This window comes from Drosophila pseudoobscura, chromosome 2 (genome assembly GCF_009870125.1).
Source record: "Drosophila pseudoobscura strain MV-25-SWS-2005 chromosome 2, UCI_Dpse_MV25, whole genome shotgun sequence".
Lineage (NCBI taxonomy): Eukaryota > Metazoa > Arthropoda > Insecta > Diptera > Drosophilidae > Drosophila > Drosophila pseudoobscura.
This window is the reverse complement of record NC_046679.1, coordinates 24,425,922-24,559,799: the sequence shown is the minus strand read 5'-3', so window position 1 is coordinate 24,559,799 and position 133,878 is coordinate 24,425,922. Positions and strand designations below refer to the sequence as shown.

At 42.9% G+C, this 133,878-nt stretch overlaps 13 protein-coding genes and 2 long non-coding RNA genes across 40 annotated transcripts; 7 read left to right on the top strand and 8 right to left on the bottom strand.

Moving 5' to 3' along the window:
• Window positions 1-8,298: 8,298 nt before the first annotated feature.
• LOC26534059 (uncharacterized) lies at window positions 8,299-9,950 on the bottom strand. Of its 4 annotated transcripts, XR_004470583.1 has the most exons (4): window positions 9,610-9,950; window positions 9,268-9,546; window positions 9,144-9,201; window positions 8,299-8,690 (listed from the first exon to the last, which is right to left on the bottom strand). It is a non-coding gene; the product is annotated as an uncharacterized lncRNA (long non-coding RNA). The 4 variants fall into 4 exon arrangements; XR_001451883.2 differs by lacking the exon at window positions 8,299-8,690 and having other exon boundaries at window positions 8,701-9,201; window positions 9,268-9,513; XR_001451881.2 differs by lacking the exon at window positions 8,299-8,690 and having other exon boundaries at window positions 8,701-9,201; window positions 9,610-9,948.
• Window positions 9,951-10,603: 653 nt separating this feature from the next.
• On the top strand, window positions 10,604-13,176 carry jigr1 (jing interacting gene regulatory 1). Its single transcript, XM_033384815.1, has 4 exons — window positions 10,604-11,104; window positions 11,807-12,074; window positions 12,139-12,442; window positions 12,506-13,176. Exons 2-4 carry the CDS (start codon window positions 11,813-11,815, stop codon window positions 12,963-12,965), a joined length of 1,026 nt encoding a protein of 341 aa, XP_033240706.1. The 5' UTR covers window positions 10,604-11,104; window positions 11,807-11,812; the 3' UTR covers window positions 12,966-13,176.
• Window positions 13,177-15,382: 2,206 nt separating this feature from the next.
• LOC6897705 (uncharacterized) lies at window positions 15,383-16,881 on the top strand. The gene has a single exon (XM_002137795.4). It carries the CDS (start codon window positions 15,587-15,589, stop codon window positions 16,700-16,702), a length of 1,116 nt encoding a protein of 371 aa, XP_002137831.3. The 5' UTR covers window positions 15,383-15,586; the 3' UTR covers window positions 16,703-16,881.
• A 52-nt stretch (window positions 16,882-16,933) lies between these two features.
• Tnks (tankyrase) lies at window positions 16,934-26,469 on the bottom strand. The gene is made up of 7 exons (NM_001389366.1): window positions 26,193-26,469; window positions 21,168-21,950; window positions 19,203-21,110; window positions 18,986-19,143; window positions 18,626-18,918; window positions 18,402-18,558; window positions 16,934-18,337 (listed from the first exon to the last, which is right to left on the bottom strand). Exons 1-7 carry the CDS (start codon window positions 26,383-26,385, stop codon window positions 18,260-18,262), a joined length of 3,570 nt encoding a protein of 1,189 aa, NP_001376295.1. The 5' UTR covers window positions 26,386-26,469; the 3' UTR covers window positions 16,934-18,259.
• Window positions 26,470-29,437: 2,968 nt separating this feature from the next.
• On the top strand, window positions 29,438-32,588 carry RASSF8 (ras association domain-containing protein 8). Its single transcript, XM_001359505.4, has 5 exons — window positions 29,438-29,509; window positions 29,616-29,989; window positions 30,052-30,790; window positions 30,857-31,167; window positions 31,232-32,588. The coding sequence occupies exons 1-5, from the start codon at window positions 29,438-29,440 to the stop codon at window positions 31,581-31,583; spliced, it is 1,848 nt and encodes a 615-aa protein (XP_001359542.3). The 3' UTR covers window positions 31,584-32,588.
• Window positions 32,589-35,793: 3,205 nt separating this feature from the next.
• Lgr3 (Leucine-rich repeat-containing G protein-coupled receptor 3) lies at window positions 35,794-49,031 on the top strand. Its single transcript, XM_033385996.1, has 9 exons — window positions 35,794-36,179; window positions 39,731-40,024; window positions 40,394-40,574; window positions 40,633-40,917; window positions 41,497-41,568; window positions 42,744-42,815; window positions 46,682-46,753; window positions 46,813-47,256; window positions 48,149-49,031. The coding sequence occupies exons 1-9, from the start codon at window positions 36,092-36,094 to the stop codon at window positions 48,957-48,959; spliced, it is 2,319 nt and encodes a 772-aa protein (XP_033241887.1). The 5' UTR covers window positions 35,794-36,091; the 3' UTR covers window positions 48,960-49,031.
• Window positions 49,011-50,146, bottom strand: LOC6897702 (zinc finger and BTB domain-containing protein 41). The gene is made up of 2 exons (XM_003736737.3): window positions 49,398-50,146; window positions 49,011-49,328 (listed from the first exon to the last, which is right to left on the bottom strand). The coding sequence occupies exon 1, from the start codon at window positions 50,110-50,112 to the stop codon at window positions 49,447-49,449; it is 666 nt and encodes a 221-aa protein (XP_003736785.2). The 5' UTR covers window positions 50,113-50,146; the 3' UTR covers window positions 49,011-49,328; window positions 49,398-49,446.
• A 139-nt stretch (window positions 50,147-50,285) lies between these two features.
• LOC6897701 (uncharacterized) lies at window positions 50,286-51,089 on the top strand. Its single transcript, XM_002137791.3, has 3 exons — window positions 50,286-50,426; window positions 50,494-50,679; window positions 50,740-51,089. Exons 1-3 carry the CDS (start codon window positions 50,310-50,312, stop codon window positions 50,788-50,790), a joined length of 354 nt encoding a protein of 117 aa, XP_002137827.2. The 5' UTR covers window positions 50,286-50,309; the 3' UTR covers window positions 50,791-51,089.
• LOC4802669 (S-adenosylmethionine mitochondrial carrier protein homolog) lies at window positions 50,816-52,131 on the bottom strand. The gene is made up of 4 exons (XM_001359504.4): window positions 51,916-52,131; window positions 51,594-51,860; window positions 51,116-51,537; window positions 50,816-51,052 (listed from the first exon to the last, which is right to left on the bottom strand). Exons 1-4 carry the CDS (start codon window positions 52,009-52,011, stop codon window positions 50,938-50,940), a joined length of 900 nt encoding a protein of 299 aa, XP_001359541.2. The 5' UTR covers window positions 52,012-52,131; the 3' UTR covers window positions 50,816-50,937.
• A 204-nt stretch (window positions 52,132-52,335) lies between these two features.
• Window positions 52,336-55,264, top strand: Idh3g (Isocitrate dehydrogenase (NAD(+)) 3 non-catalytic subunit gamma). Of its 3 annotated transcripts, XM_001359503.5 has the most exons (7): window positions 52,336-52,511; window positions 52,612-52,689; window positions 52,766-53,545; window positions 53,611-53,797; window positions 53,855-53,930; window positions 54,546-54,873; window positions 54,967-55,264. In XM_001359503.5, the coding sequence occupies exons 1-6, from the start codon at window positions 52,455-52,457 to the stop codon at window positions 54,574-54,576; spliced, it is 1,209 nt and encodes a 402-aa protein (XP_001359540.2). In that variant the 5' UTR covers window positions 52,336-52,454; the 3' UTR covers window positions 54,577-54,873; window positions 54,967-55,264. The 3 variants fall into 3 exon arrangements, with proteins under 3 accessions (XP_001359540.2, XP_015037990.1, XP_033232278.1); XM_015182504.2 differs by lacking the exon at window positions 54,546-54,873 and having other exon boundaries at window positions 52,337-52,511; XM_033376387.1 differs by lacking the exons at window positions 54,546-54,873; window positions 54,967-55,264 and having other exon boundaries at window positions 52,337-52,511; window positions 53,855-53,936.
• Window positions 55,265-55,800: 536 nt separating this feature from the next.
• On the bottom strand, window positions 55,801-56,794 carry RpL27 (ribosomal protein L27). The gene is made up of 2 exons (XM_001359502.5): window positions 56,678-56,794; window positions 55,801-56,304 (listed from the first exon to the last, which is right to left on the bottom strand). Exon 2 carries the CDS (start codon window positions 56,294-56,296, stop codon window positions 55,889-55,891), a length of 408 nt encoding a protein of 135 aa, XP_001359539.1. The 5' UTR covers window positions 56,297-56,304; window positions 56,678-56,794; the 3' UTR covers window positions 55,801-55,888.
• Window positions 56,795-56,803: 9 nt separating this feature from the next.
• Window positions 56,804-57,240, top strand: LOC117183228 (uncharacterized). The gene is made up of 2 exons (XR_004468358.1): window positions 56,804-57,067; window positions 57,131-57,240. It is a non-coding gene; the product is annotated as an uncharacterized lncRNA (long non-coding RNA).
• A 1,310-nt stretch (window positions 57,241-58,550) lies between these two features.
• CLS (cardiolipin synthase) lies at window positions 58,551-60,195 on the bottom strand. The gene is made up of 5 exons (XM_001359501.4): window positions 60,036-60,195; window positions 59,339-59,919; window positions 59,054-59,269; window positions 58,853-58,988; window positions 58,551-58,787 (listed from the first exon to the last, which is right to left on the bottom strand). Exons 2-5 carry the CDS (start codon window positions 59,852-59,854, stop codon window positions 58,672-58,674), a joined length of 984 nt encoding a protein of 327 aa, XP_001359538.1. The 5' UTR covers window positions 59,855-59,919; window positions 60,036-60,195; the 3' UTR covers window positions 58,551-58,671.
• A 13,258-nt stretch (window positions 60,196-73,453) lies between these two features.
• Window positions 73,454-110,505, bottom strand: LOC4802664 (Lipophorin receptor 2). 12 transcript variants are annotated; one of them, XM_015182500.2, is made up of 12 exons: window positions 110,261-110,504; window positions 108,906-109,475; window positions 100,402-100,542; window positions 90,068-90,187; window positions 85,892-86,014; window positions 85,176-85,402; window positions 82,756-84,162; window positions 82,491-82,689; window positions 82,022-82,123; window positions 76,766-76,896; window positions 76,552-76,698; window positions 73,454-74,819 (listed from the first exon to the last, which is right to left on the bottom strand). In XM_015182500.2, exons 2-12 carry the CDS (start codon window positions 109,462-109,464, stop codon window positions 74,778-74,780), a joined length of 3,198 nt encoding a protein of 1,065 aa, XP_015037986.2. In that variant the 5' UTR covers window positions 109,465-109,475; window positions 110,261-110,504; the 3' UTR covers window positions 73,454-74,777. The 12 variants fall into 12 exon arrangements, 10 of the variants coding, with proteins under 10 accessions (XP_015037986.2, XP_003736782.3, XP_015037985.2 ...); XM_003736734.3 differs by lacking the exon at window positions 85,892-86,014 and adding an exon at window positions 89,855-89,971 and having other exon boundaries at window positions 110,261-110,503; XM_015182499.2 differs by having other exon boundaries at window positions 73,454-74,351; window positions 110,261-110,503.
• Window positions 110,506-111,497: 992 nt separating this feature from the next.
• LpR1 (Lipophorin receptor 1) lies at window positions 111,498-133,205 on the bottom strand. 10 transcript variants are annotated; one of them, XM_033377153.1, is made up of 12 exons: window positions 130,809-131,050; window positions 128,784-129,317; window positions 123,991-124,131; window positions 118,799-118,918; window positions 117,637-117,759; window positions 116,998-117,224; window positions 115,182-116,588; window positions 114,921-115,119; window positions 114,594-114,773; window positions 112,503-112,636; window positions 112,275-112,436; window positions 111,498-112,181 (listed from the first exon to the last, which is right to left on the bottom strand). In XM_033377153.1, exons 2-12 carry the CDS (start codon window positions 129,229-129,231, stop codon window positions 112,149-112,151), a joined length of 3,174 nt encoding a protein of 1,057 aa, XP_033233044.1. In that variant the 5' UTR covers window positions 129,232-129,317; window positions 130,809-131,050; the 3' UTR covers window positions 111,498-112,148. The 10 variants fall into 10 exon arrangements, with proteins under 10 accessions (XP_033233044.1, XP_033233045.1, XP_015037980.2 ...); XM_033377154.1 differs by lacking the exon at window positions 130,809-131,050 and adding an exon at window positions 118,561-118,677; XM_015182494.2 differs by lacking the exons at window positions 128,784-129,317; window positions 130,809-131,050 and adding an exon at window positions 132,382-133,205.
• Between the last annotated feature and the right edge of the window lie 673 nt (window positions 133,206-133,878).

Sequence of the window (133,878 nt, the reverse complement as noted above, 5' to 3'; positions counted from 1 at the left end):
TCTCCATCCTAACCAAACTGAAACTCCTGTTTTTCCACAGCCTTCCACCCATTCCAGAACATTTCTCTTGGAATGTTTCCCATTTCCATTGGTCTACGTGCGGCCCTGAGAGGGTATTATACGCTTCGGCGCATGCGCATTCGGAGAGGAGCAAAAAAAGAAACCCCTATATATGCAGCTAAAACGAAAGATCGAGTCGCTCTTTGTCGCTTTGACGCTTTGCAGCTGTAGTTGTAGCTGCAGCCGCTGCCGCTGCCGCTGCCGCTGCCGCTGCCTGTTCTCTGCTTGTGTTTGCCTGTGTCGCTGTCGCTTTCGGCAGGAGTTGTTTTTGTGTGTGTTTGTGGCTGTGCGGCTTACGAGCCAAGTCGCCGTCGCGGACGAATCAATTGCGCGCAAACCATCGACGGCAACGGTTCTTTTCGTTCCGTAGTGACCAAGCTCTGAAGTTCTGTTACTTTCTGTGTTCCTGGAGAAGATCTCTTCTCTGGGCACAAGTCGAAAATCGTTGTTTTTCAATTTTTGTACAAATGTTTTAAAAGTTTAAGCCAAAGCAAAGCGATTCGTGTGGTAAGGCACTGTTAAACTGTTAAATGTTGTGTTTGTGCCGCGTCTTTCTATATTTTGATAACTGTAGAACAGAACCGTTAGAACAAAGTGCCCTTTCGCCCTCCTTCAAAAAAGGGAAAAATCTGTAATCTGTGTAAAAGTGCCAAGAGACAAGACAAGTAAAAGGAGCAAAGCAAAAGAGAGAGATCTAAGAATGTGCCAAAAACAACAATTTGAGTGCTTAGCGCTCTGGGTGCGCCGGCGCGGCGGTGATGATCTTGAACTCGGCTCAACTCCCCAGTGCGCAGGCGCAGGCAGCCTAACGGTGCATCGGCAAGTGCAGTTGCTTTTGCAAAGAGTGAGAGGGGACGAGAGAGAAAGAGAGAGAGAGAAGAATGGCAAAGGCAGCGCCATTGCATTTCTTTTGATTGCTTGTGTATCATCTTTGGGGATCTCTCTCCTCCGCCTCCGCCTCCACCGCCTTCGCTTTGGCGCAAAAAAAGTTTTTCGTCGCCGCCGAAATGGCTTTTCGCTCATTTTTTGGCGCTGGAACTCTGAAGATCGCGCGCTGATGGCTGATGCGCTTTGCTGTTGCCGAGTGCACTCCCAAAAGGTAATCCTATGCTTGAGTTATAAAAGTGCCGTTAGCTTTTTTATGTTTAACCGTTTGGCGTTTTGGGTGCAGCCTAATGAAGAGAAGATTCTCCTCTCTCCGATGAGAAGTCTCCAAAAGACAGACACACACGCATACACTAAAATAATTACAGCTAATGTCCAAAGTGCATCTGGAGAGAATTTATATTGGAATGAAGAATGGTGTATTTGGATGAGGTTTTGCAGTGGAACACTCTCACTCTTTTTGGCGATTTCCCACCTTCGTTGGAAGTGACGTAATGAATCAATATTGCAGACAATTTGCAGTAAAAGAAAAGAAACGTGAAAGACCATTACGACGCAAAAGATGACATTGTTGCTGCAAACATTTGTGTGTGCTGTCCCCCAACGAAGCAGGGGGGACCGCTGTCGGCCTTTGATTTATTTACATGTGCTTTTCGGAGGAGAGCACAAAGAGAAACATTTCTTTGTGTCGCTCAAACAAACACTCTGACTCATGCTCTCCCGCTCCTGCTTGGTCTCCAAGTCTCCCCCTCTCTCTCTCGCACGGTAGCTTCAAGAAGTAACGGGAAAACAGCAAAAGCAGCGTCATCCTTCCCCTCCATCTCCACCTCCATCATCACGTGTTGCTCAGCTCTCTTTCCATTTATTTTTCGCTGCCATGCCGCCATGTCAGCGCCTTCATTATAATAATTTTTATTGCTTTTGCATAAATCAAAAATCATTAAACATAAAAAAAAAATGAAATCGTTAAAAGACGAAGAACCAAAAAGAGTATGAGAAAAAAGTTCTCAAAACGCACCTTTTTGGATGTCTGCACTAATTTCACATAATGCTGTTGTTGCTCTCTGATCCTTCTTTTCTTTCTGCTCTTTTTTTCTTTCGCATTTCCGTTACTGTTGCTTTTGCCGAAGAGAGGGTGTGGGAGGGAGAGAGGGAGAGGAGAGCGCAGCCATGTCTGCGGTTTGCATACAAATTCATTAGTGACGGCTGCCTGCCAATTCCCGCTCCCGCTCTCCATCCTCTTGCAGTCTCCAGCGTTGCCTCCCACACAGAAATTTCTGGGAATTTTACTGCACCTTTCCAGGAGGGGAGGGGGGCTGGAAAGCTTTGCAAGGAAGAGGAACTCACACGGCGCTGACTGACCCTCTCTCTCTCTGCAACGGTTTCATTGGAAATATGCTCCAGCTTTTGGCGACTTTCCTTTTGTTGCATTTGCTATAATCGTACATATGTAGGTAGGTAGCGGGACGGTACTGTTACAATTGTGGACAACTTTTATGACAGATAATAGCTCTACCTAACTGTTGAGTTCTACATTTGGAAAAGCTCTTCATAAAACTATAAGATGAGGAAGATGGCGAAGAGGAATGAGAATATCACAGCAGCTGTGTGTGAAAGTGAAATAAACGGATTTTTGGAAATATATCAAATGGTATTTAGTGCCATTTTGAAATTTGTATTCAATCTTGAACAACACTCCCCTCCCGAAGTTCTGCGATACTTTTGTGGCTGATAAAGCTTTTAATGCAATTATCTCATATCCATATCAAAACTGTCTCCATCTTTGATTTATTACAACACTCATTTCCCATAGATTCCACCATAACCTCTATACCTCCCCGCCCTTAGCAACACGTACTTCTCCCACATAAATCTCGAAACCGAAACGAAACGAAACGCAACTTTTTGTACCACTTTCGACTTCTACGAAAAAAGAAACACACACACACGCACAAAACGAGCTTCAAATTGTTTCTTTTTCTGCTTCTCATCTTTTTCGGTTGTTGTTTTTGGAATGATTACTGTAACCAAAAATGTGACCTGATACTCCATCCAATATCCGCCCCTTCCCCCTGCACCCCCTCAGTCCTCTTATGACAATTTGGTCACTAATTTTAGGGGCACTCTGCTCTGAATCTCTGAATCTCTGGATCTCTGTGGATCTTTCGGTCTGAACCAAATACAGTTGTCGGTACAATTTTATTGATCTTTTTTCTGCACAGAAATATAAAATTGTTTCATGGTCGATTGTTGTTGCTGTTGCTGTTTCGGTTTCTGCTGCTGTCGACGAAATCGAATTCGAAACGCGTGCGTGTATGTGTGTGAAGTGGAGATCCCAGCCAGAAGATCCCTGAAGAGGGACGCCAAGACTCCAGACGATAACAACAACAACAACAGTAAATACTTGGTTTAGGCAGAGGCCCCGAAATAGCCACTGTCCATGGGTCCCAAAGGGCAGCCCGAAAAATATTTTTATCTTGATATAAATACCCTTTCCATTTCGGTGGGGTATTGAAATGTGGGACGCAACGCAGATAAAAAATCAGGCCAATCCTTGACCAAAGTTAGGTTCTAAGGAGAAGATTTTAGACAAATATTTATTTAAATTTAGTTTTATTAAAATTAAAGACACAATACTACTAAATTAACTGAAAGGGCATGTGAAATTCGGTGTTTCGTTTCGTTTTGACTGCATATTTGTTGTTTCTCCTGTTCTAAATACGCCAAAAGTTGCTTTTGGGGCATAAATATATGTCTTTAGTGGCGGTGTGGCATGTCTGGTTGCGTTTTCGGAACTTGGTAAATGGGGCAAAAGGCAGGCGGCAGACGAATATCTTTTGGCGGAGTGGTTCGGAGTTGGGAGTCGGGAGTCTGGGCCAGAATTCATGGAATTAGTTAACGATTAATGATTGGATATTGATTTCGGTTTGTGGCTCTCTATCTCTCTCTCTGACGTTGAAGATTGCTTTGAAATATCTTCCTCACTGGTATATTCGCTCTCTTCGCATATCGCGCTTCGCTTTTACTACTCATTAATTTCTTTTAACTATCCAGAGACATTAAAAAAAAGTAAGGCTGGAAGAAGCGCAAATGAAGTTCCTGCTGGCGCAACATCTTCCTTTTGGTTTGTGGCACATCTTTCTCCGTTCAGGCATTTTTACATAGTTTTAGTTTTCGCGTTGATGCTTGTCTTAGTTGCGCTGCCAGCTTTCTTTTTGAGCGTTGAGAGATTCTCTTCCTTATAGCGTTGCTAACTGCTTTACGATCTGAACGGACATAAAAGTCCAAAAAGCATGGAAGATACCGCTCTGGACAGACAGCATCTCTCGGTTCTTCGTTCAGGTAGTATATTCTTTGCTGTTTTTTTTTTCTTTCTTAATTTCGTTTCCCGCTTCTGGGAAACTTAATTTGTGTGGATGCTCCTTGCCGCCATATCAAATTGGCGCTATCGAATACCTAACACGGCAGAATACCTAACGTAAATACATGCTATGCTTTCTGTCTCTACTTATATATGAGAATATGGTAGGTATATATGTATGTAGGTGTGGACAATGCCCCATATAAAACTATGAAGCTGAAGCAAAAGAATCAGCTTAAAATCTGCTTAGCTCTGTACATTTTTTATTTGCTGCGAAATTTGAGGCTTAAATTCTTCAACAAGATTCCAGGTTCCACATTTGGAGCATAGCATCCCCCCCGCCCCAAACATTTGGGTACACATTTGCGTAGAAAAAACTATTTTAATTTGTGTGAGAACTCTGCTCCGTTGGTTCTTGAGCAGGGTATGGGGGGGTTAGGGGTTCTTAAGATGGCGCATATTTAACGATAATCATTAGCCTTCCTCAGTGGCTCCTTGGCAACAAATTCGAGCGGGGCACGGCTCTGCCGCAGATTGTGTGCCAATGAAGTAATTGAGCTGTTGGCTGGCCTGGCCTGGACTGGCCTGTCTGTCTGTCTGCCTGCCTTCCTGCCTGACTTCTTGGCCACTAACGAGATTACAGCACGTTTTCAAACTATTTGGGCAATTAAAAGAGGCAGCGTAATGGCATAATGTAGTTAGCGGAATACTTGCGAGAACACTTTGTAGAAAGCATAATAAAAGATGCATTTCCGATGTAGAATTTAACTATGCAAATAGAAAAACATTAGGCTTCTAGGTTAAGTTTTTTAGTAGGAAGCTTTAAAGTATCTTTTCAAACCAAATAATATATCCCTATAAATCATTCCTAAGGTTTTACGACAGTGATGTACAGAAATCGAATCACTTAACGGATCGGTTTTGGAAATGATCTTCTAAAAAAAACTAAATTAAATTGTGTTGCTACAAACTACAATTATCCAGGGGCCTGTACGAGTACTCCCCAATCAAAAATGTTTTCCCATTGGGCATACTCTTCTATATGATGCTCCACTTAAGCACACTTCCACAGAGACCGTTCGAAATAAATTTGTGTAATTTCTGGCCATCTACACCTGCAGACTGGGGACTGACAGAGGAGGAGTACATTGTTGGGTATGGAGGAGTACGGAGGGGCAATCAATTGGAGAACTCGGAGTACGAACTGAAACCACAATAAACGATGCGCTGATGGCCGACCATTTGGATTGATGATTGCAGCCACGGCCCATATTATGCCATAACAATATCAAAGCCAAATGAGTGGTCGTCAGACAGGTACACAAGGCAGTACAAGACTATATGGGGGTTGTCGGCCAGAATGGTTTTCTGAGCATTGCAGGAGACGGATGGAGACGGTAGTCCAAGGCACAACATAACTTGTGTGGGGTTCTCTCTTTTGTGCGCCACCAACTCATATTAAAACACCGTTATGCATATCACAGGGGAAGGGAGAGGTGGAAGGGGAGCGGGGATAAGAGATCCCGATCCCCACATATCGAATGGAGATTGAGATTGGTGTGGCCATGGCGTAACCCTTTAATTATGCCACTCATACAATAGGAAGAGAAAGAGTGCGAGAGAGGGAGATCGTTCCTCTCAACGTCAACGCCTTTCGAATGGCACTCTTTTCTGTGGGGATCTGTGGGGATCTGTGGGGCTCTGTGGGGACCTGCTGCTGCACTCCACTCCTCTATGCTACTTTCTAAAAAACTGTCCAGGAATATAAATTGCAGCCACGTTTCGTTCTCGGTCCCCTCCCAAAGTGTGTGGCGGCTGTCGCTTGGCAAAAAACAAAAGTCAAAAATTCTAGCCAAATGCAATGCAACTTTAGCACTCAGCCTCTCTCGGCTTTGGCTCTGCATCTTAATTGCATTTCGATTACGTTGGCATTGGACCAAACACCAAAACGTAGAAAAAGAAAATACGAAGAAAACTGTGCTCTTCGGAAGCAGAAACATGAATACCCTTGTGAAATATACATATATGGCCCGGTATATCTTTATGCCCGATGGAAGAGATGGAGATGGAATCGATGGAAGAATCAGAATAAAGTGAGGCTTAGAACCCTTCCAATGGAATTTTCTTCAAAAGTATATAATGTTTTCATATAGAAAAATCCATAAACAAAGACCGATATACGGATATTTTAGCCCGATATCTATAGCATTTACGATTTATGTTGTAGAACTTTGATCGATTCGATAGAAAGATGTAACAGCTTCAAAGTCCTGGAAGTCCACAAAGTGGCTCCTTATGGTCCCGCTTCTGAGATCTAGTGACAATTGGTGGACCCTCTGGCACAGGGTATAGAAATCACAAAAAGCATAAAAGCAAATCAAATCAAAAATGCTCAGGCGGCAGTATGTTAGCAACAAGTTGCCAGCAACATGCTAGAGCCTCCACCAGGCCCCCAGCAGCAGGCAGCAGCAGCAGCAGAAGAGGAGCAGGCAGCGTCGTCGGGCAGACAAGGCGACTGCAGGGAGGAGGCTGGAAAATAGACAACAGATGAGACAGCCAGGCACGGCCCAAGCTTCAGCTGTGGAACGCCTTTTATGTGCTATGCCACGGGATGATGGGTTGGCCAAAAGGAAACTGGTTTTTCGCCAAGGCAAAGGCGAAGGAAGGCTCCGAGGCTGAGGCTAGAAATTGTAACAGCCACGCGAGAGAGGTTCTCAGGCAGGCAGCAGCAGAGACCTTTCTACAAAAGTCTGGTGCTGTGGTGCCTGGTCCCCAAATGGTCTGCTGGTCCTAGGCACTGGCCATTTAATACAGTTATTCTCTGTTCTCTATTCTCTCGATCTGTGGGCATACAGGGCAACAAGTACATCAGGCAGGCAATACAACAATAGGAAATGCAAACTGTTTTTGGCTGGAAGTCATGGACATGAGACCATTCCCGTTCACTTATCCCTCGGCCTCCACTCCATCCATAGTATAGTCGTGGGCACTGCTCTCAGCTCTGTTCTGCTCTCTCTCTCTCTCTCTGTCGATGCTGCAAGGCCCAGGCCTGGCTCTGGCTCTACCTATGCCTTGGCAGTCATTAAAAATGATTCTACTCAAACTAGAACAGACCAGCAGCAGGCAAAGGAAAAGGCCGTGCGAGGAGGAGTGTAGTGTGGACCCGGGCCATCATAAATGCTACAGGAGAAAGGCCAACAGACCGCACTGTGAATGCCCTTAATGAACATTACATATTTTATGGCCTGATGGCAAGGTGAAAAATGGCAGAAAGATTAATGGAAAAGTCAGAGAGAGAGGGAGAGAGATGGTGATCGTAGATCAAGCAGAGACGGACAAGAAATGATTATTACCATCCACAAAGGAAAAAGATGATCATATACTGATCTACGGAGTTAGCTGCCGTTTTTTTAATACCATCAAATGTGTAAACACTGGTTAAAAAAACCCCGCGTTGGCTGCCAAAAAAGATTTTTGCTTGAAAAGGTGCAAACACTGGCTCAAAATCCACAAAAACTCTGATTTTCCAGCATTTCTATCACATAATATTTGTACTTGTGTACGCACTGGTTGGAAGACAACCGTATTTACAGAATTAATTGATTGTGAACACACTGCCTAAGAAATAACACTATTTATAAAATTCATTGCTTGTGTACTCTGTCAAAGTCTCGAAAAACGCACAAAATCTGATTTTTCCCCCTCCAACTTTTTAAAGTTCTTTGAACCCGAAATTTCAATGCCATTTTGTTCTCCACTCAAAGAACAATTTCTCAAAAATATAATGCACGAAAAGCAGTGCCAACCGATCCGAATCGGTTATCGAAAAAGTAGTTGCAGAATACACTCTACCCCTAGCTCTCCCTCTCTCTATCACTTCGTAGACTCTGGCACGACTTTATTCCTTTGGGGTTTATTATGTCGGATCTGGAGAAGGCGATATCGAAGTGTGTTACTGCCTGGCCTGCCTTGTCAGCTGTTGGCTTAAGCTAATATTATTACATGATATTGTGCACCACACCACACAGCGCCACAGAGCGCACCACTCTGGTCTCTCTGCTCCACTTCAGACTTTAGATGCGATCCGATCCGCTCCACCCCTTTTTCAAGTCTCCATTCCATTCCTGGGCAGCTTTTTCAATGAATTATTAGTTATTTGAAATTTATGTGCCGTTCTTGTTTCTTTTTTTTTCTCTACACTCTTTATGGTTCTTTTCTTTTTATCGCTCGTCTATTTGCGTTTCCGCTTTCCGTTCGCTTGGGTTTCGTGTTGGGGTTCTCTGGGACGACGGCTGCTTATTCCTTTCATTTGCTCAATGAGAAGCCCCGTCCGAAAGTCTTGGAGCCACGGAGCCTCTCTTCATGTCGTTGGGGGCGTATTTGCCTAACGAAAATAAATAATAAATATGAATTTATTGCAGAGTTTGTTCGTTTTTCGGTGCCCAGTGTGTGTGTCATAGGGAACAGAACATTAAAACCTCCTCTAATGCCGTGGTAGCCCCCGCAGCGATCAAATAAACAAATACGATTCCCCCTTCAATATTATGATTATTTTCTGCGCGGCTTCTTTCGTTAAGATAAGGCCCGACTCCACACTTGAAGAATTTGAGAGCCCAGAAAAGGCACGAGAGGAGGAAGGAACTCTGGTCTGGGATTTTCACGAATTTCAGTGTAATTCAGCGAGAGATTTTTCTGCTGCTATGGCAATTCTTCCGCTCGGGGATCATCAGCTCAGTGCCGCCAGGGTTTTGTTTCTACGAATTTGTCACGCTTTGGATTTCAGATTGTGTTGATGTTGGCCAACTGTGTTAATGGATCCAGCAGCATACATACATACCCCAGATATGTACATATATATGTATGTATCTGTATGTATTGTAGTGCTTTCCCTTGTTCTGAAATGATTTCAGGCGTAAGTAAAAGGCATTTAACGCTTGATTTTGCCAAGAGTTTAATTTTACCTGCTTAGGCCGACTGATCCTATACGATCCCATCCCATCCGATCCGATCCGAACAGCGCCTCCAACTCCTGCCGCTGCTGCTGCTGCTGCTGCTCCTGGTCCTACTTCTGTCCAGAAGGATCCTTTTTGCGACTATTGTTGGGCATTTTTTGTTGTTGTTGCTTTGCTTTTGGTCTCCGCCCGCACAAAGGACACGACACAGAGACATGTGAGAGCCATCCATTCAAGTAGGGGCGGAAATTTAATCTGAAATGCAGTTTTTGTTGTTGCTGTTGTCTGCTATTGAAATATGAGATTTTTAGGGCTTTGCGACTGCTTTGTTTGTCGTCTACGTTTACCTACCTGTTGAAATGCTTTGGATTTTTTTTTTTTGGCGGGAATTTTATTTTAATACAGATTTTTCATGTACTGCTGAAACTTTATATTCCTCTGCTCTTTATATGCATATCCTGTAGGACAAGACTACAGTACTACTCGGAATACCATAGAGATTGCCCGTAGGACGGGAAGGTGTCAACGTTTTACATTTTGAACAAACATTGCACTTGTCCCGGCCTATGGGCGGCTTGTCATACACATCGATCGTACAAATAGCAACAAAAATTATTCATATAAATTAATAAATGGAAAAAAACTGTCTTTTTACTCAACAAAAATTTTCTTTGATTTCAGCTTTCACATGTGCTAAATTCAAACGAGTAAAACATGAAAATTGGGTGAGCTAACGTTATTTAAGTGTAGAAAATACATTTCGTTGACATTTAAAAATTCTCCACTGCGCGGGCACTCTTGAATCCAGGCTGCCACATCGTAAAAATATGACTGACATCTTTTCGAGTATTTTTCGGTATTTTTTGGTATATTTAAAAATTAAAAAATAGTCAATAACAATCAATATCGATAATTTTATAATCATCGATATAAAACCATTGGTATTAATTATTCATCAATAACACAATCAATATCGATAATTTGATAATCATCGATATAAAACCATTGGTATTAATTTTTAATCAATAACACAATCAATATCGATATTTTTATAATCATCGATATAAAATCGTTGGTATTTATTTTTAATCAATAACGCAATCAATATCGATAATTTTATAATCGTCGATATAAAACCAATGAATTAAATGATTAATGTGTTAACCAGTGCTAAAATCAACGAAAGCCTTAAATAAAATAATAAAAACCTCTATGGTAAAAACTATTATTTCTGAGCGTGGCAGTTTTTGTCAATCACGATCGAGCCAGTCAAGACACGGTGGCATCTCTGCCTAGAGATGCCTATCTGCTGGGTGATTGTGTGTGTGTGTGTATTTGTGAGTGTGTGTGGCTTGTCTCTCTCTCTCCGTTCATTTTCTCCATAAAATAAAAACAAAAATAAAAATAAACTTGAATGTCAAAATATTCTACATGAAACGAGCTGTGACGACGCTATCGATAGTACTATCGATGTTTGCAGCTGTACCTCCTCTTCATTCGTTATTCATAAAATATAAAAACAAATTCACTTAAAAAATATTCTCGCTGCGACTGGTTGTGTGTGAGTGAGTGGAAGGTAGCGTAAAGAGTGGCAGATGCAGAGAGAGAGGGAGAGAGCAAGAGCGTGAGACCGGACCAGAGCGTTGGTTTTTATTTTGTTTGCTTCCTTCCACGCCTCTGACCGCCGCCACAGCCATTCCTTAATTAATTTATTTACGTTCGTATTGATTTTTTAAAGTAACAACAATTTGAATATATTATAGAGAGAGAAAGAGCGCGCGCTTACACACACACACACATAGCGTACATAAAAATAAATATATGGGAAAATCGTTCGAGGTTCGAGGTGAGTACAAATCTATAAAAATAAATTAAGAAGAAATATAATTAAAACGTAAACAGTGCGAAGAATGTTCGGCCGAAAATTATGTGTGGCTCATTAAGTATTTATTTTAATTATAGTTTTTTTTTTGTTTAGTTTACTTTGTGTTTTATATTTTTCCGTAATTTGTTGATTTAAAGTTTGCCTTTTTTATACAAAAAAAATTCCACTTAATGCGGCTGGCTTTGCAGTTGCAAAGCAAAGTCGCCGTCGCCGCCAGCAGCATTTCCGTTGAATTTTTCTTGTTGTTTTTTTTTTGTGTTTGATATTTTTTACGGTATTCATTCGCTGGCTGTGTTTTTATTGCTGTTGCTGCGGCTGCGGTCTCTGCTGCTAGTGCTGCTACTGCGCTGTTTATTATACTGCCACTGCGCTGCTGCCGTTTTACTTTTTCTTTTTATTTTACTGTTTGCATTATAATATAAAAGCCAAAGTTTGGAAAACTAATGAAATTATAGTTAACTTTTAATATAGGGATAAAGCTTGATCTTCCCTTCTTGGAATTTGTACTTTCTTTATTCCTATTCCTTCTCCTATTTGTTGTTTTTTTTCATTAATAAAGTAGTTGGAGCAGATCCAGTTTTAATTGTACTGCGGGCACTTTTAGTTCTAAAATTACAAAAAAAAATTAAGAATTAATTGAAAATATTAAATTATAATTTATAGAAAATAATGTATATGGATCAAATGAACATCAAAATGGAAGAACTTTCGCAGGTGCCAATGGATCACGTCTTGAAGCTTCCAGCTTTGGCGCCAAAGGGTCGCGGACGGCCTCGCGCCTCGTATGCCCAGACGGGGGAATTCGATGTTGGCCTAATCCGTGAGTTTCGCTCTCGGCCTGTCCTGTACGACCGCTCGTCCAAACGCTACAAGGACAAACCGTACGTGGCCCAACAATGGCTGCAAATCTCGCACAAGCTCGGCTACGATGGTGAGGAGGAGGACTCCAGTGATCGCTGCGAACAAAGACTAATATCGGTTTGTAATTCCCCTAGTTTCCGTTCTGAAGGAGCGTATGCTGAACTTGCGGAACCGCTACAACATTGAGAAGCGTCGCATCGAGAGTGGTGGCCTGAGCGCGCAGTACTCGCAATGGCCTCAGTTCGAGAGCCTTCACTTCCTGGCCAATCACATCCGTAGCCGACGCAGCTTTAAGAACACGTCCAAGGCAGGCGATGAGGCCTACGAGGCGGAGGGGGGCATGAGCGACAGTAATGGGCAGGTTATGAGCATCAAGGATGAGATGGATGAGGATGAGTTTGACCACGAGCAAACGATGCCAGTGACCACAGTGCTGACGTGAGTGCCAAAATCCGATTCGAGCCCGAGAGCTCAGTGATCACCCAGTCTGCCTTCTTTTAGCATTCCGATCACCTCATCGGATGATGGCAGCTATCCGACAAAGAGCTACCGTGGCAACAATGCCACCAATGGCAGGAGCTACAGCTTACCGAGCCGCCAGCAGGAGCTTGTCATCAGTAAAGTCACCGCAGCCGCCAAACGTCAAGCTCCCGAAGAGAAGGAAGTCGAGCAAGTGGAGGAGGAGCCAACAGCCAAGCGGAGAGCAGATGAGTCGAGAACCTACCCCCCGACAGTGCCTACACCCCCTGAATTATCAGCATCCACAACTTCCAATGCGTATGCGAAGTTCCATGGCTTCGGCGAGTTCATGGCCCACTCCCTCTCCGAATTGCCGCTACCTACTGCCTTGCTTTTGGTACAGAAGTTCACCCGCGAGCTGGTTCAAAGCACGATCGGTAGTCAGAAGGTGATTCCCACGGAAGAGGCTGTTCATTGCAGTGAATCAGAAGTCGAAGACTAGAATTAGTATTATTTTTGTTTTTAAATACGGGTTGTAGCTAATCAGATACCCTTCGAAGAAATGTGCATAAGTGGGTTTCTACAAGAGCGAATCCCTATTTAACATAATACTTCCAAGACACTCACTTGGTGGAGCCGAACTATACTTGTAATGTGCAAATATGTTACGCTATTGATAAATATATATAAAATATATAGACTTTTATAAACGACGACAGTTGGTCCTAGGAGCAGGAATTCTGTCACTGATGGTAAAGGTGGGTTGTTCGATCGACGAGAATTCGACTGTGGATAACTATGTTTGTTCGATCTTCGAAATCAAAGACATGGAACAATTTATATTCCGACAAGCAAATTCGCCTTATCTCTAAAGATGACTTAAGGAAAGTTGACTTCATTCAAGAGACGCAAAAGAGCGCTTGACAACGGTTTGAAAAAATGCGCGTACTATCAATAGAACCATCGATACCACATTGTCCAGCACTGAGACCCCGCGTCAATCTACAGTTGTTGCAAATAAAATCATCTATTTTTTTAAATTTATATTTGGAAGTATTGGCAAAAAAGGGTTTGGACTCAGGACTCCCGCAGCTGACGGGAAGAAAGTTAATGTTCCCAAAAATGAATCATCCTAAAATTTAGAAAAATATTTCAGGCAAAGTCCTGAAGCGCAGCTTGTGAACCGAAATTTGTATATGTATTATTTCCTTGTAAATATATGTATTCTTTAATTTATGTTGTATAAACTCTTCCACTTGTAGGCTTTTCTAAAGAAAGATGTGGGCCAGTTCTGCTCTTTTTTCAACCTAGAGGAGAACAAATTTTGGGTAAGAAATTGACTCTAGTACTCGACTGATACGAACCTGAGTAAGCTGCTGGTCCACCTAATGCACCTATGGTAAAGTTGCATAGCCAGGCATAAATGTAGGATGTGTGATTGATGTAATGCGCGGTGCAACGCCTCATCAACGCTGTTATTATCAGCGGACTTGTTATTAAAGGAATGTACAGACATGCGAGATGCAAACTAGAAGATGGCATTGGGCATGGGAATGCCATGGGAAGCTATCCCCGATTGAAGCATGAGCAGTGCAGTTCGGTGGACAACACTCCTCTATTTGGACACGCTGGGTGGTGGCCCCAAGGTGCTGTCTCCTCGCCTCTGCCGTTCCTTCTGCCATCGCCTCCAGCTGCTCGTCTCGTTTCCACGTCTTTTTATTAATGTGTCTATATTTCTTAATTAAATTACAGCCTCTCCCATAGGTGCTATGCGGTTATAATTACAGTGTTTATATGGCATTTGGACATTCTTCTTGGACCCCTGCTGTTGGTGCTGCTGCTGCCGGTGCCTCTTATTGATATTGCCCACTGAAAGTGCCACAAATGCGGAGAAAGACAGAGAGAGAAAGGAGTGGAGTGGAGTGGAGTGCAGTACAGTTGGAGCATTAAAACGTCACCTGATGTAGGCCGTGCCCAGTGCTTATTTGTCGTTGTTTGAAAATACAAATTGCACTAGTCCCGGCCTGCAGAGAGTGTCGCACACAACGAGCTTTTGCTTCAACGTTAACCCAAAATGTGGCTTGGTCATGGCAATGGAATGGTCTGTCTCTCTCTCTCGCATTTTGCGTGCTGCTGTTCGTCAAAGTCAAGACCGTCTTCGCATCTCATGTCTGTCTCTGGCCCTGTAATTATATAATTTAATCAAATTACTTGCATATGTTGCCGAAAAACAGACCAAAAAAGAGGCCGGAGTAAGACTTGAGAAATCGGCAAACGCGGGGCAACATAAGTGGCAACAACAAAAATAAAAATAAATGCGCTTCTCGGCGGCAGCTCCTTGGCCTCGAGTGGCGGCGGGCATGGCACCCAAAATGGTTTATAGCTGCACTTGGCCGGCATTTTTGACAGTGAAATGTGTCTGTGTGCGTGGCCAAAAGAAAGATATTTGCGTATTTTAGCATTCATCATCATTACTCTTCCGCTGCGGCTCCGGCTACGGCTGCGGCTGCGGCTTTGCGGTGGCTGTTGCATTTTGAAGCATTTTTAGGCGCAACTTAGCCTGACAGCCGGTTTGACAGTTGCAAATTACCGTCAACCGCAGCGCAGTTGATGGCCAAAAGCTGGCTGCTGCAACAGGAAGTTGCGGTCGGTAGAAACACGCGAGAATCGTCGTTTTATTAACTAAAATGTACTCCTTCTGCTAAAAGGAAGCGTAAATATTCAAATGAGACAGTCGGAAATTAGTCGATCAATTATTTTAATTATTTCTTCCACAATTTTCAAAGACCAGAATGCAAGTAAACAAAAAAATTCCCGTGGTTGATCCCATACCACGTAATCGCTCTCTATCTCTCTATGTGGATTGTATTTATAGTGATTTTAGTTGAATTTTAGTTCTTATTTTCTATCCTTTAATTGGCCGACAAAAATCCCCCAACTGAACCCTCTTCGAGGGTGTCGGCTAGGCAACAGACCTCCAGTTTTCTGTGTGCTGGACACACAGAAAGGGTCTGGCTAAGTCCATCCTGCCACGAATCTGTGTTAGCATCCACCGCATACAATGGTGCGGCATAGTGTAGTGCGGGGTGGGCATGGTTGGTGGTCCCCCAAAGCCAGGGTGTTATGCGACCCGTGCCCATTGGCTTGGTTTGCAGTCAGGGGGAAATAGCCGGACTGTATCCACGCGGAGCCTCAGCGATACCTGTCCGACTCGTTGAGTACTTCAGGACTTGCCGTGTTAGCGGGGGCTATGACACGGTGGACCTCTTCACCCCTACACTCGTGGGAATTTCTATGTCAAATCAAAATATAAAAACAAATATTATAATAAAGCAAGAAGTAGAAGATAAAGAAGAGGCGGCTCAGAAGATCAACCGAGCTGCACAACCTGGTGGTGTCGGCGATCCACTTACGAAGGGTCTAAAAAAAAAGGCACTCAAACGTTACAATCGTTACCTAAGGGAGGGAATGCTACCGAAAGAAGCGAGGATGCGGGCCATAAACCCCAATGGCTATCAAAAGGCCGCGTCTAAAAAGAAGACAACTGTGGCTCCTCCTGCTGTGAAAGGCGGCCTCAAGCGGAAAATTCCAAGCCAGGCGACCACTGTTGCCCCAAAACGAGCCAAAAAGGCACGAGAGGGTCGTGGACCCACTGATATGGCCATCCTGGCCACTAGATACCCGCTAAGACTCCTCACCAAAAATGAGGCGGCGATAGTGGAGAAAGAGTTGGTCGATGAGATGCTGAAAGGCAGCTCCCACAGCATTAACTTTGATGGCATCCACTTCAAGACTGGCCTGATCGTTGTGAAATGCCGCGACGACAGATCCAAGCAGTGGCTGGAGCTGACGGTCCCAAAGGTCTGTGGGATCGGCAAGGTGCAGCTCCGCACCTGCCCAATGGATGATCTTCCCAGCATGAAGATAGTCACGATAGAGATACCGGACGCCGCAGAACAGAAGGTGCAGGCTGCAGTCCGTCTGCTACGAAAGCAGAACAGCGACCTGGACTCCGACGCATGGATCCTGCTGAAGTGCAGCAACACCAAAGGAGGGGGAAGATCGATCACCCTTGGTCTGCAGCAACAGGCGCTCGAGCTGCTGCAGAAGAACGGCATGAAAATGAGCTACCGCTTTGGACAGCTACCATGTCGTCTAGAAGCGGATCATTCCGGCGATGGAGATGGCGGGGAGAACGCTATGTGGTATGTGGATATACCGAAAATAAGCGATAATTAAGATAAAGATTACAAGTCCACGTTACGCTATACTTTTCTATAAAATAAAGAGGAAGATACTCCATTAAAAATACACTTTTTTTATGATGTATATGTATTTTGTATATTTAAATTTAATTGGAGTTTTAATCTTGTTTAAATTAACTAAGCTTAAACACTTAAATAAACGCTCGAGCGCAATTTAATTGTAATTTTACTGTAATGTAATGCAATCACCGTCAAGAGGGAGGGGTTTAGGGTTTAGGGCTTTATTCATCGTTTTATCGTTACGTTTTTGCTTTGTAATTCGAATTAAAATCACCATCGAAAACTGTGGCTCCAATTTTGATTATTCCAACCGATCGGCTCTCCTTATTTTATAATATTATAATAGAATATTTGAATAAACAACGAGAAGAGACGAGAGAGACGACACACAGTACAGTAGACGACGACATCTATGGGCTACAGCTAGTAATTGTAATAAAAGTCTAAAGAGCAGTAGAGTTAGGAGTAGGCCAACAAAGACAAAGAGATCATTAACCACAACGTCAACGGCGGACCACCGTCACAACTCGTACGTAATGTTGTTCATATGGTCGCGCGTCTTGCGCGGCTTGAACGGTGCCGCAAAATGCTCGTAGGCATTCTCCGCATTGTACGACGAGCAGCGCCTCAGGCGATGGTGCTGCAAGGAACTGCTATACGGAGCATTCCCGTTCCCTGCACCACCACCGCCAGCCCCAAAGCAACGCATGGCCGCGCACAGTAGGCTGCACCAGCGCCAGGACGAGGAGAACGTATAGAAGTGATGGCCACCACCGCCGTTGCCGTTGCCATTCCCCTTGGACAGCAAATGCTGGCGACTGTGATGCAAGTACTGATTGTAGTTGGAGCGAAAGCTGCTGCTGTCGCTGCTGTGGCCGCTGTCTCCGCTATTGCTGCTGTCGCTACGCCGCAGGCCCAAACGAAACAGATTCCCATTGTTGTGGGCGGCATTGGCGAAATCCTCATAATCCAAATGCGATTCGTACTCAAAGTCGCGATCAATGGAGACGGCGGGTGTGATGATCATAAATTGACTATATTTTGGGCTGCGCTGTGGCTGCTGCTGCTGTTGCTGTTGCCTCTGACGATTGCCACGCTGCTGGTTGGCCAACGAATTGAGCAGCGTCTGATTGGTGTCCACCGAGGAGTAACTGTTGCTGTTCGAGATGGGCGACATATCATTGTTATTGTTGTTGCTGTTGCTGCTGTTTGTATTGCTAGCATTATTATTGTTGCTAGTGTTGTGCGTAAAGACGCCAGCGGGCGCCGGCTGGGTGGTGGTCACTCCCATCGAGGAGTGTTGCTGCTTCTGCTGTTGGGGCTGGTAGTGCTGGTATTGCAATTGAAGGGTCTGCTTGGCATGCCTGGGCCGTCTCTTGGCAACTGGAGCTGAGGTCTGCTGTTGTTGTGGTTGTGGTGGTGCAGGAGGTGGTGGTGCTGCTGCCACTGGTGGCATTGGCAGCTGTGGTGGCTGCTGTTGCTGCAATGCTGGTGACGTTGTTGTAGGCGTGGAGCCAACAGAGGGCATCCATCATCTTGTTTCCTCCGTCCCACTATTGCTGTCATCGGGCTTGACGATTTGGTAGGTTATCAAGTACTCTGGATAAGACTACGGGAAAAGAAGTAAATTAAAGCATGGTTTCCATTTAATTTGAGTCTGCACTATTCCTTACCTGTTCACCCCGATAGACCACATATTCGGCGTAATGCAGGCCCCCTGCTGAGGGACGTCCCACCACCGAATGATGGCCTGGTGGGGCATGAGCCATCTTCATGGCACTATATTGCAAAAAGGACTTTCCCAAAGCCACGCGACACAGCAGCAGTTGTCTGGAAAGCGTATAGATTTTTTTTTATAGATAAAAGAAAGAACGTTTAAAGAGATCTAAACACCCACCTGGGACACACATAGCAGGACTTGTCCTTGTGCGAGGGACAACCAATGCCACCGCCAATGCCATACACATACTGATTACTCTTCGAGCTATGCTCTGCAAAATAAATGCCCGCACCAAACATACCACCAATATACGCATGACGCTCATCAAAGCCCCGCTGGACAATTGCATTGATGAAGGGGCTGCCGTGGAAGAGCATGCGCTCGTTGGACTGCACAAAGTTCTCCTCGGCAATCTCATGTCGTCGATGGGCATAGCGCTCCCACAGCTTGCGATTCTGGACCTTTTGCACCTGAAACAAATGGGGAAGAAAAAGAGTTGAGAAATACGCACCGAAAATCGTTTGAAGACAGACATACCCTTATAATGTTGTAGCGCGTAAAGTAGCCGCCCGACTGGCCATTGTCCCGATGCTCGCGTATTGTGGCTTGCATCTCCTCCTCGACGGCCACAAACTCCTTGTCGTCCGGCAGTAAATCCACCAGCAATGTGCACAGATTCACATTGTTTCCAATGCCTAAAAGGGATTACAAATGGAGTTAATCATACAAAGAGAGAGGAGATTGTGATCCTTACCTGTGGTGGCTCTTAGCTGGGCAATCCCCTTGAGTATCTTATGCCGGAATCCATAGGCGGACACCCCCACCTGCTTGAGATCATCGTGTCCCATCTCCGCCAGTATGTCTAGCGTGATTTGTTCGCGTTCAAACAGCTCGATCAAATGATTCAACTGCTGGCTGCTCAAGAAACCCGAGACATTCGTAATCGACTCTGCGTCTGGTATTAGATCCTCCGTGGCGGAGGACTCAGCGCCATTGGCTTCGGCGCCCTGGGCGGGGCTGATGCGCGTACAACTGGCCAGCGGCAGGGGCACAGGCACACTGAGGGTCATTGAGGCACCTGTTGGCAGCAAAACAGTCTCTGTCGTTGGCGAGAGCATACCCGAGGAGGAGGCGCCTGTGGATGCCACAGCAGCTGGTGAAGCAGCCGCAGCCGCAGCAGCACATCCTCCTGCCTCCGGCGAGGGGGAACACCCAGCCAGAGATAGCGTGGAAGCGCTGAGTCCCTGCTGACTAAGCGACGTAGCCATGGCATCCTGCAGCAGACACTTGACATCCTCGGCGGTGGCCAGCTCTATGGGGGTTTGTCCCTCCTGGTTCTTCATATAGGCATCGGCGCCATGGGCCAGCAGCAGGGAGCACAGCTGCGTTCGTCCCTTCTGGGCGGCCTCGTGCAACGGCGTAAAGCCCCACTTGTCGGTGGCATTCACCACTGTCTTGTGCTTGATCAGCAAGGCAGCAATGTCCAGATGTCCGTAGGAGCTGGCATTGTGCAGGGGTATCAGTCCCCCCTTGTCCTGGGCATTCACATCGGCCCCATTCTCCAGCAGATACTCGGCGCACTCGAAATTATTGTAGCCAGCGGCGAGATGCAGTGGCGTCGAGTTTCTGCCCTGGGCATCGCGACAGTTGATCGTCTCGGCTGTGACCAGTCGCTGGACACGCGCCAGATTTCCCTTTTTGGCGGCATCCAGCAGAGCGGATGGGCCGCGCAGCAGTTCGGCCACGTCGTGATCGGATTCCTTCACAAGATCCGCGGGGGTGGCGCCGTCACGGTTCTTTTTCATGGGATCTGCGCCGTGCTTTAGCAGCAGCTTGCAAATGTCGTACTTCCCTTTGGCGGCGGCCTCGTGGAGCGGCGTAAACTTCCACAGATCGGAGACATTCACATTCGCCCCGTGCTTGACCAGCAGCTCGGTGACTTCGTAATGGCCATAGGAGCAGGCATTGTGGAGGGGCACCAGCCCGCCCTTATCCGCGGCATACACCTCGGCCCCGTGTTCCAGCAGAAACTGTACGACAGGCACGCGGTTGAAGCCAGCAGCAAAGTGCAGAGGAGTCGAATGCCTGCCGTCTAGATCACGGCAATTGACAGTGTGTGGATTATTCAGGACAATCCGGCGCACAGTATCCAGATCCCCGGCCTTTGCAGCGTCCAGCAGATGCGTCTCGCTGTCCGGTGGATTCTGGAGCAGCTTCAGCACGCTGTCCGAGGCCAGCTGGGCGGCAGTGAGTCCCTCCAGCGAAACAATGTTCGTGTCCACCGCATAGGACAAGAGCAGTCGGACAGCCTGCTCGTCCCGGGCACATCGATGCAGCGGCGTCTGACCGAGACTGTCCAGTGCGTTCACCTTGGCCCCCTGCTTGAGCAGCGTTTCCATGGCATCGTAGTGCAGCAGCTCCGAGGCCATATGCAGTGGCGTGAGGAAGGCCTTGTTCTTCTCGTTGAGCAGGGCTCCCTTGCGCGCCAGCAGCTCCATTAGCTGCTTTCGCTTTCCATCCAGGCAGACCACGGCCAGATGGAGCGGCGTATCACCCGTATACGGATGCACAAAGTTGACGATTTCGGCGCAAACGAGCTTTTTGGCACGCGACACATCGCATTTGCGGCAGGCATCCAACAGACAGTGGCCCTTGTATTCAACTGAAAGGACGATCAGGATTAGAATAAGGGGATATCTTTTATCCGAGTAATACTCACAGGCAATCCTTTCACGCAGCTCTCGCGTTGGTGCCGCATCCATGGCCGACTTGCTGTGGCAGTTGAGTAGCGTGGGATCAGCGCCGCGGCTCAGCAGGAGGCTGCACACCTCCACACGGCTCTTGGAGGCTGCCTCATGCAGCGGCGTGAAGGCCCACAGATCATTGGCATTCACATTGGCCCCCGCCTGGATGAGCAGCTTGGTCACATCGAAGTGCCCGTAGGAGCAGGCATTGTGCAGCGGCACCAGTCCACCCTTGTCCTTCGCATGCACATCGGCGCCGTTGGCCAGGAGGATTTCCACAATTCCAATGCGATTGTAGCCCGCCGCCAGATGCAGGGGCGTCGAGCGGCGTCCATCGCTGGCATGACAGTTGACATTCAGCGGCGTGAGCAGCGCCAGCAATCGGTCCTCGGCACCCGATCGGGCAGCCTCGAGGAGCTCGTCCTTGCGATACTCTCCGGTTAGGACCGGCCGCGTGGCATCGTCCGCCAGCTCCAGGGGCGTCTTCTGCTCCGAATTGCGTATCGTGTGATTCGCTCCGTGCTGCAGCAGGGCCAGGCACACGTCCACCTTCCCCTTGCTGGCCGCCTCATGCAGCGGCGTGTAGTTCCAGTTGTCGGTGGTGTTCGGACTGGCGCCCGCCTTCAGCAGCAGACGCACCACCTCCGCGTGGCCAAAGGAGCAGCAATTGTGCAGCGGATGCAGGCCGCCCTCGTCACAGGCCTGGATGGAGGCGCCGCTGTTCAGCAGAAACTCAACGACCTCGCGGCGTCCATAGCCTAAGGCGGAAGACACGGGAACAGGAAATGAAATAATAATTAAATGAGTGTCTTTTTTTTCTCTTTTACTTTCTTTGTTTGGGGGTCGGGCAAGCCCTAAAAGTGAGGGTAGAGAAGGGGTTTAGCTTGGATGCCCGCGTTCTTTTGGCCTTGTCTGTGCGGTCTATGAAATCTTATAGTCAAATTAGAGGCAGGAAAACCAATTTTATCGCAGAAAAGGGGTTTAAGAATTAATTGACACTTGAAGGTTAATTTGGAAATTGTACACTCAATACAAATAATATTGGGCATTTCCGTGGTCTGACCCTAGCGCTCTCTCCAACACTTTTCCATTCATTGCAATGTGCGCCCCCTGGCGGAGTGAGCGAGATATTACCGGATGGCCGGATGGTAATTCGTTGATACCCGTATGTACATAATGTGTATCTTCCATTGACATCTTCCATCCTACGTACATATCAACATATATATTCCATTATCTTGCGCGTGTGGTTGGTTGGGGCTATGCGGTTAATCTTTGATCTCTGAGTCATCTTAAATTTTAGTTCCGCCATTCCGTCATACAGATATGTATTACGCTCTTTGGCAAAAGTTTTAATGAACAGCAAACAGCAAACAGAGAACCGAAACCAATTACAAATCTCTGCCCAAACAAAAGCCTTCCCCACTCCTCAAAGCCAGAGCCACCCACCCACCGAAAAAAAAAGAGTACGATAGTTTGCGAAACATTTCTGCCGTTCACTTTTTTAGTTACGAAAGTTTTGCATTAAAAATTAATAGAATGGAAAACTTCAACTGTTGCACTGTTGAATGGCTCTTGCTTTGTGCATTAAAAAGCATGAGAGATCCTTGAGGCGTACCACAGCTCTAGATACGAGTATCATTTGCAAGTGCTCAAACCCGAAGGTTAATTTGTTTTAATTTTTTGAGGGGCTAACAATAAAATACTTTATAACGACGAACCAAGATACGATGCGGGGAAGGTCGGTCTCAGCTGGTTTACGGACTTTATTATCATTCCGCAAAAACGGAAAGTTTCATGTTTACTTTACTTACTTTGATGGCATTAAGGTTACCGAGAGAATACCCTTCTTGGGATAGAATGAAATGGAAATTTCCAAAACAGAATTATGTTTCTGGAGTACAATGCTCTGTTTAAATGGTTATACAGATAGAGGAATTCCATGTATTCTTTGCACTAAACAAAACAGATGTGTAAACAACAACTGTTATATGATATGACACATGATACCTGAACTTATGGGACATACTTAATATCACCCCCCTTAATATCATACAAATTTATGAGGCAGAATTTGTATATTTTTATATAAAAGGCTACGGCAAAAGACTATGGACCATGGACTAAGGATACATAAGCAATTAGCTATTAGCTTAGGAGAAGATTAGAATCGTAGCACCTATATTACCAGATTTCTGCATTGCTATCCCTTGACGCTGTAGGGCGTGAGAGTATATCCAAGCAAAGACAGAACCTTCTACTTGATAAGAGGTACCAAGAAAACACAGAATTATCAAGAGTAGTCCTTGCTCTTGCAAGCAGTGGAAAATGCACAACCTATTTAATTCCTACTTCCCTAGGATTTTGCATCCAAAGTTTCCGTTCGCTTATGTGAAAATTTGTACACCCAGTCTACACCCTTCGCATCATTGGAAGAGTGAGGAATCACCATTTCTACTAGAGGAACAGGGGTATTATTTTGTAGGAGCTGAACATGGGAGCAGTCCGTCACGCACACGACATGATTTTAGTTTTCGCCTGCTCGGGGTTTAGCTTCTAGTGCGCTCTGTCGCTCGGGCCCGAAAACGATCACCGTCTGCGACCACGCCCAGCATGTATTTTGTTTTTGCATCCTCGGGCCACCTCTTTTCCACTATTCGCCTGTGCGTCTGGCTGGCGTTGCTTGTCGAAAAGCAATCTCGAAGCAATGGGAGACAACAGTAGGACAAGCTTCTCACAGGTGGAATCAAGGCCGTGCCAACCTCTGCTTTAATAAGTAGAATTTTAAGTAAGTGTCATATATGTAGTTATACATATACATACGCACACACCTTCTTCTTCACACACACAAGCAAAAGCTAGGCGCAAATAAAAGATAGCGGTGCACTGCCAAAACGCTGATAAAAAAAAATAACGGGATTGCTTCTGTTGATTGAAGAAAAAAGCAAAACAAAAGCTGTATAAATTGTCACGACGATTACCAGGGAAGTACGAAGAACGTCGCCTCTCGAGCAACAGGTATGTACGATATATTGATAAGTTTCGATCAAACATTTTGCCAGTAATATTTGAAGAAAAGGTGAACACAAGACAAAACTTAGGAGTACTTAGTAGTATGCACAACAAAAGAGCAAAGCAACACCAGGCCAGAGACCACTTGAAGATCTCACTTTTGTGCACAGAACGTGACAAATGGTAGACGGGCGAAAAAAGAGGCAGACGGAAAAGTAATAATAAGTAGAGGGAAACCAGTTTAGAAAGAAAGACCCCCCGACGAATGAATCATGGGTAGACCACGAGATAATAAAGCGAGCGACGAATGGTGAAAAATAAATGTGTGGTATATGTATTGTACGAGTATGTATGGTTAAGTAAAAAGTATAAAAAAGAAGTCACCAAAAGCCAAATTGATATGCAAGGGGCGTCGGTCGTTGTCAAGTGAAAGGGTTAAGTAAAAATATAAAACGGGGGCTCTCTTTCAAATGATGATTTCTATTTCCATTTCTTTTGGATGCTGCTGCTGCGTGGACAGACAGTCAGGCAGTCAGACAGATAGACAATAAGACTGCAATGTATTATATGAAAACGCTAACTAGGCCAAAGTCACAACAAAAGACGCAAAAATATTGGGCCACAAAGACGTCAGCAGGATGGCGCATGCAGCGCGAGCGCCAGCGCGAGCAGCAGCCACAACAAGTCGTCCTGCCCCTAACTTACCTCATGCCACCCCCAAAGCCCCCCAAAGCCCCACAGCCTGTCCCTGTCACTGTCACCCCACCATCAGCGTGCAGCCTGTATATACGTATGTATGCAATATTTTTAAACCTTTGCAGAGGGTATGGCTATTTTTAACCATTGTTTGTTACGTGCAACAGAAGGACGAACCTCTGAGGATATTCCAGAAGGATGGGAAGGGATGGGATTAACCGAATGAATGAAAAACAATCTGTCTAACAAACGCCATTCAGTTGCAGGCCATAATGACACATAAACTTGAGAATAATTCGAAGGAAATTACGCGAAAGAAAGTCATTTCCATGTGGAAATTATGTTAAACTTTCATTAAAATTACCAGAAAATCATCGAAACTTCGATAAACATGTCCCTGCAGAGCACTAAACAACTGATGCGATGGGCGGATTAAGATTATTAAGATTATTTGAATACAGTATGCTTAAGTTTACTAAATTGCTATGCCAACAACTTGCCTATAACTTTTACCTGTACATTTCCAGATCGAGACACGTCTAAAACGTAAATTAAAAAACCCTCGGGGGAAGAACTTTATTTTGTGTAAGCCAATACGTCCTTATATGTACTTAGTGACGGTTTTTACCTATATTCTTGTTTCAATGGTTAGTTAACCCTTATAAATTGTGTATTTTATTAACCACAAATGTATCCAAATCAGAGACTAAAGAACAGAGCTGCTGTACGAAAGTTTTGTAGGTTTATTGCACAATTTTTTACACGATTTCAGACTTTTACTGCCAGGGTATACAAATGTTCGTTACCCTGAAATGTTATCTGTTATGCATTGTTTTTTTTGTAAATAGAAAATGTTAAAATGCAACACGCACACTAACACATCCAGGGAGAGAGAGAGAGAGAGAGGGGGGAACCAAGAGATAGAGAGAGAGTGTCGAGGCTATACGCGGTTCCGGAAACCAGCCCGAAAGAACAGAATGGGGAAAACTAGGTCAACTCTCGACGCCATTGGAACACCCGACGGACGACGACTGAGAGAGAACGACGACAATGACGCCCGCCCGTCCGTGCGTCTGTCCGTCACACCCAAAGCGCAAGTAGCTCAAGGCCACACACCAGCAGCAAATGCATGTGTGTGGGGCTGGGGGGTGGTGAGTGCGAGTCCTTCAACCTTCCCTCAAGGAGTGCAAATGAATGTTGTTTTTAGCATGGCACATAATTCGTATATGATTCATGTTGTTTGGTGGCTAGGGGGGGATAAGTCTCTGTCTTTAGAAAATCCTTTGACTTACCAGCTGCAAAATGCAATGGCGTGGATTTGCGTCCCGCCGTGTCCCGGGCGTTTACGGTCTGTGGCGTTATCAGCTTCTTCACTTTGGCTATTTCCCCCGTCTTGCAGGCCTCGAAAAGCTCACGCAACGGATCGTTGGCCATGACCGTATCGAGATTAACATTTAGTATGGCGCGACTCCGACTGTTGGCCATTGTTGCTGCTTGCTGCGCTCTACTATCTTTTCCACCAGTGAACTTCTTATTTGTTTACACGCACATACACTGGCACACTGGCACACTGTCACCACACACACACACACACCGCACCCCACCAACACCAACAATGAGGGGATGGGAACAACAAATTTCGTTAGCTTTTTGTGTGTTTCTTCTCCTCCCGCAGAAAGACAGACAGCTGCTGCTCGGCTGCAACTACTTCACTACTACTTCCACCTGAACGCGTCGACGCTGCTGGGCTCCATGGTGACGAGATCACTTGGCACTGAGTGGGGGAAAAACAGGAGCAACAATTCGCCAGGCTGCCACGCACCCACCTCCTCTTGCTTTTGTTTAATATTTAATGCACAAATGCAACCAAAATCAATAGAAATGCGTGTCTGATTGCTGTTTATGGTCGCGCGGGGGTGCTGCAGTTGCCGTTTGGGCCAGATTTTTTGGCTGTGTTGTTGGCTGGGAGCCTCTAAATGCACTGCTTGCTAGCACGGGCGACGATTTTTAATTTCTAATTAATTTACTCTACTCCGCAATCGCGACCATTGCAGTGCTGCCAGATTTTGAGCGTCCGTCGGCACCGCACTGTGTTCACTGTGCTTGTGTGTGCTGTGTCACAGTTTAAAAACATACCAAAAATATACTGACAAATTATTTGTATTCATAATTCTATCATATTCCTCGACTTTTGTGTTCGGTTGGATATTACTAGTTAGCTAGAACCCTCAGGTCTGAAAACATAATTTTATCTTACTATTAAATGTATTTTCTACACGACTGGTTCAAATTGTGTTTTCATCTTTATTGCATTTCTTATAAAATATGGTTTTAGAAAAACCGGTCAACAACAATTTGTTACCATACATGGTAACTACACATTAACTACTCATTTGCTACATATTAACTACATTTTATGTAATTACCAAAAGCGACACCTGGAAAAATATTTTGCCCGTTTTTTTTTTTATATAAACCCCATGGAAGCGCCAGAGTGAAAAACCTCCGTTATCCACTTTTTGACATGCCTTTTTTTCGACATTTTTGAAAAAATTGAGATTTTGATGGCAAACGATCAGGAATTCGATGCTGATCAAGAATTAGTATTCGATGCTCTAAGCGGTTGGACTCATCGCGTCTTAAAATATATTGGTAAATACTAGAAAATTCTATGAAAGGTATAAAATTGGCAAGGTGTGTGATGGCAAGACAATCAGAAAATACGGTGAAATATACGGTCTGACCCTCAAAAATATACCAAAATAAACCGTATCATTTTAAAAATACACCGTTAATATACTGACGAATTGGTTGTTGATGTTATATGGCCGAAATATTTAAAACAAATAAGTTTATATGGATATATTATATGTTTTGTATATCAAATACATATTAAAACTAACTTATCAGTACTACTTTGAATACTAGTCCCTGGGCTCTGTTAAATGGACCAACATGGCAAGTACCCTGATGAATAGTATGATGGCAGGAAACGGATGCGACAGAATGTCCGGAAAGCTCGTGTTAATATTCCTGAATACGTGCGGCATATTCACCCTTAGCGACTGTCCGAACGTCTCCAGCTTTTTAAAATGGCCCAGCCTGAATGGTATACCATCCAATGTCCACCTCCTGAATAGGAACGTACATACATTTCCCGGTGGGTACATCTATTTAATGGTTGGGAAATGCAGTTCCTATTATCACCATAAGTCGATCCAAATAGAGGGAAAAAGAGCGCCTTTACCGATTTGAAGAGAGCAAGAAGAGCCAATGACCGTTTCGAAAAGATCAGTATTTCCGATAAGTTTCTATATCGATAGCTGAGGTGATCCGTCCTGGTATATATCGAGTAAAAGAGTATCAGGGTGACCATTTACGGTATATTCAACCAGGCTACGCTTTTCACATTCACAAAAGTCTTCCGATTTACTTTTAAATACACATAAATTGGGGCTCCCTACTGCTCATACATTCAACGATAAAATGATTCGGGAGAGCGGGCTCACCTCACCTCACCATGTGAGGACAATATGCCTTGAAGACAAAATGTTGGTTTTCAAGGTATATTAGGCAAAAGGTGTGGATTTTAGCTTGCATGCAATTCATAACTGGGCCGTTTTGCCTGTTGTCCATACCCTCTTTTATTCAGAAAATTTGTGTATACGTAGCAACTGTGTAGTTACCGTGTAACACATTGAGCAAAATGTAAAATTTTTAGAAATGGAAAGAACAGCGCGTCGTCGACGAAAACAAGAAATAAATTTCACTAATTTTTAATGTTACAAATTGACGGAGGGCGGACTTGAACGTACGGCCTGCAGTCTCAAAATGACAAATATTATAAGGAGTTGCTGAAATCGGTTTCCAAATTGCATGCCAACAACAATGCGTGCGTTTGTTTTTACTTTTTTTTTTCGTTAAAGAAATGCATAAAAAAACAAAATTTACCTAACAATTGCGACTAGGGCACGCGTGCAAGTGAATAAAAGCGGAGATGCATTGACGGAAGAGATAATACTTCCAAAAAACAGATTTCTAAAAAAGTGAATCAGAATTTTTCCAGCGCACATACACGCATGCACATTGCACACATATGCATACACAGAAAACAAACCAGTTGTTGGTGTTGTAAATAAGTGCAAGTAAATCAGAGACAGTAGCAGCGATCGGAAAAGTCGCCATAAAGCAAAAGAAAGGGAACAAACCAGAGGGAGAGAGAGAGAACGTGCAACGAGCACAGGGAAAAGTGGAAAGGCAGCTCCACCCCCTATTTGGGTGCACCACACACGGTTGGCTGGGTACGCGACAGCAGAACGTCGAACGTCAGTCAGGCATCAACGGCTCCCCGGAATCATTAGCAGGCAAGCAGTCCACCTCCTAGCCAGCAGCAGTCCCCGTCAGTCTGTCTGTCTGCCAGTTGGACCGGCGGCACTCTCTGGAAAGCAATTTTCTGGTAGCGACGGCAACGGCAATCAAGAAACGGCGAACAGAAATAATCGTTCCGTCGAAAAAGACAACACAATCAGTTGCCAGAATGGAGCTGAAAGTCTGGGTTGAGGGCATCCAGCGGATTGTGTGTGGCGTGACGGTGAATACTACGTGTCAGGTATGTAGTGCTGCTGGCTGGCTAATTGCAAGCTATTTCGTTGGCCACCACTTATTGGTATTTTGTTGTTAATAATGTATGTCTTCTGTGTTTGTGTATGTCATAGGATGTGGTGTTTGCCTTGGCCCATGCCACGGGTAAGGTGGGGCGCTTCACGCTGATCGAACGATGGCGCAATAATGAAAGACACCTGGCTCCCAATGAGAATCCCATGAAGCTGCTACTCAAATGGGGCGAGTATGCAAATGATGTGCAATTTATACTGCAGCGTTCGGAGAATAAAGCTCAGCAGCAGCCAACGAATACGCAGCAGCAGAGCAACAGCAACAACAACAATTATGCTGTGATGACAACGAAAAAACCGCTGGGGCCAAACAATAGCAATAGCAACAGCAGCGGGAAGGCAGCACCGACCTTGCTAAAACAAAAATCGAATGTGGAACTCAGCTACCGGACAAAGGAATTGAAAAAGAGCTTTGGGTGCGTTTCTTTTTTTATGATACTCTTAATGAAATAACAATAATTTACTCTTTTTCCCACAGGGGCTACGATGCCAAGCAGTTTGACAACATTGGGATAGTCAAGGGCATACCCCAGCAGCAGCCACCGAATCCCGTGAATCACATTATCACACCGGTAGCAACGCCTTCGCCATCGCCACCGCAAGCAGCCAAGGAGCAAGTGGCGCCGGCGCTGCTGGATAACATTGCACCCATAGTGCCTAAGCATGAGAAATCCTTGTCGAATCCCTTGGAAATGAGCAGCAGCACTGTCTCCAATCGGGCTGCCGTGGCCAACAATGGCTATAATGATTTGTACAACAACAACAGCTGCAATCAGCATATTTATAGCCAGCTAAGCAAATCGAGCAACGAACTGCGGCGCGCCAGCCCCAATGAAATGTACTACAATAATAACAACAATAACAATATTAACAATAACAACTCACCCGAGCTTTATAAACAAACTACTCAAATACCAACGATATCGGCAAATGGAGCTCTGGTGCCGCCACCGTATCGTGATCCACCGCCACCCAGGAACAGTCCCATGTGCCAGAACCAACGCAGCAACGCCGATACCATATCCAACGCCTCCTCCTCAACGAATCCCTTTCACAGCGACTACGATCAACACAATAACAACAACAATAACAGTGGCAGTGTATCCATGGAGGAGGGCGAAACAATGATGTTCCAAGCCACGCAATATAACGATCTTTTGCAGTTGATAAAATTTCAGAGAGAGAAAATCACAGCACAGCAAATGGAACTACAAAAGGTACAACCACACATATTATATATGTACATATAAATTTCAACTAAAATGTCTTTTCTCTGTCAACAGTTTGATACGGAAATCGTTTATTTGGAGAGCAAAGAGCGTGATCATGCCCATGAGCTGGAGGCCATCTCGAGGGAAATATCCAAGGCCGATCAGACCTTTCGTCAGGGCAGCGAACAGCTGCAGACATTACAATATGTGGAGGAGGAAAATGAACTGGTCAAGCAGCAGGAGAAGACACTCAAGTCGGAAATCGCCTTGCTGCGCTCCAAATTGGCAAACTGTGAGACAGAGCTGCTGCAGTGTAAGAACAAAATGCGCCTGCTGATGGATGACATAGAGCTGGAGCAGCAACAGCAGCAGCAGAACAATCGGTGAGTACATGGATGGGTCCTTTATACGTATTTGTCATCTAACATTTTCATTTGTGGCGGCTAGGCAAACGGTGGAGCGTGATTTCCTGATGGAAATGGAACGGATACAGAGCGAAATTGATCAGGCATTGCACAACACAGACACCTCGAACAAGACGGCGGATAACCTGAAGAAGGAGCTGCTGATGATCGAGCATGCCATTGCCGAGAAAAAGCGGCAGGTGGAGCAGCTGGTCAACGAGATGAAGGAGGTGAATCTGCAGAGTCTGACGACTTTGACCACCACAGAGGAGATCAAACATCTGCTCGAGGGACAAGCCAACAAGCAGGGCAGCAGTCGTCGAATCATTGGCTCCCCGCGGCAGCTGGAAACGGCAGTACCGACTAGTAAAAATCCGCACGGCGTTTGGGTCTGAAGCACCACAGCACAGCAGCAGCAGCAGCAGCACACATCGAAACATACATATTTTTCTAAGCGTTTTTTCAACAACAACAATGTTTTCTGGGAACAAACAATTTGACGGACAGGACATATCTTGAATGCATAATGGAGTTGAGAGAGCACAACGCTTCCATATGGATATCACAATTATACACCATATTCTATACAAATTTACAATGATCCATCCGCGTGCTTGGAAGGCATTGCTTTAGCTAATTAACTTTCCGAAATAACACTTGATGGATCTCTCAAAGCAATGATTATAATTATTGTTACAATTTTACAACACACACAAAATATCTGCACAAAGTTCTGTGTACCATGTTTAATCTACATTCCAATTATTTTAGTTTCGTGTGCTATACTTTTGATTAGTTTTTGTTGCTAGTCTGAAAACCCCTTCCAATCTCCAACAAAACAAAACGCCGCCATTAGTTGTTAATTTTACAAATACGAACATTAATTGTTGCAATAATTCGAAACGCCTTTTTACCATTTAAGTAGTGCACTTAGTGATTCGCTTATGGATGGATTAATAGATTCACAAATTAAATTACACAAAAATCTATTGTACTTAAGCATTTAGCGCAGCTTTAGCAAAAAAAAAAACAAAAAACAATTACAAATTAGCAATGCTTTGTTGAACGTATCACTTCTAAAGTGCTTAGCCTTAGCCACCGGTTGGGATCTCTACGCGTATGTGGGATCTTACACTTGAGCAATTGCAAAAAGGTGTTAGACATTAGTATATGGAAACATATTTTGTAGCTTCCTATGTGTATTATGTTTTTAGTTTGTTTTTAATTAGCAATATTTAATAATTACACAAGATTTATAGACACAACACAAAAACCACAAAAAACAACAACAGCAATGCAATTTAATTATTAATACACATTACTATTAACTTTAAACAAACGATTTAGAACAAATTCTAATTGCATTATATCTAAATAGCTAATAAACACATCTTTTATTATTTTTTATTTCTTTAAAACTCGAAAAATACCATTGTTTTTTATTCAATTTATGGGTGAGGAAAAAGTTTGATTTCAATGCTGATATCTTTAGTTACAGGACTATGCAGATATGTATCTATTCTTCTGAGAGTAAGGTTTTCATTGCACAAATAATAATGCATTATGTGCCAATTCATGTTGCCCGGACTACAATGTGCTATTTTGAAATCCACAAGATACCGTTGATGAAGTGGCCGGCAATGAGGCCGGACTTAAATCCAATTGAGGATCTATGGGGCATCCTTGCATGAAAAGTTTATGTAAATATAGGAACCTAATTCATTCATACGTTAGTTTTTATCTTTATATCTTTCATTTTTTAGCAATGAAATCTCTTAGAAGGTACAAAGTTATACTGGATTTGCCAAGTATTTTTGAAAGAGCACTTGAATAAGCTCAGAACAGATATTGGGGTTTAATATACCACATTTAATACATGGTATACGAATTTTTAGGAACGTATCCGTATCGTATGTCCTTACTTAATAGTCTTTGCCGCTTTCTAGGCAAACATTTGGAATACATAAACTTTTTCAGATAAAACATATCTTTTAATTTACGAGAACGTCTGCAGTTAGATTAAAAATTGAAAGAAAAATAAAAGCGTTCAACTTGTTCCCCAGTGGGGTTTGAACCAGTTGCTCCCTACACTGGAAAGGCTCCGGCAAAAACCGCAGGAACCGAACGGACTCCGCCACGCCGGATCTGCCGAACTCTGAAGGAACCACCCGAAGCGAAGACTGCGCTGCTGCTGCTCTGCTGCTGCTCTGCTGCTTCACTGCCGCTGTGTCTGCTGCTGCTGCTCTGGAAGAGCAAAATATAATCAGCAACAAATGCTGTTGCCAGCTTCAGTTGGCCAATGTGCGTTGACGTGTTTGGTCCTGTTCGTTCTGAGCTTTATTCTGAAGGCAAAACGCGCGCGGTTTGTAAACGGTTCAGTAAACGGTTCAGCAAACGGTTTTGAAACCAAGTGTTGCCTACTTTTGCGGGCTGTGAAAGTGATTCTAAGGAGGGAAAGCTGAAAAGGGGAATTTGAATGGTCGGTTGGCGGTGTGTCCTATCGCGTTGACACAATCTTCAGAAGTGGTCAAGGGAGCCTTAAGTGGCCAAGGCACAAGACATCAAGTGAGAAGCAGGAGACTGAACGGACATTTTTATGACACTTTTCCACACCAAATGTTGTTCAATTGCGACGATTGAGATAATGAGAGTCCTGTTTGTCCTTTGCCTGTTCCTTCTGTTCTGGGGGATCATGCATGAGCCCATGCGATGACCTTTTGCGGAAATTATGATTTGTCTACGGCTGACCTTCAGCTTGACGTTCGATTCTGACCCGTGCCCGAACCCTCAACGATGCGAAAACAATTTCGCCGCTGACCCTAGTGGCCCCCAAGTATTAAGCGAAATTTAATCAGCCGCGCAAGAAATGTTGCAGAAAAAAAGGCCTGCCTCTCCACAAAACGTTGGTCACATATTGCACTTCCATTTCGTAGTACATTTGGCAATTTTATAACCTCGGCTGCCCTAATGGATTGCATAAATTAAGGGCATAAAATCGGCTACTTAAAAGGGGGAACAAAAGTCTAAACAGAAGCACATGGCATTCCCTTGAAGCTTAAATCATTCATTTCATTTTGACAGACTCAGCAGGGAAAATAAGAATGGCTTTGTTTTATGACCTTTTCCTGGCCCCCTTCTTACTTTTTTGCCTTTAAGTTTTTGCAGTTTTCTTCTGTTTTGCAAGTAGATAGTTTTTGGTTTGACAAAAGGAGATAGATCAATCTGTTTTCCTGGTTACTTTGAATGCTGTTGATGTTGAATGCTGAATAAACGATTTTAAATGCATTAACTGGAAGGTTTTAAATTGAATTTGCCTTCTAACCGAAGATGTTAAAGTGTTTTAATTCAATTTGTTGTGGCTTAACTTCTTTTATAAACACAATTCCCAGGAATCAACTACAAAATTGCTTATAGTCGTGCAGAAGTTCCTACCTTGCACAAATTTGTTTTATCCCAAACGTTGAATTTACTTAGCATAAAAACACTAAAACCACTGAGTCTTCACCCTAGAGGCCTTTTTGTGCATTCATTCCATAAGTCCTGCTGACTGTCAAAAGCTTTGCTACCGAAACCCCTGTTGAGCCTGTCAAATCCTTTGATAATCCTAGCTTTAAAACTTAAACTCTGAAACATAAGCTCACTACATAAATTGTGCGAAATTATCCTGAGATGCTGTACATATAACACACAAAATAAACTCCATTGGAAAATCAAATGAATCTAGAAGGTATTTAAGTTATTAATACATCTAGAAGGAATTCACTTTTGACAGTACTACTCGTATATAGAGAAGAGGTACATTTTTTGATTAGTTTATTATTCTTCTGCCTATTTATATCTCACAAGATTTCAAATATGTTAAATCAAAGAAGAAACAACATTCAAAAAAATTTAAGAAATCTCGGAAAGCTTCAGTTATAGCCATTGTATCGACACGGGTAAAAAAATCCTATGAAAGGTCATACAATTCTCTTTTAATGCAGTTAATTTTTTTGCTTATAGGTGCAGCAAACGCCCAGGGAAAATTATAAGAGTTAGCAATGACACCAAATCACGGTTTTTAAATTTTTTAAGGCATTTTTGGGGTTATATTGAAGATTCTAAGTATGAGGATGGGATCCACTCGTCTAGGCCTACAATTAAACTTGTATCTCGTGCTAATTTTATTCAAAATATTTTTTTTGTCGCGCAGTGTAAGAAGTTCGCATTAGTAAGAAGAAACTTTCTGTAACCACGTTCCTTCAAAGATAATTAAATCCGTCAATAAGTATGACAAGCGGTGTATTTTTCAATTAATTTCATCTGCAAGTAAATTATGTCCTTGTATAAAAATTAAACTGACATACTAATCCTTTGCACATCCTCTCTCCGTTTGATAGAAACTTTCTTACGGTTAATTAATTTCCGGTGCATCATTTTTGCTGCGCATCAGATCCCCGGGAATCGGAACCCATCAAGTGGAAAGCCATTGCCATACAAAATATTAATTTTGAATTTTATTCCCCCCCCCACCTCTGGCTCCTTTCGCTCCATCTGCTGTGTAATCCTGGCACTTAAAACTCGCTTCTCCTTTTCTTTTTCGTTTCAACGAAGCGCGGGGAACATTAGCCAAATGAAGTGACAAGAAATTAACGAAGAAAAAACGCGGAGCGATATAAGAAATAATATAATAAAAACTCAATGAGTCAGCACCACAGAGTTGTTGTTTGTGGTTCAGTGTATGAATGTATGGGGGCGTGGTCGGAGTGGGAATAGGGGCGCTGTGAATGATGAACTCGGTCAAGGAGGAGTCCGTCCAGCCCGTCCAGCCCGTCCTGCCCGTCCTGCCACGCTGGTCCACTAATTAGATAAGCGCGCATCGAAAACACACAGCGCAGGAAAACCCATCCAGGACCCATCCAAAATGGTTTATGGAAGGAGCATCGCTGTGGGCGTCTGCCTGATGACCGTCGTCATGTTGCTCTCCGCCCTGATATTCTACTTGAGTCTGGGTAAGCGATCTATAACTACATATTCGCAATCTATCAACGCACCATACAGAAGGGGGGTGGACAAACAAAAACGAGAATCAAATTCTAAACTGCAAAATGCCCATAAATTTTATGCTCAAAAGTATTTGAAAGTAATTTGTTGTGTAATACGATAAAAACGTAACAACAAAACCACTCAGTTGGGAGTGGGAAAGACCCAGACGCCTGACCATAAAAAAATAAATACACAATACAAAGTTTGCTCTTGAGCACAAAACAATTTTCCAACGGACAGGGAACGCTCACATAAGAGGGAAATATGTAATTAAAACAAAAGGATTTACATGGAGAAATGCTAAAAAAAGGCATTTTTTTTTAAGCAATGAAATATATATTTCCTTATAGCAATGAGCAATGAGCAATCTTTAAAATATTAGAGTTATACATGGACTTGCAAGGAAGAAGGTAACGTTTTGATTTGACGATAATTCTGTTTCTGAATTCAAGAGGCAGGTCATGGTAGATGTAATTAATCATCATGTAATGTAAAGATTCATTTAAGGAGTTTAAAATCAGATGAAAACATATCCATTTGGATGTGGTTAGGTTTTCCTACCAATTGGTTCACTCTCCCAAGTCTTCACTGTATATAAATTCCTTAGCACCGCCTCCCTTCGCCTTCTGCTGGCTCTTGTTCGAAGTCCTGGTCCTGGTTCCTTGTTCCATGCCTTTATCTTGTTTTACGAGTATCAATATCAATATCTTGGAATTTTCTCTGCGTTTTGCTTCGGCTCCCAATATTATATTTTTTATGCCAATTTGCGTATTGATTTGCCATACAAGAAACGAGGAAATAGGCAAAACATTCTTGATTTATGCCACTTTGTCGCCTCGAATCCCAAGTACATGCATCATTCCAGCCAGAGCAAGAAATTATTTATCTCCCGAAGGCATTTGTCCGGCTTAGGTTTAAATCTGCCCGAGAATAGAAGGAAGTTGCCGGAGGCACTAAGATGCATGCTAAAGTGTGTCTCCATCTGGGCCGCAATGGACATGAAAGTCTCTCCTAGTGCTCAAGGTCTGTGGGAATGCTCCTTCTTGGGTACTAATGAAGTCAGAAATTTATAGATGTATAAGGAAAAGAAATATGGTTCATAGAGCGAAATTTATTTCCAACAAATGGAAATGTAAAAATAGTTTTTGGAAAAAGTTTATCGATGGGTAGACATTAGTCATTTTGAATGAGTGACTTTTCTTGAATGACTTCTTCTCAGAATCAGCAATTGCTTGTTACTGCATTTATTACATAGTCTAATGAAAGCTTAACGAATAGATTCGAATGGTGCTTAAATTTACATATCTGGAGAACTCTTTACACAAAACAAGACAAGAACTGGGAGAATTTCTTGCAGTATCTAACAATTAAATTTGACGAAATTTGTCCTATAAAAGGTTTAGAATGTGGAGGATTTATTCTGTCCTGTTAAATATACAATTTTGAGCTTCTTGCTTAAAATAGCGTTGAATAGTCCTTCCTTCCTTATTTGAAGTCTATAAAATTAACAATATACAAAATCAGGATATAAACACCTCTGAACGGACTGCTGTTGACGGATAATGTATTAATTTTCTTTGGAAAGGAAACCCCATTTTATTTTCAATAGAAGCTGTCTTGATGAACTCTTTAGACTATTATTTGCTTCATAAATGCCATACATTTCTCGAAGGATACTAGGAATTAAGGGAAATCCCATTTTATTTTCAATAGAAGCTGTCTTGATGAACTCTTTAGACTATTATTTGCTTCATAAATGCCATACATTTCTCTAAGGATTCTAGGAATTAAGGGAAATCACTTTCTAGGGGTGGCCTCCGTTTCTGCTCTTCTGCCTGGTGTACTCGAAAACAACTAAAAAAGAATATGCTTGCCAACCATTTTATTACGCAAGTTCATATCATATGGATTAACGGGTCCCAAGGTGCTCCGTATCCACGTTTTTTTGCCATTTGTCTAATGAATGCGTGCTCCATAATCGCGGGACTTTAATTGCGACGCCAGTGGAGACGCGACACCCAGACAAATCATAAAATTGATAAAGTGAAAAACAAAATTGACATTTTATTTGATGGCAATTGCCGAAAGAAGCTGGCACTTGTCAGCCAGAAAAAGTCTCAGCTCAGGGTAAACTAAGTCTAAGAGTAAGCCGTACATAAATCTACAAAAACTTATACTTTGAATTGCTTTTGAAGGAAACTCTGGCCCTGCACCATTGTTTGTGCAACTTTTGAGGATAAATTAATTCGTATGGCTTATTAATTTCTTTGAAGCAAACAATCATTCGAATCATGTACTGCCAATGCTTAACCGCCCAAAAAAAAAGAAAATAACATATTGTTAACAAAGCAAAGCCAACCCAAAAAAAAAAATAAATAAATAAGAAAGAACAACAAGCTAAACTTTCTTTGGACATTAAGTTTAATTGCTTTGGCCTGAAATCCGAAATCCTTTGTTGGATGGGCAGATGGGGAGCGGCATTAAGTTGTCATCTCCAGTTTAAAGTTTGCCTGCCAGCGATTAGAATAATTACTCATACGCCGCGTGGGGTGTATGATAAGCTGCTGAAACAATAAGAACGTTGGGTATAGTAGGGTATGCTGCTTAAGCGACGCCCTCTGAAAAAGTTGCTGTACAACATGTTAGAACTTAGAACATGTTCTTTGTATTGGAATCTACACTCACTAGCAAATGGCACAGTAAAAGAAAAGAAACTCGTATTCAACGAAATATATCGATTTTAAATTCAAAAAGAAATTAAATAGAATGCACTATTTTTAATACTGCCCATATTTAATCGAAATATAAATAACATTTGCGTGGGTCGCGACGAGCGCTCGCTGTTAAATGTACGAAAAAGGTAGAAAACAACAATTTTCCCCACCTTTTTTTGCATTTTGATAGAATTTTGTTAGTTTAGTTGTTTAGTACAAAAGATGGGGCTCATCGAGCTTTAGTTTGCATAATGATAGCAATAAACACGAAGCCGCGAACGTACGCAATATAGAAATCGACTTTGGCTTAATCTAGTAAAATGCGACAATCTGCCAAACGGATTGGAATATTCTAAAACTATTAATCTATTTAAGAATAAAATTAATATAGGTTTCTTTCGAGTATTTACAAAGTATTTATATCTCTTGTAGCATTTTTTAGGCTTGAATTAATAGAATATGTTTTTTACTTTATCACCTCACGTTTTTCCATTAGTAGGCTCTTTAGAGAGGCTCTTTTTGAGGTAAACTTTGATCAAGAATAACCTTTCTTATAGGGGTAATGGTAAAATGGTAAAGGAAAAATGACTATAAAATATAATTACTTTTGTGTAAATAAAACAGTTTCAGTGCTATTGTCTTTGGGTGTTTAAAAACATGAACAGCGGGATTCTGTAAATAATTTCTGTATAAATACCAAAAATATTGTTACATTTTGATCTTGAATAACTTAAAGAAAACTAATCAGAATCGACTTATCTTTCGAGTATTAATTATTGTGCATATTTTCGTGTTGTTGGCAGGACCCTGCCCCTCGGGCAGCTTCGCCTGCGACAATGGCACCCTCTGCGTTCCCCAGCGTCAGATGTGCGATAACCGGCCCGACTGTGCCGATGGCAGCGATGAGCATCCTGTGGAGTGTGGCCTGCTCTACGGCAGCAAGGAGATTGCCGATAAAATTGTGCGTAGTGCTATTGAAAAGAAACAGCAACAGCAGCTACAACTACAGCAACAGAATCAGTCGAATGCGAGCACCGTGGATGCGTCTCCGCCAGCGGTGACAAGGAATCAGAGCCAGACAATGAACTGGACTTGTGGTAGGTGGACGATTCATTTCATTCATTTAGCCAAAGCATCAATCAACTCCATCCTCCAGCTTAATCCAGAGTGACCGATTAGCCAAGGCATCAATCTAGTGCAACCGATTGTTAGGACAGTAAAAACTTGAGTTTTTCTACAATTCAATTCGAAACTATAATTAAAATTGATTCTAATTCATACCATTACCACTCAAACACTTTTAATCAGATATCCCAAAACTTTAATGTTTTAAAAAAGTACACAATACTTAAGGTGTTCTATATCCTTAAAACACTTACTCGATGGACTATATTTTTGACTCTGAATCTATAACAACCTGTAATACATCTTCTGTTGTGTTCTCTACTTGTCTTCCCTCCCGTCAGGTATCGTCACATATCCGCGAAGCTGCCGTTGTGGCCAGGGCACCACCCTCTATTGCGGCATCTATGCTAAGCTGCGTCGCTGGCCGCGCATCAGTGTGGAGGTGACCAATCTGATCATCATCCGCAACAACCTTACCCTAAGGGAACATGTCTTTGCCAATCTGACGCGTCTACAAAAACTGTAAGCTGAAAAATCACTCACAATGGACTGTAACCGCTTTCATTTAGACCATTTGCAGAACCCTTAAGTTCAACAACATATCACGAGTACCCCTGGGCAGCTTTGGTGGGTTGTCGCAACTGGAACGCCTCGAGTTAAGTCACAACAATATCAGTCATCTCCCACACGGCCTCTTCGGTGACCTGCACTCCCTCCAGTGGCTCTTCCTGGTCAACAACCATCTGCACCATTTTCCCATGGAGCAACTGAAGTCCGTCCACCGCCTAGAATGGCTCGTCCTCAGCCGGAATCGTCTCACTTTGCGCAATGTGCAGTTGCCGAATATTTCCTCGCTTTACGAAGTGTAAGTAAATCGAATTGGGTTATGGGAGGGCTATTCTATTTCTAAGATTAAAAAACACAAACGAAAGCAGTCTCCGGCTTGGTCTGGTCTCCCACTCTGTTGATCTATTCAAGCGTGAAATGCTTTACACTGTCTGCCATTGTTAAGCGACGGGCAGACACCCCACTCATTGGGTTACTCGGGTATTGGGTGTCGAGAGTCGAGAGTCGAGAGTCCGGCTCCATGATGGGCCATAAGCTCAAATGCTCTTGAGGACTGGGACAATGCTGTCAAAGTTGTTGCACTTGTTTAGATTTGTAAGTGTGCTTTTGGTATCTTTTAGTTGAGATTGTCTTAGAATTTGAAGTTCTGTTCGTTTATGTATTCGAATGTGTTTAAACAGCAGACGGAAAGAAGCATTACCACGACTCTAGTCAGTAGCCGAAATTTAGTTGAACATCAACAATGATTATCTTTCATCTGACTAGCTAAAGCATTCATCACTTATTCACACGAGCATGGCGACGAGTCTCAAAGGGGTCTTACGCAGAGCTTAAACAGTTTGTTCCACCATTGATAAATATGTATTGACTATTTCAGCTATTTGGATTACAATCGAATTGAATACGTTGGCGAGGAAACTTTTTCGCAACTGGATCATTTACATTTGCTGTAAGTAAAATAAACTCCTCCGTATTCCTACTCCCGAATCCCCAATCGAATTCTGAATCTTAGAGATGGGAAAGAGGAGTAAAAGATGCCAGAAGTGTCGAACAGTCTATTGAAATATGTTGTACTTAGATTTTATGGGGCGTATGCGTAATTTTTACCCTTCGCTGCATTTTGCTTTCGTTTTCAGTTCAGCCTCAACTGAGTTTTTGTTTCATTTTCTTTATTTTTCTTTTGAGATAGATTTATATGGGTCATATCGGCCAAACAGGGAAGGAGCGATGGAGATACATGTTGACATGACATTGAGCAGGATATTGGATGTACACGACGCGCCTCCTTTTTTTACCGAGAAATTTATGCACCAATAGGCATAAATTGGCACTTTTATTGTTTACACAAATAACATATGCTAAGCAAATAAGTGTTTAAACGAAATTTTCCACAGACACCACCGACACCGACACAGACACCTTAGACAATTTGAAAGCATTTATCAAAGGTCTCTCCACAGGTCTCTGGCAGAACCCCTGCCAGGACTCTGCATCTGCCTGCCCGCCGTAGCATACATAATCATTAATTTATGCTTCAATAGCTGACAAGATACGTCAATGGGTCGTCTGGGTGCCCGGCCTAACTCGGCCTATCCTAACTGAAAATAAATCAGTTAGCCAAATTGCCCAACGTAAATAAATGTGTTAACCTTTGCAGAAAGCGTGAGCAGAGGAGAGGCATAAAGATTTAGATGGGGGATAAATTGTGTCGCAATATCATCATACAAATGTGTCAGCAATTTAGCTGAAAGTCTGAAAGGCTAAACGACAGCAGAGTTTTCGGGAATCATGTGAAATACAAAACGAGTGCTTCAAAACCGCTGCAATCATGGATTCCCACGAATCAGATATTACTATTCAAACAGAATTAAGGATTTTGCTTCAATCATTAATCAAATAAGTCATAAACTTTGCGATGATATCTGACATTTCACATCCCCCTTGGGGAGATGTAATCTCCTTTCATGAAAACAAACATTCATAGGAGAGGACACACATATATTATGTTTTAAGTTCATTAGATTAGTTTATGAATTTTCGCTAATTTATGCTCATTTAATTTATGTTCTCTCTATTTTCGAGCAATTAAAAAACTCTTTTGAATTATTTCCATGGAATTCCCAGGGACCTACAGCACAACATCATCAGCCACATCCATGGACGGGCGTTTGCGAATCTGGAAAATATTCGAGATATGTGAGTATGAGTATAAATTCCAGAGGATGTCATTTTGAAGTGGGGGAGGGGGTGGCAAGGGTGAAAGTTTTACACCGACACTAAGCATGAATTATGGTGACACAGAGCTAATTAGCATAATAATACGAATAATGCCACGACACAAGCAAATGAACTCGGGCTTTGGTCAAAGGATCACAGAATCACAGCCGAACAAAGCCGCAGGACGCGACACCACAAATGTCCCCAAAGTAAATTGTAATTTTGCGAGGGACTTCAACCGTTCGAGCCCCTTCCCCTTGCTGGCCACTCGCTTTGTGATTCAAAATCATATTCAATGATATTAATTTGGAGTTCATTAATGCGCAATTACGTATACGCCGGGGTCTCCTCTCTTCTCCACTCCACTTATGAGAAATTTCAGTTGAAAACTTTTGTGCCCACAGACAAATAAATAATAATAAGAAAAACAAAATTAAGACAGGGAAAACTATCCAGCTAGAGATTTCCCTCTAGCTCATCGATAAGAGATATATTTTAATGAACAGAACTCGACCACGCCCGCCACATAAAAAAGTTGTACCCCCTTCGGGGAAACTAATCTAACCTTTATGGCCATAGTTTATTACTATGAAAATTATATGCAACTCTCTAAAGAAAGTGGGTGGTACGTACGAGTATCTATAAACATAAATCGTAAAAATAAACAAATTGTTTAGCGCTTTGAGGAAGGACTTTGATGAGCCAGCAGACAGCATGGCGTATGCCCGATAATATTCTTGGGGGAAAAAACATGCTCAACCATTAAAGTTATCCTTTAAGGATTTCTTCGGCTTTCACTTTGAATTCAAACATTTTTTATGGGAGGGCAATGTTGCTTTCTGGCTTTCATAACCCCATATATCAATAGTATATTCAATAAATGTCTCTGCCAGCTCTGTCTCTCTCGTCTAGCATCAAGCTGTGGCCTTAATAAATTTACCATCCCATATACAGCAGATACATCAGCATATCAAGGAAGATAGCACCCCACACACCCTCTCATAAATACCCAGACATGGATACAAGCACAGCCATGAGGTTGCTCTGGCTGGACCAGATTTCATTTGGTTTAAGTGAAAAGTATCTTTGGCGATTTTTGTATCTTTTGGGACTGACTTCTGGCCACGAAACAGAATAAACAAACATTATTATGACCAAATAAAAATGCAAATAAATTTGTATTTTATGAGAAAACAATTTCGCCAAAGCCTGGGCTGTAGCCGAAACGAACGGACAGACTCTCGGACCGAAGTTGTTGGCCAATAATGAAGGAGTTTATTGAAATCGACGCTGGTCCGAATCGTTCCCCCAATCGTCATTGCTTCATTAGACCCTATCCCAATGCTTTCCCACAGTTCTGTATCCTTTATGCCTGTTGATGCCATACCAAGATCTATCCCCACACCGTATCCATGCAAATAATTTTGCCCTTTGCCGGCGTGCGAGGAATTTCCCAGCATTCCTGGTTCCAGCTCTTGTGTGGCTCACAAGTGTAAGACTTTTATGGCCAGCAGCAAAAGCAAAAACTGCACAGAAATTCCTCCAATGCCAACGGAGAGTGTTTTGGTGTGTGGGTGTGTATTTGTATCTATCAGATACCCATCTAAATGCTGCTCATGTATCCAGCAGTAAGGCCTCGCTTCCTTCTCTTTGGCATTTTCTGCTGATTTGTTTTGTTTGCTATGTATCCCCCTGGGATGAACATGGACCGATAGGAGAGGAGGTGGGGCAGCCATAAAACAAACGAAAATATTTGTGAAATCGCTGCACTAATTTGATTCCTGCTGTCCAGGACACTGAGCCAGTGACAGGTCATTATGGAGGAGAGCCTTGGACATTGGGCATCGGGCTTAAAGACATTCTTCCACTCCTGCCAAAGCTGCTGTTGCTCTGACGTTAATTATGGTCAATATAAGCTCCACCCTTTGCCACTCCCTTCTCCAGCTTCTGCTACTGCTGGGGGCAGACAGTGCAACAAATGCCAGAGTACATTCGTGGAGCACATTGCCCCAAAAGAATTCCACAATTGAAACGTGTCATTTGCCGGAGAAGCGTAAATGGTTTCATTTGGTTAATATGCTCTTCTCTGAATGGACTAGAGTGGGCTACATTGATTGGGTAAATACTGTATATATAAAAGCAATGCATTTGCAATGCGATCTTTGTGCAGCTAAAATGCATTTTCTTTATGTATTTGCCTTTGAAAGTGCTCAAGTATTGATTTATTGAATGGGATTGAAGCCTTTTACATTGATATGGTATTAATGAAATGAGCTTGAAAATTATTTGATGCATTTAACAATGGGATTAAAAATGAGTAAGCGCCTTAGATGTAAAGCCATGGAAATGTTTTGTATTCCTTTGAAATGAACCTCTGAGTTAGTTTTATTTAAATTCTCGTTTTTAGAGACCTTCAAATGTAGCCTGGTGAGAGCATTTACGTAGCTGTCTTGAACTTGTGGCCCATTCCATAATTTGTGATATATTTTCCGTCACATTTCCACGTACCCTGCACGTAGCGCACTAACACCACTGCAGGCATTTATTTGCCATATTCTTAAATGCGCATTGACCGCTCTACCAACCCATCCTGCCCTTACACCACGACTCTGCGACTGTGTGGGTCCTTCCGACCATGCCCCTTGATGCTGACGCATTTGTGTTGCCTACTTTTGTGGGCCCTGGTCACTGGGCCACGTGTGCTGGGCCCTGGATGTGCTTGGCCATGAGCAATGGGCATTACCCGAGGCTTATTTTGGGGCAGGACAGGACTTTGGGGACAGCAACTTGTTGCCCTACCTCAGAATTATGTTAATTGTGCTGGACGTCTGGTTTTGCTTGGTGTTTATGAAGTTATTAAGTGTGATATTTATTCGTGAAACCGCAGCAGGAGCAGCAGCAATGATGATCCGAGAGGCCTGTCGCTCAATAATTAATTACACATTTACATACGAAATTATGTGAGTGTGCCCACATTCTTGGGGTATCAATTTATGCTAGAGTTAAATATTTGGTTAAGGATGAGGCCGGGAGCTTTATAGCCAGCCGGCAATTACCAGCAATCTGTGGAATCTTCTGGGGGCTTGGTGGGGGTGGGACCTGGCTTTTGTCTTTGTGCGACAATCCATAAAAACAAACTGTTAACAGTTGGCGCTTGAGCATTGATTGACCAGACAAGTGCAAGAAATGGAGCTGCTTCAGCATCAACTCCAGGTCCAGCACCAGTATAAACATCAGCTGCTGCACTTCACACGGAGACGTGACACAGTGGCACTATGGCATAATACACAGATGAATATAAAAATAATCTTGAATCATTTTACCTCGCCCAAACACTATTCCTTCTGCCACTTAGCCATCGTCCAGTGTTTCGCTTAGTAAATGCGCGTATTTAAATGCATTTTATTTGTTTCTGGAACCACAGTGCCACATATCCTGTCTGCTCGTTTGCCCGTAGCCCTGTCTGTCATGAATGATGCGCTCTTTCCTGTGGAAAGCCAACACATTTAACCCCAGAAAGTTGCACCCCACAGATTGACAGACAATGTTTGTGCACTGATTTATATTGTCGCCCAGCTCTTAAATATACATTTTCGCTATTATGTTGCCGGCGGGGACTTTATTATGTGACTCTTAAAGCTCTTGTTGCTCCATCTTAAAGCACAAGAAGATAAAAAATACTCCAAAAATATTATTTTGGAAAGTTTTAAAGCTGGAGCGGAGGAGGTTGTGGGCTGCTTTATCAGCTCTGCTCCAAAATGTGGGGCCATTAGACGCGGCTTACGCGTCGTATACGTAATGTTGAATCTACGAGACATTTATAAGACGTGCATTTCGTTTTACAGCCGCCTTGTCGGCAATCCCATTAAGGAATTATCTGGAGAAACATTTCTGCACAACACTCGACTGGAGGCACTGTAAGTGAGGTAATCATATAACCTTATAAATATACCCAGAGGTGATTGTTTGATTTCAGCTCCCTTGCCCAGATGCCGCTTCATATCCATCGCAGCCTGTTGCAGCCCCTCAACATCTCCTTCCTGAATCTGACGGGCATCCGGTACGACCACATCGACTTTGCTGCCATCAACGGTATGCGAAATCTCACGTATATCATTTACGATCGCTTCTTCTACTGCTCCATGACGCCCCGAGTGCGTATGTGCAAGCCATCAACAGACGGTGTGAGCTCCTTCAAGGATCTCCTGACCAAGCCGGTGCTGCGCTACTCTGCCTGGGTAATGGCCACCCTAACCATATCAGGAAACGTGCTGGTCCTCTGGGGGCGCTTCATCTATCGGGACGAGAACATCGCGGTGACCATGGTAATTCGGAATCTGGCTCTGGCCGATATGCTAATGGGATTCTATCTAATCACCATTGGTATTCAGGACTACCGATATAGGAACGAGTATTACAAGTGAGTGTATTACACCTTGGGCTCTTTTTATACCCGATACTCAAAATGAGTATTGGGGTGTATTAGATTTGTGGTGAAAGTGGATTTGTGTAACGTCCAGAGGGAATCGTTTCCGACTCCATAAAGTATATATATTCTTGATCAGCATCAATAGCCGAGTCGATTGAGCCATGTCTGTCTGTCCGTCCGTCCGTCCGTCCGTCTGTCCGTCCCCTTCAGCGCCTAGTGCTCAAAGACTATAATAGCTAGAGCAACAGATCTATGTACATCACTACCTATCCATTATTCGCACGAAGTTACAAGATCTACGACTCAATATGTTCAACCGGCAAAACTTTGAAATACTTCCTAGCTACGTTTTTCCGAATGCACACGATATTCGCTTCTGAACAGAGTCGTTCAATTTGAATGATGCGGACATTCTGATGGTAATTAAGCTTTTCCACAATTGAGGACATTCAGTCCGACATTGCCGACATTCCGCATCTGGAGGGTAATAATGTATTGCATATAATGCTAAAAAATAGCGTCGAGGGTCAAGACAGGGTTGTCAAGCTGCCGTTAACTGCGTAACGTAAAATATCGAACGTCGATAGAAACCGAATACAATTGTTTTACCTTAGCCCTATACATGACATGGACAACATTTTTAAGCGGCTATTGACACATGTAGTGTCTTTTCTGTTCCATCAAAAGATTGACGATTTTAGATTTATATTAAAACATTTATTTTTCACTTCATTCTCGATAGCAATTTTTATGTTTTCCTTAAAACGTTCATCCCTAGAGCCACATATGTACATATTTGTATGACAGAAAAAGCATGTGTTTTTATATCAGGTCCCACCAAGCTCATAACTAAAGCTTAATGTATCTATACCTATCCTTTCAGAGTGGTCCTGGACTGGGTCAGCTCGTGGCAGTGCGTAGCCATTGGCACTCTGGCGGTCAGCTCCTCGGAGGTATCCATGTTAATACTGGCCTTCATGTCGCTGGAACGCTTCCTGCTCATTGCGGATCCCTTTCGCGGACATCGCAGCATCAGTGTGCGTATCATGTGCTTCTCCCTGTTCTGCATTTGGCTGACGGGCGTGGGCCTAGCTGTGGCCCCCGTGGTGCTCTGGAATTCAAGCACCAAGTTCTATGGCGCTCACTCCGGTACCTGTTTTCCCCTGCACATACACGAGGCCTATCCCTTAGGATGGCAGTACTCGGCGTTTGTCTTCCTGGGTGTCAATCTGCTGCTGCTCGTGATGATCGCCCTGCTCTATACGGCGCTGTTGATCTCCATTTGGCGAACGCGAAGTGCCACGCCACTGTCCCTGCTGGACTGCGAGTTTGCGGTGCGTTTCTTTTTCATTGTGCTCACGGATGTGCTCTGCTGGGTGCCCATCATAGTCATGAAAATCTGGGTGTTCTTCAACTACAATATATCGGACGATATATACGCCTGGCTGGTGGTCTTCGTGCTGCCCCTCAACTCGGCCGTCAATCCTCTGCTGTATACCTTCACCACGCCCAAGTATCGCAATCAGATCTTCCTGCGCGGCTGGAAGAAAATCACCTCACGCAAGCGGGCCGAAACGGCCAATGGTAATGCGGGCACGATCACAACTGGCACGGCGACAGGCTCCTCACAGCATCCGGAAGAGTCCACCACGATTGCTAAGGCCATGCCGCTGGCCCTGACGTTGGCCAACTGAATGATGTCCACCGGGAGTTTGAACATGTATACCATCATCAGATAGAGAAAATTGAGTGCCGCAAACCCTTCAGAGCATTGGGCCTTGCATTTATTTTGTCTATGATAACGAAATCTATCCATTTATGTATATCTATGAGCATCTATATCTATGTATGTATATCCCTCAGTATTTATGTAAGTTAACCAAAGGTAAGCGTGAAATACATTCAATGTGATATTTGTAAGGAAATTTCCCTAAAATATGATTTTTATGGGTTATGGCTATGCCAGAACCAACTTTTGGCGAATATTGTGGGACGCAGACATCGCATTCAGCTCCTGCAGCTCCAGGTTCATGCCGTGCTGGCGCTCAATGTGAACGTGTAGTCTGAAAGAAAAGTAGACGTATTAGTATATTTGGAATGTGCTATGAGGCATCCGGAACACAAAGACTTACGATCCGAGATCTAAGTTTTTTTCACAGTAACTGCACTTGTGGCCAAGTGCTAGTTCTCTTTAGTGTGGATCTTGAGGCATCTAGCTACGCCAAATTTCTTTTCGCAGTAATCGCAGTGCTGGTTCTTCACGTGTCTGCTCAATGAAAATTTGTTGGCGAACATTGAGTTGCATTGCTGACAACCGTGGAACGGACGATTAGCGTCATGTAGGTGCAGATGCCGATTCAAATATCGTTTCTGCTTGAAAGCCTTTTGGCATATCTTGCAGCTGAAGTGAGGCACAGCTTGTCCATCTTTTTCAGCAGTCTCGTGCTTTGCCATCAGATCGGTATCTGTCATGGCTTGGGGTTTGGTATCCTCAGCCTTGGCCATCGGCATCTGCTCGGTTTCCGCTTTTGCAGCCTTCTCTTCCTCTTTGACGTACTTAGCCATGGCCTTGCAATAATCGTGGAAGCATTTAAGCTTCTCACCGCAGTCGTTGCACAACGGTTGGGCGCTGTTTGGGCACTGCCGTAGATCCTTGCCAGAACACATCTGGTGGCAATCAAAGAATGAACGCCCCGCCTGAGCATCACAGATCGAGTTCATGTTCAGCGTCTGGTGAGGCTGGAGCTCTTGACCGCAAAATCGGCAATGATTCTTGAAGTTTATAGCAAACGTCGGGTTTTGTTGCTGCATTTGATTGTGTTGATCCATTTTTACAGGTAAATGCATACAATACGAGAATTTATGCTACCTTAACCTTAGCTAGTGGAAATAAATCCAAAAGTACCGCCTGAGCGTTGAGAAAACGATAAGGGTTGTCACCAAAGCACATGCTAACTGTGTGGCAACTCTCTCCACAGCGCTCAAAATTTTGTAAGCAATCATTTGTCCGCAGCAGCAGTTATTCGCAGGGACAAAACAAAGGAATGGATTTGGGTGTCAGCACCATCGAGCCAGATTCCGATCTCGTGCATCCAGACGATGCCCAGTATATCTGGCTGCCCATCGCCACGCTCGTGGGCATATTCATCCTAGCAGCTTTGGTGCGTTACATTCCTTATCGGCAGTGTTTGAACAAGTGTGCGCCCTCGTTAACATATGTATTTGCAGGTGTATGCCATGTCACGTAGCCGCTGCCAATGCTCTTGTCCCTGCTTGAAACGGATGAAGCCGCCCCGCATCGACTACATCAACGTGGATGAGGAAGATTCAGATGTGCCCATGGCCGGTGGGGAGGAGTTGGGAGAGCAATATGCTGCTGCCAGCTTGCTGAGTGGTCGTCTGCATATTGAAAATGTACGTCTGGTATATGATATTGATATGTGGAATAAGTAATGATCGTTTTGTTATACATAGCGTCCAGAGCACTGCCACCACCCTCCAGGGAACTGCAGTTCTCCTGCCTAGGCGGATAACTGAATCTCTTACAGAAGAAACTTCCATACAATTTATTGTCCACATTGTCCAACTTGGTGGTTGTCATCCATCAAATCAGCTTAGATACTAAATCAATCGATGTGCCTCTGCCTTAGGTATAACAATAATAACACTAATTTAATGGTCAGTATTGGTAGCGCCCAACAGGCGCGTTGTTAGGTCGTAGAATCCAAAGAAGAATGCCCCGCCAAGTGTGATCCACAGCACACGGGGCACAAATCCAGCAAACAGACTGAGAAATAAATAATATTTAAATATTTGTAAACAGATTTCTACAGGCTTATCATTTTGTTACCCTCTGAAGCCTCGTTCCAGATAAATGCCGTGAAGAATGCTGTAGGCATTGCGACGCCGCGTGAGGCTCTCCCGTTCCGCTAGCATAATGCGTGTCTTCACCACATCCAGCGGAGTTGTCAGACCAGCTGAAATGCCACCGGCGACCGCGCCGCAGAGAGCAACCGTTAATGGCGTTGACTCGTAGCCCGTCGTTGGTGTCCACTGGAGCTTAAAGTACTCCCACAACGGGAACTGTATCAAGCTGAATGGAATTTCGCGCATGATGGTTGAGCCAAAGCCACGATAAAGACCACGACGCAGTCCTTCAGTGCGATAGGCACGCATTAGGATCTGGAAAGCCGACTGCTGCTGCTTGTGGCCCAGCAGAGTCTGCGATCGCTGTTTAGCTATCTCCACAGGTACGCGAATAAGGCACGCCAGCTATGAATACATAAAAGTATTAAACACAAGCGTATTTTGATTCCAGTCAGTCCTACCACTTCTGCTGTGGACGCTGCCGCCATGTGAACATACGGAGAATCTTTGGTATTAGTGACAGAGCTAAAGAACTGCTTGCCGCACTCGTAGGCACAAAAGAAGAGCGCCGCTGTAGGTGCACTGCCGGTGGCTGCAGGAGCCAGACCCTTGTAGATCCCACGGAAGCCGCCGGCACGCCAGAAGCCCAATTCACTTTGGAGTCGCGTTTTTACCGTGTCTATTGGAAAGAGGGCGATGTCGACCACCACGCCAGCCACTCCACCAGCCTATGAAAGGTCATGTAATGATTAATATGCTTTGATTCTTAATCTTTCAACGTACCACCAGAGCATGAAGAAATGAAAATTTTGCTACCGGGTCCTGCATGCTGATGTGCGCTGCGAGAGCGGCCGAATCCTGAGCTAGATCTGCAGCCATTGCTTACAATTATTGATTGCGGTTTCCAATCTTAAGTCATGCTGTCAGGTTTCTTGTTTTAAATAATAAACACATTGTCTGGTTTGGTTGTTAACGTAACAAGAAAATCAGCTGCGCCGCAGTGTTGCCACCTTAGCTTATTTCGGGCTTTAACGTGCCTATTTTAAAGTGGAAGAATTGATCGCTTATTTAAGCAATAACGCAAAATTTCCTATACAAGTCGTAGCCCCATTTGTAGCAATATTTTCTTTTATCTAGCTTGACTCTGAAACAGCAAGGGTGGCAACACCGCCCAAACAGCTGTTCGCGGTCGTTCTTTGGCAAGAGGAAGACCAGCACCGTTTTGGCCATATTAAAGCGCACTTGGCCGTGATATTTTTGAGTGATTTGCAAGACAATTGGCTACGGCAGCACTAAAGGCAAATAATCCACGAAACGCAATCATGGCCCTTCGCTTGACACAGAGACTGCTGCAGACGCAGACGCCGTTCCTGACACGCGTAGGTTTTCGTGGGCTGAAAATTGGCCAAAATTACATAATGTGTTGGGCCGTGGAACGGGCAGCAGAACTGATCGTTTCCCTAACTAATCATATTTCAGGGCTATCCTATGCTGGTAACCAAGGAAAAGAGCGAGGATGTGGCCCACACCAAATCGTCGCTGCAGAAGAAAGTTACGGTAGGTGTTAACACCCGCGCACAAGTGAGGTTATAGCATAGACAATATTGATGTACATATGTATACGTTTGTGCAGCGGACAGATATCCCATCGGCCCAGTATGGTGGTCGTCATGCTGTCACCATGCTCCCTGGCGGTGGCATCGGTCCGGAGCTGATGACATATGTGAGGGAAATCTTCAGCTACTGCGGCGCTCCCATTGATTTTGAGGTAATCGACATTGATCCCTCCACCGAGGGAAACGATGATCTGGACTATGCCATCATGTCGATCAAGAGAAACGGTGTCGCACTCAAGGGCAACATTGAGACCAAGTCCCAGGAGCTGTCGGACATCTCTCGCAACGTTGCCATCCGTAATGAGCTGGATCTCTATGTGAACGTTGTCCACTGCAAGTCGTATCCCGGCATTCCGGCACGCCACCAGGACATTGACGTTGTTCTGATCCGTCAGAACACCGATGGTGAGTATGCTATGTTGGAGCATGAGTCGGTGCCTGGCATCGTCGAGAGCATGAAGGTAGTCACCGTCGAGAATGCCGAGCGTGTGGCCCGCTATGCATTCGAGTATGCGCGTCAGAACAACCGCAAGAAGGTCACTACCATCCACAAAGCAAACATCATGAAGCTGTCCGACGGTCTCTTTCTGGAGTGTGCCAACCGTGTGCACAAGGACTATCCCGAGCTGGAGCACGACAACATGATCATCGACAACACCTGCATGCAAGCCGTGTCCAAGCCCCATCAGTTCGATGTGATGAACATGACCAATTTGTATGGAACCATTGTGTCCAATGTGCTCTGCGGCTTGATGGGCGGAGCTGGCCTAATTTCCGGCCGCAACTACGGCGATCATGTAAGTATTTAAGAGTCTTTGGAGCTGCCACAAAATACTGGTTTGATGGACGATTTCGTTTTCAGTACGCCGTGTTTGAGCCGGGCACCCGCAACACAGGCACTGCCATTGCTGGCAAGAATATTGCCAATCCCGTGGCAATGATCAATGCCAGCATTGACATGTTGAATCATCTTGGCCACAAGGAGCATGCCAATGTCATCTACGAGGCCACCTATCAGACCATTTGCAATGATGCCATCCGCACACCAGGTACGCACGCCAACTAATTGCTTAAGTTTGGTTTTATTTAATCGTAACATCTTACAGATCTGGGCGGCAACCACTCCAGTACCGATGTTGTTGAGAATATACTCAAAATCTTGAGTGCCAAGCGCGTGAATTGGTAAAATAAACGCCCTGCATAACTCTTTTGCCTTATTATTATGTTATAACGCGCTCTCACCCAAGTGCTGTATTTAGTGTTGAATCAGAACACATCTATCCGCTTGTCCTATTTTTTATCGAGTACTTCACTACCTATGTCGCGAGCCTATATATGTTGTATTATAATTTCATGCTCTATTATTGTATTATTTTGATTCGTACTCCCAGACAGAACTGTAAGTGTTACATGTACAACTTTATTGTTTTAACCCCCCACCAAAAACTGTGCCCCTAACCGAAACAACACACACAAAGACCTAATCCTAATCCTAACTTATCTACTAATTCGTAGTCCTTAGTGTAATTTCTGTTTAGTAAAACGCTTTGTTGAATTATTTCTGTTTTAAGTAGTGGTCCTCCAGTAGTCACAAAACACCAAACACACACCCAGTATACACACCCACACACAAAAAGTATGTAGTCTGCGTCCACGCACGGATTATCCTTCTTTGCAACGTATAACCAATCCAATCCAACTGTCTTATGTGCAAATCCAATCTAACAAATAATTTTATTTTCTCTACTCCCTCCTCCGTCCCCGAAATCGAAATCCAAAATGCTTACCCGCTCGCAGGCCACATGGAAACTATTTCAACCAATTATAGGCACTATCGCACTACCGAAACTCAACCTAAACCCAAACCCAAACCAAAACAAAAACAAACTAAACAAACAAAACAAAATTCTATTAACCCAGAACTAAGCCGATTTGAGAGAACTGTTATAAGCGACATCTTTTACCCCTAAGCCAATGCATTCAGCGTCTACCCCGAAAGAATCAGTTTAATTATGTTTGAGGTCAAATTGTCTCGCTGCTTAACCAATCCAAAAATACTATGTACCCCTCCGGCTATATGTCCATTCGTGTGTTCCCATTCGATGTCAAAAGTGTGATAAATCAGGTAATACTCCAAACTCCAAATACATTTCTAGCTTTAAAGAATCGCTCAGTTTACATTCCACATAATAATGCATTTTGATATTTTACTCCACAGATTTTCTTTGCCGGCACTATCCACTGTCTCTGTACTATTCAAAGCCCCGACACTCTAATTTAATCCCTTCTCCCTTTTATTTTACTATATCATTATCCTAAGTAAAAAGATTTTAGCAGCTTCTACTACACTCTTCAAAAATGTTAGTTAGCCAAGTTTTCCAGGAATAGTCAAGATATTAAATTGTAAATTAGATTTTCCAAGAAACGATTGTGTAATATTGCGTAAACAAATTCAAACAAAATGTATTATTCTGTTCGAATATTTATTAGAAAAATCTAAAAGTATACAAAGACAACTCTGTAATGCGTTTTAATTGTTGGGAATGGTAAGGACTTTGTATTTACATAGCATACAAACTGAATGGGATATTTGAGATCTAGTTTGGAATTCAAGCGAATTCTTCTGTCCCTAGAATATCAAACACACGAGCACTTCGGCACATTACAATACACGATAAAAAAGTCCCTAAGGGTTCTAAAAAATCCCAATTTGTGCTAAAAGACGACAGTTTCTTATCAAAAGTGTTGAGATTCCATTAAATCACTGTCTGTGGAAGTTTTAGGAACTACTTTTTTGTAACGATATCACTCAGGAGATGATCTACCATCTGTGTGTGTTTCCCGCAGCTGCTTGGTAAGATCCAAGCGTATAGTATTAGGAAGTTTGCGGAAGATGTTCTACGAGAGTCCAAACATCATTTCCGCTTCCACGAAGGAGCAAGCATGTTGTCGTGTCTACAGATTGATTGATTCGCTCTTTCACACTATCATTAAGTTGCCACTGTTTAAAGACCATACACACATTCGCACAGAAATAACACATTTTTCATACTTCGGTCATTTAAATCAGAATTATGTTTTTTTATTTAACCTTAAAAAAACGACGACATTAAATCATCATCATCCCATTAGTTTCTAGCTTAGAAACGCAGCTTCTGGAAGAACCACTTGTTCTTGCCCTCCTTGTAGATGGACTCAAACTTGACGCGGGTCTGGAAACGGTGTGTCTTGCGCTTGACGGGATCCTTCAGGTCCTTGGGCGACAGTTTCTCGAAGCTGATGTCATGCGCCGTGTAGCGGGTGGGCATCAGATGGTTGTAGTTCAGGCTCTTCAGGAAAGGCTTGATCTTAGACTTCTTCTTCAACTTGTTCTTGCCCATCTTCTTGGTCACCTTGCGAGGGTACCTATCGATACCGGCGACCAGAGCATGCCCGAAGGGTTTCTCCGGGGTGCCATCGTCGGAGGTCTTGACGATGATGGCCTTGCGGCCAGCGTAACGTCCGCTAAGGACGATTACGATCTTGCCCTGCTTCATGATTTTCCTCATCTTGGCGGCTGTATAAGTCAATCGTTGTTATTGGTCGAGGGTGGAGGAGGCGTACATTCATGAAATTGGAAGACAAAAATTCACATTGTTAGCAAAGTTGTCTTTAAATCACTTATAGTTAATAAAGTAATACATTTTCACTCTTCAAATGCTCGTTCCTTGCACAAACAAAAGTATTTTTCTCAAACATCGGTTATGTCTTCGTTTTGTTTTGTTTGTCTTTTTCGACAAGGCTTTATTTTGCTTTAATTGGCGAATATGCATGTCAATATCTATCTTATCAATTGCTCTGAACAGTTCCTCAACACTTTTCACTATTATTCTTCAATGTTGGTTTGTTACTTAAATGGAATTTTAAGATTTTATTTTCACACAACTTACAGGTCTGTTCAGCGACCGGAAAAGAAAGAAAGGGAAGACGTCGATAGCATGAGTTTGACAGCTGACAGCTGGGATTTATCGTCAAAATATACCGTCCGACTCTCAGAAATATACCAAAATATACCGTCTCATTTAAAAAATATACCGTAAATATACTGACAAATTATTTGTATTCATAATTCTATCATATTCCTCGACTTTTGTGTTCGGTTGGATATTACTAGTTAGCTAGGACCCTCAGGTCTGAGCACATAATTTTATCTTACTAATAAATGTATTTTCTACAAGACTGGTTCAAATTGTGTTTTCATCTTTATTGCATTTCTTATAAAATATGATTTTAGGAAAACCGGTCAACAACAATTTGCACTACATTTATTTCCATACATGGTAACTACACATTAACTACTCATTTGCTACATATTAACTACATTTTTCTGTAATTACCAAAAGCGACACCTGGAAAAATATTTTGCCCGTTTTTTTTCATATAAACCCCATGGAAGCGCCAGAGTGAAAAACCTCCGTTATCCACTTTTTGACATGCCTTTTCTTCGACATTTTTGAAAAAATTGAGATTTTGATGGTAAACGATCAGGAATTCGATGCTGATCAAGAATTAGTATTCTATGTAGCATGGGACATGGCTCTAAGCGGTTGGACTCATAGCGTCTTAAAATATATTGGTAAATACTAGAAAATACTATGAAAGGTATAAAATTGGCAAGGTGTGTGAGCTAAACATGATGGCAAGACAATCAGAAAATACGGTGAAATATACGGTCTGACCCTCAGAAATATACCAAAATAAACCGTATCATTTAAAAAATATACCGTTAATATACTGACGAATTGCTTGTTGATGTTTTATGTTTTGCTGAACATTTTTGACGATTTTAAAACAAATAAGTTTATATGGATTTATTATATGTGGTGTATATCAATTACATATTCAAACTAACTTATCAGTACTACTTTGAATACTAGTCCCTGGGCTCTGTTAAACGGACCAACATGGCAAGTACCCTGATGAATAGTATGATAGCAGGAAACGGACGCGACAGAATGTCCGGATAGCTCGTGTTAATATTCCTGAATACCTGCGGCATATTCAATCTATGTATTCAATGTATGTCGCCAGCTTTTTAAAGTGGCTCAGCTTGAATTGTGTACACTACTACAGGGTCAATTTTCGCCGAAAAACAAATCTGCTCCACCAATAACCAGCCAATAACTGTTCAGTTCCTGGTGAAAAGATCAGTTCGGCCATCGATTTCGTCATCTTTGGGCGGCGTTTGTTCTTCTTAGGCTTCTGATAATTAATGGCCCCGTCTTCGGCGATGCGATTTTCAATCATCTCCGTAGAAAAGCAGTCACCATTTTGTAGTTCACTGTACCCAAAAATAACACCCTTTACATGTATTCCCCGGAATATGTTAAAGATGTTTAGGCGTGACATAATCCATGGAGCTTTCGCGGCGTTTAATGCGCAAAACTTGGTCTCCGGATGCTTGGCGGCCAGGATCTTCAGGTGATTTTCCAGTTGGTGGCATCGCTTGTCTCCTGGTCTAAAGAAGTGGCACACAAGCCATGATTCAGGATCTATCTCATGCGTTAACTTGATGAGTTCAGACTGGTCGGCCAGCCTGATGTAGGTTTTATTCTTCTTGCTCTTTGCTTCCATCTTGCTTCGCCAAGTTCTTTAAAGACTATGGGTTAATGATTGATATTAATGAATTCAATTTAATTGGTATCGACTTACTCTCCCTTACAACTACCTCCTAAGATCTGCAGATCTGGTATCTGCTATCGCTTGTTGTCGTTTTACAATCTAGATTTAGCTGGCAATACGACCATTAACAAAATATGTATATTTATTTACTTGTACAGGGGTACTCATGTATGTACAAATCACATTACATACTAATCATTGCGATATTAGAAATACTACTCTTTTGCAATAGTATTCTTGATATAGAACAAAATGCTCAGCACTACGTCTTCTTTTGGATAATCTTAAATGTATTATGCCTGTTCATAACATAGCTCAGAGCAGTGGCAGCGGTTGTCAGTCCGGTCAGATACCAGAGGCCATGTAGGGCAGGATGGTCTGTGCGCAGATAGCAGATAGATATTAGGTTGTGATCCTTGGTTCGAATTCATTGAAGAGCTTACCCAAATAGTTCCAAATGGGAGCTCCTAGACTTAGGCCAATCGTAGCCAGTTGCACGCCCGTGTTGATTTTGCTGAGCAGAGTGGGCTCCAACTGAGCCGTTACATGGGTGGCATCGAAGTAACGCGAAAAGGTTTTCTATTGAAAGAACGAACAGAGTTAGCCAATCATCCGCTTATTCTAATGCCAGGTGACACACTCACTGGAGGGGGCAGACTTATGTAGCGAATGACAAATCCAGCGGCTAATAGGAACACATCACGAAACACAACAATACCCGCCAGCCACATGGGCATCAGATCGGTATAGCAGAGCGAAATCACCAGGGAACCCATCAGCAGCTTGTCGGCCATCGGATCTAGGAAGGAGCCCGCCTTGGTGGCCTGCGAGGGCCAACGCCGAGCAATCTGCCCATCCAACTGTACAGAACAAGAACTAGAGGTTAAACGGGATACCGATTTGAATCAACATTTAATCTTAATCCTTACCAGATCCGAGACTCCGGCAATTGCTAGTAGACTCATGCCGAACGTAAAGTCGCCCTGGACAATAACATAACCAATATACGGAGAGAGTATGGCACGGCTGATTGTCAACATGTTAGGTATGGTCATGATATTCTCACGCTCCTCGCGTATCTCAACGATCTTCTCGCGGACCCGCTCTTGCACTTTGTGGCGTGCCTCTCTGATGTCGTCGACAAGGAAATTCTTACGCTCAATGAACTCGGCTCGTTGCTTGTCGATTACACCTTGCAGTAGATCGCGTCCTTGCAAGGTGCGAAGATGCAGCGAATGCTTCTTGGAATCCGCATACAGCCGAAGTCGGGCCACGTCCCAGTTGCGGCGCTGCTTGATGTCCAGGAAGGAGATGCGAATGAAGCCGGTGGCAGCGGCATAACGATTTAGGCAGTTGACAAAGCTACTGCCACCCACTCCCAGTACGTGCTCCAGGGTCGAGGCTCTATGGTGAAGTCCTTGGCGAAAAACCATGGCTGGCAGCATGATCTGATGCCAGGCTTAAATACTCAGGTACGAACTCTGCAGAGTGGCACCTTAACGTTTACGTACTGCCAACAAATATACAGAGAAATTTAATATTACCAAATTTATTTTGATTAGCTCAGCACGGCCTTGTGCCATTTGGCCGGACGATGACCCTTGGAATCATTCCATACACCCTTACCATTAAATATCGTTGCTATAGTGTTACACTCAAGTGTAACACAACATGAGTGCTGTGTACGTATCTAAATTCGTAGAAATAAGGGATTTTACAAGAATTTAGAAAATTTTGTTTTTTTTTTTATTACACAAGTCGGCGATGAGGTAGTGGTGGGCAAACTATCGATTGCACTATCGATTCATGCAATGGCTACTTATGTTTTGGGTTTGTTCACTAACCATCTCTCATGATGACGTCACTCTGGGGTACGGATAGCGCAAGCCGGTGTGTGACACTTTCGTTGTATGAACTGGCACATCTATATACTGTATGGTTAGTGGTAATATTTACCGAAAATCGTACATACACACACACACACGCATAGGCATGCCGAGAGGGAAGAGCGAGCCAGAGAGAGAGAGAGAGAAGTGGCGGTATGTCAACACTTTTGCCAAAGTGCCGTAGAGTGGAGATGGTCACACTATTGGCTTGAAATCCCGCGCCCAACGCTTTTGTTTGCCAAGTGAAAGAATCCCTTCGACAAGGGCTCCATCTTCGGTGGCAAAATCAGCCTCAGTGAGGATGGGGCTATCGACGAGCCCGCCTTGTCGTTGTCGCGCATTGGGCAGGTCCTGAATCCTTTGCAGCAGCCGGTGAGGGAGAGCGTCGACCGTCAGCAGTCCCTGGTGGCAGACATTCAGAGCGCCCATGGAGCTTTCGTCTCGGAGACGGGAAGCTGTGGCAGCTCGCGCGACACCCTACGATAGCTACATTGAGCTGTCGGGCAATCTCCAGGAGGGAACTAAATTCTACAACGACCTCACCCAGCTGCTGGTCGTATTCCAGAACAAGATCAGCGACTTTGTGTTTGCCCGCAAAACGGAAAAGGAGGAGCTCATGAAGGACCTAACTACAGCGTCGAGACGACAAGCTTGCCCGGCTACGCCCTCTCTGCCCTCGCACTATGCCTCCAGTCGTTTAATTGGATTAAATTTAATTACGCTTCCACTTAACCAAAGCGAACGCTGTTATGGCTTGGTGCTCTGTCGGTGGACTGCCCGCCGTCTTGAATATGCAAATGAAGTCGCGGTAAACGTTTATGACTTAATATAAACTTTGGCATCTGCTTGACCATGACTTTACCTTATCATCCCGCTAATTTAGCCAAAAGTTGCCTACCGCGAATCTGTTCTACATTTAATAAATGAATTTACTGACAAGCCACGGCGTTGACCCCTTTTAATGGCGATTCTGAGCTAATAATTATAAAACTGTCAGGTGTGCTTTTTGGCCAAACCAAACAGCAGCAAAACAAACGTTAAAAATTATAGCATCTCTTTTCGGTTTGTCCTTTGAGTCACGTCCTGGCACGTTCGATGTGCACCTGGGCCATCATCGTAATTGCAGGTGGAGGGACAGGAGAGCGCGCCAGAAGTTGCCAAAAGAAAGTTGCAATCCCTCCCGAGTGTCCCCACTGCATCAGTATTAATAATAAACTGCAGGCGAAGGTGTTCGACACAATAATGTCCGTGGCATGTCAAGCGTCATTTTGTATGTTAATTTTCACCATCCACCATTTTTACTTATTCTTTTTATCATTTTTCCTGATTTTCTCAATGGCACTCAGGGCTACTCAGTAGCTGTCTGCCATAAACAGGAAGCGCCAGAGGGAAACCGTGGAAAGAAGCGGAGTCACAGAGACGGCGGAAGAGATTGACAACTTTTGCGATACTCTTGTTCGAGGTATAAAGATTTTGTAGAGAAGGATTCAAGGAATATTTAGAACTACGTTTACACATTATAGTTCATTTCTGTATATGTGTTTTTGAGGAGTCTACATACGTAGACATTCGGCGAACAAATATCTGAAGGGCTACAGCTTTCTTAATCCTTAAACGGATTTTCGTGGAGTTCCTATGTGTAATTTTTTCGTATAAGCTGTTATTATGAGCGGAAAGGAAACTTGAGGCTAAAGGAATCCTAAAGTAGAGCATTTTACACTTCCGCTTAGTTTAAAAAGCTCATTAACAGGTAGCCAAAAAAGTTTACAAAGGGAATTTCAGTTTGGCATTCGATTTTTGTTTCCTGCCTTCTTTTTTTTATAATATTCATTTAATTTTTTTTGTGCACGCCTCATTGCGCTTCATTAATCAAAAGTAATTTTCCGCCTTTCACACAGCCCCTCCCTCCATTTTACCTGGCGTAGTGAAGATGGCAAACGTCAGCAGCAGCAGCAGCAGCAGAGGAAAATAAGTAGAAACTGGGAAAGAAACGGCAGGAAAAAAAGGAAAATGATGTCGGCCATTTTGCATTAAGGTTGGACATTTCCCTTGTTCTTTCCCCCTCCCCCGTTGCCACGATGTATGGGTGTGTATCTGTGTGAGCCGCTAATTAACTGTTTTACATTAAGTGGCCATAAAGGCAGCCGAACGCCGAACATTTTAGTCTATTTTAATGCGCTTCGAGTGGCTGGCGGGCGTGATCGGCTCGGACAATGAGGAACCACTGGCCATTAGCGGCAATTTCTTTCTCTCTCTCTCTCTCTCTCTCTCTGAGCCGCAGACTTCTCTTCAGCCACCATTGGCCATTTTCTTAAATGATTTACGACTGCTTTAAAGGCCAAACCATAAAAACAGAAGCCAACTTCATCTGGACCGAGGTGTACTACGGTGCTCAACACTCGCTCCTCGGTGGCCAGTGCCCAGTGCCCGGTGTTTTCCTTTGTGCTTAATTTAATTAAATACTTGCTCGGCCGTTCTCTCTCTCTCCTTCTGCCAAAAATGGTTAATGTGGTCAGCATAAATTGTGGCAAGCTCATTTGGCTTTAAATTATTTGCGGCCTCCTCTAAGGCTTGTGGGTCGGAATAAACGATACATATATGAACTGGCAATTGGTTCGACTAATGAGAGAGAATCCAAGTCCGAGTCGAGGCTCTGCCAGATGCGGTCCAAGATTTATCGTGCCAAAGGTGTTTCCACACTGAGAGAAATACCAACAGTCATGAGATTAATGGTGGTATGATTCTGTAGAAAACAAACAGAGAAACTCTTCTTTTGTTCATAAATTGATTTCTGAACGTGGGAGCATTCCTACAAAGATTTATTTTTGACCGAAGTCCACTCTTTCAGATGTTATTTCTCAGTGTATTTTATATGGAATTTCTGGACTGAGGTAAATCAAAAATCCGCACAAAATTACAAGTTGAATTTGTGGCGAGAAAAGTTGGGCAGCCAGCCTCTTCAGGTATTCGGATCTAGGTCCTTCAATTCCGCAACTGCCCAAAGTCCGCCCACAAATCACAAGCCAATGACGACTAATTAGAGTGAAAAAAGGGAGGACCGGCAAAGGCTTCTCTTCAGCAGAGTAACAATGACTTTTCACAAAACTCCAACTATTTTCAAGCTGTGCTAAGGACTAAGGACTGGCCCTAGCCGAGCCCCAGCCCCAGCAGACCCTCGTCGAGTCGTCCCCCAACTTTGCTTTGTTCTAAGTTATCAACCCACAAGTGGCGGCAAACTTTTGCTTTACGGTGTCGCCATCTTTTTTCTAGGCTCCCCCGATGGTGGGACGTGTGACGGGGGACGGTGGGCGGGGGGCGCAACTTAAAAGAAGATTAAACCACAGCTGGCAGTGGGCCGCCAAGAGCGGATTCGGTCGGATCCACCAGCAGAGCCAGACCACTTTGAACCGCTCCTGGTTGGAGTCCGGACTCGGTCGAGGACTCTCTTGAAATGAGAACGTTTGGCGATTTTCAGGCGACACTTGTCGAAAGTTACGCGTAATTATAACAATGTGCGAGGGGGAGGCAGCAGGAAGAGAAGGCGTTCCGATGGGCGTTGCTCTATGGTATGGGCCACATTTTAGTTTATGCCTTTACAATGCCCTAACATCAAAAGTTGTGACTCGGGGCAGGAGGTTCAACTATGCGGGCTGCCCCGGTGAGCAGTGCTACGGGTGCGGGGTCTCCGGAGTCGCGGAGTCCCGGAGATAGGTGTCGCATGAGGGGCCAGGGAAACCGCATAGAAATTAACAAATGTGCATGAAGTCACCAGTAAACAAAAGACAAACGATAAGCGAAAGTTCAAAGGTTCTATACACACAATATATTGTGTGTGTTTGTTGCTGCTGGGAGATCTCTAACCCCGATAATGATAAAACGTTCTCGTACACCCAGAGAAAACACCCATAAAGTTTTAATACTTACATGTCTACATTTTTGCATTAGTATCATATTTAAAGCAAATGTATTTTATGTCTAAATAAGTACTTTCATATTTTTATTACATATACTTCCTACAAATGTATTTTATTTATTTTAAAGTGTTTTTTATTATGTTTATACATAGTATATGAACCGTGAGAAACGATTTTTAATATGGTTTTTTCTTATGTTTTAATCAAAGGGAATTATATTTAATTTTAATATGTTTTTTTTTATGAGAGGAATATTTAATTATGCCATTTATATTTGCCATTTTTCTCAGCTTAGAAAATTATTATTATTATTTACTCAATATTTTGTTAATATATATATATTTTTTAATTCTTTAATTTAATCTTTAATTTATCAGAATTTTTTTGAAGTTATCCACACTTTAAAACGAAGAGCATTCAAAGTTCTTCTGGGCCACACAAAAAATGACACCGAACAAAACCCGAGATATCACAAAAACTTTCTTTGAGCTCCCCCTCATGTTGCTGCTGGAAGCTGGGAAATTCTTTCGCCTTCGTTTGCAATGCCAAATAAGGGAGAAGGAAATTTTGTTTCAAATTGAAAGCATCTCCATGGCGACAACATTAATTCGCTTTTAATATAATGAAGCCACTTAAATGCCAGGACAATGAATCAGGAAGCTAAAAGATGGAAGCTGAAGAGACTGAGGCGGAGGCGGAGGCAAAGCCAGGAACATCAATCAAAATTTTCATGAGGAGGGTACGAAAAACTATAATAAAATCATTAGTCTGGTAATCCCCAAACGTTTCCGAATCAAAATAAAATCATCAGCCTGGAATGATGATGAATGGTGCGGTAGTGCCTCGTCTCGGCATTTGCCCTGCCTACACAGACCCGACCCCCCAGTGGCCACCGGCAGCAGTCATGACAAAAATAGGAATCTTTCTGCACTCCAATCTCTTTTTAATAAACAAAACAAAACACACAGAGGAGCAACACCCAAATGATTGTGTTGGGGGGCATGGCATGCTTCAGCAGCTAACACTCGACGGTCAGAGACGCAGAAACAACAACGACTCAACGGCGTCATTATCGGGGAAAACGTCTTGCATTGCCACAGTCCCAGTTCCACCCGGGCCCCAGTCCCAGTACCAGTCCCAGTCCCGACCTCGAATCCCTGAAAATGGTTTCTTTTGATACCCTAGGAGGGAGTGTTTCAATTTGGGAGACATACTTGCCATCACTCTAATCCAGAAAATACTCTTATGAACTATACATGTGCCTGACCAGCCCCCAAAAGCATATGGTGGCTACGATCATGTCTTTCTGCTTTGGTTATAGTCGTAAGTATCGAATTTTTGAAGACAGACCCTCATGAAATAGGATTTGTAGGAATAGGCTTGTAGCAATGCAATGAAACGATGGCTTTCTAATCTAAAAGGCCTGTCAAGCAAAAAAAAATTGTTATTGTGTTTTCAGCGTATCTAATAATCCTTTTTGAAAGAAAAGTCCAACTTTAAAAGAGTGTTAAAAAAGTGGAAGGCATTTCAATCTAAAGAAATAATTAACATTCCCGAAAATATGTATTATTGAAAATATATATTGAATGTTTCGGGTCGTCGCCCGAAGCTGTATTTTGGCGGGGGCCAAGCGCCCTTTAGTCTGAAATAAAATACTTATTCCAAGGGTATCTAAAGTTTCATATTGCGGGTTTTTTCTACATCTATTTTTTTTGGGGAAGAAAAATGAAAATGTTTAACGGAAAAAATAAAATACTCACGTTTCTCCCAGGCGAACGTGATTCAATTTGTTTTGTTGGTTAGAAAACTAAAATAGCAAAAGCAAAGCGCCAAAGAAAAGCGGAAAATATAACTAAAGCCAGAATGGAGAATGCGAGTAAAGCTGAGGAAAGGAACAGCAAAACAGAGAAGCACAGCAAACCAAGGCGAAAACAGGAAAAATTATAGAACAAGCTAAAACCAGTGGACAGGGGACAGAGGACAGGGGGAGACCGAGGAGGAGGAGCGCCTTAAATGTGGGCGCCTCTGTCGGTCACTCGGTCTGTTCCGCTCGACCATCCAAAAAAAGGAGAGGAAAGAAAAAAACAAAAACGTTGGGAAAATGGAAAAATGCTAAAAGGCAGCTGGATGAGTCTTAAAGCTAGGATTGAGGCGATTCCTTTCTGGTTGGGGTTTCGTTTCTGCCACGGGGCTCCCTAGAGGCAGATATGGGGCAAACGGGGGGATCCGGTATTAATGGGACTGGTGCAGTGCAGTCCCTGCTACTCCTCAGCCCAGAGGGGAAGGTGGTGGAGGGGCAGGGTGGCATCTATTGGAGAGGGCGGAAAGTGCAGTTGGTGAAAAGTTTACTTAAAATTTATTTGGCATAACTAACAAATTGAGTTGGAAATGAAAGAGTATACAAATGAAAATATGGAAATGTAAGCTTATTTTGCTCTATAAGTTGGGGAAACAGATTGCAAATCTAGTTACAACCAGTGGGATTTATTTTGTCCATCTAAATGGAGGATATATTTGACTGAGATACAGATACAAAATATTAAAGTTTACTCCTGCGACTGCCTAGACTCATGAAAAGATTAATATCTAGGCAGGAACTTGGAAAAGACTTTTCAAACTAGTACAAAAACATTATATATAAATTCCCTTAGAACTATGATGTTTGCTAGGTTCCATACTTTTACTGTATTATAATATTTTACGATATCCCGGAGTGAATTCTTCAACACACCATTGCATTGCGAAATCCTTTAGCCACTCTCGCGCTCTTCTAAATGAAGCTAAATATGTTGTGGTCGGAGCACACACCCACAGTTCTACACAACCCGACAATCCAGCCCACCACCCTACTGGTTCGGTACATACCCATGTGTAGGGGGACACATATTGTAGATTGTAACATGGCCTGGCATTGTGCAGACTGGACCACATGTCGAAGGTCGTTTTAAATTAGTTTTACTTCTGCCTCTTCATGTTTATTTATTTATTTTTATTTTTTTTTGGTCCTTTCGTTTTTTGTGGGTGTTCGAGTGCGTGTCTGTGTGTGGGTTTGTTGTTAATCCTCTACATGGGACTCTGGTCGATCTTTAACAATGTGTGCCATGGGATTTGCCTTCCAAATAGTTGGTGCATTGCGTGGCGGTTCTGTGGCAGTCCGCCGTTATGACAATTACGTTAGAAATTTACGTCACGTAAGTGAATAGCCATCACCATCGCCAAAGAAATCCCAAACTCATCTAGCTCTCAACTCTGGACTCTGGACTCCGGACTCTTCGACTGTCGTTGTAGAAGCGCTTACTCATGCCCAGGCTCCTCTGCAGGGAATCTCTCCTTCTGGTTGTCATGTCATTGCGTGGACCCGTACCCGTACATATTTATTTGCTTGAGCCACGTGTAACAGCATTCGACATAATCAACAACTTCATTCTGGGAAAATGCCTGGCCATATCCCCAGGACTACTGGGAGGCGAAAGGGAAGGGGCGGCAGCTAGTGGTAGGGGGAGGCTCTTCCAATTGTTGACAACTTGTGCTTGTCCCCCCCACCTCACCACCGCTGCTCAGCAAAAAAAAAAGTAATAACAAAATTATATTGGCAAAAGGTGCGTAGTCCTTTTGGCACCTGTCATGACAGCAATGTGTGGCCAGAGTTTTCAAAATAATAAAGAAATTCTGTTCTACCATTTGGAAATGATGATTGTGGAGTGAAGGAACACTTTCAATTCCGTTAAAATGATTGAAATTGGTTTAAACAAGCAGTCTACAATTTATCATCATCATCAATTCAACCGGAATCCAAACCCCTTTCAAAATCCCCTCATAGATGTCCTTAAAAAATATTGAAATTTCTTGTATTTTCATAATTTTCTTGTACATTAACCTGTCTGCTGTTTGAAGGTCCTACTATTCTTAGAAACCTCTCAATAACTCTCTCCAAAGCACGCTTTGTGTCATCCGCAGCCAGAATCCCGGCCTGGCGCAATGTCAAAATCGGCAGCGTCAGAAGCAGCAGGGGGGGGGACAGACAGGAGGACAACGTCTGCAATGTTTCTTTATTGGAAATGTCGTAAAAGTCGATAACAGGCCAACAGATCCTGGCTGGTGGTGGAGTGGGTTCGAGCAGGTCTGGATGGGATGCAGGTCACAAGCAATTTAATGTCAATTTTGGTATTAAACGTGCTGGCTGCCAATTCACCTGCTGCTCCTGCTGCCAGCCTGCTGGGCCTCTGTCTCTCTCTGTCTGCCATACACGGGCTGCCGGACTTGTCCTGTTTTTCCCAGCTGCCACACGCACTCTATATAGAACAACTAAGATTGGGCCAACATAGTGGCCAGTGGGCGGCGATTTGATAACTTGGCGAAATGAATGTTGACAGACCACTGGCATTCGATTAAATCTAATTAATTTCGCTGCAAGCTCCACGCCTTACGTGTATCTCTCTGTTGATTTATTTGTTCTAATAGTTTTCCGATTTGTTTGCCTGCCATTAATTAGGTTTTCCCTGGAAGTTGGCGACTAGTCTGACACGAGTACTCCGAGTGGTACGAGACATGGACGGGATGGATTTGCAGCTGTTACTGCTCTTGGCACTGCATATCCTGTCACGCACACTATTTAACATGTTAACAAAATGGCGACCAGCTCTCAGGCACACGCACGCACATATTGCAGAGTGCAGGCTGCTGCTGCTGCTGCTGTTGCTGCCAACGCCAGCCGCAGTGAACTTTTCCTTTTCCCCTTAAGAAACGGAAAAAATGTGAAAAGAAAACTCTCTGCTCGCTTCGTGTTCGGTGCACGGTGCTCCACATCTGGCACTGGCAGTGGCACTGGCATTTCAAGTTGAAAATTTGCAAACAAGCCAGAAACGACGCACAGAAATTATATGTGCCGGCTTGGAAATTAAGTTGAGGTTCTCGAGAGCATATTAAATAAAATAAAAATAATGCATACATTAAGAAAATATTTCTCATACGGCAAATGTTGAATACCCTTAGTAAGCATCGTCTACAAATTGATTTTTCAGTCCTGAAGAATAAGTTATGTGTCAAATCTTGATATAAGATTTTTCAGAGAGTCCAAGAGGAATTCATCTGAAAATTTACTTAGAAATAGGATTTTTATTCAGAAATATTTACCTATTTTAATATAATTTTTATAATCATTATTTGGTTGCAGATTTCCAGAGAGATTCTTAAAATGATACTCGCAGGGGTTCCATATTTATGGTGACCTCTGAAACATATTGTACCCCCAATAGAGAGATATTTTCAATGGAAACTTTTCAATATTGTGGTGCAGCAGCGTTTACTTAGCTTCCCGCAGTGTGGCAGCCGCCATGCGAAAGTAATTTTGCCCGACACAAGGTCAGAGAAAGAAATCGCGAAAGTTTTTCCAGCACACACCACATGAAAAAGTGAAATTTAAGCCACACACGCCGAGCGGCAAGCGGCATGCGGCATGCGGCGAGCGGGCAGAAGGCGACAGGCGACAGTTTGCGCCAAGGCCAGAAGACGCGTGGGGCATGCCGCACACACTTCAACTCACACACTCACACACACTCGGTTTGCTGTTAAGTCAGCTGCCGCCATTTTGTAGCCATTATTTCATGCCAAACAAAAGCCGCTTACGCCCCCTGGCCCTTCAGTTTCTTCTTGGGTTTTTTTTCGGATTGGATCTGGCTGTTGCCTTTGGCTTGAGGATGATGAATTTTCCTCACGCTCCCAGAACTGTCTGCAAAGTTATTTTATTTTGTGTCAAACAATGGAGAGACACTCGGAGGGCACAGGGATTGGATTGGGAGAACTCGTCGCTTGATTAGAACTTGTGGAGTACAGGCCACACGGCAATTAGGCAAATTGCCGAGCTGCATTTTAAACTCCCACATGCTTATCGACTTTGGCTCTGATTAGACCCCCTCATCCGTCCAAAAGGTGGGAACACGATGGAAAGGCTCTCAGGTGTAATTACATTAACAATTCCGAAAACATTTTCCCAGTTTGTGTTTGGGTGGAGCCCTCAAAACACATCCCCTAACCCATATCACACCGCACCACACCACACCACACCGGAGTCCTGCAATGTCACTCACTGCTGGGCATTCAATGTGGCACGAAACGTATCCATTATTCAGAACGTGGTGCAAACAACTCGACCGACAAGCCGGCCTGAGTTGGCCTGCGTGTAAGACGCAGTGGCGTTACATGCCCTCCGACTCTTGCCCACATTCCATGGCCTACGCACAGCATATTCGGCATCTGAACTTGCTACTCTGCTAACCTTGTGCATCTGCCATGCAATTGGCCCCGGGATACCCCGAGCAATAACAACAAGCACCACAAGAGCCAAACTGCAATGTACTGCAAGGATGTGCAAACACGACGCTGCCCAGCCGTTGGTGCGATGGAATCGGTGCTGTGGTGGTGGTCCACAGTGAGGTCCACTGACCTGCTCGTAATTAAAGCCCGCCAGCTGGCGGTTGTAAGGTAACTCTCGGTAACAGAAGTGCCACGAAGGAGTACAATGGCTCCACATGGTAGCGATAACCAAAAGCACATAGAGTCCTCTTATATGGATGTCGGTTTATATCCGCCTAACTATCAAAATGTTATCAACAATTATGAATTAATTTCATGTTGGTGGATTTACGCAGAAGAGCAAAATGCATCAATAAAATATTAAAGCAGTTAAGCAGAAAATTTGTATCGCATCAGAGCAAAAACATTCGATTGATCGCTACACATTGTAATTAAGTTGGGCAAAAGTACGCTTACTATTCAAATGGTAATTGTCTCGTATCTACAAATAAACCAAGATGTAAAATGAGTCCTTGAGGATGGATAAAAGCTGTAAATTCCCTTAGACTTGCAGGTCATGCTAAAGCCAAATCAAATAGATTTTAAGGACGATTCATGAAGCCCTATGCTATCGCCAACTCACGCACCCATCAATAAAATAACATTAAAGGTGCAATCCCATTAAGTGGTCTAATCAGGAATCATCTAATCAAGCTAATCAATGGAACACCATTTTCTCTCACACTCGAGTGTCCAAGTATCTTCGATAATTCGAGCCTTTGTTATCGTCCATTTCACATCACAAAAGAACGGCAATCAACCATCAATTGCGAGCCATGAAATGCAATTGCATCTGCAGATAGAGTCGCCTTTGACAAATAACGGGCAAAAAAAAACACAAAAGGGTTCGCTCAGGGAGAAGTTATCGTTGGCTGCGCATCGCTAACAAAGTACAGTCCCAGCAGCGTTACCAATGACAGCCATGTTTCTTGCATCAGGAGTCACACTGAGTGGACTCTCGGATGCACGCTTCCCTTCCGTTTCGGCCGCAATTCTGGCCACACTTCCTTGTTATATTTCTTTTGGCCAGATGCTCGGTCTCATTGGCTTTTGGTGCTTCCTCTTTCGCTCTCTCTCTCTGTTTCTCTCTGTGTGTGTGTGCTTTGTGGGTGCGGGGGTTTATGTTTGGTAGCCGCCTGCGGCTGGCAAAACGACAAAATGTATGCGATGTTCCGGCTGAATTGCAGATTTTCATCCTCATCCTGCCACACACCCACACACTCACTCACTCACTAACTCGTGTCGCTTATTCCCTTCGCCTTCATGTGCAAGTCGGTTCCCCTGGCCCGACGTGCTCGTAGCTTTCACTTAGTTTGCTCTTGGGGCAGTACGAGGAGCAGGACGAGGGACAATGTTTTGCCATTTGGCCGCATATTGCTAATGGAATGGCATACACACTCACACTCACACACACACACACACACATACATTCGAAAAAGCACACACATCTACCTTGCATTAGCCGGGGGATTATCCGGTTCCAGTTCCCCGGCATACTTTCGGGATCATATCTAAATTGAAAAAGTTATCGGAGCCGTGTGTCAAATGTGTCGCTCTTTATTTGCATTTTATTTTCATGGCAAACGTGTGCCTGGCGCGGCGTGTAATCGATTCAAATCGATTCCGCTTACAACACGCCCCCGCGACATGACGCTGACAGCCGGCTGTCCGGTTGGCAATAAACAAAAATAATGTTGCCTGCTTCCAGGCGCGCTACATAAATTATAACATTAAAGACACCGAAGGGCATACAAATCTTATATTTATTCGCTGAAATCGCTGCGTCGGACTTTCCCTTCCACCAGTCCAGGGTCGGGGCCTCGGCACATTTGCTGATAATTCCCGCCCATAAATTAACCAAACAAAAGTTTTCCCCTGTTTTCACAGTTCCACAGAGAGTTTCCGTCGAAGGTTAAAAATGTAATGGAGGCACGAAATTAAAATCTGCTGATGCTTAGACAGTCGGTTTAACTGGCAGTCCACCAAAGCCAACCCAACCGGAATCCATGCCGAATCCATTCTCCACCGGAATGTGCGGAGCCATTAGTGACTGCAATACAATTTGCTCATTTGACGCCTAAACTTTGCCCCCTCCTCCCTACCCCCCCCCCCCCCCCCCGAAGCATATCAATAGGTCACCGGACGAACCTCATTATGTATTGATGCCCTCTCATGTGAAATAATTGCCGTAGCAGTCCATTAGCATTTAATAATTTAGGGATGGATGTGTGTGTCTGGTGTGTCTGGTGTGTCGGTGCCTGCCTGTTGTGCCTGTTGGCCAAAGTCAAAACTGTGTTGGCGTTGAGGCTGGGGCTATTAACTTGAGGGAATCGGACACAATGTGTAGACACGATTAGCTTCTTGATTTCTGGTTGGATGGACTAACAAGCTTCCACCAGGCCGTGTGCAACTTGATAATCAGTGCCATGATAATTCGCATAAGCTGCACATAAAGAGTTGAATGATAATTGTGAATGGTATGGGCGATAGCGAATTATTCTAGGTATCCAAACACATAAAAGGGCTTAAGGGAAAAGCAATCCAATGATTGGGGTCTTTTATTGCGGGGAATGGGGCTTACAGAGGATTGTATCACAGGTATTAATATGCATATTGAAACAAGCTACTTGTCCTCTCTCATAATATCGAGGTTCTGTTGACTAGTTGTATCGGAAGCATCGGAAGGTACGACGATCCCTACCTTGATCCCATCCATATTAAAACAAAACGAATTGCGTTTCAATGACACTCTTTAACATCGTTTTAAAATGTATCTTTATTTTTATCTGAATGAACTATACCTTACAATATTTTTTGCATTAATTTTATTATCATAAATCTTCAATAAATTTTTCACATATACCAATAATTGTTAGCTAATATATTTTTTTTCCGCTAAAGCATCGATGCTTAAAATAAAATACATTTCACAGGAACCAAAATTTGCCGATACACATATGTATATATAATTTCTCTTTTTTTCCCTTTTTTTTTGTGTATAATTTGTAAATAAATTAAAATATTTGAAAGCTTGTCTACACACTAAATAAATGAGAATAGAATATTAAAGGTACTACAAATAAGGTGATTTAATGTAGGTTTAATGCTTTTAAACTGATCACAGCAAATTGTTTTGAATACCCAAGAACGAATAAGAAAACGGAGAAAAAACAAATGATTATAATCGGATAAAGGTAATAGGGTCTTAAATTTCCCAAAGATTGGTTTTTCCTTTTGTAAATTTTCTCTAAATTTTGTTGTTTAGTTTTTTCAATGTATTTACAGACATGTCTTGTTTAAATATTTAGCTAAATTTAATTCAAAATTTGGTGCTAAAAATGTTACTTCAATCGCTTTGTTCCAGATAGGATCCATAAAGTTTTCTTTTTATTGATTTACGTTTTGTTCCAAAAACAACCAAAATATACTATAACTAGTCACAATAATTGTTAGGTCTATAAACAGTTTTTCTTTTATCTTTTTAGGTTTTTTTTTTTTAACTTTTTTTTTCGAATTTCACAAAATGTTTCTTTCTTGATCAAACTTCAACAAAATGTCTTAACTTTTTACAATTGATTTCATGGACTTGAAGGGAAAGTTGGAGGAGTTTCTGGCTCCGAATGGCTTCCTGGCACTCGTCTCTCCTTCTGCGAGTTCTTGTGGGCTTTTGTATGTGTGCGTGTTCTTTTTTGAGAGAGTATGTGTTGGTATGTAAGAGTACATATGTGTGTGGGGGGGTGCGTGTGTCTGTGTGTGTGTCGACGCCGTTAGTTGATGTCAAAACGTAGCGCCTAGAAAAAGTTTTTGTGTTTTTGTATTAGTTTATGTGTGTGTGTGTGAATATATGCGTGTTTGTGGGTGTGTCTGTGTTAGTATTTGTTAAATTTAAATTAAATTTTAAACTAGGCAACAAATTGAATTTGTTGAGTATTTTCATTTTCCCCGTTTACTGCTGCTGTTGTCCCTCTGTCTTTCCTATTTTGTTTTTGGCATTCTTGTTTTCTTATTTCTAGATGAAAGTTTCCTCCGTTTCATGTTCTACGAGTACCATTTTCTTATTCAACTTTTACTTCCCGTTCAGTTGCATTGAGTTGAGTGGGACCTTGGTCTAAGGGAATTACTAATAGGAGATATTCTTGCGGTCTCTTTGCCGGTCTACGCGGCCAGTGTATAATTTTTTTGTTATATCCATTTACTGGATATTTTGACGGGATGTCCTAAACACACTCGGTGCCCCGCTCCCGCAACGGATTAGCAGACTGCACGTTGAAAAGGAGAGAGAGAATATAATTTGGTTAGTGGAAGTGTATAAAGGGAGGTTTTTTGGTGTTGAAAAAAGTAAAAAGTTGCTACAGATAATTCTAGTAAGAGGTCTACAAATAAATATCAAATAATAATTGCAACAATAACAACAAAAAGGGGATGTATAACTAAAATATAAATTCTAAAATACTATCAATCTTTGTAAAATTATAATGATTACTACAAACATAAAACAGTATAAAAAAATGAACAAATTTAAATTTAAATAATCATAAATAATTATGAAATAAAATTAAAATAATTTTTGAGTAAAATATTATCATACTTCAGTATCATTACTTTGGTCTGCAGAGTATTCATGGAGCAGATGAACAAGTGTTTCCATGTACAAAACTTAACTTTGGTAAAACTTGTCATAGTCAGTCGTAAAAAGAGATTTGTAAAATAAATAAGTATAAATGAATATAAAAACATACAAATGTTGATCAAATAAATTCACAAAAAATATAAACCCAGCTTTAAAAACAAAGTTATTTGGTAGTCGGTACTTAGGCAGCACCCCAGATAATCCCTCATTTAACTCCACAACAAAATGTGATTTAATACCCAACGCGAAAGAGATTTGCCGAGCACTCTGTTAAATGATGATATTTAATTAAAAAATCCAAATTAAAACCGCTAACCGCTAAGCTCGTGGCCCAAAACAATTTTGGCCAACCCGTACGTATGCAAATTATGTTGTTATTTTTGGGTTGCTGCAACAACCAAACCGAAAATCTCTTTTAATGCCATTTTGTTCAATTTAGCGTAATTATTATAATGCATTGTTGTGCGCTACCCTGCGGAATTTTCTCCTTTTTTGTTGCATTAATTAATTAACAGCTTTCATTAAAATTGCCAGCCAAGCAGCGGCCGCAGCTTCGGCGAAATATGGCGACACAAAAAAAATGTAATTTAATTGAAATATTTTAGTAAAACTGCCACCATATCTGGTATCTCGTATCTGCGGGGTCCTTGTCCCTGTCCCAGTCCCTGGCGGCGTGTTAGTCGTGCAGCTGTCGGGCTGCGGGACATTTTGACGCTCCACTAACGCCATTTAATTGGCCTTTTTAGTTAATTGCTCAATTGATATGCACATTTTGATTGCATTTGTCGCTCTGCAATTAGCTGGAGCGCCGGGAGGCTCCCCTCAGTCTGCCCTCAAAGAGCACCGGATCTCAAATGGATTGTAAATTATATGGACCAATGGAGCAATAAAATAAAAATAATTTTTTAATTGTGCGCACTCTAGACAACAAATTATGTGATAAAAATACACCGATAATTTTCTAATTTGTATTTGGTGACCACAACTTACCGTTTTTATTATTAGCTAAATCCTGTCTGCGGTTATCGCTTTGTTTCGGGTATTTCGTTACTCGCAGCATTTAAAATTATTGCAGAGTGGATTAGTTTATGGAAAACACTCAACAGAGAGAGATACTACTTTGTGGGAGAACATTCACAACTCATTAAGGACCCACTTCGAATTCAATCTTAGCTTAACCTTAGAGATAGAATCCCTAATCCATAATCCATAATCGTACAACTATGATACGCATACATACACTTAGCCATCTATATACAACATTAACTTAGGTCTTAGGTCACTCCTTAAAATCTGACATAGCTAAAGTCATTCGGATTCGTATTCGTATTTGTGGCCATCGGTGGGCCAGACCCACTTACCTCCTCGTCCATGGCCGTGGCATACATGTGTGGCGTCACATTCTTCTCCAGGCTGAAGTGATCCTCGGGGGTCTTATGGTAGACAGGATTCTCAAAGTTCATGGAGTTCACGGCACGCGTGCAACGTCTGTACGTGAATAGGAGTAGCTGGAGAAGGGAAAGACCATGAGATATAGGGGTTTCCTTTGCTGTACTATTCCCAATCTACACTTACCCAAGCCACCACAGTGGTGCCCAATAGACTGCCTACCACTATCCAGGCTATTCGGCCATTATCCTGCTCTGCTGGCACATCGATCTTGTGAATTGTGTGTGTGGAACTGCTGTCATTGGTTTTCTTTTCAACTGTAGGGAAATATTAAGGAGTTAGCCATTGTTTATTGTAGAGTAAAGGTTTATCCCACACATATTACAAAAACGATAGACGTGACATATAGTTAAAAATATATGGCTATAAAATAATAATTCTTAAAATTAAAAGCTAATTTCCAAAGCCAAAGTCAGTCTTAAATGGAATTAATAAATAAATATACACAAATCTGCCAGTAGAGTTATATTCAGCTTTTTCTCATAATTTCTGTGACCGAATATAATTACAATTTTGTCTGGCGGCTAGAGTCCTGACAAAAAGCGAAGCAAAGCAAAGCCGTCGACGACTACATCCCGTTGCGAATGTTTCCGCTTTCTGGTGGCTTTCTCTGGTTTCCTAGTCAGCTGCCGCCGCCGCCTGCCCTACGAGTACTCGACTCTCTTTTATTTGGTGCCTTTTTCTGTTCTGCTTTCTGTTTCTGTTGTGGTGGCAGGAAGTTGTAGGATTTTTCCGCTGTCAACATAATTCGTTTTCATATTTTCCGTTTAGAATTTGTTCAACGGCAGGCAAACAAAAAAGTCGAAAGTTGAGCAGGAGGCGGGAGGCGGGAGTCGCGAGCGCGTTCGCCTGGCAAAGGATATGCCGCGCATTTAACGCGTCCTCAAGTGGCGTCATCTCCCCTGCCCATTCCCCTTCCCCTCTCCACCACTTCTTGTTGCTTATTCATTTTTGCTATACGAGTGTCCAGGAGAAGCGGCAGCAGATGAGCGTTTGTGGCCCATGTAGCAAGGAATTATCATTAAAAGTTGATAGCGGCAACAGCTGTGTGGCATCGATTGAGCGGGGGTGGCAGTTAGGGGGTTGATTTAAGGGGTGCTAGGGAGTAGGCGTTAGATAAGATGCTGCAAATTTATTTGAGCGGCATTAACAGACAGTCAAGTGGCATAGCGAACCGTTGAAAAGTTGCACACATTTATGTGGCATATTAATTGCGTGGGTGACCCGCGTGTGTGTGTAGCTGGGAGGAGCAGCTGCTCTTTTACGATTTGGAAAGATGTTCTGTCTTTCAATTTCAACGTAATTTCAATTGTTTTGAACCATCTTAAGTAGGAGTTTTGGAGTTTTGTTCCATTTCTTAAGGCCGATTTTACAACATGCATATTCACTTTAATTATTCCACAAAAACATTAAGCGAAAATTACGATTACGAGTGCGCTATAAACAAATTTTCACGCATAAATTTTCCCAGCAATCTTTCAAAGTCTGGGCATAAATATTTCTCCCACACGAGTACTCATAGTATCTGCCTCTCATGGCATGCTTTATGCTTGCCTATAAATGCCATATATTATTGTGCTCTCCTAATCTATAGCAAATGCAATTTCCGTGCCCCACATTGTACTGCCCCATACACAACAGCGAGAGTTATGCCTCATCGCCCATTTGTATAATCCGGGCACATGTGCTTTTATATATTTATTTTAAAACTCCAACTCGGGATAACACACATGGCAGGCAGGTGCTTAGGTGCCTCTCCCAGCTCCCCGCTCCCCGCTGCCCATTCCCCGCTCAACGGAAGTGCCATAAAACGAACGACAAAATGGCTGCGTGCCTCCATATTCTTTTCCCCAAAATGAAATAAAAACGCATAAAATATGTTCCGTCACCTGTTCGGAGTGCGGGGGGTTTCTTTTTCTGGTAAGAGATTAGATAGAACAAAAACAAAAAAAGTTGCCAACTTTTGAGGGAAATAAAAAGCAGTCAAAAATTGTGTGGCATGCAAATAAACAAAATGGCGGCTTTGCTGCCATGTTTTCTAATTTTCTCTCCCTCGACGCTCCTCTCACTCTCAAGGCAATATGCAGTAAAGTTCGAGGCGGAGGACAATAACAATTGCCGGAGTGACCAAAGTGCAGGCAAATGAAAGTCATAAAATGTTGCACGATGGGCCAAGCAGGCACTAGGAGCAGTGGCAGCAGCTGTTGGGGCTTTGGCGCCCCCATTTTAGGTGGTATTCTGTGCTATTAAAAACGCAGTCGTTACATCGACGGCTTAAAGTTTATGTTTTCCGGGCACAACTGTGTCCTGCCTCCCATTCTTCCACTCTCTCACTATCTGCGTGTCCATTTGTCTGTCTGTCTGCCTGTCTGCCTGTCTCTGGGGTATTTGCGAAACTTTGCCTGCGCTTAATTAAGCAATTTGAAGTGGCCAAAGATGGCCATAGAAAAGTAGCACAAACCGCTAATTGAAATTGCAGTTATGGTGGATGGGCGTCGTCATCATCATTGACAGGGCAGTGCAGGGCATGGCACAGCATGGCACGGCCCCGGCTCGGACTCGGGCTCGAGCTCGGGCTTGGACTGGCCTTCGTCTGGCTTGGCTGGGTCATCTAATTGAAATAGTCCTTAACTAGTTTATAGTTATTTACTTGCCAGCGCTTCTGCGAACTTTTCTTTGCCTTCTTCTTCTGGCCCTCTAGTTCATTTTTTCCTTCTTTTACTTGGCTTAAGCCCTCCCATTGGCGTCATTCTTCTCCTGGCAAAATGTGTTGCCAAGTCCGACCGAGCTGATTAGCGTTTCCGCTGCCGCTTGACTCGCTCGCCGATTCCACCACTACGACTTTTTTAAATTGATGTAATTAGGCCCGATTGTGTGGGTTCTGCGCTAAGCCTTTGCTGGCAACATTATTTGGCCCAGTGAGGGGTTCTTTTTTTATTTTGATGACCTTTCAGAGGGATTTCTTTTTTTTTTTCTGAGAAATTTTCAATGCAAGGAAGGAAGCTTTTTAAGCCGTATATAATCTGAAATATATGTGGAATACGTAAAAGGCAAAAGGATTTGTTCGGTCGAGTATGTTGCTGAAATTTAGCACAGAATTTTTGCCAAAGAAAAATGGTTCAATCAGCAAGATAAAGGATGATTATTGAGACCTATTTCTTCTTCTAAAAGACCACTCTAGACACCTTTTCGCTTAAAAATGATAAAAATAGACTCCTTTTTGGGGATGGGCAGAACAGCGCGATGAGGCTTCCGAAAGTGCCACTGGGAAAGGTTGTAGCTATTAAGGAGAGCATAAAGTAGGGGTTATCGTGGACAGACACATCTGTGGGTTGTTCATTTGTTTTAAAGTTTTAAGCTTCGCGACTGAGAGAATTAATCTTACTTTAAGTCCTATTTCGCAGGTTCTTCGAGTATGTTAGGGAAATATTTTTTGGATATCTCTCTGTCTTTGTTGAACCTATTCATAAAATAGAGGTAGCAGATTCTTACTCTATTTATCTCACACTTTCTATAAAAACCCATCTTTACTGCTGAGCCACCCTGGGGGATAGTTAGGTGCTTCCTTATGTGCTTTTAAATATGTTTCCACCTTTCAATAAACCTTCTGCAAGTCTACTCCGATTTCAATTAAAATAATCTAACATTTTCTGTCACCAGCATCATTAAAACAGTTTTTTAAACTCTTTCTTTCATCAAGAAACATATTTTTTTTACTACATCAAACACCAAGGAAAATTCCAGTAGACCCTACACCCTTTATTAGCCATATTTATTTTCCCTTAAAATAGCAAGTACAATGCCAGCCAAATATCTTCTCTCAGGCCACTTTTTTTCATGGCTCTGACTCTGATTGACGAGGCTGCCTCCATTTTTGCCGTACAATTGATCAAAGTGTGTCGTCGATTACGCCGGGAGGCAGACGAAATTTGGGTTTATTAAAAATAATGATATACCATTTAGAGGCGGCACACAAAACTCTCTAATTTGAATCAATAGGAACAGCAACAAGCGAAACAAGATATGGATGCGGGACTAAACAGAACTGGACTAGGGACATGGGAAACGGAACACAGAACACGGAACACAGAACGCAGAGACGGGACAAAGTACACTCTCACACAGAGAGAGAGAGGGTTTTGGGTTGGTGCAAATATTTTTAGGGATAAACCGCAGGCTGATGGGCGTAATTCATTTTGCTACACAGCCAACGCAAATATTTCTTCGCAAGCGTCGACAGTTGGAGGTGTTGACAGTGCCAATTTGGTCGGGATCCTGATGATGCTGATGGCGATGGTGATGGTGATGATGATGATACCCCACGATGATGGCGTTGGCCAAATGGTGATGACGATGTGGATGACGAATTTCTGGTTAAACTATTTGCCATGCTCCATATGGCAGTGAGTGTGATGGTGTTTATGGTGTATCTGTTCGTGTTGCTTATGTACAATTTAATTTCATGGCGATTTGTTGACGACTCTCCTCCCGCCTGTCGTTGGATATGTCTGTCCGTTCAGCTCGTCACCGCTCCCTGTGCGGTTGTCAGTCGTTCATCATTCCTATCCGCATCCGCATCGGAATCAGCATCAGGGCTGCCAGCACCGCCATCGCCATCGCCATTGCCATCGCCATTGTTGTTGTCATTCTGACTGAGCAGCTCGCAAATTGCATGGAGAAATGGTGAAATTCGTACGGGTCCGGGTTCAGGTCATAGGGCACCCGCTTATGCTCGCGAGAGCAGCATTTCCATCGGGGGATCGATGTTGTAGCTGTCGTTGTTGTATTTTTCGTTGTTGTTGTTGCCATTAAACATGTCACCAATGCTTCCCTTTTGTGGTTTTTGCGCTGGGTGAACCCGATATTTATGTTTTACGTTGAACTCGTCGTCGTCCGCATTTTGCATGGATGTGTTTGAGTACGGATACGAGTACGGGCATGGGTACTGGTACGGGTATTGGTACGGGTACGAGTATGTGTGCATTTTGAGTGATTACGTCGATATCATTGATGTTGATTTATGATGATGATGATGGGGTATGGGTGTACGTGGCACTGTAGATGTGGCCGGTTGTTCGAAAAATTGTGATAAAAGATGTGAGATGAAACTGAAAGACAGCCGACGACTGATGAGTAAAGGTGAAAATGGCATTAACACATTGCCGTATGGACATAAAGCACGGATATAATCACACGAGAGACAAAGACGACTACAAAAAATCCAAAAACCCAACACCAGAAAGCAGTTAAATGAAGCACTGAGGAAATAGTGGGTATATGATGGGGATACCCATAGTTTCTTCAGCCCTTAAACCCAATATATTTAAGCCTAATCCTAAGCGGACCTCCACCAAAAGTTGTGCTATAAGAAGTATCGCATACCAGGCACTACAGTGTGCGCATCTTGAGGTGCTTTCGTTGTGGTAAAAAAGGACCCATTTTTCGTCCTGCTGCGCACTGTGGGACGCACACTTTTAACACGCACTGTGGGCCAGAAATTGGGGTTAAAGTTAATTTCATAAAAGCAAGATGGAAAGAATAAAATTCAATGAATACGCTCTGCAGTTAAGGCCAGCAAAGGGCCACTTAATAGCCCTGAACGCAACAGCCGCAACCGCAACAAGGATGCGTTCTGTATCTGTCTGTCTCTTTCTGTATCTGTCTGCGTGCCTTGTATCTGTGTGCATCTGTGGTATTCACCAACTCAACCACAAAACGCAGCCATTGAGGCGGACGGACAATTGCAGGCGCATCAAATGTGATTACAAAATGCACTGCACGCATTTCTCCCCGTCCTCCTCCACAGAACTGGAGAGGTCAAAGGGCAAAGAACAAAGCAAATGCTACTTACGATCTTCGACACACATTAGGCCATCCGACATCAGCCTAAGACCCGTGGGACAGGCACAGGAGATGCGCGGACTGCGCTCGTTGATCCTTGGGGCGGGCAGGCAGAGGTGGGAGCAGTGGCCATTCACGGACTGACAGTGGTTGATGCCATCGGGCTGTCGGTACGGATGGTACACATGGATCACCATGGGATTCTGGAGCTGTTCAAGAATTGCAAGGACGGTTAGGAAAAGATCGCCTTCAGGAGGGACAGAGATGTAGCCTACCATGTGAACCGCTGTGATGGGCTCCACGCCCTCGCCGGTGAACTTGTTTGCCTTGAAGACGGTCTGCTTGTCCCAGTCGGTCCAGTAAATGTAGTCCTCGAAGGTGGTGATGGAGAAGGGATGCCGCAGGTACTCGGTGGAGTAGAGGATCTGGCGCCGCTGGGAGCCGTCGTAGTTGGCCGACGAGATGACGTTCAGCTTGCCGTCCACCCAGTAGATGCGCTTGCGCACCAGGTCCAGGGTGATGCCGTTGGGCCACTTGACGTCGTAGCTGATGATGGTGGTGCGGTGGGAGCCGTCCATGCCGGCGCGCTCGATGCGCGGAGAGGCGCCCCAGTCGGACCAGTACATCCAGCCCTCGATGGGGTCGAGGGCGATGGAGCGCGGTATGTCCAGCGCGTCCTCGATGAGCACCTTGCCCATGTTGCCGTCGAAGTTGGTCAGCTCGATGGTGCACTTGTGCGTGTCCGTGTAGTACACGTGGTTGTAGATCCAGTCCACTGCCAGTCCGTCGGAGGTCACCGAAGACTGCTTCAGCACCACGGTCTTCTCGTTGCCCTCGTCGATGGGCGCCTTGTAGATGCTCTGCGTCGTCACATCGCTCCAGAAGATCATCCCCGTGCGGAACACAAAGTCCAGGGCCGTGGCCGACTTGGTGCTGTTCACGATCGACGTCATCTCCATGTGGTCCAGTGCGATCTTCCGGATATCGTGACGCCGCGCCAGCAGCAGAGAGGCGTGGCCCTCGCCAGCCTTGCAACGCGTGTGGTTGCGCGGGTCCCGCATGTATCCCGCCTCGCATTCGCACTTGAATCCTCCGATCTCGTTGATGCACAGCTGGGAGCAGGTGCCCGGGTTCTCGCACTCGTCGATGTCCACACAGGTCCGCTTATCCCCGGATAATTTGTATCCCTTTCGGCACTCGCACGTGTATCCCACCACCTGGTCAATGCATTGGTGCATGCAGCCCCCGTTCTTGGAGGCGCACTCATTTACGCCGCACTTGCCGGCCGGCTCGTCCTCGCCGTCGGGGCAGTCCTTCCGCTTGTTGCAGACCTTGTCCAGGGCTATGCACTGACCTCCACCGCAGTTGAACTCGGTGGTGGCGTTGCACTCCCTGGGGGGTGTGGCCAGGCCGCAGTCCCTTTCGTCGCTGCCATCCGCGCAGTCTCTCTCCCCATTGCAGTTGAGGTGTCCGGCGATGCAGCTGCGATCACCGCACTGGAACTGATCCGGCCTGCAGGTCACGTTCTGGCAGTTGGCCGGATCCTCGTCGTCGCCGCCGGGACAATCGATATCTCCGTCGCACACCCAAGTGCTGTGCAGGCAGGTGATGCGATCCTTGCACGAGAACTCGTGTGGTTGGCAGAAGCCTCTCAAGAGTCCTGGATCTATGCTGCAGTTTTGCTAAAAGAGAGGGAAAGCGAGAGGGGTGGTTGAGTCTCTGTGGCTGCCCAAGGGGAAAAATCTCCGGATGAAGGAAGTTAACTTTTACTACAAACTACAATAGTTTGCTTTTGCTGTTAAGTGCCAGCCAAATATTCAGGCTTCTAAGCTTGCCACACACACACCCACACACACACATGCAACACACATATGCATATACGTATATGTTTTTTTATATGTACATACATATATGTGAATATAGTGCACTCTCCCCTTTGGCCATTTTTAGCATTTCTGTTGCATATTTTTAGGAGCTGGAAGCAAACACTTTTCACATTTTCATACCCTTTCCATGCAGGATATATACGATGGATGATGATGGTTAATATCAGGTGACTAATAGCTTTAATCTTTTGTGTAATTCCCTTACTAGTATAGTAGAGATTTCGATTTGAGTAGTTTTCAATCGAATGGAGAGGGATCTAGTATAATTTGCGAATAGTTGGTATATTTACACAAAAGTAGAGGCTTTACCAATATTTTTTGTATGTTATTATTTCCATAGAGTGGAGCAGCTGATCCTCGCAATATAATGCAAATGTATGCACCTCTAATTTCAAATCTGGTAAAGGAAATCCCCTCGCCTCTTGCCCGTGAGGGTATACAACTTTCGGTCTACTGTCAATGGTTTTCTGTGATAGTTTGCGTTTCCCATTTTTTTCCTGTTGGGTGCCATGCAATTTTGGCGCTACACAACTGACAACAAAAGCTATGCGTCATACATATAAATGTTTATGGGAAGCAGTTGCCGTTGCCGACATCGTCGTCCTCGTCGTCGTCGTTGCCTATTTTGAATAATGCTCGCGTCCTGCATAATTTATGCTTCCTAGCTGGGGCCCATATAAATATATATTTATATTTATATGCGAGGGTTGTTTTACAGCCTTTCGCATGTGTGTGGGTTTGTTAATAATTTGGTCATATCAATTTTCATGGCCAGCTGTATGGGGAAACAGACTCTCGCCATAACTCACCTTCTCATCGCTGTGGTCCTTGCAGTCATAGTCTCCGTCGCAGACCCACCGCTTGCTGATGCAATCCCCGTTGTCGCAGGTGAATGCCTCCTCCTGACACTTTCCCTTGGCGGGACAGTTGAGCTCATCGGACCCGTCCACACAGTCGTGATCCCCGTCGCACTTCCAGCGGCTCTGGATGCAGTCGCCACTGGCGCAGGTGAACTCGTCCGAGCGGCATGTGGCATCTGCATGGAGTTCAGGGTGGGGCATTAGCAGAATATCTCAATGGGTTTTGGGGAGGATTTGCAGGCTGATTAGTGAATGGATGTGGGTATGCTCTACTAAATATCTACAATGGTAACATAAACCTTTTGAGGTTTAACAAAAACGCAACAGAAACCAACACCATTACGAAAATTGCCAGCAAACAAAGCATAAGAGGAAAAGGCGGGGGGGCAGGACTTGTGGCAGGACTACAACATCTAAAACATTGCAATCTAAAGTGTTTCTTGAGTGTGTGTCTGCGTAAATATTTGTGCTTTATTGGTAGGATATACGAGTAGTAGGTAAGTGTGGAATTACACAACTTTCAGAGAAATACAAATGTGTGTCAACAGAGGATACATGTAATATAACGTAGCAGGGAAGGCAGATAGAAAACGATAGATAGATTTCACCAACACCAAAACAAAGAGTTGCAGCAAACAGAAACTTAGATATGATTGAAGGCTTACTGCACTGGGCCTCATCGCTGCCATCGTCGCAGTCCTTGTTTTGATCGCACATCCAGGAGAGTGGTATGCACACACCCTCGCCGGACTTGCACTGGAACTGCTCGGGCGAGCAGGTCTTTCTCGCTGTAAAAGAAATGTATACAACATATTTGAGTTAAGTGTGCAAATGTTCTGAAATTAAAGAAGGACATGGAGAAAACCTCCTATAAGAGAGAATCTGTGGTGAGGCTGTTGTTGATGCCTTCAAAATAGCCCACTAACTGCTTCCCTAATGGCAAAAAACAACCATCAAGATGGAAGAAATGCTGCACTGAGAGAAAGAACACGTTAATTCCACGTTAAGTATACACTCAAATGCTCGAGAGCCAGGTGTTCAAATAGTGAAGCGGCAATTGTTCATTCTTGTTACAATAACGATCCAATGGCAGCTCTGTTTTCCATTTCCATAGTAAGTTTTCTTTTCAGATCATTCCTTTTCCCCCAGTGTAAGTGCAGAAGACGCCTTAAAGTAGACAGCCAAGTTTCGCCTTGTCATTAAGTTTATAAGCAGCTGCAAAGGCGGAGTCCCTTGGAACGTACTCCGATGGCAAGTAATAAACATAGTTGTCATGCCAGCACACACACAACCTCAGACACACGTAGAGAGGCACACAGAGGAGGGGAGCAGCGAGAGGGGGCGATGAGAAACCATTCTGGGCTAAACAGTTGGCATTTTATCTAGGCAGTAATTAAGACATTATCAGCCAACACTCCATAAAGTTAAAACGCACACATGCGTATGCATTAAAGCAATTATCGCAGACACCACCCCCTCCACACCCACAGAGCACACACGAGACACAAACACAGATACTCGTGCTCGTACTCGTGGCTGAAAGTTTCATTGAAGTTATTCCCGAGCCCAAGAGGAGCACGGACATTAAACAAAGCTGACAACACTCCCACACACAGACACACAGACACACGCTTTGACAAACACACGCCCACACCCATGCAGATGCATAAAAACGCTTGTGTTTAACCCTTAATGCGTATTAGTATGCCAGTTCTTTCAGTGCCTTCCCTTTCGTACTTTCTTTCATTGCCGGATTCTTTGGGCCTTCTTTTTTTGGGCCTACCACCCGGAGCGTGAAATGAAGGTCTTTTGTCTCTGTATGTGTGTGTTTTCTCTGTGTCTGCGTGTGTGTGTGCAAGAGAAAGTAGCTCTTGTGGCCATGTATGATTTTCCCTGATATGATTATGTACTTCCCGCTGTCTGTCTGGGCTCCTTTGTGCCTCTGTGTGCTCGTTGGAGCAATAAAATCTTACGACCGGGCCTCACATATTTGAATATGCTTTTTGGCGTTTCATCTGCCTTTTGCTCTCCCGCTTTCTCTCTGTTTATATTCCTTCCAGATCCTGTCTTCCTGTCTATTTGTTTACCGGCTACACGTGCACATCTATGCGGAAATTTCTGACATCGTTGCAAATAAATTAATTCATTATTGTTTTCTTCTCGGTATTTGTATGTACAGATATACTCGTATACCTTTTTTTGGTTGCTTAGCATGTGCAACGTGTCGTATGCGTGATATGCCTTTAATTGGAATTTACTGTGACCAGTTTTTCGAATTTATTTGCTGTATTGCTGCTGCGCCAGCTGGAAACTTCCTGGAATGTTGGCACCCAGTGGCGAGAATATTCGAAAAATTCTTTAATGCCGATAAGCGTTTTTTTTTAGAGATTCGTTTGCTATGTGATTGACACAAATGTATTGTGGCATACTTTTATTAATACAAATAATTGGATATCCAAGGAATTTAATAAATTTCAGTACTGAATTTTCGTGATTTTCGGATTAACAGGGAAATTAACGGAATTAATGGTTTATCAGTTTTTAAATTTCATTTCTTTAATAATAGATTCATTAATGAATGAAGACAACAATTTTCCGTAGGTGGCTCACGCGATATCTCTCTCTCTTACAGAGTAGATTAGCAGTAAAATGAGTTAAGAGTAATACCGGGTATCTTATTGTCTAGACAATGAGCTTCGACTTGAAAATTCTCTCTGGTGTTATTTTTTATAATTTATTTATACGCTGGTATGTGGAAATCTCCCCTACTAACATTTTTTAGAATAAAAATTGTATTTCTAGATGGGAAAGTTTTTTATTTCATTACACTTTTTACTCCTTTTTCTCGTTGGCTCCTTCGTATAAGGCAGAAATTTTCAATTATCCACTATCATTTTGCAGCCACAATTTATGGCTTCATTAAATTTGCCATTGCTTGGTGAGAGAAAAATTCGCCAGGGACTTCATTTTTTTTTTGTGTCCTTCTTGAGGCCAGAACGAGCACTTCGCTGAATGAAATGATGTCCCTCGTATGGCCATGTGGGACACTGCTTCAGCTTCAGCTTCAGCTATAGCTTTTGTAAGCCATGGCAAAATCAATTTGCTGTTGTGGGAGGGTCACTATGAATAGACCTGGGCAGGACCTTCGTTCTCCTGTGGGTCTCCACAGACCCACACATACTCACGCACACACACACATATTGACCCACAATTTTCGTATTGTGTTCAATAGCATTTTCTTGTTATCTGACGCTGGAGCGTATATAGTACTTGCAATTTGATTTTAATTTTATTTAAAATGCTTCCCCGGACTAGCCCCCATTACCTTCTCGAAAGCCAATGAAGCTCAATGCTTTTGTGGCGCAGTTTGCGTTTTGTTTATTGTGTGGTGTTCCTCGAGCAGCGCCTGGCGTCATTGTTCGACTTGAAAGCCAAGTTTTCCCCGTAACGGCACACAAAGTTATGAAGAGTCAAAGTTGAGTGTTAAATGGAATTAAATAGGGGACCACGGACCAAGGACCATTCCCGCTTTACAGTAAATAAACACTAGCAGAGGATATTCTTTTTTATGCGGACATTTGCAACGAAGAGAGGGAGCTGTCCCATTCCTGATTACCATGTTTCTGGGAAAACTAATCCCCGATATTGGTCTAAGCTTTGCACTCTCCACTCTTGCTTTATCTGCAAGCGAAAGGAATGCTTTATATGTATTTATCAAAGGTTGTCAAGGGTATCTATCAATAGCAAGGGGTATCTTCCTTCTGTTTTTTGCCGTTTCATATGTGTGTGTGCTTTTGCTTTTCGCGCTGAACTTTTGGCCCGACCAAAAGCAACTTCAATTAAGATCCACGGAGGACGAAGAGGCGGTGGGGCGGTGGGGCGGTAGGGCGGAGTGTGTATGGATAAAAGCTGGAATGTCAACAAGGTTTGATGACAATTTTAAAGCGCATAAAGGTCGTAAAAACACATTCACCCCCACAGACTCGGAGTACCGGAATGTTCGACCATGTGTATGTATGTATGTATATATTTTTATGTATATCCTGTGATATATGTATTCTGCGCAGCTCAACTCCATATAAACCACAGGCTCAATTTGGTCGCTGTCCTCGCACTTTTGATTACCAGATTTTATTTCCATCAAGGATAACATCATAAAAATCGCATCATTTTTTTCAATTACAATCCTGAAACATAAAAACACTGCCGTTCTGCCGTTCTGGCACTCTGCAGTTCTGGATTTCCTTTCACATAGTTAGGCGAATGTGTCACAGACAATAAACCGCTAAACAAGTTACAGGAGTGGAGGGGAAATTTCATGGAAAAAAACTACATAGGGAAAGGCAAAAGGAAAAGGACAATGGGAGTCTCTCCCTAATGCATAAATACAGATTAGTTCCGCTGATGGTCACGTCGCGATATTGTCCGTCAGGAATGATGTTAATTTATGGCTCAGGCTCAGGCTGTCAGGCAAAGGACTAGAGCCCAGTCATAAAGTGAATCAGAGGATGGTTCATGCATTTAAATTTCGATTAAACGTCTCATTTTGTTTTCGTTTGGTTTAGTGATGGGCACGGCAATCCTCCAGTTAGTATGCAAATTTGAGTGATGGAGTGGTGGAGGCTTACTACAATCCTGTTCGTCGGACATGTCCCGACAATCGAAGTCGCCATCGCAGAGCCACATGCGTGGTATACACTGCTCCATGTTCTTGCACATCACCTCATAGGGCTGGCACATACTGACTGCTCTCACACAACATTCAAAGGAAATAGTTGCATTAGCTCGGGAGCCACTTGGGGGAAAAGTTATCTACATCTACGACTGGGGATAGTACTTACTGCAGAGGAGGGATAGCTCGTCGGAGCCATCGGTACAGTCGGCCTCGTGATCGCAGACCCATTTCTGTGGAATGCAATTGCCATTGCCACAGCGGAATTGGTCCGCGTTGCAAGTCGATTCTGTAATGAAAAACACGTATATTCAAAATCAATTTTCAATAGCTTCGCCAGATAACGGTAATGGTATATGTCCAATTTTTTATGCTTGAATAGTTAACTGTGCCAAAAATAAATGTGATTTCAGTTTCCTTTTTCCTTTTTCCTCAGCTTTTCTCTTTGTTTTATGGTTTTAGTGGAAATAGTTTTTCCCTATATTTTATGGTTGTTTTGTTTTACGACTTTTCACCACCACAAAAATTTATTAAAAGGCTTTGCAATATTCCATTTTTTCCCAACCGGAAAGGAAAACAATTTGTTGCTGGCTGAGTGATTGAAATGCAATTAGAAGATACAAAAGAATTTTCTGAATCGAAGGTGTTGCAAAAACCATTCAAGGTGTCAGGACACATACTCGTACAAATAATTGCTGAAAATATTCAATGAAATGTAAGAAAATTCATTTTCAATTGGAGAATTCTTTAGCCCGGATTTTCCTTTGCACTTTTGCCCTCTTCGTGCAACGATGCATCTTTTGTGAGCCATACTAAAGTGCAGACAATTTAGCGCTTAATTCAAACGAATTCCTCTGAAAGACATTTGCATTTCATTCGTCGACGCTTTAAGAGACACAGTCACAGTCACAGTCCCTTCATCTCCACAGGGGCAAAGTTTTCTCCAGACTCCAGACTGCGAGTTGTTCCCCCCCCACCCCCATAAACTTGAGCGCAACTTTTGTGGCAGTTCCTTGTCCCCGCTCACCCCACCACCCCACCACCCTCCTCACGAAACACAAACTGTAACCCGAAAGCCAAAGCCAAAGAGTCCCAACCAAAGCCAAAGCCAAAACCAAACCCGAGGGAGGCAGACGGAGCCGCCGCAGTGCGAAAAATGCGCATCACGTTCGGCGTTCGGGGAGCTGGGAAATACCGAGATGGGGGAAAACGTTCCTCAGTGTACTATTTACCTAGACAGCCAGCATTTAGCGCAAAAAAAGGTATAAAATACGAACAAAAACCATAGTTTATATTGCGACCATGGGATACCCGCTATTCATTTTTGATTTTCAAAAGATAAAGTACACCAATATTAAGTGGGAAATATATGGGAATACGATAGATCTACAGAAGAGGCCTAGAAAAGCAGACAGAGACAGCTAACTCCTAAGTCACACTGGAAGAGAGATATTTATATATAGATTTAGATGTAGATTTAAGATACATTTTATTTCCTTTGATATCCCAGGCGTAGTCATATAAAATGTGGTAATTGAAACTCTTAAGGTCTCCCAGTTGTAGGCGTTCATTAGAACTAGGGGTTTATATCGCGTGTATCCGATAGCGGGAAACTTTGATTTGATGAGTATCTTCATATATTATATTCTTAATTTACATCCAATCTGAGTTCCATTCATTTTACCACTCTATGTGCCACATGTTGCATATTGAATTTTAAAACCTCAAGAGGTCGATGGAGAAGTATACGCTTCCGTCAGCCATCTTAAGCAATAAAATACACTCCTGCTGTCCACCAGTATCGGGTATCAGAAGCGCTGATTCTGGTTTGGTCTGCTATTCTCTTGTTTTAATGGGTAACAATCAGCGGCAGCCAAAAGGAAATTAAAAAAATATTTATAAGCACATTTGCTGCTAACTTGCGGCTAACTTTGAGTACATCTGAGAGACGTCGTTGTTTTACAGCAAACTCGTCGTATAATCTTCTCTGAAATTCCCCAGAAATATATGTATGTATTATTCGTGTTCATATCAGCAGAAGTTCAATGTCAGCTTCCGTTTCATATACAAGACCAGGGAATTATTTATTTATGACTTAATGGTCTGACACCAGCAAAAATGAGGACACTTTGCGCCCGGCTTACATAATGCATAAACAAACCGACTTCGGTGGAAATCTGTTCTGCGTTTCTATTACTTTTCTTTATGAAGCTCATAAATTTCGCTCATGAGACGCGTACTCGTATTTGTGCAACAATTTTCATATACCCAAATATATATAAATATGTAAAAATATATATTTTTTGTGCCTAAAAGCTCTTTTTGCAGCTGCTTTGCCTCGTGCCACCCAGAGGCAGGAGGCAGGAGGCAGAGATGCAAACTTCATTATTTACAGTCTGCCGCGTCGCGACAACATTCGAGGTGGAAAACGGCAGCAGCAGCAGCAGCAGGAGGAGGAGCATGAGCTCTAGAGAGTGGAGTGGCACGGACTTGGGGCAGACAGACGCTTGCGATTATGCAATTCATTTAAAGTGCTTTGTCGCCAGGGGGATCTGCACAGTAGTCTCCGGACACCTTTTGCCGGCGATAATGAACGGGTACCCCGTACCCAAGCAGATGCCAAAGGTGGATCGGATGTGTGTGTGTACGAGTTTATGCATTGCATTGCCTTGATTTGAGGGTTATCACTAAATGATTCGACTCCTGCCCCCAAGGCTGCCGACAGCAAAAGTGACAAAGTCATCTACCCCCCTCTCGCCTTGCCGCACACGAAGGGACTTGAGCAAATACAGGGTAAACTTTCCGGCAGAACCTCAAGAAAGTTTTCGGGGAACAATGCAATTCCCCGCTGTACTATCGAACCCCGCAACCCCACCGAATCCCCGGGGAGGTCGGGTTGGGAGCTCGTCCCTGAGCTCATTTACAGGCCAAAAGCTTAGTGCTAGAAAAAGTTGTCTTGTCTTCCTTCCAGAAGTGTCCAAGGGGAAGAATGGGTACGGGAAAGTTTTCTGCGGTCATTCATCGATTTGGCGCATTAAAACTTTTGTGATATTTGCCATTTTCCAATCTTCTATGGCTCCCGGCCCCTCTAGGCCTTCCTTCTGGTGGAAATACACATTTTGTTCAATTAATGTTAACATTTGTATACATATCATAGTTCGTGGAGTTCGTAAAACCTCATGATAAGACCGATAAGATGTCGTACCTCAGTGAAATCACCGAAGAACCCTCGAAGCTTAATTCTCTCGTAATAAAATTGTTAATATTTTGTAAATGGAATATTTCAAATATCCTCCAGCTAAGAGAAAGCAATATCAAGACGAAGAATAAAAAGAAATGTCATGAAATATTGGGTTTCATTGATTTCTGACTTTCGGTGATTTCGGTGGGTTGCTCGGGAGGTCGGACCTCTCCTAATGAAGTTTGTCTGTCTTTTTGAGCATAAATTGAATTGTCCGATTCACTTAAATGAGCGGAAGGAAATGGCACGGCAGAGGGAAAAGCGGCGGACACAGACACCCCCCATTGTTCTTCCTCATTCGGACCCTCATCTCAGACCCTCATCCTGTCCTGCTTTTTCCTGTGTCTCGTCTCAATAAATAAATGAAAAATTTGTGCCACGGTTAAGGGGATTTTCCTTTTTTCATTGTTTACAATTGTTTGCCCTCTTTTATTTATTCTGTACTTGTTTTTTTTTTGTGTTTCTTGTTTAGAGAAGTATCGTCTTCCGCACACAGCGGGTTGCACGAGTATCATACTCGTAAAAAAAGGCTCGCCGCTTGTTGTTTATGGCACCTTTTTCCACTTTATTGAAGCCGTACCGTCTCCACCAAGTTGTTGTTGTTGTTGTTGTTGTGTCCCAGTGCCTCCTTGAGGGAGTATTTCAATATAGAATCAGATGAGGGTTCTCTGCCTGAGGGTCTGCGGGGGTATGTGGAGTCTGGGGCTCTGCATCATAAATCATTTAAAGAGCAGTCCGGCGGCGGCTGAAGTGGAGCAGCGATTGAGGGTCCCCCTAATGAGGGATGAACTTTTAGGTTCCCTTTATTTGTTGCCTTTGGTACAGCAGCAATTGTTGGTGGAGAGTGCAGCAAATGGCCGCGAAAGTCTGCCATTTGAATTGCATTTTAGATGGCTGCCAATTTATATGTTAAACAATCTTACGTGTATTTTGGGGTGGAAAGTGGAACCATGAAATATTCGAAAAGTAATGCCCATTCCAGCGAAACACGACTAGGAGCAACTTCGATGGATTGCTGCGCTTAAAAATGTGAGGGATACATAATTTATGGCTTACAGAGAAGGACAAGGACAAGGATAGTGGCACTGGCAGTGGCATAGATGTGTGACTGAAGTTATCTAAGGTCTGCCAGTCGACGTGGCTCACACGAGCCCCAAAAATATACTACGTATTGCTGTAACTACGAGTATATATGTAGAACTCTGAGCTGAGCTCATCTTTCGTTTTCTTTTTTAGATTTTGCACACATTCTGTGCGGCAGGCTTATCAGCTGTCTCCTGCTCGCTCCCCACGAATGTGCTGCATGAATATTTATGCGTTCGATATCGAACACTAGCATACACCATAAAGCCAATATATGTATATGTCGTATGAACGTATATAAGTACGATTTATATGTAGAAATGTGTATCCACACATGGGGCAAAAGCTGCTTAAAAGTCTGACAGCGTCTCTGGCGCTGTCCCTGTTACTGTCCCGATTCCTGTTCCTGCCGCCGCGCCCCTGTCTTTTGTCTCTTGGTTGTTTACGCGGCGTATGCGCATCGCGGCGTGGATGGAGGACACTTAACGTGGCTCTATGGCTGATCTGCCGCTGCCTTTCTGTATTGCTCTTAGCCCTGGTCTGTTGTTAATGGCTCTCCTTCGTTTAGTTGCCTATAAGTTATTTATTTATTTACTGACTTTTTCGCTCTCTTGGCCATCGATGGGACATTATTTTGCTTTTTTGTCAAAGACTTGAATTGAATTTCCACCCATATCCATATCGTTATACATATATATTTAGTCTCCCGACCACGCCCACACATAGGGAGCAGACAATAACAGTAAATTGAAATACACTTGAAGCGGTTAATGGTCTCGGATTTTTCGTCTTATCTTCAGAGTTCCTCAGGAAATGAGCCTCTCTCCTCTCTCCTCTTCTACTCGCACTACTGCTCGTTTCATACAGAAGCCAGATAAACATTTGGTGTTTGAGACGTCAACCCAAACTCAAAGTCAAGTCAATCCCGATTGTACAATTCTGTGAGTCAGTGGGGCAAAGCCCTAATGTTCCATAGAGGCAATGTTTAAATATATATCCTAAACATTCTTAATGAAGATAAACAATGTGAGCGTCTAGCCATTCCATTCAAAATGTATACGTACGAGATGGAATATATTAAAATAAAGTTGGTTATTCGAATGAATATTTTATGTTTAAAGAATGCATTTGTACACCTAAATTCTGTCAAATAAATACATAGATAGCATTGCCAGATGTTCTGTGTGAACTGATTTGCATTTTGAGGAGAAAAACCTAAGTCTTTTTCTTTTCTTAGAGAACGAATTTAGAAAGGAAAAAAAAGAAACAAAAAAGAGATTCCTCATACTTTTGGAAGCATCTAAGAATAGAATGCAGTTCTGAATGGCGAAATGAAATGATTCCCATTCCAAAGGCATTGGAATACATATATGTATCTGCTTGAACGATTAAATCTCATGATGATATAAACAGAGAAAAGCTTTGGCTAAGCAGCTTTTCCAGATTTTTCAGAATGATACTCTTACTAATCAGATTATGAATGCTTAGATTTCTGGGGAATCCCCATCCCCAGTGCCATAGTCATACCGGATGTGGTGACAGTGGATGTCGTCGGTTGGAGGTGGGCTCGCGGTAATAATCCGGTGATGAGCAGCAGCAGGAAGGAGCAGCCCAGGAAGCTGCTGCGTATTGGTCCCATGTTGGTTCTTTCGCGGCGTTTTTTGCTGGGGATCCCCTGCTGTATGGTAATATGATAATCTAGCCTAGCCTAAGTGCACGGCTGAATTATTAAATTAAATCGCTGTTTATTCCGGTTTGTTCTCGCGCGAACGTTGCCACTTTTGTCTCTGTTCGGAGAGTAATCGAAATTGTAATTATTTTAAATGCTATCAAGTGGTTGGCCAGCAAATATAACAGCCGCAAGAGGACCTCATCATCATCATCTTTATAATCATAATCATGGGGAATCCTCTGCAGGAGCAGCAGCAGCAGTAGCAGCTCAAAAGTAGGCAACAGTTTTCCGATTAAAAACAAAATCAAAATTTATGTGCGTGAAAATTTAATTTCCATTTAAATTGGTTACGTTTGAACATTTATGTGCACTATAGTCGGTTATGTTTACATTGAATTTATGTGCAGTTCTTATTTGTGTTTTTTTTTATTATTTATTTAAATTCAGATGAGCTTTGTATGCAAACAAATAGAATATATATATATATTTTTTTAACGTTTCATTTATTTTCTATAACTTTTTATATATTTAATTATTTAAAAGGATTTATTTCAATTATATTATATATATATAATTCTTGTTTATAATTTATACATTTTGCTTTTTATTTTCATCATCTCTGTTAACAATTTGACTTTTTGAAATATTGTTGCAGATAATTTATAATATTTTCAGCATATAAGTAGCTTTATTTCCTTCTTTCTTTCTGGTTGAATACTGAATTATATTTTATTTAATGCTCTCTTTATTTCCGGCGCGTGATTGAGATATTTCTTTGTTTGCACATTTTCATTCCTCATGTTTTATGCTTTAATTAAGCCGCGTTTTTTCCCTGTGCATTTTTTTTGTGGATAATTATTAATGGGCTTGCTTTATCAGAAACTTTCCATAATCCTCATATGGAAAATGGTAAATGGTGTTTTAAAGCTGCCAGAGAAAGGGTCCGGCGAAAACCCCGTTGAGTATTTACATTTAATTGTAATTTTTGCACTTTGACATGTCAACGGGATTTATGGGTATTTTAAATGAAAATTGATAAATGTAATTAACAATTATAGCGGATTTATACACTCGAGGGACACTGCAGGATATCACAGGATAGGTGTGAACATTAACGGGGATTTGCTGTGGCACTCCTCAAGTGGCAGAAACTATTGCCACTGCTGACTGCTGACTGGTGTTTGGTGTCAAGTTCATGTAATCCAATCCAAAACAAAAGCCAAAAGTCCACACAAAATCAAATCCAAATTATGCCAGGCAGGCCATAAAGAGCACAGCTAAGAGAGACAGAGTGAAGAGCAGATGATTGCAGACAGAGCGGGACACTGGGAAACTGTAATCAAAAGCGACGCGCAGAAGCGTGAAAAAACCAAAAACGGAAAAGCCAAAACACACAGGAAAAGCTTCCGCTTTCGTGGCGGGGCGGGGCGGGGCGGAGGGGAAAGCTACTGCTGCTGCTGCTTGGATGCTGCCGCCTGTGCGACGCCAACAAAAACTGATTTCAGTTTGTCTTCTAACGTTTGACTGCCAAAATTGGCCTTGCCATTGATTTTTGCTGGCCAACAACAGCTGTTTGGCTCGAAAATATATTTGATTATTTTGCAAATATATCAGAATATTTTTTAATTCATTTTTAGAATATTTTTTAAATTTACACTTGTCACTTTTGAGCGAATGTTTCTGTTTCTCATGCGATTTGGCTTGGTTCAAAATTATTTATTTTTGGCGCCTTGCGCGCTTTTTTTCTCGCAGTTATCCTGCCAGAAGCACACACACACGTCCTCTTCTGCACAGAGTTCGAAACTAACTGAATTCCGGCCAAGTGCCTTTGGTGGCATTCTGACAAGATGGAACCGACAGAAGCAGTCGCATCCACATACAACACTCTTTGGACAGCAGCATCCCCCGAGCTGAAGCTTGAAGCTTGCGCTCGGCATTTTGATAAGAGTTTCACTCAACTTTTGGCCCACACTCAAAGCCTATTCGCACTCGAAACGGAGTGCTACTGTGAGCCACTGAGTGAGTGATAGGGACTAGAGAGACTATGCTCAGAGGAAACCCCCATGTGCCATGTTATCTCCGGGTACAATTTGTGCGCAATTAGATTTCGATTTGTCAAAACAAATCAAAATCCCCAACTAAGCAAAGCGTCTAGTGTTAATGGGCTGCTTGCTCTTTACAATAATAATTAATCTCAAGTGCTAGAAGTGGCGACGCATACGTCTGTTTTTTATGTCGTGAATCGGACTAACAACAGAAATCTGATGATAAGGTTTGCTTGACCCAGTCTCTCGTCTCTCGACGACCCATCCATTAGATCCGTTCCGGCTATTTCTCGCCCCCCGATTGTGGGTCAAGTTTAAGCCGATTCTCCCTTACGACGCAATTCTCAAGAATTCCGTACAGTCTACAGTCCGTAGCTATTTTTTGCCCGCTTTCTGAGTCGCAATTGCTTAGCGCAATTTTCAATGCATTTTCTGTTGGAACTAAGCAAAAGATTAAAGTACTAGATAGTACTTCCGCAGAACTACAGGGGTTTATTCCGTTTTCGAAAATTATGCCAGGCAATTCTTGGGAATCCGATATAGTGACACTTGTAAAAGTTATTTTTCAATGGAAAAATGTTATTTATATTAAATTATTTTGTAATTCAGAGAATTATTGGGTTACTGTGTAACAACTGTTCCTCGTTTCGCAATGAGGAAACTATGCAGACACTCAGATACTATACGCACAAATTTTAGCTTCAATGATCTGTTAATATTTCTCTTATTTTGAGCCAAGTAATTCGCGAACAATCTCGTTTTGCGAAATCTTGATCTTAAAAACGAGATATGTTTGTTTGCAGAGCTTTCGACAATCGTCCAATTAATCAACTTCATTGAGCTCTTTTGTTTCGTTGAGCGCGTAAGTGGATGCCTTGAGTGTTTTATGATTTTGGAACAAGTTTATTGGCCAAGCCTGTGGTTTGCATGTGTGCGTGTGTGTAGTACGAATTAGCCTGATGCAATGCTTTGGCCAGATTGCACTTGACTGGCGCCTGCACTGGCCCCTAAATAAGACTCAGTCTTCAGCTTCAGCACCAGCTCCAGCTCCGGCTTCAGCTTCGGTTGTTTGTTGGTAATTTAGCAAGCTTAAGTCCGCTTACGACTGCAGACACATGCCATTTATGTACATTTACTATACACGTTCGTATATGTAATTGAGGTACAGCTGAGTGCTGGGTGTCAAATGGATTCAACTGCGGGAAAATGTTTAAAGATTAAACCACACACCCATGTGCACAGAGTGGCCCAATATTTGCGACTGGCAGTGTTTTTCAGGCAGCCGCCCAAAAGCGGGCAATATTTGTGACTGGCAATGGGTTTCATGCACCAGCCCAAAAGTAGGCAATGTTAAATTTGGGAAATCAACGAACCAGAGACTAGCGGTAGTGGAGAACACACGGCGACTGGTCCGTGAACCAAACTTAAATTAAATACATGTACATGGGCTAATAGAAAGAACGCACACACTTAACAGCTACTAGCTAACACACGAATACAACAACAGATAGATGAGCTTAAAAATTAAATGAAAATAAATTTCTACAGAGTGCGGTCGTAGACACCCAGCGTCCAGGAGTCCAGGAGTCCAATGGGTCCAGGGGTTTTGGGGCACTGCCTACATGACACTAAATAAACAGCCAGTTGTTACTTACTCAACAACGAAGCCAAACAAATGGCAGAAACACCAAAACCAATACAAAAGCAAACAGCACCACCACCACCATCCAAAGAGAGATTATTGGATGGCAATGGGAGAGACTTGAAGTAAATGGTTAGTTCTGTGACATTTCTAAATTGAAAAACTACAAATGACTGACAACAGATTAGAGTGAGAGCGCCCTCACGTAGGATGTAGGCAACAGCTGCATCCTTAGTCGTAAATCCCCATCCAACGCTTGACTTTATAAGGTCCACCAGTGGGATTGAGAGCGGGGCACGGGCATGGCCAACACCTTGGCCATGGCCCCCCCCCCCACACACACAGAAAAACAGAAACAGCTACGAAAAAAATGGCGTTGGAAAAACTTTCTTTCAAAAAGCATCAGGAAATACATAGTAGAAAAACCCCAGAAAACGCCTGAAAATACAATTTGGGCGGTTGTTGTTCCTGCTTTTGCCGTAGCCTGCCTTTGAATTCTTTGAACTGTGAGGTCTGCTGTGCAGCCCTTGGATAGAATATTTGAATAAGACAACAGTTGAAGTGAAAGCCTAATCAAAAGTAGAGACTGAGGGAGAAATCCGTGAAAGGCAAAGGGCCAAGCTCTATTGAATTTCGGTTTGTTTATTGATACGAATGCGAGTTTCTGGGTAGAGCACTTTCATACTAGTATCTACTAGTATATATCTATAAAAAAAATAACTAATTTCTGGTTAGCCATTTCTGAGAAACAATCAATTTCAACAGTCTCTGAGACTCAGAGAATTCATGGCTGTAATTTTTAGGGGTTGCTTCGACTCACCTCTGAACTTGCACTGCTCCAGTCGCTCATCGCTGTGGTCCGGACAGTCGGAGTCGCCGTCGCACACGAATCTGATGGCTATACAGGCTCCACTGGCGCATTGGAATTGCTTCTCCTCGCAGTAGTTGGGTATGCTTTGAGCTTCAAAATCAAATGCATATTAATTAATTAAGTTGAAATCTTTGGGTTAGCCGCACAGACTATAATTAAACACCCCACAGGGGATGCAAGATGGGTCCAAGCCGGCCCAAAGAGGCCAAGAGGCCGTTGGTTGGAGCCTAATAAAATTCATAACTAAAATTTAAGTTGAAAACTTTGGATCGTTAAGCACAAACATACACACACACACAGAGGGAGAGGAAGAGAAAGAGAAGGCGTTCTGTTGACAAGGTTTAAAACCCTTTTTAATGAAAGCCAAAACTTGACAATACACAAAAACTTGTAAATAATGAAAACCGAGTGAAGGGGCGAGGATTACATATGTATGGATGTCTCGGCCTCCTGGGCCGCCTTTCTGTGTCTTTTGTGGTGGACCGCAATGGGGTATACGAGGGGCAGAAACTTTTGGGGAAATTAATAAGCGAGAATTTGATGTGCGAAGTAGTTTCCCATTTTCCATTGCCATTGTCATTCCCATAGAATTCAAAGGGTTTCCAAAAGTGTTGGATTGCTTCATCAATCGTTTTATGGGCCACTTGACATTTCACTCACCCACAGTCCCACTTCCTCTAACCCTCTCCCTCCCTCTCAATCTGTTTGCCTATTTCTATGTCTCTTTCCCTCCGTCTGTCTCTCAATTAGCATACAATATGCTAAAACAAACTGACTTTCGGTTAATGTGCTGCGATTATGCCTAAAGTGTTCCAAGTTTGAGCTCCGTCGGAGAGCAGTGGTATGCAGTGTACGGGTGTATGGGAATAAGGTCTATCCATGTGACATTTTAGCATTTACCGTTTAATTGCGCACATTTAACTCAAATTGACAATTGCTTAGGCAGCCCGCACGGGGGCTCAGGCTCACCCCCAAACGAGACGCACATGCATACGAGAGACATTTAATTATACGATACTAACGTCGCCAGGGTATTCCGACTAGAAGATACGGATAAAGAATTCGAAAATACTCTAGAAATAACATCCAGAAATGCTTTAATCGACTTCTTTTCTCTTTAAAAGATTGCGAATCCAAATGCGTGTGCTGGACGAATATATCATAGATTTATTTGTAATTATTTAAACCAAAAGTCCCATATTATACAAACTAAGAAAAGAAAAGTGTCTCAGCCTTCTCATTATTCTGGAGATATCCAAGGATAATTTTTGTAATTTAAAATATGAAATCAAATACACCAAACAGCAGATTCTTGTTGCGAATAAAGACCCTTGGGGTCCTCCCATTCGTGTATACTTTCTCTCTTTCCCAGCGAAGCTTAGCACAAAACAGCTCCTTACGGCGTACACACTACGGCCCCTTGCCACCTACGATTACCACAGAGTACAATTCAGAGACATGTCAGGCATTGCCTTGGCCCTCTGCAGACATACAAACACACATTTGATGCTCTCTTCATTATCATGAAAAATTCGGTATATGCCAAGGCAAAATTTCGCTTCGCTTCGTTTTCGATTAAATTTTTTAAATTTCTCTCTCCTCTCACCGCTCTGCACTTTGCATTCTCTCTCTTAATGCATGCATGTGCTTGTTTATTTACCTAGATGCTATATTCCACCTCCTGTGCTCCTGTGCGCTCCTCCTCCGCTCTTCTATTTCATTCTCCTCTTTGAGCTGCAGATTTTTTATTAGTCTCCCCCGTAAATTATTAAAAATGTGCGCAAACATTTTGCATTTATGAAAAAGAGCTTTGTTGGCTCCTTCTGATATGTACATATATTGGAAGGGGAATTCACATATGAGAATGTGGGCTTTATCTAAGAGAGATCAGATATTGCACTCTCATTGCTCGACAAATCTCTATATAAACGAATGTGAATGTAATTTGCATTTGAAGTGAGTCGTTTAGTCGCTTAATTGAGATAAATATTAAAATAAAATTCCACATCAAATCTATTTGGCAAACCAATTTATACATTTTCATTTGCATTTTCTGGCAGACATATTTTTTGACTCTGAAAATTGGTTAATGGTATATTTCCAAATTATTTTCTTTGATTTATTATTCCAATTAAATGTTTTTCTGAAAAAATGGTTTGGTATTTGTATCACATTGAATACATATTTAAGCACCTTTCGTAAAAAAATTATGCTTGAAAGTTTGGGAGTGTTTAGCTCTTAAAAACAATAATATTAAGAGCAGTATAATTTAGTCTAAAGTTAGCCAAGTACATTTCATAGAGGCACAATATTTGGAATCTTTTATTAAAATATTAATAATCAGATATCTGTTGCCAGCATCTTTAAAAGACATTTTCTCAATCCCCATTAAAATATATTTTAGCAGTAAACGGAGAGTTTTCAGGTATGGTTTTATGTACATACATAACATAAAATACATAACATAACATATGTAAAATACATAACTAAATTACTCGTCATACAAAACGTGTTTAAAGTTTATTGAATACTTTTCAATGTGTCTTTAGCTACTTTAAAAGGTTCACATGGTTTCATTTAAACATATTTCTATTCGCAAAACATTTACCACCATCTTAAACCACATCAATAGTAACAACATTCCTTTGATGTTCCATATCATACGAGCATTCAGCACACACACTGCATTGTGCTTTGATTGGTGTATTCCCTATCGTCTTCATCATTTCCATTCCAAAGTATTATTTTTTTCTACAGCTTTTCCCTCTGCCCGACATTTAATACAAATTAAATCAGTCGAGCAATAATTTGTGGTGTGGTTCGCACAGACCACAGGCACCACGGCCTCCGACAGCAGCAATAGCCGCCAATTTGATTGACAGAATCACAAATGCAGGCCAGAACAGAACAGGAGGCAACGGGCCAATTAAATGCTTAATGCGAAGTTCATTGAACAGTTTTACTTTACTTTATTCCGCCATCGCCCAGAAATCAATCACAGGGCCCGAGGCCATGGGCCTATGAGAAGAAAATGGAGCTGGTCAAGAGTATTTCACATGAAAATTTCGCACCATTAATTCAACGACAGAATGGGCATGAGGATGGTACTGGGGATGGTGGTTAGCCAAGAGGGCGAAATAATAAACAGAAATCAGCGCAAAAGTCAATCAGAGTTCAAATCAATATAAATGCTTTATTAAAAGCCCGAAAGGTTGCCATAGTTGATTCCTTTCCCTTTGATTCGATTACAATCTCCTCCATATTTGATGATTAATCAATGAAGTGTTTTTGTAGTTACCTATTAACCATAATAGCCATGGAAAATTACGCAAATTAATATAAAATATTGCAGAGTTCGTACAGATAATGTGGGAAAAAGAAAACAACAAACAATATTGTGAGAACTTTGCACTTATCAGGCGTTCCGATAATTCTTGATAACAACATGATGCATTCGCTAAAAGGATCTAATCATTGTGGTACTTCTCATGACTAACAAATATTTGTAGACTTTAGATATCAATTGAAGAGACTCTCGAGATACCCCATAGCTCTGCGATAGCTTCAAGTTCTTGGCCAAGCATACGAGTACTTCTGGAAAGCTTCCATTTTCCATTTGTTTTCCATTTGTAAACTAAAGTAATTCAATATATTTATATATACATTTATTTCTTTAAGTATAGTTAAAAACCTCAACCAATCATTATGTAACTATATTTGTGATTATCAAATGAAACTCCAACATTTGAATTGTTATGGCATATCACGAAAGTGGCATAGTATCAGAAAACTATGGGGCTGTCAGCTTTTTAGAAGCCAAACACCTGCTCTCCGGTAGCTTTCTCTAGCTCTCTCTTTCCCAGAGTTGCTTAGCATTCAAGGGTGAGTTTTCCTGACTACGACTTAATCTCTCCTCCAGAGCACAACGCGAGGGCTCTCTTTCTCTCCAACGCTAGCTCTATCCCAGTGAGACCTGTATTCAACCCATCGTAATTTAAGTGCAATGGAAATACTATCTATATCTATTTGATTGAAGTTGCCGCAACATTTAAAACTGCATAGACCCATGAATATAGAGAAACTATTCTACTGTTTCTCCGTAAGCTATCAATCTGCGTAGTTTCTGCTTATCTGATTCTTCAATTAAAACGTAATGCCTGTGTGTATGGTATACAGTAGTCGAGGCTGAGCTGATTTTGTTTTTCTTTTTGGTTAGCGCCTCGTGGGCCACTTTAGATAATACAGATAGTTGGCTGCCTGTAAAGCCAATAAACATTATCAGTAATACGAGTGCTACGATTTGGCAGACCTTATCAAGGCTGCACTACGTAGCTATTTGTTTAATGAATAGTTTTGAAGTAGATTTTGGCTTAGTCATAAATATTTCGCTATAATATGCGGAAGAGTGGATTTGCTTATCAAAATGTGACATTGAAATTAAGAACATGTTGCTGCCGTCATTTTTTTTAGATATTTTGCAGATCTACTAGCATTTTTCATCTCATTTTGGTCAAGGTTTTCACACCCATATTATGTATGTAATCATACCGCAGTTTTATCTAGCAAAAAAAAATTATAATAATTTCGTGCGATAAAAATGTTTCTGTAGATAAAATGCCTTTTGCAATTACGATAAGGAACACAAAAAAAATCAACAAATAATTGTATAATCATGTGAACATTGCGCTTTGAACCGAGTGTTTGCTTGGATACGAGAATTCGTTGAGACTCGTTTAAGGGGAACACGCTTAGTCGTTCGCTCAAATTATTATCAAGACCCAATTCGATGCGGCTCTTTGGGAGTTAATTGCATGAAAGTTTGTTTAAGAGCGTAGCTTTGAAACAAGTTGCTCTTAGGCTGTTGTAAGAGTGTCGAATAGATTCGGTACACGTTTGGCTTGTCGTCACTTATTTGGAAAAAAGTGGCCTGATCGGTAACGTCATACCATTAACAATGAAATAAACAACAACAACAGCCCGATATATTCACACATGTTTGTGGATGTTGTTTGGTAGGCGTCACGCGAATCCACAGATGACTCAGTTGCGGGTATGTACATATGTACTTGTTGCCAATAATCGATGACGAGTATACCCCTTGCAAGGCCTTTTAGAAGGTATTATAATATAAGTCCAATGAAGGCGAGAAAAACGTTATGTACCTGTTCCACTATTCTGGAGCCTTATTGGAACCAGAAATGTATATCGTATTGTAGTCATCACTTGTTCTCCAACTGTGGGAGACGCATTCGTAACTCATAAAAATACTATCAGAGTTGCGGGTATCCCAGCGTGGAATAACGTACCCACTCGTACGTGTCATTATTTTTCGCTTGTCACTTCATTGAGAAATCTATATAGGAAAACGTCATCATCAGTCAGTCATTTGTATAGCTTGTATTATGCATATGGCTTCCTCAAACCCAACGAATTTCTAATGAAATTCTACGGCGTCTGTGGAGTGTACGGGTGTATTGGGGGGGCCTGTGTGCAAGTCTAATTTGCTAGCCAACAAATCACGCCACCTCTGATGAATATTTGTATTTGCAATTAAATTTTGGCTCGTGCACTGTATTTGCACAACGCAGCACATCGCGGCGTATGCGTAATATTTTAATTGTGAACCGAAATAGAAAAAACTAATTTACAATTGAAAAACAAGTTCTGAGTTGAAGAAAGTAGAAACCGAAGGTTGGCCACCATACCTGCCACAGAGCCTCACATTAGTCTCTCTCTCTGTCTCTCTCTTAGCATTGTTAGCATAAAGTAATCAAACAAATGAATCCCTTTGACTGTATTTTGCATGTATCGCTTATGAAATTTGTCACTTGAACACAAAGACAAACCACGAACACTGAACACTGAACACTGAACACCGAACACGAGCCTGAACAATTGCAACGAACTGTTGTTGGTGTGACACTTATTTGGCTTCCATCATTTGCTGAAAGTGGCATTTGCCTGGGAACCAGTTTTCTTCATTTTTTTTTGTTTGTAAAAAAAAGCAACAAAAACGAAGAAAGATTTTACCTCATAATTATACATAATGAAAAATGCTTTTGTAATTAATGCCCATGACCATTTTTGTATGTGGACCTTTGAGTCCAGAGCACGTTCAAATTCCAAGCATAATTAGCCAAGTTAATTATAAAAGTCTGGACTTAAAACAGAAGCCCTTGTCGACGGAGCAAACTTGTTTCAATTCAAAATGTGTCAGGACCTGATCTGGTTCTGGCCTCAGGGGGGATGCTGCTTCGTTGCTGCTGAGGTTTGGGGCACAGGTACAGTCATTAAGCTGTCAAGGATGTGCCCCGAACATGTCAATTGTCCCATCCTTCTCACACTGCCTTTTTCCCTCTCTCTCTGTGCGAATTTCTATTTGGTTTACTCTAAAATTTAGCTGGGGACAATTACTTGGTGTCTTCGGATGTCATTTTGCGACCTATATCCATCGATTAAACCAATCAATTGACACCTGAGCTCCAGTATTTTCCTAGCCTTTAATGCAACTCTCCGGGATGTTCATCGCCTAGAAAACTACATCGAAAATGCATTTCGAGTTCGCTATCTTTGTGGCTGAGACTATATATTGATTACGGAGGCTACGCTGAACACCACAAATCCCCGAGAGATAGTAGCACAAGTGTTATGAAATAGTCGATAGATGAACAAGATACAAACTTTTAAGCAAGCATTTTTAACCTTTAAGCTTTGTTTTTTATCATGACCCAGCATTTACTCATTTACGTTTTTTAACTTTGACTTTCGTGTTGGGCCAGACCATAATCGTTTATATGTATGTCTTCTTTTTTTTTGCCAAGTTGAAGGTTTTGATTTAACTTTTTGAAAACCTAAATAATTAAGTCTTTCGTTTTGTGATTCCCCTACGTACAACACATCTGTTTTTCAAGTTTTATGCAAAGTATTTCCTTATTTTGATGATTAATCTGAATTTTCGATTATCGATTCTTTTGCTTGGTGACCTCATAAATGCATATCTTCCATTAATCTTGAGTTTCCTTTCCTTCAAGTGCTAAGCTTTGTCTTAAGGAAATAATCAATTGAAGTAGTTTGAATTTCTTGGATTCATTTCTGTGTCAAGCTTAAATCAAGTATTTCCTAAGAATAACTATAAGAAGTATTAAAGTAGTTAACGCTACTTGAGGTTAGCAATGGTTCCATTTAGTAAAGTTTATAATCAAGTTATTCTTATGAAGAAATATGACAACTAGTCATAGTTCAAGTAGCTTGCGATTCTAGTTTAATTTAATTTATAGATCGTTAGCTAAGTCTTTACGGGAACGACTCTCTAGCTATCCTCGTACATATATCATCTACACACAAGAAAACTCGATCTATGATATCGATTCTTGGTTTGATTAACCCACATCTAAATACATATATATGTACCGTAAACCGTACTTCTTTTCTACCATACATTTCCAAAAAATGATTTATCACCTTATACACATGTGGGTGTCGCATACTCGTCCCACTGTGCCAAGCCACGAAACTCCAAGAAAGCGAACGGGCAAGCAAGCAGACACTTGTTGCTCTTTTTTCTGCCTTCGCTTATGTTCTCATCTCTGTGTTCCTCTCCCTCTCTCTCGCTGTTGGTTTTTACAAGAGCCGCCGGAGTTGAAGTCTTTTTAGTGGCGCTCGCCCGCTCCATTCGCTGTATGAAACGACGCCGGCCGGTATAAAGCATAAAACGGAATAATTACAAAAGCAGAAAGAACCGCGCAGAAAGAGCGGATCGATGGAAAAGGCAAGAGCAGAGGAAAGTAAAAGGCTGCTGGATGGAAGCATGGAAAGAGAGAAGCTGGGGAGTTGGAAGCTGGAGCTAAAAGAGCCAGAGTCTGAAAATCGTATGATTTCGTGGAATGTCTGTAGCAGCAACAACAGGGAAATGGCAGTGGAGTAGTTGACTGGCATCGCCAGACGCCTTGGCTTTCGGTTCGCCACAAAATTCACATAAATAAATAAAAACTTGAGCCGCCTCAACCGAGGAGAGACGGCTCTCTGACTCTCGAAGCTAGGAGTCGGGGAGTTGGAGTCGGAGTCGGAGTCGAGAGGTGGAGTCAAGACACGAGGCCGGTGGCATGATCAACTGAAACACGAGAGTCAGCGGCGGCGGCAACAACAATAAACACACTTTTGGGGTACCCATGCACTTGGAGAAAAGAAGATCAGATAAAGCCAAGAATAAACGGAGAGACATTTTTCACTAATTAAGATTATAAACGGTACAAGGGAGTTAGAAAGATAGAGAGAGAGTGTGAGAGTTTTTACCTAAACAGATCATTGAATTAGCTCTATAATCAGAACGAAAAAAATATAGCAGTATAGTAAAGCTTTCCTCCACTTTTCACCGTTTCTTTTCCATAATACAATCCATAGGCGCATATCAAACTCACTCTTAAGCCTAATTAGTAATAACAATTCATACTCACATATATCCAATGGGGTTCCAATTTTCCCGGAAACATTTAGAAACTTGAACGGATTTCCATTGAATACCGAATTGAAAGAGTTGCCAAAATTGGCCATTCCAATACCGGGACTCAGACTGTTTGCTGCCGCTGGGGCCAAGTGCTTTAGTCGATCCAGTGGTGGCCCCAATGTGCTGGAGCGCCTAATCTTCTCCAGGAGCGCCGATCCGCTTAGATTCTGCATTATCTCGCTGGGACTGGGTGTGGAGGCTGTAGCCTGGGCGGCGTTCATGGCGGCGGCATTGCAGAACTTACTGATGCTCAAAATGCAGGTGATGGAGAGCAGGTGGAACGAGGAGGTGAAGCTGAAGCTGATCAGCTGTTGGACCCAGCTCTGGTAGTTGGTGCTTCGGCTGAAGAAGAACGCACTGGTCCCGGCCTTGGTGGTAACCGTCGACGGCGACGCCTCATGACATGTGTGGGTGTTTTTGCAGGCAGTATCACCATTCTCATTCTCATTTGCGAATGTTTCTTCAGTTTGAAAGCGTTCTGTGTAATTGGGAAGGCAAACTGTGGCCATCTCTATTTTAACTGTAAAAATATATACAAATTCAGGTCAAACACACTTTTCACATAAATTTCCTATTTCCTCCCTATCTATACGGATTCGAGTATTATGAAATAATATGTTCTCGAAAAATGCGAAACGTTTGCCAAAAAATGTCCACAAGACGGAAAGATAGAGAGAGAGGGTGAGAGAGAGAGAGAGACAGAGAGAGGAGGAGAGAAACCCACAGAATGTGTTTGCAAAATGTATCGAAAAAGAGAGTGCGAAGCAAACGCACGATAAACATGCCAAAAAAGCCACGACTAAAAAAAGAAACATCATACGATGTTGGAAATAACAGGCGTAAGAGAAACATACATAAAACACAAAGCATTTTCACTGGGGAATTGTGCAAACTAAAGGGCGACGACTTGGTTTCGATGGACCGAGGGTTATTCAAGTAGAACGGGCCAAGGGTTAAGCTCCCCGCCTGTCTCTCACTATCTCTATCTCTTTTTTGGGCCGTGTCATGCTGTTGTGGGTCTTTTAAAAAAATATGAATCAGATAGTTTCAGGCAAATAATTTTCGTTTATCAGCTTATCAAAGTTGTAAGCGATGATAGCTCCTCAGCTGGTTAAGCTCTTAAGCGGTCATGTGAAGCCAGCCGCTTAAAAGTGGGGCTCTTTAATTCATAACTTTCTCGAAAACTGTTCTCTTGGTTTTTTGGCAAATGTTTTCCCTCATGTGCTATGGAAATTTATGTCGCTATGCATTCGGATATGTTCACATGATGGATTGACGTAACAGGCGGCTAAAATAGATTCGTACATTATCTTTAAATTAACACTTTTGACTGGGAGTTGCACAATGTGGAATTGGTTTTTATTTTGACTCTGTTTTCAATCAAAAATTAATTCGTTATTTGCTTTGAACTTTTGCTTTTGGCCTAAACTTAATTCGCGTACGAAAATGTGTACGACAGAGCGATTAACCGTTAAATAATATGCGATACAGTGGAAAAGACGACAGTGCGGCACGCCCGACAAAAAACGACTAGAAAACTGAGAGAATATCGAGGCCGTTCCAACCTCGGAATGAATGTGCTCGGTCGTCGCAGAGGAATTGGCCCCACTGTGCATCGTGACAAACCGACGATCGCCACGCGTCCAAGCCGAACGAACCGAACACACCTGAGCGGTGTGATAAAGAGACAGTGAGAGAGAGAGAGAGAGAGCACGCACAGAGAGATACCGATATCAGTGGGCTCAGTGGGCTCGTCCAAACGGTGAGACGCTCTCTTTATAGTCGCATATTTGAATTCGTATTCGAAGGCGTAGAGCACGTACTGAATCTAAGAGAACGGCAAACCAAATATGCTACCGCAAGAGTGGGATACCCCCAATCAATAGTCATGGTAGGCCATGGCTTAAGAGAAAAGCCGCCAAGCGGTAGCCAAAGAGAGCGGTACACAACACAGCTGACATTGAAATGTATGGTATTGGTGATGGCAGCGAGCAGGTGGCTCTTGTAAAGGTTTCTCTTAATGATAAAATATCTCTCTTCACGCAACATCCATCAATTGGGGGAAAAATTTGTATGTTACGCTTTGAGGTGTGTTCTACTACACAATTTGTCGGTCTAGTCAATTACCGCGATGGGCAATTTGTAAAATTATAAGAATAAATATTTTGTTGGCGTAGGTCAGAGACCCGCGTCCGCGGGGCCTTGATATAACCACTAATTGATTGGATGTTAAGTAAGAATTTAGTATAAATTTAATTGTCAATAGTCCATATAGTGGTTCTATGGTATGAGGTCTGACCTACCTCAAGTTCATTTGTTTGGTTCAACTTTGTGCTCAAGATATTTGTTCTTATTGGTATAGAGATCGTTCACATAGTAGTCCATAAAGATCTCAAATAGATCCTAATGAAAGCCTTTTTCTCGGTGAGTCTTTTAGTGGAAATTTACTGATTTGGATAAATCAGAACCTACAATATTCCCCAGAAGCCTCAGCTGAAAGATAAAAACACCCGCGAAAAGAGAAACACCAATTTTATACTACACATAAGTATGTCTGAGTTTATTATGTATCATCTTGTATCTTTTAGTGGGGGAAACATATACATATGTATGTATTCTGTATGTACACTTAACAAATACAGTTAACAAAAGGTTAATACGTAAATAGTAATAATAGTGATAATAAAACGATTCTGCTCATCGAACACACAGAAATATAATTTCTCAACGCGCTCTAATAGTACTAGATCATGGATCACTACGACCACAATGTATATTTATATATATAGTAATATTAAGTGGTTTGCTTCTTTTAAAAATAATGCACACTTACAGCTATATACAGTTTGGAACTATTTATGTAATTTATAATTATCAATTAGATTTCTTATTAAACATCTCAATTTGTGTTTTATTTAGACTGTGTGTGTGTGTGTGTGTGTGTTTTACTCTTGTGATAGAACTCTGCGACATAGTATTTCTGTACAGCAACCTCTTAGGATGCGCCTCCCTCCAAGTGACCCGCCGTGTCCTTGCCGTGCCTTAAAATGTTAAAATAATTAATTTACACAATACACAGAGTTGCTCAGTCTTCAGGCGTGTGTCTTCTGCGGGTCCGCTTCTTATTCTCGTGTCTGCTTTGGTCGTATCTTAAAAACCAACCAAACGAAGGAAAAATCTATCATTCTCCGTTCTAATACGAGGATATGCCTATAACGGGTGAGTACTATAAGGAATAGATAAAAATAAACAAATTAAAAAAGGAATAATTTTGAAATAGGAGTAACAATTCTATATTTTTAGATCTATGTTGTAGTACCTCCTCATCCATGACACTGGTATGATCGTAGATGCGCGCTGGCAAATTCTTTCGCAAACTGAAATGATCCTCTGTGGTCGTGGTCTTTCGGTAAATGGGATTCTCAAAGTTCATCGAGTTGATGCGTCGCTTGCTGCAGTAGCGATAGCCAATGAGCAGGAGCTGTCAATGCACCAAAAACTGTCATTAAAGGTCCCTCCATCAAGGACTCTTTCCGCCTCGACTTACCACTGATAGCAGGACTGCAAAGCCACTGAGACTGGCGATGACCACCAGCGCTATGAAGCCCGAATCTGGTTGCGGACTGGGCGCTGTGGTCTTTTCGATTTGTGTTTGGTTTTTCACTGGACGCTGCTCGGCAACTGTGGATGCAGATGTTTGAATTTTTAATTAGAAATTGTAAGAAAATAAGCAGAGAAAATGTAGCCATAAACCGAAAACATAAACATATCAAGAAGCTTTAAGAGTAGGTAAATTATAGATACATTTTATTTTGTACATTTTTGAAAGATACACATGTGCTATTACATAGTGCCATATTATATTATTTCAGCGGCTTGCCAACAACCCACCACAATGACAAGGCTTAAATGCCCCTTCACCTTCGGCAATGATAAACAAAAAAGAAAAAGGGAATGTATAAGAGCTAAAGGAAAACGGAAATCATTGCAATAAAAGAGCAGAATGAAAGAGGGAATCAACATCAAAATCCAAGCGGCTTTCCGGCCAAGTCTCCCTCTCAGAGATCCAAAAGAATTTTCAATCAAATCGTTCAAAGTGCGCATTTAGGCGCAAATAAACACTTAAACGCTCTCGCGCCTTTGATGGCGCAAACTTTTATGGGGCGGGATGAGGCTGAGACCGATTTAGATTGAGACGGAGAATGGGAATGGAAATGGCAATGGCAGTGGCCTGGGAATGGAGAGAAAGACAGCAGCGTAATGACATCGTTAACGCGACGCATTTAATGGGATTTTGTCAGCCATTCGGACGGAGCAGGAGGCAGCTTCTAGTCCTAGCCGCGCTTAAATCAAGTCGAAACAGTAAAAGTTATCAACATTAAGTTGAAGTTCCCTTTAAGGCCCAGACCTCACCACCCTACACCCATCCACCAATATTAACCTCATACTTTGCGGTTAGGTATTGTGTGGTGTCTGGTGGTGGTCGGTGGTTCGGTGGGTGGTGTGGGTGATTGGGTGATTGGATGCTGGGCTTATGACGGGGTTCTCTGTTGGAGGTTTCAATTGCATCGTTGGCCCATTGGCTGCCTACTTGCGGTGAGGGCTGTGCTCCGATGCAAGCGGCCCTCTTCTCGGATGGCGTTTATGAAACTGTCAAGGATGGGGAGGTTGCTCTCTCCCTCTGATGATGATTAATGTGGGCCATGACAAAGCAAATGTAGTTGGTTGCACCCCGAGCCGGGGGAGCGGGTGCGTTTCCTGGCCAGAAAGGGATTTTGAGTGCGACTGCCGGGTAGCATTTTGATTAATACGCTTGCAATAAATCTGAATCTCACGAAAGTGTTTATAAACCGTCAAAGAGACATAACCTCCGAGAGAGGAGAAGAGGGCCACCGACTGACGGACTGAGAGAGAGAGATGTTGAACTTATAAATTGAGAGGAAGTTACAGGGTTGTCATCCCATAACACTATCAAAGTTTCCTCTCCCTTTGAGGCAAATTAATCAAAATTTCCTGTGACAACATTTCTGATGAAATTTTCCTCTGCGTTATTTCGAATTTTCAACTGGAACGAACATAGATGGTTGAGGGATTGCACATAAAGATGGATATATTTCCCAAATTTGTCTGGAGGGAATATTTGAATATGAAGCTGGAAGAGCATATGGGGGAAGGCAAGAGAAAGTGAAACGATTTTGGGAGTACGAGAATACATTTGGAAAGAGACTTTCAGATGTACGAGGCAATTCCACAGACAATTAACCAACACTAAATAGAGTGGCCAGATATTCCAACAATTTCCACAGGACAGTTGCTAAGATTGCTCCTTTTATATGATTACTAATTTCACACAACAAACCACAACACAGACAAACATAAAAAGTGAAATTTACAGACAATTTGTAAACCATTTCGGATGAAAGGTGGAAAACCCCGAAACAGAGTATCCGTTCAAGCTCGGACCAGAGCTTCTAGGTTTCCCTGATTAATTTGAATTGAAAACACAAAAATGGTATGGTACCGTATTTTCGTTATGAAGAGTGACACAAACGTACAAAGATGGACACATATTGAAGAGATGCCACAGAATGGGGGACGGGACACACATACAGAGCACACATAGAGTTGCCAGGCATACCGGGTATTCCGTGGCCCGCAGGTGGCAGCTCGGTGCTTAGCCTGAGCTCATCGTTAACCTCGATTCGCACATCCGTCGCCTGTCTGTCAATAAACCTCGGTGGCAATCGCCGTGCCGAGGTTTTCGTTTTTGGTTTGGTTTTTAGGGCTCGTGGGGGCTTGGTAACGACCACATAAAGGGCTGCCATGCAGGAGCAAATCATGCAAGTCAGATCGCGTTGCGGTTAGGATTGGGGATCGGGTTAGTAGGCATAAAATAAAAAGTTAATCCATTAGCATGCAGATAGTCAAAATCCAAGGGACTGCAGGGAGCGCCTGGTCTACTTACGATCCTCGACACACATGAGGCCATCGGCCATCAGCTTGAGTCCCGTGGGGCAGGCGCAAGAGATGCGCGGACTGCGCTCGTTGATCCTTGGGGCGGGCAGGCAGAGGTGGGAGCAGTGGCCATTCACGGACTGGCAGTGGTTGATGCCATCGGGCTGTCGATACGGATGGTACACATGGATCACCATGGGATGTTGTAACTGTGGAAGATAATAGGGAGATGAATGGGAGCCGGGGGGAACGATAGATAGATGGCGCATACCATGTGAACCGCTGTGATGGGCTCCACGCCCTCGCCCGTGAACTTGTTGGCCTTGAAGACGGTCTGCTTGTCCCAGTCGGTCCAGTAGATGTAGTCCTCGAAGGTGGAGATGGAGAATGGATGCCGTAGGTACTCGGTGGAGTAGAGGATCTGGCGCCGCTGGGAGCCGTCGTAGTTGGCCGATGAGATGACGTTCAGCTTGCCGTCCACCCAGTAGATGCGCTTGCGCACCAGGTCCAGGGTGATGCCGTTGGGCCACTTGACGTCGTAGCTGATGATGGTGGTGCGGTGGGAGCCGTCCATGCCGGCGCGCTCGATGCGCGGAGAGGCGCCCCAGTCGGACCAGTACATCCAGCCCTCGATGGGGTCGAGGGCGATGGAGCGCGGTATGTCCAGCGCGTCCTCGATGAGCACCTTGCCCATGTTGCCGTCGAAGTTGGTCAGCTCGATGGTGCACTTGTGCGTGTCCGTGTAGTACACGTGGTTGTAGATCCAGTCCACTGCCAGTCCGTCGGAGGTCACCGAAGACTGCTTCAGCACCACGGTCTTCTCGTTGCCCTCGTCGATGGGCGCCTTGTAGATGCTCTGTGTCGTCACATCGCTCCAGAAGATCATCCCCGTGCGGAACACAAAGTCCAGGGCCGTGGCCGACTTGGTGCTGTTCACGATCGACGTCATCTCCATGTGGTCCAGGGCGATCTTTCGGATATCGTGACGCCGCGCCAGCAGCAGAGAGGCGTGGCCCTCGCCAGCCTTGCAACGCGTGTGGTTGCGCGGGTCCCGCATGTATCCCGCCTCGCATTCGCACTTGAATCCTCCGATCTCGTTGATGCACAGCTGGGAGCAGGTGCCCGGGTTCTCGCACTCGTCGATGTCCACACAGGTCCGCTTATCCCCGGATAATTTGTATCCCTCGTGGCACTCGCATCGATGACCCACAGCCAGGTCCACACAGTGGTGCATGCAGCCCCCGTTCTTGGAGGCGCATTCATTCACGCCACACTTGCCGGCCGGCTCGTCCTCGCCGTCGGGGCAGTCCTTCCGCTTGTCACAGACCTTGCTCAGGGCGATGCACTGACCACCACCGCAGTCGAATTCGCTCGTGGCATTGCAGGCGCCCTTCGTGGCGCCCAGGCTCAGGCTGCAGTCCTTCTCGTCGCTGCCGTCGGCACAATCCTTGTCGCCATTGCAGGTGAGGTGTCCGGCGATGCAGCTGCGATCCCCGCACTGGAACTGGTCCGGGCGACAGGTCACGTTCTTGCAGTTGGCCGTGTGCTCGTCGTCGCCATCGGGGCAGTCCCGGTCGCCGTCGCAGAGCCAGCTGTGGTGCAAGCAGGTGATGCGATCCTTGCATTGGTACTCGTGGGCCAGGCAGGGGGTTGTCGTCTTGGTCACATTGGCGCAGGACTAAGGGGCAGGAGACGAAGAGACAGAGTTAGGGCAAAGTTTTGTTTGTGGTTTCGGTTTCCTTGGGGGCAAGTTTGGGGAAACTTTTCGTTGCACACAAAATGATGTCCCAGCTTGAGTCCTGGTTGGTCCTGTTCCCCCGTCCTGGGTCTAAGCTGCCGCCCAAACGAGTCATGCAAAAATGCAATTTTATGCGTGCCATGCGTTGACAACAAAAGCTGCCAAAGCTGCTTTGGTCCCTGAGTTATGCCCAACTTGGTCGTAATTTATGTGGCTTACAATCCCATCCCATCCACAGGAAAAAAAACCGGGGGGAATGTGGCAGAAAAACCCATGAATGGCACGGGGGAGGAACTTTTTTGCGGCAGCGCACGAAATGTAAATTTATGGGAAAGTATTATTCACTCACCCGCTCATCGGAGGCATCCGAGCAGTCCGGATCCCCGTCGCACACCCACCGCTTGGCGATGCATGCCCCATTGGTGCACGTGTGCTCGGCCACAGCGTCGCAGGGCACCACCGGACATTCCCGCTCGTCGGAACCATCGCCGCAGTCGTCGTCGTGATCGCACACCCATCGCTTCTGGATGCACCGCCCATTGCCGCAGGTGAACTCGTCGGAGCGGCAGGTTTGGTCTAAGGAATTCACAAAATTTCAGCAAAAATGTTTGAAGGCAAGAAGGAGTTGCAACAAATGACAAGGACAGACAAGCCAAGAGGCAAATGAAGTGCGCTGGAGTCGATAGTCAGGAGTGAAGTTTATGGTTTATGAGAAAAGTATGAGAATAGAGTTAAGTTTGGAGGGTAAAGATGGAAAAGATGGGGTTAGTATGGGAGGATTGCAGGTTTTAATAAAGTTAAAAGTTGTTAAAGTCACGTGCAGAATGCAGGGGAAAGTAAATCTCAACGAAAATTGAATAAATATAATATTTTTCTCTCAAATAAACTAAAATCGAACATAAAGAAATTTTATTGAATCTTTCCAAATCAGAGAAAACCAAAATGCCAAATGATTGGCACATGTTCAAAGAAGAGAGATTATCCTTACTGCAGTTGTGCTCATCGGAGCCATCGCTGCAGTCCTTGCTTTGGTCACACATCCAGGCCAAAGGGACACACTGCCCCTCGCCGTTCTTGCAGGCGTATTCATCCGGCGAACAGGTGCGTGCCTCTATGGTGATGCAATTGTGGCATTCAAGGAGAACGGAAATATATAGAGAAAGATATACGAGATTGAGAGCCAAAACTTGTCTGTGAATGTTTTCCCTCTATACCATTCGATTATCATTATTATTCCATCAGTACTCCATCTAAATCTTTCCCTTATTTCCCTGTAGCTATGCAAGTGCATTCAAAATAATTAAAGCTGTAGCTGTAGCTGTTGCTAAAGCTATGCCAACAGTCCTGGGAATCATTGATGGGGAGGAATAGCATCTCCTTCTACACTATCCTACCCCTACCGTTTATAGTTTTCCTTTAAGCCATGAGAGCAGAAGGGCCATGGGGGCCAAAGTTGTGTTCCTGTGCTGGATGTGCACTTGTGTGCTGTTGTGTGTTCGTGGATTAAGTGAATTTTATGCGCCATTGCCAGGCGGCAGCCAGAGTCAACGCGAGCGCCAGGGCACACGCGTCGTATACTTGTTGTTGTCAAGGGCTTCATGAATGAGTACACAATGCACACTCGCACACATAAGCAGGGAATGTTTGAACATACACTTACATAAACATATATGTAGGTTCTGTATACATGCGTACACACGGGAAACTCTCACTCTCAATGACTTGATTAAACCTCTAAGGATGAGGCACGAGCAGAGGACATTGTTGCGAGAATTATGCAAACGCCACTCCATTAAGAGTGCGTATGAGTTATGCGGCAAGTTGGTTAGTGAAAGCGATTACACATACAGTATGAAAGAGGGGGGGCAATAGACATGTACACATATATAGAGAAGAATGCTGATTCGCTTACTGCAGTGCGCCTCATCGGACTTGTCGCGGCAATCGCTGTTGCCGTCACAGAGCCAGCCGCGCGGAATGCACTGTTCGACTGTCTGGCATTTGAACTCGTTGTTGGGACAGGCATTCACTAAACACACAAACAATAATAAGTACAATCGATTCGATGGTTAGACGGTCTTTTTCGCACCACGCGCATCGCGAATCGCGAATCGTGCTGGGATTCGCTGGTGGGATTTATGGCTACTTACTGCACAATGCTGTGGCCTCATCGGATCCATCGGCACAGTCGTTCTCCTGGTCGCAGCGCCATTTATTCGGTATGCAATTGCCATTCGTGCAACGGAATTGGTCCGCGGAGCAGGTGGCCTCTGGAAAGAGCAACGAAAAGTGTGTTAAATCGAGCATTGAAAGGGGCTGTCTGGCTTGGAGCCCGTATCAGAAACAAAAGCGAACACACAAAAAGGAAACAGCGGGCTTTCTGCCAAATGTGTGCATGGGTGTTTGTGATTATGACAACACCCACCGCCCACCGCCCACATCTATGTGTGGTATATATACACATTTATTTACACGCACTTGAGCACGTGCTGAGAAAAGAAAACATATCCAAATAAAAGCCAACAGAAAAGGAAGAGCCATATGCTCGAAAAAACGACTAAAGGATACCGCTTTTCCATCTATGATTTAATATTAAAGAGTACTCGTACTCGCACTCGCACTCTCCCTTCGGCCAATACACTCCTCCTAACCCGCTAGCACCCTGTATCAAAGAGGAGCGCTGCATGCGTTCCCCCAATGGCTTTTTCAATGCCACTCCATGGGGCAACCAAAAAATGTGTCATTTTTTGGCCACACAGATACATATATGCGTATATCTGTACCTCTTTTGTGTGTAATGGGATTACAAGCAGGATTTTGGAAAGCGCTGACTTGTTGCTATGGAATCTCTTATGTTTCCCACACGATTTTTGGACGCAATCCCATTGCATACTTTTCGCCGTTGCCTGGAAACTACGAGCACTCTTTGGAGCCAATTAGGAAATTTATTTGTATTAAATTTTTGGTAACAACTTTCCTGGGCACTGAGCTCAGTCTGTTCTGCTAGAGCTCTAGCCGTTTTGCACAAATTCCTGAGGCGGTTTTGTGTCAGGGATTTTACTGTTTACTGCCTCTATAAAAGGAAATTTCCACAATTTCGGTGGTAAGTGATCGGAGCATGCCTTGTGGCCTGTGGAAACGGCTCTCTTGATTATGCAAATCATGGTCAAAGCGCCAAATGGAAAGGCCAATATATGTACTATATACACGAGTATGTATACATTTTAATCAATTTTTATGCCGGGCAGGCAGGCGGGCAGGCGCAATACTTGTCATATCAATAACATTTTATATGATTACTTTTCTAAAGTTTTTATGGATGGACAGCATCACCGCCACCCGCTTGCTATACGGACGTGGGCATTGTATAGGAAAACTTGCACCAAAACAAAACTTTGATGTTAGCCAATATTTGTTAAAATAAAAAACGAAGGAACGTCAACAAAAAAAAGCAAATATAAATACCGCCACCCCCGCCCACCGACAATTCAGTGAACAATAAAAAATTGGCCACATGTGTGACCCAAACAAGCGAAAATGAAATAAAATAATATAAAATAAAACGAAAAGCAAAGGAGAAAAATTTTTTTGTTCTTCCACATTTGGTTCAATGATTGTCGATTCGATTTTATATTTTGCTGCTTTTTTGTGTGTGTTTTCTCCGGTCTGCTAATATGTGACATTATTTTCGGGGAGAATTGTGCTCCCGGCGGACAAATTGGGGGAGCTGTGTCGTGGATGTATGTCACCTCAGACTCAGCAATTAAAAACCAAATTACAACGCTTTTTGTATCATGGAAAAGTTTCATTGATTGCATTTATGCAGTACTCCCAAAAAAAGTATGAAAATTCCACACTGTCATGCAGCATTTTGCAGCATAATTTATATTTTTAACTAAGTTTAAACGGCTTTTCAGTTGATTAAAAAACTTTGGCCTTTGGCTGTTGATGTTTCCCGTGTACCGAGTATATGCCCCTCGCTCTCCTTCCGTCCTGGCAATTTGTATGCAAATGTTAAGCGGCACTGGCAAAAATATTCTGTTGCACCGCTTGCTGGTAGCTTCACAGATAGACTGCAGGGAAGATTTTTGTAAATCCAGATGATTGGGATTCTGGCATGTTTAATTTAAGTTAAAAGGTGTCGAAAACTTTCCGACCCCATAATAGTTAAAAGTTGTAGTTGGAAGTTTCCCAACCGAAACTTGTTCAACCGAGGATTCTTTTGTGCTTTGAGTTTGCTTCGAGAGGGATGGATGCTTCGAAGATGATATAGGGACTTGACACTCGGCACAGTACTTGAAAAGGAAGTAAAAGCCCTTTTAGAATGCAGTCCTTGATGAAATGTTAAAAAAGGGCAAGTGAGAAGTGCAGGAAGTAATTGAAGTTCAGAATAGTTTTTAATCAATATTAAAAAAATCATAATATACTGCAAAACTCATAAAAAAAAACTCATAAAACAGCTCAAAGAAATATAAACCATAAAGAATAAATTAGCTATGATATTAAAATACTGCCAGCATCATATTTGTGGTACGAATCAAGTAAAAAACACTGTTACGCTTTTTCTTAAATCATTGACATCATTCAATAGTAATTCCTTTTACGGATTTTATTACACAATTTTTTTAGATTTCGCAGACTTAACTTCCCTTACGAGTGTAAAATATTTTTATTTAATATTTTAATATAATTTTCTTCTTGAATAGCAACTTCATAACAAAATTTAAATAAAATCTATTCTATTTACCATTTTCAATAACTACAGCGCCAAAACTGTGGCTCTGTTGATGCAGCAAACTGGTCACGAAGAGCAAACACCAAATGTGTCCCATTTTGTTTGGTCAACGGCGAATGATTTCGCGACTTTTGCGAGGACTTTGGGTAGTTTTTTGGGGGGAGAAGATTAAGCGATGAGTATTAGATTTGTATTAGATTCGGGATTATCACTCATTTCCAGGAAGAGAAGCAAGAACTCCCCTCCTGAGGGAGGGTTTTTCCGTTTCCATCATAAAAGCAGACACATCAATTGCCGTGACATATTCGAGAGGTTCAGCCAACTTGCACAAATTGATTGCATAATTTCCGCAAACAAAAAGTGGAGCCCCCAAGGAGGACACTTTCAAGTTCATAACGGACAGAAGACCGCAGACAGACAGGACGGACAGGATGGAGGCAGGAGACGGAGACGGAGTCGGAGTAGGAGGACAGGACGGACGAAATATACAAGTTGTAAATATGACATTTCAGACCACAACATAACTTTTGCGGGCGAGGAAATTGAGGAAACTCATTTAATGTTCAACTGAATGATAAATGGTAAGTGCCTGTCTGTCCAGTCACCGATTGACTTGGCGGATAAGACTCGTCCCAGACGGCGTGAGGGACAACAGAAGACAGAAACCGAAACGGAGACTCCTTGGGAGCTTTCCCCCGCCACGTGGGCCGAAAGGACACTCTCGTGCTATGCTGCTGGCATTTTGTCAAAGATAAAACGAATCTTGGCTCCCTCGGAAAAACCTGGGGCAGTCTGATTAGCCTTTAATGTTTTCACGCAATTTGTTTATTCATCGCTTCTTTCCCTCTTTTGGTTTATTTGGTTTAAATCACACACTTGGCACACTTTCGATGGCTTACATTTCACACGTTCTTTGTGGGTCTTCGGTTTGTCGTTTTCCCTTCTATATATACTCCCCCTCTTGACACACGAATCGCGCTAACTGTTCGCACTGACACCACGCGTTTGGTTGAGAAGTCCGCCGCCAACTGAGTGTTTGGTGGCAGAGAGGCAATCCTTAAAAACATTTCCACCCAAAGTTGTTTGCAGCCTCTGCAGCCAGCCCCACCCCCACCCCCAACGGGCGCTCGAACTCGAGTCCGCATCCCGTCTCGACTGAAAGCTCGTTCGTTGCGAGTCGAGTGCAACATCCACGAGTCAAAAAACGAGTGGGAAGCTGTGTGCCTGAGTCTGTGAGTGAGTGAGTGTGAATTGAGCGAGTGTCTCAGAGTTTAGCTGTGAGCGCGAAATCAGAGTAAGAGTAAGTCATGCCTACGATGGTAGGAGTAGGGAATGATCGTAGGATAAAGCCCAGGAAAGAGAACTTCTTTGTCATCCACAATTCTGAAGATATTATTTATCTTATTTGCTGTCCAAAATATAGGATGTCTTACCAAATAAGGATACATTTGTTTAAAAATTACATATGTTATATTTTGCATTATTTTTGTTCATAATTTATAAATTTTAGACTTCGTTAAAAATCGACTCTACCGTTTCAGATTCAGATTCAGCCTTTGTACTCCCTTTTATTCGCAGAAATAAATACATTTGAGATTTCAAATGGGTTTCCCAAACATATAAATACTTAATGCCACAAATGATGATTATTCCACCATCATAATCCCTGCCACAAATATCAATTTCCCCCAGAAAAACCATGCAGAAAATGACTGTAAGCGAACCCTCATTGGGAAGTCCCCCAAGTTCAGCATCAAATTGTATTCCCACCCAAACAATCGGGGAGTAATGGAGAATGCGGGCTCATTATCAATTTCGCTTCATTGGAATGCATTTTCTTTCAGCCAGAAATTACATAAAGAAAATTGCGCTATGCGCAACGAGAATCCAAAAATGGATGCACTTGTTCCGATTGCTCGCTTTTTGGTGTCTGGCACAAGTTGTGTGATAAAGCAGACGACCTCCCTATAGTTTCCTTTTATGAGCGGCCCGGCGACGCAAAAGTCTCGTGCGACGCAAATGATAAAGCGGCAGACAAGCGGCAAAAAAGATTGCTGATGCAACAACGTTGCATGCCACAGTCAGCTAAACGCCAACTGCGCTGCAATTTAGAGAAGCGAGAGAGAGAGACGGACACACAGAGGGACAGGCCAGTCCAGCCATAGCCATGGCATAGTTTTTGGTCAGCAGCCAGCGACAATTGCAGTGCGTAAATGTTGCAAACTCGTTTCGGTTTTCATTTCATTTCTGCTTCTGTTTCAGGTTTGATTCGAACAAAAGGAAAACGCAACGACTGCAGCGCTTGCACTCTGACCATTATCTCGGACGCCACTGTGACTGCTTTATTACAGCGCCGGCCTGAAAGTATGCTATGGAAAAGGGGCACGGGTGACCATAAAACATCCACTATGCAGACTCTTCGTTCGTGCACTACGAAACGATTTCCTGTGTAAATTTCCCATAAGCGAACGGACACATCATCCAAGATTGATGTTAATGAAACCTAATGGTCGCTCATCGCTTATTCATTCTGATGAAGATATATCGACTTTCCTACTTTTCTACCCTACACTCTACTCTCGGAAAAAATATGAATATTCGACTCACCCAAAAACTTGCATTCGGTGACCTGTTCATCGCTGTGATCCTTGCAGTCGGCGTCGCCATCGCACACGTACCGAATGGGAATGCAATCCCCGTTCCGGCACTGGAACTGCTTCTCATCGCACTTGGCCTCCAGAGCTTGTCCTGCGAAAAGAGAGCCACACACAGATTGAGATTGAGATGGATAAGTAAACAGATAATTTAAGCTAATTATAAACAATTCCGGGGGTTGTTTAAAAGCTTAGAAAAGTTTTCTCATTAAAGATAAAAAATAATAATAACAGAAGCTCAAATTGATTAGGGGCTAAAAAACTTCAAAACAATCAGCAACAGACAGATACCCACAGAAACGCAGAAGCAGCAAACAGATACAGATACGAGTGTGTGTGAGTGCGAGTGTGTGTGTGCATGTGTATGTGTGAGTGTGACAAGTAATTTGCATACTAAACGATAAACAAGAGGCAAGAGGATGTGGCAGTGCCTTTTAATCAACAGAAAAAGCCTGAAACTTTTGGAATATCTCCCCCAGTAACAGTCACAGTCACAGGCCCCTCCCTCCACCCCACAATGCCCTTGAAAATATGCAATACAAATATTTGAAACGAAACAAGCCATCACACGCACACACACTGGAACACGCTCACTTGCACGCACACGAACAGAGGGAACGAACCCAGAATGTCAACAGTCTTAGGGACCTAATAGAAAATGTGACAGGCATTCAAAAAAAAGGAAAAAAACAGAAATAAAGAAAAGCAAGTAATAGATTGCCAATGAACAAACAGAGAGACAAAGAGAGCGATAACGTGTGGCATAGAGAGAGGGGGATAGACCCATTTTGAAAAGGGTTTTGGGTCCTGGGTCCTGCAGCTGACAGCAGCTTTGAGGCACCGTTCCACCAGGCTCTTGCATATTTGAATAGCTCAATATTTTCCCATACGAATATATGTACGTATGTATGTATATACTTGCTAATTGTTGTAATTGAAGTTCGCAACCAACAACAAATCGAGGATGGAGCACTCCCTCCTCCAATTGCCAGGCCTTGTCAATCAATAAGGTCAAATCAATTCAATTCTCTGTGTGGGTTCTCATGTCGCCGCGTTGGCTGCCCTGGAAATTGTTTTCAATTATGCATCGTGACAGTAAACAAAATGGCGAATTATAATTCAGGCAAATGTACACACGTACGCACATATAGTCGTACATTAGCCCCATATGCCATATTCGTGCTCAACATATGGATCCCATATGACGTCAAGCGGCGAAGGGACCGAAATGAATGAGTTTCTCTTTGTCTTATTCGAGAAATGGGCGAATGAATAAGTCAGAGCATATGCATATGAATATTATTGACGAAGATTTCACAAAGCGTTTCGAAGTAACACAAACTAAGGTTAAATGGTACTTCATTTATTTTATTCGTTTATTTGATCCAAAATTCAATATTTATGGATCATCCAGAGCTTACCCTCACAAACAAAGGAGCAGGAGGAACGTTCTGCAGGTTCTCTCTTACGAAGGGAACTTGAAAAAAGTCGTGGTTGCAAGTTATAATATATATAAATATATCTAGAGAGAGTGCCACAGGACGGGCATCATCGTTGATCTGAGAGCTCTTAAACCAGGGGAAGGATATATCAATCTATCGGACGGCTATAGCTATAACTTATAGCCTATAAGTTTAAACCCAAAAACGGGGAGAGAGCACAATATAGTAGATCTTTACTAGGTAGCATTGCATAAATAGAATTCCCACGGAGTATATTAGCAGAAAAGGGTGAATTTTCATGTCTGGTTTCTTCCTTTTTTTTTTTTTTCTTGAAAGCCTTAATTACATGTTTGCTCGTTGCAAAATCGAATAAGTTCAGGCAACTTAATTAAACGAGTGATTCGAGTAGTTATTGCTCTCAGAGTTTCCGTACTTAGCCGGGACACGCCCCATCTAGTAACAGAGACAGAACCTGTTCAATATCAACATCCATGGCCACCAATTTGTCTGCCAGAAACTTCGAAACTCCCGTAGACCCCGTTTTATGTCTCGAGGTAGGTCTACTTCTGCGAATATTAAATCGAAAATAAAACTATTTAGCATATCTAATGATTTCTATAATCGTCAAGTCAAAAACGAGTTCACATCGCAATCCGGTTGGCTTAACCCACTAAAACACAAATTTCGATGCGAGTTATCATCCGATTTGCTAAGCATTATCATTGATCATGTCTGGCAGGTCTGTCGTCTCAGGGCCAGACCAATCTAATAATAAACATAATCGTAATTGCGATTGGATCATAAAAAGTTGGATCATAAATCGATAAGAATGTCTGTACGTAGAACTCCCAGTGATAAGCAATCGGATTTAGCAAATTAATGCTAATTTCTATTCCAACGAAAGCGATGGCGATAAGCCCGCACCTTAAGATCAAGGTTAATGGATTGTGATTATTATTTGATAATTGTATGAATATAATGGTTTATAGCATGTGATTCCTGTGGGGGGCTTGTGTCTATGCACCATTGTATGATGCATATCCCCCTTAAATGTGGAATCAATCAAAACATGTTTACTCTGAGCAAACAAAACAATTAAACTGCAACAACATCCCATGGTTTATATAAGGAAAACACCACACGCCCACTATTAATTGTTGTTATTATACTATGTAGTTTTATTGTTGCTTTTGATTGTGTTTTGTTTTTGGTTCTAGCGCAAACTAGTTTTATATGCCAGAGAGAAATCAGTTGGCACTGCGAATAAATTAAATGCACAGAATGAATGGGGCGACAAAATCAAATTCCATCTCTCTTAAACGACCTTGCCACATCACATACTCGTACACCCGTGCGAAAAGATACTCTTACTGACAGCATCTCTCAGAGAATATCCACTCAAATAAAATATAAATCAGAAGCGAACGATTGCGAGGCGGAGAGATGGATGATAGGCAGCTATAATGGGGAAAATCGCTCATCGTAAATCTGTATAGAAATAGGGGGCCCGACTCTGTCTTTTCAAAGTTTTCATAGATCGAAAATATGGCTAAGTTTAACCACAAAACGCAGCAGTATGGCCAGAAGACGCCAGAGATCTTCTCTACTACGTCAATTCATTGAAGCGCCAACTGAAAGATCTCTGAACTGCGCCGTGTTTTCTTTTTGTTTTGGGGGCGTGGGAAAGCGTGGGAGTGGAATGGTGGATATATGCACATAGGAGGTATGTTATATGTGTCAACAGTCTTATTTACTTTGGACAAAGTCCAATAGACCCAGGTGCAAAGTACAAAATTGCAATTGAATTTCTCTTCGTTTTTTAACGCTCGAGTAAATGCTTTTTCTTGATTTAGATTGATGAAAATTCTAGAAAATATTTCAATTCATTTCCTTGTAATTGATGAACGTGTTTACAAGATTTAATTTATTTAAATTGAATATACTCGATTTTCCAACGAAACCAATGACTCCCAATTTTCCCGCAATCTGCTTCTCACAGAGTAGCTTAGCTCTACAAATACATATTGCGAAAATTCCTCTACAATGTTTTATTCATATGACAAGCAAACTACTTTTTATTTAAATATACATATATTCTTCTTCCTGAATTCTTTTCAAGCAAAACCAAGATTTCCCTTTCCACGAACTTAAATTTTTTCTAATTAAGACAGTAGTTCAACATTTTTCCCTGTAATTATTGAGTGATAATCAAAGCAATTATTTTTAAATTCAAATGCGCAATATTGAATATCACACAATTTTTGGCACGCCCTTGGGGAATGCTTTGGGACTCGAAACTTAATCGGTAAATACCTTAAAATTGCATAAAAACAAATCATAAAATGAACAATCAAACTTTTCCACTGATAAGATAATCCCTACAGTAGCAAATCCCTGTGAGCCAAAGCAAGATTTATGATTGGAAACGCCCCGGTTGGAAGTGCCACACGACGTCATAGATAGCCGCGACGCGCGATTTCCCCTATCATTCGTAATGGGAAAACATGGTCGAAATGAACGCGGAAGTTAATTAACAATTTTGGTCTGCACTGGCCCCACGGTAACCGGTGTCGTTCGTGCAACAAGTGGCAAGCAGCCGGCCGGTGTAATGCGCTTTGCGTATCTGCAGCTTTATCTGTATCTGTATCTGTATCTCTTCAACTGAAACTCATTCCAATTGAATCTCTTGTGCTTCGAATAAGAATACCCTGCCAAAGCGAGTGTGATAAGAGTTGAATGAACTCTGTCTATAATCTTCATTGATAAAAGCCGTCAACGATTATGTTCAATAGATAATACCCGATAATACAGTATCTAAACTATCCCAATCGATTATATTTTTTATCTGTATATTAAAATGTATCCTGGGATCTTATTTATTTTCCAAAATTCCTTCTCAGTCATCCATTAAGGATCAAAGCTCTAAAGATCTGTTCTACTACATTTATGTGGCATTCATACTTCTCTTTCTTCTTCGATCATAAGGTCGTATGACATCCAGAATATGGATAAAACTGGGTAAAAATGGGTATTATAATCTACCAAAATTCATTCAACTATCTTACCAGAGTGTTTAATCTTAACTTTATGTATTTTATAAATAGATTTATTACGTTCTTTCTTTTCTTTGCTCACTATCTAGGGTATCCAGACCTCGATTCCCCTCAAATCTGTCTCGTAACTTCGTTTGTGGTTTAAAATTAGCACAAGGCAAAGCTAAAAACAAACTTCACACTTTTCTCCTTTTTCTTTTTCTTTTTCATTTTCTATTCGTTTTGCATCGTTCTTTTGAAATCATTCTCACCTATGCCGAGGGGCGTGCCAATCTTTCCAGATACATTCAGAAATTTGAAGCTCATGTTGATGAAGGTCTTGCCATCGAGCAGTCTGCTCAATGAGCCGCCACCTTCAGGAGCCAGCAATTGTTGGTGTGTTGTGGCTGCTGCTGCTGTTGCCGTTGCTGTTGCTGCCGCTGTTGTTGTTGCTGTTGGCCCTCCTGCTACTGCTGCAGTTGTGGGTGTGGGCGTGGCAGTGCAACATTTGCCCAGGCCGAGCATTAACGTTAGCAGCAGCAGATTGAAGTTTGCGCAGGCGCAACGGAACAGCTGTTCTGCCCGTCTCTTGCTGTTGCTATTGTTGTAGAGCTTGTTGTTGTTACTGTTGCTGTTGTTGATGAGTGTTGTAGTTGTTGGTTTTGTTCTTGTAGCTTTGGTATCACTTGTAGTGCCCATAGAGCGTAACCCTATGGCCATGGTATGATGTTTAAATTGTTTAACGTTTTCCTCTGCTTTTTCTTTAGTATTTCTTTTCAGTTTTGTTGCACTCTTTTTTCTTTGCACTGTTAGGAGAGGGGGGGAAATGGTGGTAAGACTTGACCCTGGCAATTAGATTATCTAAGCAGGAAGCTTTGGATCTTCAGGAAATATTATCTAATCACAGAAACGGCCACAAGACACAGCACCCGCCTTAAAAATAAACGCTAAAATCTCTGTGAAAACATTCAAAACAACGTTTGCCAAAAATCCCATCCCTCCCCGGCTACGGCTACGGCTACGACTCTTTCTCTTTCCTTCGATCTCGCGTTCCGCTCTCTTTTCATTTCTTAAGATGACCGCCGCTCGAACACACGCACTCACTCTCAAAATAATCACAAAAACAAAACCCAACCAGACAGAGGCAGGCAAGCAAACTGGTTAAAAATCGTACGACACCGAAACACGAACACAAAAACGAGACGCCGCCAAAAACAGAAACAAGTAAGAACGTCGAAGTCGATATTTCGACTATAAGATACCCGCTAATCAGACCTACACACGAGTGTGTGGCGCACTGATTAGGAAATTATCTGCGAGTATGTATATTAAATACATTGGCCAAATATTTAAAGAAAACTTCCGCAAATTGTATGGCTTCAAATATATTCAATATGAGCGGAATACATTACCAACGATAAGTCGGTAATTATTAACAGATCCATGAATAGATATATGTATGTATGTACATATCTATATGTAGAAGCTTAATATCATAAAAAAAACAATCGGAATCTTGAATCCTGTTTTCTTCACGTTATAAAAATAGTACATAATAAACAGATAAATGGATGGATTGAATGCCATACGTACATATATATTTAAGAGAAAAAACTCGATATACCCCTCGCACTCCGCGAGTGTGCGGGATATAAAACCCGAAAAACTGTGAACGACTGAAGAATTAAGCAAAAATATCGGAAAACAACAAATGCCACCAAAAATAACAGCGAGAGAGTGAGAGGCACAACGAAATGCGCGACGCGAAAAAGCAAGAAGCGGTGGAGAAAGACGAGGAAGAGAACACCAAACAACAACAACATCCCAGATCTGTTGACGTTGACAATTATAAGAGTAAATTGAAACTTGAAAAGCAAAAAAAGGTATAGGCGTTTGTTGAAAGGGATGGCCTGTGGCTCCAGCCCCCCCTTCAATCACTCGATCGCGCACAGTAATTAATTAAATATTGTTGACGTATGTATGTTTGTAGGTCCAATATTTTGCATGGCACGCGTCTGCCAGCAATTCCGATAAAAACAAATCAAATGCTCTTATCAGTCGACTGTTATTTTTTGTATTCCTTTTTTTTTTTTTGCGATACATTGTATTTTCAAAGTGTCTGCGAATGTGCGGCACGTGCTGAAAGGCAGTTTTTTTTCCTCTATATTTATACTCTATTTCCGTTTTTTTTGCGATGTTCTTTGAATTAAATTCGATTGGGGGATATAGTACATAGAGACATAGTATTTTCGAAGTGTCTGCGAAAATGCGGCACGTTCTGAAAGGCGGTTTTTTACCACTATATTTACACTATATTTTCGGTTTCTTTGCGATCTTCTTTGAATTACATTCGACTGGGGGATTTTTTTTTGAAAAAAAAAACCGCCAGCACAATACTCGGTGTCCACAACGCGCCGTTGTCAACTGAAGTCGTGTCGAGAATCTGCCTGCAATTTTAAGCGATTTGTCAACGATTTCGATCCTATACGATCCGATTTGATCGCGCGGTCGCCGCATCGCTTCGCGACTGGTCTCTGAAGCTAAGAGAGAGAAGAGAGCTTGTCTTTCTTTTTGATTTTGATTTTGTTTTGCTTTTGCGCGTTTGCCTTTGCTTTTGCGCTACTACCTCAAGGTGGTCTTATCACACACCTCATGAGAATATACGACCAGCCAGAATCTAGCCCGAAGAGAGCGAGAGAGAGAGAGGGATCGCACACCATGTGGCTCTCTTGCTCCGAAACGATGCAGCTTCTGCTTGCTCTTGATGTTTCTGCAGATACATTATTGTATATTTTTCAACTGCTCTTAAGTGCTCGAGGGAAACCTGTTGATCAATGATCAATGAAGTGAGTGTTGTCGCGTTGCTTGTGAATGGATTATTCAACCTGTGGCTATCGTCGAAAGATCGAAGCAATCTATGATCTATGTACATATGTATGTATGTGCATATATGACAGGTTAATGATTTTGGTACATACATATGTACATATTGTGAATGGCTTAGGCTATGATCTGAAGGCGATCAATATTTTTACAGATTTTAGATTAAGATTACCGAAAAAATAAACTTTTTTTTTTTGGTATTTAAATGTTTGTCAATGAAAAATAATTGTCAATAAGAACATATTCATCCAGTTCATCCTTTGAAATCGGTGCCGATCACTGATAAATACACACGTTTCTAATAGCGTCGCCTAATGATTATTTTTTTTGGCATTATTTCACTGTATTTTTTTTCGGCACGTCGAAAAACCTGGTGAACTGGGAAAAATATCGTCGGTATAAGCTATATATCGTCGGTTTGTCACTAAAAGCGGAGAAGTACTAAGCGAACGCCCTTTCATAAAAGTTTTTATGGGGACCAACCAAGTCATCGAATTTTTGTCGCTATGACCGGACGGACCTGGAACTACGGGTATTAATTACATCAAATTGAAGCTCTTATGGAACTTTAATTAGGCCTTCATTATGAAAACCTGTCGTTACATTGCATAGACAAACCCACTTCAAGATCTTCAATAGCTTTCTCAATTGTTTGCGGGGAAACATAAGGAACTTTCAAGTGGAAAGTTGTTCAGTTTTGATATTGGACGGATGTTTGCGAATATTTACGATAGTGTTCAACACTGATAGTTCTAAGACTTAATTAGTGATCCCATTTGTATCCCCATATATAGTGCAACAAATTCTGATCGATGAGATTAGCAGAACTTAATGTTTAAAAGATCTCTTACAGGAATTGCGTTATGTGGATAAAATAATCAATGACGGACGATGAGAAAAACAGCAAAATGTTAACTTTTTTATATGAAAAATAGGACTGATCAATGAAAGGATTCAGTATCCGGATCTGTAAACTATCGTACCAACCTTGACAATAGGACAATGCCCATAAGAACACAATTAGTAGGGATTTTAGTACACGGAGATCACTTTGCAGCATGGTTATTCCCGGAAAAAACCGATCGTGCAACGCCTTGTACTATAGCTAAATATATCTTTCAGACTTTATCTAGAGATCGCGACTTCCTTTTTGCGTTACCAGCGGCCTCTGACGTGTTATCAGTGCGCAAAAAAGATATATTTTTCTATTAATTAAGCCGGACAAAGCAGACAGCCGGACGTGCGATAATCGTACGACAATTGTGCTGCCATATATACTCGAGTATAGTATATATAAGCTATATCCAGGTGTTCTTGGGTAGCAGGTGGTATTTTGACGACCCGGAGCTATTAACGGTGCTATGCCCAGCAGCGACCGACGCGAACTGAAATGGATTCCGAATCGGAATCGGAATCGGGCAGCTCATTAGCATTGAATGTTGCGTGGCTTTCCATCAAACTACAGGTGTGAGAGTGTATTGCGAGCGATTGAAATGTGAAATTCGAAATTGAATTGATTTGATTTTGAGTTGAATTTTGAATGACGTCGATAGGTGGCGGTTGGCTGATAAGAGTCGGACAGGTTTTGGCCGGAACTGGAACTGAAAACTGCAGCCATCGAAACAAAGGAGTTCAATTCTGAAAACCATCAAAGTAATCATCACAACAGTCGTCTCAATCGTCAGCAGCATCCCTCCCAATCATCATTATTTCCATTGTCATCATCTGCATTTGTCATCCGCTTCTGTCGTTTCGGGCCACTTGAAATGGGACATAATTTATGATTTACGCGTGTAAATCATTTTTCAAGCACCACCCCCAGCCAGGTTGCGAGTGATACTTGCTCGTGACAGTTCCCAGCACTCCCCCCCCCCCCACCCCCTACCCACTCTGTTTAGTTTACAATCTGCGGCCGTTTCTAATTGCAGGCGTTCGAAATGGCAGGCAAATCGCGCGCCTAATCAAGCACTCCACTTGACGCTGCATTTTATCGCTATTGGGCCCCGGACCACGAGTCGTGTGTTCAAGTTCCGTCGAGTGCGAATCGCTGGAGAGGAATGCACGGTCTTTTGTGTCTTTGGCAGGCGTGAAGGGTCTGGCCTGCGGATCTATCGACTGGTCCGATTGATAGATAGCCCTTTGCACAAATACAGATAATGAGCGGATACCCTAATCTACGAGTAGGTACTCGCATATGGGATTTCACAAAGATTTGATGGATGAGTTGGTAAAAGTTCTTCGAAATGGAATCTTAAGTGTTAAGGGACAAGAAACACCTAAGCTCCAAGTTCTTTTTGCGGTAATCAATATATGAAAATCTATTGATATTTCTAAACATTTTGGTTAGTATACCCTATGGGGATAGTTCCAACAATCCTGACCTTTTCGTAGTCTGTCAAACGGGAAATGCAGAGATCGATACAGCCTTGATCCACAAGTGGCTGGTCGATATGAGGTCGGAAACCTTTTTGTTCCAAGTGCCTG

What these genes read in the sequence shown, in the direction of transcription:
- LOC6897701 (XM_002137791.3), top strand. Translation starts at nt 50,310, where the DNA reads ATGGATTTGGGTGTCAGCACCATCGAGCCAGATTCCGATCTCGTGCAT. An exon ending in TATTCATCCTAGCAGCTTTG is followed by an intron (nt 50,427 to 50,493) that starts GTGCGTTACATT and finishes ATGTATTTGCAG; the next exon opens with GTGTATGCCATGTCACGTAG. An exon ending in GTCGTCTGCATATTGAAAAT is followed by an intron (nt 50,680 to 50,739) that starts GTACGTCTGGTA and finishes TGTTATACATAG; the next exon opens with CGTCCAGAGCACTGCCACCA.
- RpL27 (XM_001359502.5), bottom strand. Translation starts at nt 56,296, where the DNA reads ATGAGGAAAATCATGAAGCAGGGCAAGATCGTAATCGTCCTTAGCGGA.
- LOC4802669 (XM_001359504.4), bottom strand. Translation starts at nt 52,011, where the DNA reads ATGGCTGCAGATCTAGCTCAGGATTCGGCCGCTCTCGCAGCGCACATC. An exon ending in CATTTCTTCATGCTCTGGTG is followed by an intron (nt 51,861 to 51,915) that starts GTACGTTGAAAG and finishes GACCTTTCATAG; the next exon opens with GCTGGTGGAGTGGCTGGCGT. An exon ending in CAGCGTCCACAGCAGAAGTG is followed by an intron (nt 51,538 to 51,593) that starts GTAGGACTGACT and finishes ATGTATTCATAG; the next exon opens with CTGGCGTGCCTTATTCGCGT.
- CLS (XM_001359501.4), bottom strand. Translation starts at nt 59,854, where the DNA reads ATGCTGCCAGCCATGGTTTTTCGCCAAGGACTTCACCATAGAGCCTCG. An exon ending in TTGCCGGAGTCTCGGATCTG is followed by an intron (nt 59,270 to 59,338) that starts GTAAGGATTAAG and finishes TGTTCTGTACAG; the next exon opens with TTGGATGGGCAGATTGCTCG. An exon ending in ACATAAGTCTGCCCCCTCCA is followed by an intron (nt 58,989 to 59,053) that starts GTGAGTGTGTCA and finishes TTCTTTCAATAG; the next exon opens with AAAACCTTTTCGCGTTACTT.
- Idh3g (XM_001359503.5), top strand. Translation starts at nt 52,455, where the DNA reads ATGGCCCTTCGCTTGACACAGAGACTGCTGCAGACGCAGACGCCGTTC. An exon ending in AGACGCCGTTCCTGACACGC is followed by an intron (nt 52,512 to 52,611) that starts GTAGGTTTTCGT and finishes ATCATATTTCAG; the next exon opens with GGCTATCCTATGCTGGTAAC. An exon ending in CGCTGCAGAAGAAAGTTACG is followed by an intron (nt 52,690 to 52,765) that starts GTAGGTGTTAAC and finishes ACGTTTGTGCAG; the next exon opens with CGGACAGATATCCCATCGGC.
- jigr1 (XM_033384815.1), top strand. Translation starts at nt 11,813, where the DNA reads ATGTATATGGATCAAATGAACATCAAAATGGAAGAACTTTCGCAGGTG. An exon ending in GCACAAGCTCGGCTACGATG is followed by an intron (nt 12,075 to 12,138) that starts GTGAGGAGGAGG and finishes TAATTCCCCTAG; the next exon opens with TTTCCGTTCTGAAGGAGCGT. An exon ending in CCAGTGACCACAGTGCTGAC is followed by an intron (nt 12,443 to 12,505) that starts GTGAGTGCCAAA and finishes GCCTTCTTTTAG; the next exon opens with CATTCCGATCACCTCATCGG.
- LOC6897705 (XM_002137795.4), top strand. Translation starts at nt 15,587, where the DNA reads ATGCGACCCGTGCCCATTGGCTTGGTTTGCAGTCAGGGGGAAATAGCC.
- LOC4802664 (XM_015182500.2), bottom strand. Translation starts at nt 109,464, where the DNA reads ATGGCCACAGTTTGCCTTCCCAATTACACAGAACGCTTTCAAACTGAA. An exon ending in CAGCGATGAGGCCCAGTGCA is followed by an intron (nt 85,403 to 85,891) that starts GTAAGCCTTCAA and finishes AACTCCATGCAG; the next exon opens with ATGCCACATGCCGCTCGGAC. An exon ending in CCATCACAGCGGTTCACATG is followed by an intron (nt 82,690 to 82,755) that starts GTAGGCTACATC and finishes ATTCTTGAACAG; the next exon opens with CTCCAGAATCCCATGGTGAT.
- Lgr3 (XM_033385996.1), top strand. Translation starts at nt 36,092, where the DNA reads ATGGTTTATGGAAGGAGCATCGCTGTGGGCGTCTGCCTGATGACCGTC. An exon ending in ATTTCCTCGCTTTACGAAGT is followed by an intron (nt 40,918 to 41,496) that starts GTAAGTAAATCG and finishes TGACTATTTCAG; the next exon opens with CTATTTGGATTACAATCGAA. An exon ending in TATAGGAACGAGTATTACAA is followed by an intron (nt 47,257 to 48,148) that starts GTGAGTGTATTA and finishes CTATCCTTTCAG; the next exon opens with AGTGGTCCTGGACTGGGTCA.
- RASSF8 (XM_001359505.4), top strand. Translation starts at nt 29,438, where the DNA reads ATGGAGCTGAAAGTCTGGGTTGAGGGCATCCAGCGGATTGTGTGTGGC. An exon ending in GAATTGAAAAAGAGCTTTGG is followed by an intron (nt 29,990 to 30,051) that starts GTGCGTTTCTTT and finishes TTTTTCCCACAG; the next exon opens with GGGCTACGATGCCAAGCAGT. An exon ending in AGCAAATGGAACTACAAAAG is followed by an intron (nt 30,791 to 30,856) that starts GTACAACCACAC and finishes CTCTGTCAACAG; the next exon opens with TTTGATACGGAAATCGTTTA.
- LpR1 (XM_033377154.1), bottom strand. Translation starts at nt 129,231, where the DNA reads ATGGCCATAGGGTTACGCTCTATGGGCACTACAAGTGATACCAAAGCT. An exon ending in CGGATGCCTCCGATGAGCGG is followed by an intron (nt 116,589 to 116,997) that starts GTGAGTGAATAA and finishes CCTGCCCCTTAG; the next exon opens with TCCTGCGCCAATGTGACCAA. An exon ending in CCAGTGTCATGGATGAGGAG is followed by an intron (nt 112,182 to 112,274) that starts GTACTACAACAT and finishes TATTCCTTATAG; the next exon opens with TACTCACCCGTTATAGGCAT.
- LOC6897702 (XM_003736737.3), bottom strand. Translation starts at nt 50,112, where the DNA reads ATGCATTTACCTGTAAAAATGGATCAACACAATCAAATGCAGCAACAA.
- Tnks (NM_001389366.1), bottom strand. Translation starts at nt 26,385, where the DNA reads ATGGCCAACAGTCGGAGTCGCGCCATACTAAATGTTAATCTCGATACG. An exon ending in GCCATTGCATTTTGCAGCTG is followed by an intron (nt 21,951 to 26,192) that starts GTAAGTCAAAGG and finishes CTTCCGCCTTAG; the next exon opens with GCTATGGACGCCGCGAGGTC. An exon ending in TCCTGCTATGTGTGTCCCAG is followed by an intron (nt 18,559 to 18,625) that starts GTGGGTGTTTAG and finishes TACGCTTTCCAG; the next exon opens with ACAACTGCTGCTGTGTCGCG.